A 125683-nucleotide genomic window follows, 5' to 3' on the forward strand; every position below is an offset into this window, starting at 1 on the left:
CGATGAAAAAAAAAAGACTTTAATTGGAGCCTCTTCTTCATCAAGATTTCTATTCTCATCTATGTTGTCAGGGAAAATTTTATTGGTTTGCAAGTCGAAGTTGGTACAGTTTCTCTTATCACTTCTTCTAATGAAATAATTCAAAACATCAAATCTTCTTGGCCGGTCATTTCTATCACAAAGTCCCTAAATAAAAATACCAATCAAGGCTCGCTAGGACCACCACCTCTATATGTTTTGCAAGATGTTTGAGTTCATTTTGGTTAGTTCCCGCACCTTGTCCCAATTGTACCATCCAAGTTTTCATAATTAATTGGTTTGAAATACGTCAACATAGTTGTCAGTATTCAAAATCTATGAGATCATCAAAATAAACGTTGTTAACGAACATAATGGGTCAACGAAATCTAAGGTGCAGACCTCACCTTACATTTCACGGGGTAACTTTCGCCTATTTCGTAAGGGAATTTACTAAAATACCCCAATATTTTCTATATTAAGAAGGATTGGTAAGTAAGTTATATAAATACTAGGAATGATTAATGCTAATTACAATTTCTAGATTAGGCTTACCTTCTATATCTTGGTTGATGTAAACTTTATAATAATCTATTAAGATTCATGTAATGTTCATCCAAGATTCCTAATAAAATTAGTTTTCTACATTATAGATCGTTTCAATGTAATTTATTTATATGGTTTGTGTGGATTTTTAAGGAAAAATAAGAATTTTAGGGTAAAAATAAAAATATTTGGAAAGAGGTTGAGACAAGATCATCTTGAAAAAATAAAAATAGTCCCTCACAAGAAAGACCGAGGTCTAGGTGGTATGTCATCTATTTCAGCTTTCCAAATTTGTAAAATAGGAGTAGTACCTCATGAAAACCATAAAAATCTATCACTCTTTACTTGATGTATGTCTTGACTTGGTACTTTTGACTACTATTGGGGTGACAACTGAGTCAGTTTTAGTCCTATTGTGATTTAAGTTTCCAAATAATGGTTTTAAAATCCTCTCGCCTTCCTAGTTCGTGTGACGAGGTTAAAAAAAAAAAATCTTATTTTCTTATAGATAAGATAACAAGTACTTAATTATTTTGTATAAAAAATAATAATAATAACCCAATTTAGTAGAGTTTTTTATATTTTAAAATGATTAAATTAGTCATTTTGGATCTTAGACAAGTCAATGTGAAGGACCACTCACATTGATTATCTCGCTTGGTCTTCTCCAAGACTAGGATTACTTCCCCAAAGGTCACCTCGATGTTGGACAAGTTTTAAAACCGTGTGTAGACACCCCAATTTGAACGGGCCACTACTCGAAAAGGCCTAAAAATATCGATTTTCCAAATAAATGGGCCAACGGGCCTTCAGGGCCCAAGTCATTGAAAAGTGACATTTTGATCGAACCGAGGCCCCTAAGACCTCTCAATGGTTTAGGAGGCCACCAAAAGGACTCGGCCAACCTTACGCTTTCCTAATATTCACCGCTCCGCTTCCAAAATAAAAAACATCAAATTTTCGATGAAATTCTCCAACGGGCCTAAAAGGCCCGATTTGCCAACACGTGGCATTTTTTATCAAACTAATGATTGCAAAAATCTAAAAAAATTTAAAAATTAAAAAGGTGAGACTTGATATGCCTACCCCTCCTCTACTACCACCGCTCCACCTCCGAATCCGCAAAAAAACCATAGGCCCACCTAAGGCCCACAAGCCCTCAACACTTTCCTAAACTCAATCCCACATCACCTAAAAATCTAATACCAACCTACACCCTCAAAATCCATTCCAAAATAACCCCCAACCAATTCTTAAAATCCAAAACCATTTCATAACCCAAGCCCAAAATATTCCAAAACTCCTAAGCCCAAACCTATATCCAATTCATATCCAACCCACAACCCTAACCCATCAACCACTACCCACATCAACCAATCACCATCTTGATAATCAAAGATGACACATGTCATCACCCCATCTCACCTCCCTCACCCAACTACCTACCCCATTAATTTGTTTTAAATCCCATCTACCCACACATCAATCTATCACATTTTCTCTCAAATCAAACACATCTACCCACACCCCTAACCTATACCTCCCCTAATCTACCCTCATCATTCCCTACAAAACCCACATCTACAACCTAAACCTACACCATCATCTCAAGTCAAACACTCAACCTCTCCCATCAATCTATCCCAACCCTTCATTTTCAACCACTTTGACACATGGCATCATCTCCCTCACCCTCCCAAAATATCATCAACCACCTATTTAAATTCTCCATTCTCTTAAATCAAATACCATTTAATCTCAACCACCATCTTAAATTCACCTCACCAAACACTCCACCCAAATGGGTTGGGTAGGATCCAAATCATTTGGGTCAAAACTCACCCATTTAACCCCCCCTTCCCTAAATACCCTCCAATCTCCTCTAAATTATACTCACTTCTCTCTCAAACTCATAATCATTCTACCCTTTTTCTTCACTTCACCCCATTATATCCCTAAAATAACTCCTCAACATCTATAAATACCCTCCTCCTCTTCCCAAAAATGGCCCCCAACTTTCACTACAAAATTCTCTCCAACTCTCACTACTAACAACCATCACCCATCCTCCTCAAGTCTCATATACAAAAAAAAAATTATTATACTCCACTCATCTCTCTCATCATCTCTTCTCTACTCTTTCAACCATACAAGAATTGTATTTTCATAAAACACTAAGGACTCAAGAAGAAGAAAAGGAGAAAGAAGATACAAGGTGGGTTCAAGGCAATCCCCCCCTCTCTTCTACACCCTCTCCTCCTCCCTCTTCTATCACCCTCTCCCCTTCATTTTATTTTTTAGGATGAATAGATCCCAAGGCTAAAGGTCTATAAGGGTCATTTCCGTCAATGGAATGACCCTATGATCAAAGCCAAAAATGAACCCCTATCTAGGGTACAAATGCACAACACGTGGCACATCGTTTTTTCATTTTTTTTAAAATCAAAATGATCGAGTTGAGTTGAGGTTACTACTATTTAGTGGGGAGAAAATGGTGCCTAACACCTTCCCTTTTCTCCAACCGAGCCGCTTACCCGAATCTCAAGGGTTGATTTATCTTTATCCAACGAGAGTCACCAAATACCAAAAATGTCACATTTTCTAAAAAAAAATGCACATCGGGTGACCATTCACACCCACTTACAAAAATGAATGGTGGCGACTCCAAATCATTGTAGATGTGGTCATCGTAATGACGAAATCACGTGTCTACAGCATGGCGACTCCATTGGAGAGTAAAGGCTCTACCCTCGTGTCAACTCGGTCATTTTGGAAAAAAAAGAAAGGTTTCCAATTTTTATTTTATTTTGCAAGCTAACAATACTTGTTGTGTTTGTTGTATTTATTTTTTAGGTAGGTTTCCTTTATTTATTTACTTACTTGAAAAAAAAAACAAAAAAAAATTCGATTTTCACTTTATTTCTCCGATTATGTCCTTTTAAGCATGCATATCATCAAACAAATGAAATTGTTTTTTTTTTTTGGCCAAAGCCAAAAACCAGAGGCAATGTGCCTCAAAATGGGTATAAAAAAATAAATAAAAAATAAATAAAAAAATAAAAAAAGTCGTTTTTTCTTCTTTTTTTGGTCGAATGGACAGTCGAACTTAAAATGATCATAACTTTCTCGTCCGATCTCCGATTAACTATTAGTGCATATCGATTTGGGGTAGAACAAAATTTTCCACCAAATGTGACAAAGTCAGCAACATTTTGACAAGTCAAAATCGATTTTTGAGCTCATTTACTATCGTTTATGATATCATTTCCGTTTGACGTCTCGTCGCGATACAAATGAGTAGGAAAAAAGAGCATAAAAAAAAGGAAAAAATTTGGCCAAAGCCAAAAACCAGAGGCAATGTGCCTCAAAATGAGCACAAAAAAAATTAATTAAATAAAAAAAAAAAAAAATTTTTGCTCAACTTGTTCATTACATCAGTCTTGGAAACTTTCCTCTTGGAATTTATTTTTATTTTAAGTTTTTAAGCTTCAAAATATCAAAACGGATCATCTTTTCCAAACTCAGGGCGTACCGCTCGCCACTTTTTGATTGATCAAAATGAAAATTCAAAGTGATCATTGGTTGGACTATAAAAAATAAAAAAAAAAAGAGAAGTCCTTTTATGATTAGTTCATTCGTAAAATTGAAAAAAAAAAATGATGAAAAAAAAAATGGATTGGTTGATGCTTAACTATGAATGTGCAACCCTTATGGACAAATTATCTAAAAGGCTATGATCTGGCCAACGGGCCTACTCATTTGGAAAATGCCCCGGGCACACCCTATCCTATTTGCACACACCACTAGCACGTTTACTTTACTGTATTGCACGCTTGCATGTCCCTAATAGCCAACGTGGCAGTAGTGCGTGGCCCGGTCTCCTCGGAGATGCGACGTCATTCATGAAAACCACAACTCCAATCACGTACCGTAAGGTATATAAAATTGGGGCATCAATACCGTTTGATCAGGTGATTCTGAAAGGTATATTGATACACCCATGTTGGAGCGACCTGAGCCTTTGTCCTATTGTAAGCCGCACGGTCACATGTCCCGATTGCCAACATAGTACTAGTACGTGGTCGGTCCCCTCGCGGGATGCGAAAACCATTTATGAAAGCTACAACTCTTGACTCGTACCCATAGGTATATAAAAGATAATCCAAGTACATCAATTGCACTTCTTGGTCAAAACCAGTGCCTAAGCAAGATCCTGCCCCGTTGTACCCTACTGTACGAAGGGGATAGATTACGTCTATTCTAGACGAGAGGTACTTAAGTGGGCCTTTGCTCAGCATCGTGCGCCACCTCTCAACTGGGGATCAAACTGGTTGTTTTTGACTTCAGAGAAGTGAATTAAAGTTTTAGATTGTCACTTATACCGTATATCAAACCAAGTCACCACGTACCGTCTGATTGAGTACGCTTGAGAGGTATATAGGTGTGCTTGGGCAAAAGTGGCCAGATAAAAATGCATTGCAGTAGTAAGCTTAGAGTCTAGAAGCCTTCCCTGTAAGTCACGACTCGAACTTATCGCAGGTGTTCCTGGGTTGTTGAATGAAACTTGATGATTGATGTAGGTGAATGATGTGAATAATGAGATCAAAGTGTATGATTGTCCTCAAGGGTCAAAATTTTATTTTCAGAAATTAAAATGGGTACACCGACCCAATAAAGAATCCATTTCTTGCAAAAATTCAATAATGACCCAGTCCATCTCGATCTAATGATCATGATAGGCCGGGCCATTTAAATCAAAATGAAAATCAAATTTTCAAAAAAAAAAGTGTTTTCAAGAAAGTGTTTTCCATAAGAACAAAGATTTTCAAAAGAAAAGTAATTTTACATTGACCTTGAAAATGTACTGAGCTATTCTCTTGTGTCAACTCAGGATGCTGGCTGCAGGCAATAACCCAATCGACCAATTGGTCAAAACAACCATCACGGGGATGCACACCGTAGAGAAATTTAACTTTGCAAAATTCATGTTGAGATGCGCCCTGTACTTTCACGAGTTTGAGATAGATTGAAATCTTTTGTACGCTTTGGCTAAGCGTTGGAACCCTTATCTTCACATCTTCCACATTGGGCATATGCACTTGTGTCCTACTCATGAAGACTATTGTGGCATCATGGGGATATCTACTTCAGGTCCTCTAGTCAGGCCTTCATTGAAGACAGGATATTCGGGTGACCTTGCCACAGGCCTAAACATTTCAAAGGAAGAAGCCAAGGCCTTAGTCCGTAACGGGAGATTGGATTTAGTACCCTTATTGAGTCCATACCACTCCCGCAGTCATCCCCTCAATGTAAAGCCAGATGCTTGGAGAGCCACTAGAGACTATCGATTGTGTTTAGGAATCCTAGCCCAATACATACTGACCTCCAAAAGTGAGGGTCAAACTATTCCTGAGTCTTTCATAGACATAGCTTCCCAGCTCTCTAGAAAAGCCAATCCCGTACCTCTTATTCTAGCTAAAACCTTCTCAGGTTTGGATGCCATAAAAAATGGTGAGGGAAGGGATTTCAAAGGAAGCCCTCACTTACTTTATATGTGGCTCTGTGACCGTCTCAAAATTGTGGACGTTCCTTCAACCCTCGAGTATAGGCCAAAGCACTTTTCCAGGAGAAACATGTTAGTGCGTCACAACTCAGTCAAGGCTTGGGGAAAATGGTTGGATTCTCGTCTTGCACGTCATATTGGTTTGAGATGCCCTTGGTGGATGACGGACTACCCTGTTTTAGGTACCAAAGGATCCTATTATGTCCGTTTGATCAGACTAGAAGAGACATCTTTTTACCAACCTGCTTTGATCCCAGAACAGTACGAAGTACCTATAGAGTTCTCGCTACCTCAACACAAACAATTCTTTTCTCCCGAACCATTGACTGAAAAGTTAGTGCATCTCATTGAGAAGGCGTGGAACAAGCGCACCTTAGGGTATCCAGATGGACCAGCAGAGTTTAAGGAGCTAGTTGTTAGAACCAAAAGAAGTAAGCCTAACTGTCCCAGCAATCCTGATGACGATCAAAACAAATCTAAGCGTCCATGTAAAAAAGTCTAAGTCAGAGTTATTGAAAGTTGTTATTCAATGAAAATCCTATTTGTCAAACAAATTTTTAATAGTTCAATGAAATTTCTTTCAGTTTATTTGTGGATAATCATGGCATAAATGAATTGTTTAATGGGTTGGTGTACAAAATTCAAAATGTAATCTTCTTTTTCAAAATATTTTACCGACTCCGTGTCGATGCCAACTCCGTGTTGATGAAATCGTTTTTAATTTGTACCGACTCCGTGTCGATGCCAGCTCTGTGCTGATGTAATCACTTTTAAATTTTACCGACTCCGTGTCGATGTCAGTTCCGACTGATGTAATTCTTTTTCAAAATCTTTTTTATCGATTCCGTGTCGATGCCAGCTCCGCGCTGATGTAATCATTTTATCTTATCGACTCCGTGTCAATGCTAGCTCCGTGCTGATGAAATCGTTTTTTTAATTTTACCGACTCTGTGTCGATGCCAGCCCCGTGCTGATGTAATCACTTTTATCTTACCGACTCCGTGTCGATGCCAGCTCTGGCTGATGTAATTCTTTTTCAAAATCCTTTTTACCGATTCCGTGTCGATGCCAGCTCCGTGCTAATGTAATCATTTTATCTTACCGACTCCGTGTCGATGCCAGCTCTATGCTGATGAAATCGTTTTTTTAATTTTACCGACTCCGTGTCGATGCCAGCCCCGTGCTGATGTAATCACTTTTATCTTACCGACTCCGTGTCGATGCCAGCTCCGGCTGATGTAATTCTTTTTCAAAATCTCTTTTACCGACTCTGTGTCGATGCCAGCTCCGTACTGATGAAATCATTTTTTTTTTAATTTTACCGGCTTCGTGTCGATGCCAGCTCCGGCTGATGTAATTCTTTTTCAAAATATTTTGCCAATCCCGTGTTGATGCCAACTTCGCGTTAATGATGGCTCCAAACCAATGAACTCTTTCCTTAAAACTCGTTTGCTTTAAAAATAAATAACTTTACCCGACCTAATGAAATGTCAAGCATTTTTCTTTTTGTAAATAAGATAGTAATGCTTGGTCTTCTGTACCCAAAAGTGGCCAAACGAAAGAAGTACAAACACCCTGAGAAGCCTCCGTATTTCCTTCGATCTACATCAACTATGAGCAACTCAGAATACCCACAACCTACGACAAGTGAACTTACTGAAGCTAATGCAATGATAGCGAAGTTAATAGAAACAACGAAAAGACAAGAACAAATGTTGATGGCTGTTTTTAGTAATACTAACTTCCTACAAGCGCAAGCCGCTCAGCACCAAGCATCTGGATCAAATCCGGAACCCCTTGAACAGACACGCCCAGATCAACAGACCACCCCACCTCCTGCAGTGCCAATGTATCAGGGCCCTCCACTTTACATCCCACAGAATCAACCACCTCCGGTGGTAATCCCAGATGATGAGTGTGACTTCAGGGTGCCTGAGGCCAAAAACGCCACTGATAACAAAATGACCCAGCAGATAGAGTCTCTCCAAGAAGAAATGAGACGAATGAAGGGTACAAATACTTTAGGAGGGACAAGATTCAGGGACCTTTGCTTTTATCCTAATGCACAGTTGCCAGCCAAATTCAAATGTCCGGAATATGAGAAGTACAATGGGGTGGGGTGTCCTCTGTCACATCTAAAACTATACTGCGGATCCACGTGCCAATACGGCGAAGATGACAGGCTACTGGTGCAGTTGTTTCAAAGAAGCTTGACAGGGCCTGCACTCAAATAGTTTTCTGGATTGGACCATACGCTTATCAAAAGTTGGCAAGACTTGGCTGAAATGTTCTGGCATAATTATCGGTTCAACACAGATGTAGGTCTGGATCGAAATGATATGGCCAAGATGACTAAAAAGCAAAGGGAAATAGTAAAAGAGTATGCCCAAAGATGGCGAGAGTCTGCTTCACAAGTGAGGCCTGCAATGACTGAACAAGAGATGAACACCACGTTTATCTCAACACTAGGGCATGCCTTTTATACTCATCTGGTTGGACACACCACAGGCACCTTCTCAAATTTAGTTCAAGTGGCAGACCGGGTCGAGGACGGGATCCGGACTGGTTTAATATTTGACTTCACAGCCCTAAATGCAGTGGCAGGGACATCGGCACAGAAGAAGTTCGTGCCTTTTGTCAAAAAGAAAGAGGAAACTCAAGTCAACAATGTACAACCCAACCAACCTCTTTTCATTCAGGCACCAGTTCAGAGGCCGCAAGCACCACAAGTCCCTTGGGCGCCAGTACCTCGAGTTGCTTGGGCTCCAGCACCGCAGAATCCCTTTCAGACAGTTCCTCTGCAAGCACAACCAGCACCACAGTATGGGCAAAATTAGCAGGCACGACCTAACAGGGTAAACAGAGTATTTACCAGGTTGCCCATGACACTATCAGAATTACTGCCACTCTTACTCAGAGGAGAATATTTGGTAAAACGTCCACCAAATCCTGAGGCTGCAAAAGGGCCAGGGTACAACCCTAACCTGCTCTGTGAATTCCACATGGGTGCACCAGGGCACTCCACAGATCAATGCTGGCAGCTCAAGCATCAAGTACAGAACCTGATCGATAAAAAGGCTCTCATCCTAGATGGGCCTGCCAACCCACCCCAACAAAAGAACATCAATCAAAATCCCCTACCTACTCACAATGGAGAGAGGAGTGGACACAAGGTAAATGTTGTCTGTGGAGAACTCAACTTCAATCCCTCAGATTTAATAGCACCTACCGGGTCCAAAATCAGGGTTTACCTAACTCAGGGATCAGAAGCACCAGCAATCAGCACAGTCAACCACCACAGAACAAACTCATCCCAAAATTTACTACCACTTCTCAGATTGTCTGACCTCACCATCTATCCCACTCATCAAAATACCACTACCCGACCACCTTTAGTTATACCTTACGACTCACTAAGCCATCAAAGTTCAACCCGACCTCCTCTTGTTATACCCTACACATTGTCAACTTCTCCGGGATCAACCCGACCCCCCCTTCATATACCATACACTTCACCCTCGCGTCCACCACTCGTCATTCCATACACGCCATCAACTCCTCATACAACTCCTCCTATCATCACCACATCCAAATCATCACCACCACCTCTCATTCTCAGTGTTAAACCTGACCCACCTCCAATGACCATCCGCTCACCTAAACCATTCCCCTATAGTTCTAACCAAGCAATTCCTTGGAGCTACGAGACTACCATCACTACAACCGCAGCGGTTGAGACCATGAAGAAAGCAATGGTAGCTGACATTGGCCATATGACAAAGGCATGAAGGTGCCAAAAGTTGCTAGAAAAAGGAGTAAGCATCAGGGAAGAAACAAAAAAAACAGTGAATGAGGAAAAAAGAAAGGAAAAGGGCAAGGGCAAGATAAACGAAGAGGACAAAGAAGAAAAAATAGGGAAGGTGACAGACAAGGAAGCAACAGACTTCATTAAACTCATTCGTAAGAGTGAGCACAATGTCTTGGATCAACTGAACAAACAGCCGGCTCAGATCAGCAACTTGGGTCTGCTACAAAAATCAGAAGAACATCAAGAAGCATTATTGAGAATTCTGGAAAAATCGCATGTACCTACAACTACTTCGCCGGCACAGTTAGAACAAACGGTGGGTCAAATCATGGCTCCCAACCCCATCATCTTCACAGAAAGTGAGTTCGTGCTAGAGGGACGGGGGCACGTCGAGCCACTAAATATCATGGTCATGTGCAAGGGCATGATGGTTGCTAGGGTGTTAATCGATAATGGTTCAGCTCTCAATATATGTCCTCTCGAAACCTTTCGAAAACTTAATGCGGACTGGTCGCATGTTAAACCCAACAATAAGGTTGTCCGAGGTTTCGACAGCTCGAGAGGAGACTCTCTAGGAGAGATAGATTTACCAATCACTATAGGACCCTGCACCTTCGAGGTAACATTCAAGGTCATGGAGATACCTACAACTTTCAACTTGCTGGTGAACAGGCCATGGATTCATATTGCAGGGGCAGTGCCTTCCTCTTTACATCAAAGAGTCAAATTTATTATGGGACAGAGGATGATATCTGTACTAACAGAAAACTTGATTCCAGCTGGGAGAGCTCCGGACGTCCCCTTTATTGACATAGAGATGACGAAAGACAAGGCGTTATATCATTCTTATCAGTTTGCTGCTGTTAACCACGTTGAAAAAGGGAAAGAGAAGGTGAAGGCAGAACTATCAAGGGCAAATCTGATGATTGGTCGGGTCTTGAAAAAGGCAGGTTATCGACCCAAGCAAGGGTTAGGACTTGGAGGAAAAGGGAAAGCTACGCCAGTTGAAGCAAAGAAACATACTCCTTATTTTGGTTTGGGATTCAGGCCCACGAAAAAAGATATTATGGAAATGAACGACAAAAAAAGGGAACTCCGATTAGTTAGAAAATAAAATCGTGAGCCTAATGTTTGGAATCTGGGCAAGATTCCTCATATCAGCGTCAGTTTCCTGAAATCACAAGTCAGACCCGACAGTCCTTCAGAACCACTGTCAACAAAGCCAGCCAGAAAGAAGAAAAGAATGAGTTTCAAACCCCAGCACAGTCAAGAAGACTTAGTCGTTGAGTCCCAATCATCCTTCATAGAAGGCATTGATGTCTTATTCAATGGGGATTCCGATGAAAGTCTATCAGAAATGACTCCAGAATCCACCAACATGAAAACCACTATGAGCCAAGAGAAAAAATCACCCTTCCCCACTGGCATCGACTGGGCATCAGTCGTCGTCCCACTGAGTTTGGGAGGGACTATGCCCCCATCTGACAAAAATCAATCGGAGATCATGGTTATCTCCGAACCACCAACCAAATCACCCAACACATCACTTTCACATCTCATCCGCCCCCTCAGAGAAGGGGAAGTTCTGAACAATTGGGAGGAATTCCCATTGACTCTTGAGGCTGTTGAGGCCTCCAAAAAAAATGCCGTTAAACGAATCTAGTTTGCCCGAGGATCATAACGAGCCCTCGTCCTCGGGAAAAGACTGTTTTAAGGGTTCCCTATCTTTATTAATGAATTCGCATGATTGTTCTTCTTATTTCAAGTATTCGAAAAGCAACAAAAAACAAATATTTCTCAAAAATCAAAAAAATCAAAAATTTCTCAAAAGTCAAAAAAATCAAAAAGCTTTCAAAGTTGCAAAAAAATAGATATTTTCCAAAAGTCAAAAAAAGAGTTTTCAAGGGATATGTCTCAATCAAATGAGCACCCAGATAAAACAGAATTTGAAAGGAACGAGTATGATTTCGATCTTGAACTCGACTTTGACCTCATGGGGATCGAAGAAGAGTCTGAGGACGAAATGGAGTACCCGCCTAAAGAAATCAAAGACTTGGTAGAACGTCACGAGAAAGGTGTTCAGCCAAACATTGAGGATACAGATTCAATCAATCTTGGAACCGAAAAGGACCTACGAATTGTCAAGATCGGAGCCTTATTAACGTCGCAACAGAAAGAATAAATGATCAAACTCTTACAAGATTATCAAGATGTCTTCGCATGGTCGTACAGGGATATGCCAGGATTGGACACAGACCTTGTTGTGCACAAGCTACCAATTGCCTCCGGAAGCAAGCCGATCAAGCAGAAATTGAGAAGATTAAAGCCAGAATTGACCCTCAAGGTCAAGGATGAAGTCATGAAACAGTTTGAAGTCGGATTTCTTGCAGTTTCTACGTATCCTGAGTGGTTGGCTAATGTCGTCCCAGTACCCAAGAAAGATGGGAAGGTACGCATGTGTGTTGACTATCGAGACCTAAACAAGGCCAGTCCTAAGGATGATTTCCCACTTCCACACATCGACACTCTAGTCGATAGTACAGCAGGGCATGGCATGTTCTCATTCATGGACGACTTTTTAGGCTATAACCAGATAAAAATGACGGAAGAAGACCAAGAAAAAATTGCATTTATCACACCATGGGGTACTTTCCACTACAAAGTCATGCCATTCGGGCTGAAAAACGCAGGCGCGACTTACCAACGGGCAATGACCGCACTATTCCACGATATGATCCATAAGGAAATGGAGGTTTACGTAGACGACATGATTGCTAAATCCGGCATTGAAGAAGATCATCTGGTAAATCTAAAGAAGTTGTTCGACAGGCTGAGGAAATACAGTTTAAGGCTAAATCCTACAAAATGTGTATTCGGGGCAACATCGGGCAAATTACTGGGTTTCATTGTTAGCAGAAGAGGCATCGAGATAGATCCGACAAAAATCAAGTATATCCTCGAGATGAAAGCACCCGTTTCAGAGAGAGATGTTCGGGCATTCTTGGGAAGAATACAGTATATTAGCCGTTTCATTACTCAGCTCACGCCTATCTGTGAGCCAGTCTTCAAACTACTCAGGAAAGACACACCGAAGAAGTGGAACAAGGACTGTCAGGAAGCGTTCGACAAGATTAAGCAATATCTGCTCAATCCACCAGTCCTAGTCCCTCCTACTCTAGGGTGACCTTTGCTGATGTACATCTCGGTGCAAGAAACGTCAATGGGGTGCGTGCTAGGGCAACACGATGAATCAGGACGGAAAGAACAGGCCATCTACTATCTCAGCAAGAAATTTACCGAATACGAAGTAAAATATTCAACGCTTGAGAAGACTTACTGCGCATTAGTCTGGGCATCTCAACGACTACGTCACTATTTGCTGAGTTACTCGACTATGCTAATAGCAAGGATGAACCCCCTGAAATACCTATTCGAGAAACTAGCATTAACAGGTCGCACTGCAAAATGGCAACTATTGTTATCTGAGTTTGACATCACCTATGTCACTCAAAAAGCCATCAAAGGACAAGCAATCGCCGACTACCTAGCCGAGCACCCGTTGCCTGACTACGAGCCATTAAAAACGAACTTTCCTGACGAAGCCATACTGATCACTGAGGTTGAAGACGATAATGATGAACCAGGCTGGAAAATGTACTTTGACGGAGCAGCCAATCAGAAAGGAAACGGAATAGGGGCAGTTCTGATCAAGCCAGGTGGATCCCACGTGCCAATCGCAATCAGACTAAAATTTCAATGTTCCAACAATGAGGCTGAATACGAAGCATGCATAGCAGGGTTGAAGGCAGCACTGGATCTAGAGGTAGATGAAATCGATGTTTTCGGAGATTCAAGCTTGGTAGTCTATCAGACGATTAGAGAATGGAAGACCCGAGAGCAGAGACTGGTCCCTTACCACGAGTATCTGGAAGAACTAAGCTCGCGTTTTGATAGGATTTCATTCACGTACATGCCGAGAGCTAAAAATCAGTTTGCAGATGCACTAGCTACACTTGCCTCTATGATCAACATCTCGGAAGACCTAATCATCGACCCTATTGAGATTGGAATTCAAGATGAGCCAGCCTATTGCTTACCCGTTGAAGTAGAAGAATCTGAAGAAAAGCCATGGTATTCTGACATCAAGGCATATCTTAAAGATCGAACACTCCCCTCAGGCGCAACGCCAAATGATAGAAGGACCATTCAGAGGCTAGCAGGACAATTTTTCTTGAGCAACGGTATTCTGTACAAGAAGTCGCACCATGAGATCTTACTTAGGTGTGTGACAGAAACAGAAGCGAAAAGACTAATTGAGACTGTACATGGGGGAGTCTGCGGACCTCACATGAATGGTCATATGCTTGCTAAGAAGATTATGAGGATGGGATACTATTGGTCGACAATGGAGAGTGACTGCTATCAACATGTCCGCAAATGCCATCTATGTCAAATATATGCCAACAAGATCAATGCCCCACCTTCAGAACTACATAATATGACCACTCCTTGGCCCTTTTCACTCTGGGGCATGGACGTCATTGGGCAAATCTCGCCAAAAGCTGCAAACGGGCATCGCTTCATCCTTGTCGCTATCGATTACTTCACCAAGTGGGTAGAAGCGGCTTCATACGCCAATGTCACTAAGAGCAACGTCATGAAGTTTGTCAAGAACAACATCATTTGTCGGTATGGACTTCCAAGCGGATTGGTAACGGACAATGCTAAGAACTTCAAGAACAAAGATATGATCAAAATGTGCGAAGACTTCCAGATCACCCATCACAACTCTGTACCCTACAGACCTAAGATGAATGGAGCAGTCGAGGCAGCCAACAAGAACATCAAGAAAATAATCGAGAAGATGGCAGTTACATACAAAGATTGGCACGACATGTTGCCCTTTGCACTACACGCCTACCAAACTTCGTTCAGAACTTCGACTGGGGCAACTCCGTATTCATTGGTTTACGGAATGGAAGCAGTCTTACCCGTAGAGGTTGAGATTCCCTCCCTCCGAATCTTAAAAGAAGTAAAGTTAGATGAGACTGAATGGATTCAAGCTCGGTTTGATCAGCTGAATCTGATTGAAGAGAAACGCCTTGCAGCCATTTGCCATGGACAGATCTATCAACGACGAATAGCTCGTGCCTATAATAAGAAAGTTAAGCCTAGGGATTTCTCGTCAGGAGATCTGGTCTTAAAGAAGATTCTGCCAATTCAAGAAGACGCCAGAGGAAAGTTCAGACCAAACTATGAGGGACCATTTATCGTACAGAAGGTAATGACCGGAGGAGCTCTGATTCTCACAGAAATGGACGGCCAAGTCTTCCCGCAACCGATCAATGCTGACACTGTTAAGAAATATTACGCTTAAGACCTGACCCTGAGATGACGAAATGCCATTTTTGTTATCCCAAACAAACCATCACACCCTAGTAAACCCTTTTGAGCCATCACGTTCATTTCTTAACCTAAGACTGGGACAAGTCAACAACTACACACAAAAAAAAAGATCAGAAAAAAAAAAATCAAAAGCATCAAAAGTACTCCTGGCCCGCATGAGGATAAACTGTGAATGGCTAAAAATATAAAAAAATCAAGAAAGTCAAAAATTCGAACACTTGATCTTGGCTCGACCCAAATCTCTAGCCTAAACAAGTTCGAGAGACGCTAGGAGGAGATATAGATCACTTTTTCGAAATAAAAATAGATGAACCCCATGTTTATTCCACTTTAGACCCAAACCTTAACCTTTTTGTAACCTTCCACTACCATAAGCCTAAGCCAACGTTTCATCCTACTTAAAGTCCTTTTTGATCAGGAAATGTTCTAAGGCAACATAATGACAATGGCAGCACCAATGATCTTGCAACTTGGTCCGGACCTCAAAGTCTGGTTAGTCGTGGGAAGACTTGAGAGGGGAATCCAGATCGGATATTTGAAAAAAAAAAGTGCCACTACAAGAGTAGAGTCGTCGATCTTGCAGCTCAACTTAAGTCACCAAGCCACAAAGACAAAGAGATTCCGAGCAGAATTGTAATGAAAAATCTAGAAAAATACAAGCATGGTCTGAAAGGACATAGTGAAAACCTAAAAGGGCGCTATGAGTAAAAGAATCAGACTATGGCAAGATCAAAGCCACCAGCACGATGAAAATCCCAAAAAGAACGTCGATGCGTAAAAATGTGGAAATCGGGTCTGATGAAAATCGTAATTGGCATCAGGGGCAATAAAGGCACAAAAAAAAAAAAAAAACAACAACTCTTGGCCCGCAAGAGTATAAACTGTGAACGGTAAGATCTTTCCAAAATCCCGAGACCCAAAATAGTCTTCCAATGCGATAACACTGGGAATGACTCTAAAGGAATCAAAAGAGTAATTGACGTTTATATCCTCTGTGATTGGCAAAAACACCAAGATCGTCGCAACCAAAGGTTTTACAAACTTTGAATTTATCGTACTCATTTGATAAAGATATTTCATAAAATTTCAAAAAAGAAAAACTATTATTTTGGCCAATGATGAAGATTCTAGGACTTATTCAAACTTCAAGTTTTCAAAGCATTAGATATACCTGAGGCCAAGTAAGTACAAAACCTATTTTCTTCGCATTAATCTTTCAACATTTTGTAATAAAAAGAAATCAATCAAACATCATGAAAAAAGAGTCAAGGCGTTCCTATAAAGTACGGATCCGGGCAGCCCGACTCATCATCAATTTTTCAGCCTGACTCATCATCACGACTCACTAGACAAGACGCGAAGGCATCGAAGAAGGGACCGCAAGCAAGCCCCTCCTAAGATCACTCTCCGGGCCTACTGAGGTAGATAAGCCATTGATCATCGAACTTACAGTTGCAGCAATGAAAGAGTTTATAAGAATGACCTAACTAGGAAAATCCTTATGGATGCGTGGCCTTAATGATACATATGAGATTCTAAGTGAAGATGAGTACATACAAACATTCCCGAGGGGAATTAGACTAAAACCATTTGGATTGAAGTCAAAAGCTTCTCGAGAAAACGGTCGTTGTTATCATGAATCACATTAACCTTGTTGAGATCCTTATGGATGTGAATCAGTAGTCCACCGTACTTTCTAGCATTGTTTGAAGAGCAATGACTCTTGAGGTCGTATCAACAAGCGTAGTAGAAAACTACAATGGAGCCCTTCAAGTGATGACAGCAGAATTTCAAGTCCCTTCACCTCTGGTTCTGATTTGAGAAAATTTCTTTGTAAGGTATTGTAAACAACATGCCGAGGGGATTTGAATGGTGATCGATGTTTCCTTGGATCATTTGTGTCCTAGCCCGATATCGAGATGTCGAAGAAGGCCATTAGGGTGACTAATCCACAAAAATGTCAAGTGGTCACTCCAAGGTCATATGAGTCGAACATATAGAAGTGGATGACAAAGCAGTTCACAGTACATATAGAACACTGGTTAACTCTGACATTGGATTGGAAACAAAGTGATGGGTTGCTACCTTAGATTGACAGTGCAAATGCCTTGCAAGTGTTATGACTAATAACATGCCAGCTAGAGATATTGGTATGATAATGAATCAAGAAGTACGAAAGAGTATGCTGATACTGCAAGAGAGTAGCACCGATGCAACAGGTCTTAGTCGATTCGGTTCCAACAGCAAAACTCTCTCTTGGATCAGTGATAGCTGTTAACAATCATATTGCTTGTGTTCCAACTGCAAAACTCTCTCTTAGATCAGTGACAGCTGTTAACAATCATATTACTTGTAAAACTCTCTCTTGGATCAGTGACAGCTGTTAACAATCATATTGCTTGTGCTCCAACTGCAAAACTCTCTCTTGGATTTGTGGCGACTGCTAACAACCTCAGTGCTTGCACCGTTGAAAGGATCAAAGGTATCAAAGGACAATGCATGAATTGAGAAGGTTAGCTTATGATAGAAACAGAGCAAGATCAACAAAAGAAGGCAATAAAAAAAATCAAAAAATCAAAAAATCAAAAAAATTAAAAGAATTTCAAAAATCTTTCGAGTTGCACTCAATTCTGCTTTGTCAAAACACGATCGAAGAATTAGTCGGATTTCAAAACTCATCAAATTTTCATCAAATCCAAGATCTCACACGAGCTCCACGTCATCGAGATCAAGGAATTAATAAGGCAAAACTCTGTTAGACCCCGTGCTTGAGGCGCCATTTTTCACAAAATTCATCAATTTAATCTGAAATTCGAAGTCGTGTTTTACAAAGTTCTCTTTCCCGTGCAAATAGGGGTTTAGTCTATTCTTTGTAGTTCTTTGCAAGTAATTCCTACAAAGAAGGGCAGCTGTAGACACCCCAATTTGAACGGGCCACTACTTGAAAAGGCCAAAAAATATCGATTTTCCAAATAAATGGGCCAACGGGCTTTCAGGGCCCAAGTCATTGAAAAGTGACATTTTGATCGAACCGAGGCCCCTAAGACCTCTCAATGGTTTAGGAGGCCACCAAAAGGACTCGGCCAACCTTACGCTTTCCCAATATTCACCACTCCGCTTCCAAAATAAAAAATGTCAAATTTTCGATGAAATTCTCCAACGGGCCTAAAAGGCCCGATTTGCCAACACGTGGCATTTTTTATCAAACTAATGATTGCAAAAATCTAAAAAAATTAAAAAATTAAAAATGTGAGACTTGAGATGCCTACCCCTCCTCTACTACCACCGTTCCGCCTCCGAATCCGTAAAAAAATCACAGGCCCACCTAAGGCCCACAAGCCCTCAACACTTTCCTAAATCGATTTCTCACCCCCCTAACCTAAACTCAATCCCACATCACCTAAAAATCTAATACCAACCTACACCCTCAAAATCCATTCCAAAATAACCCCCAACCAATTCTTAAAATCCAAAACCATTTCATAATCCAAGCCCAAAATACTCCAAAACCCCTAAGCCCAAACCTATATCCAATTCATATCCAACCCACAACCCTAACCCATCAACCATTACCCGCATCAACCAATCACCATCTTGATAATCAAAGATAACACATGTCATCACCCCATCTCACCTCCCTCACCCAATTACCTACCCCATTAATTTGCTTTAAATCCCATCTACCCACACATCAATCCATCACATTTTCTCTCAAATCAAACACATCTACCCACACCCCTAACCTATACCTCCCTAATCTAACCCTCATCATTCCCTACAAAACCCACATCTACAACCTAAACCTACACCATCTCTCAAGTCAAACAACTCAACCTCTCCCATCAACCTATCCCAACCCTTTATTTTCAACCACTTTGACACATGGCATCATCTCCCTCACCCTCCCAAAATATTATCAACCACCTCGTTAAATCATCCATTCTCCTAAAATCAAATACCATTTAATCTCAATCACCATCTTAAATTCACCTCACCAAACACTCCACCCAAATGGGTTGGGTAGGATCCAAACCATTTGGGTCAAAACTCACCCATTTAATCCCCTTCCCTAAATACCCTCCAATCTCCTCTAAATTACAAACCCAAGTCTCTCTCAACTCATACCATTCTAAAAAAATTCTATTCTACCCTTTTTCTTCACTTCACCCCCATTATATCCCTAAAATAACTCCTCAACATCTATAATAACCCTCCTCCAACCCCCTCCTCCTCTTCCAAAAATGGCCCCCAACTTTCACTACAAAATTCTCTCCCAACTCTCACTACTAACAACCATCACCCATCCTCCTCAAGTCTCATATACAAAAAAAAATTATTATACTCCACTCATCTCTCTCATCATCTCTTCTCTACTCTCTTTCAACCATACAAGAATTGTATTTTCATAAAATACTAAGGACTCAAGAAGAAGAAAAGGAGAAAGAAGATACAAGGTGGGCTCAAGGCAATCCCCCCCCTCTCTCTCTTCTACAACAACCCTCGCCTCCTCCTCCCTCTCTATCACCCTCTCCCCTTCATTTTATTTTTTTAGGATGAATGGACCCCAAGGCTAAAGGTCTATAAGGGTCATTTTCGTCAATGGAATGACCCTATGATCAAGCCGAAAATGAACCCCTATCTAGGGTACAAATGTACAACACATAGCACATCATTTTTTCGTTTTTTTTTAAATCAAAATGATCGAGTTGAGTTGAGGTTACCACTATTTAGTGGGGAGAAAAGGGTGCCTAACACCTTCCATTTTCTCCAACCGAGCCGCTTACCCGAATCTCAAGGGTTGATTTATCTTTATCCAACGAAAGTCACCAAATACCAAAAATGTCACATTTTCTAAAAAAAAATGCACATCGGGTGACCATTCACACCTACTTACAAAAATGAATGGTGGCGACTCCAAATCATTGTAGATGTGGTCATCATAATGACGAAATCACGTGTCTACACCGTGTTCAAAATACTCTTTGATTTATTTGAAAACTACCTAATGGAGGTTGACATGAGCCAATTAAAACAAGTCATTACATGTAAAATGTTCATTTTTTTCTAAGGACGTGTAGAAATATAAATAAACGAGTGGAAATTTGATACCAACGATTGAACAAAGAATTAGACATCTCCCAAAAATTTCATCGGCACATTGACCTAAGTAATTGGATTTGCTCACACAATACCGATCTTAGTATGATTCACTCTGGCTTTGTGGATCATAATGAATCAAGTAAGAATATATTTGTGGATTCAACGATTGTTATTGATTGAATTATTTTCATGGGATTTGACGAAAATAATAGAGTACATATTTGAGTGAATAAAATTGTGAAGAGACAACATATTTACTTGCGAAATCCATTACATGTAAAAATGAAAAAACAAAAATACTTTTTTATTTTGTATATATGGCACTTTTTTATCTTCCAAGACATCTTCAATTTTTTAAAAGAATTCACTTCTCTTAGTGCAAGGATTGCGGGTGAAGAGTTGATTGTTTTTATTGTTTTACTAGAGTTTGCCCCTCTTTTGGGTTGAAGGGGTAGAAGATAAACAAATAATAATAAAATTTAAGAATTATTAAGAAAAGAGGTATAGGATCAGGACATCTTCTTTTGATTAAGGAGAGTAAAAGATGAAAGATAGTAAAGTTGGATGGGATAGTATTGAAAAAGAGAAGAGAAGAAGAGAGGAAATACAATAAAATTGAAAGGGGTAAAAAGGAAAGGCAATTTTATTGTGGACTTCACACTACCATAAATGAAATGTACGCTTATCTTCGTAATTGTAGTTTAGGATTCCATAGTTATGTTTTATTATATATATGTTACTAAATAAATCGGATGCATATGAATTATAAAGATCAATATTATATTTTATTAAAGTGCCATTTTAATTAACTTTGAGAATTATTTTAAAATTTTCAATAGATATAGTTTAGCTTTATAACAAACAACAAAAGAATTTTCAAAGCCGAATTTGAATCAAACCAAACAACAAAAGAATAAGGTGACAGTAGGGGTGCCCATTTAATTGGAATTGACATTATAATTGAAAATGAAAATCTCAATTCTGGAGATTTTTTTATTGGAGTTGATTAGAAAAGGGAATAGAAAATCAAATTGATTGAAAATCATAACCGATAAGAATCAAGAATCAAGAAAATTTAACGAGATTTTTTTTGGCATTTATGATTTTGGTTCCATTAATTTAAGAATCGACCTATGATGGTCTGTGGCCATTAGTCCCAAGCACTTGAGAAGAATGAATGAGAATGTTAAATGTATACGTCCTTTGAAAATTGTGAAAGTGAATATTGGTGGAAAGCTAACAAAGTCTTTGAACCGTAAGATAAATTGAAGAGTAGAAGACGCGTTGATGGTTCTATGCGTGAGCGACCCGATTTTGCAACTAAAGTCTTAACAAAAGTCGGTCACATTACACAACCCACGACGCACGGCAAAGTCAATTTGAAAGGGGCTCCCAAAAATAGAAAAACGACCTCAATTTATCTTTGTTAATATTAGAGATACCCCTTCCATTTCCATAAATATTTGAGATGCCTCCTCTAGTTCTAAACTAATGACTTACTCCCTTAATATCTTAATCCTAAAAATGACCAAATTTTTTTGAATCAAAATATCCTAATCTGGAATGTGAACGTCCTTGTTTTTTGTTTTTTTTTATTGAAAAACAAACTTTTTTAATTACTCAATCTTTAGTCTAAATTTTTTTTTTTCAACCACAGATTGGGATATTTTCTCTAAAATTTCCTAATCTTCATTTCTTAATTTGGTAAGAATTCTTTTATGTTCCCCAATGATATAAAAGATAAAATAAGAGAAAAAAATTGAGAAATTAAACCCATTTAGAAAGAACAAGTGTTGCATGAAATTATTTATTTAATTCTCATTGATTTGAGAGACAAAATAAAATGTAAAATAAAATAATTAATCAAATTGTAAAATCAAATAAAACGAGGGGCGTTTGTTGACTGAATAAATAAATATTTTTCTTCAAAGTGAGATAGGCATCAAGGTTTTTTTTGTTGGAGGTTGAATAGAGTGTATTTGACCATGGTCAAGGGGTATGCTATCAAATTGAAACTACATAAGTAACTCAAAATGTAGAGGGTATGTTTAAATCCAGATGCTCTTTTTTTTCTGTTTTTTTAGAGGGTACACAATTCCTTTCTATTAGTCTCTCATAAAAGACCATGGTCAAGATATATATGATCAATTTAAAATGGACATAGGGTAACTAAAATAAAATATTCATCAAAGTATAAAAGGGGTGTATTTGTAAATTATCCAAAAACCAAACGGTCTATTTCATAGCCACCTTCTTATAGTCAACAAATGGAAAAGTATGTAACCTTCTTCTTGTTGACTCTTGACTCTTCTTCTCACTCTCCTCCATCTACATTTCTTATCTCCCCTTCTTTTAAAATCACTCTCACATCTCCTCTGTCCCCAACAACTCTCTCTCTCAATGAACCCATACTTGTTTCCCTCCTCTCTCTCTTCTTGTTCTTCATCTTCATCCATCTACCCATCTCTCTAAGCGAAGACAACAACAATTCATCAACTGTCGTCTCCCATTTAATTGTGGAAATATCTCCAACATCACTTACCCTTTCTATGGCTACAACTACGCTTTCTATGGCAACACCAGACCTAAAGAATGTGGTCATCCAGGGTTCGAACTCTCTTGCTACGATAATACTTACACCACAATAGAGATTAATTCACATACATACCATGTGTTAGAGATCGATCAAACTGCACAAATTCTCAATATCTCTCAGTTTCCTTCCGTCGACCCTTTTTGTCCTCATAAATATTTTAATACCACCCTCAATACTTCTCCCTTTAAATTCACTCATGGTTACCAGAACCTTAATTTGTTCTATGGTTGTAAATCTCCGCATGAAATATCGGATGATAGTGTATCATCCTCCACATTCTGGTGCTTTAAAGATGATATGGATAGTAATGTTTATTTACCCGCTGGGCCGACATCAAGGGATAAATTATTGGAGAATTGCCGTGATAATGTTTTTGTTCCAGTTTTTGAATCGGATGTGGACAGGGTTTTGAAAAATCTGTCAAGACTGGATGATCTTCTGAAGCAAGGTTTCGAAGTGAATTGGAGTATAAATACCACACAGTGTCAAGATTGCGTTAGATCAGAGGGAGGATGCGGGTATAATCCCACTACAAATAGTTTCGTTTGCTTCTGCCATGATGGACCTTGTAATACCACATCTCCAGCATCTCCGAGTAAGTTAATTTCGATTTATTTTATTTTATTTTTAAATAGAATTTTAATTGAGGTAGTAGTAGTGGATATATGAACACAATTGCAATAACAGAGGACATGAATTTAAGTAGTGGATATGAACACAATTGAAACTCGGCCGATTTTTTAAAACTTCACTGAGTCAGTTTCGATCAGTTTTATGATTTTTTAAATGTTTATGATTGGTGTAGAATGGGATTTTATGATTGTAGCATCTATTAGTCCAGTTTATCCAGGTAAAAAAAGATTCTTTGAAATCCAAATATTTTCAATTTAGGTATAGTTAGTTTGGGAGGACTTCACTCATCCCAGTCGAGTTGTCCTAGATTCAGGTAGCTCGATCTTATTCAAAAATCTGGTTAAAACCATGGTACTAGCAAATTTCTTCTTATTTATTTATTACTTTTATTGAGTTACGTGGAGAAGATATCCCATCCCATGTGTGTTAGGATGGTGGGAGAGTAATGAGTTTTCAACTTCACACTCAACTCAAGAACCTACAACCACCAAGACTTCCCTCCCCTTCCACTAGAGAAACCTTGGTAAAGTTAGTTTCCCATTCTCCAGCACCAGCAACCGGTAATGTAGGTTGTACATCTTGAATTGCAGCGAACCCGAACCAAAAATCCAATTTCAGACAGGAGGAAATTTGAAAACTCTAGTTGAAATCTAGCAAACCCTGATTTGAGCCATGTGGTTTATCTAAAAAGTATGGTGTAAAAGAGAGTATCAAGTGCTGTAAATGAAATAATAATAAGGATTGAAGTACAGATCCTATCAGTTTGGTCTTGTTTGTGATCATTTTCACATTTTTCTGATTAGTGTAGGATTAATTATCAGCTGAACCTCTCTAAGACAATGATATTATGTTGTAGGGAACAATGCAAAAGGGAAGAGTGGAATAGGTATGATATCCATCATCTAAAATTTCTATCGTTGAACTCTGACATTTGTGTAAAAAGCCATCATTTTATTTATATTAATGAAAAACGCACTTATCAAAATATATATATATATATATATATATATATATATATGGGTCAGGTTCAAGGGCCATACGAGAAAACATATGAGAAAACTTTCGTTTATCAGAATAAGGGTTAGAGGTTTTGGATTGAGCTGATTTTTTACAAGGATGGTCACTATGATGAGAAGATCATCCTCACAAAAAATCAGCTCATCAGAAACTTCTAAATCCATCAAAAGTGATTTACAAATTAGTGATAAAAAGTGGTAAAAAATCGACGGTCCACATTCTAAATCACTTTTAATGGGGTTAGAAGTTTCAGATTGGGCTGATTTTTTTTTGTTTTTTTGGATGATCTTCCCATCATAGAGATCATCCTCACAAAAAATCAGCTCAATCCAAAATTTCTAACCGATATTTTAAAATTTTATTAAAAACGAAAGTTTTCTCATATGTTTTCTCATATGGCCCTTGAACCTGACTCATATATATATGGGTCACGTTCGATGGCCTTTTTGGCAAACATTTTTCAAAACATGAGTTAGAAGTTTTGGAATGGGCTGATTTTTTGGTGAGGATGATCTTTATGATTAGAAGATCAACCTCACCAAAAATCAGCCCATTCCAAAATTTTTATGGGTCCCGTTCCCCACCCTAAGCTTTACCCTACACTTTAACAAACGTGTTTTGTCCTACATGGGTTAGAAGTTTTGGAATTGACTGATTTTTGGTGAGGATGATCTCTATGGTGAGGAGATCATCCTCACCAAAAATCAGCTCATTCCAAAACTTCTAACCTTATCAAAAATGGTTTACAAAAAATGGACGGTCCACAATTATATATATATGGGAAATGTTCAACACCCAAAGTTTTACCCTACACTTTAACAAACGTGTTTTGTCCTACATGGGTTAGAAGTTTTGGAACTTGCTGATTTTTGGTGAGGAGGATCTCTATGATTAGAAGATCATCCTCACCAACAATCAGCCCATTCCGAAATTTCTAGCCCCATATTTACAAGTTGAAAAATTGTGGACTGTCCATTTTTTGTAAACCATTTTTTATAGGGTTAGTAGTTTTGGAATGAGCTGATTTTTGGTGAGGATGATCTCCTCACCATAGAGATCATCCTCACCAAAAATCTGCCCATTCCAAAACTTCTAACCCATGTAGGACAAAACACGTAGGGTAAAGTGTAGGGTAAAACGTAGGGTGGGGAATGGGACCCATATATATATATATATATAAGGAAATGTTCAACACCCTACACTTTACCCTACTTCTTACCAAACTTGTTTTGTCCTACATGGGTTAGAAGTTTTAGAATGAGCTGATTTTTGGTGAGGAAGATCTCTATGGTTAGAAGATCCTCCTCACAAAAAATCAGCCCATTCCGAAATTTCTAGCCCCATGTTTACAAGTTAAAAAATCGTGGACCATCCATTTTTTGTAAATCATTTTTTATGGGGTTAAAATTTTTGGAGTGGGCTGATTTTTGGTGAGGATGATCGCCTCCATAGAGATCATCCTCACCAAAAATTAGCCTATTCCAAAACTTCTAACCCATGTAGGACAAAACACGTAGGGTAAAGTGTAGGGTAAAGCATAGGGTGTTGAATGGGACCCATATATATATATATATAGGGCCCCGTTCCCCACCCAGGGTCCCATTCAACACCCTAAGCTTTACCCTACATTTTAACAAACGCGTTTTGTCCTACATGGGTTAGAAGTTTTGGAATTAGCTGATTTTTGGTGAGGATGATCTCTATGGTGAGGAGATCATCCTCACCAAAAATCAGTTCATTCCAAAACTTCTAACCCCATCAAAAATGGTTTACAAAAAATGGACGGTCCACAATTTTTCAACTTGTAAAAATGGGGCTAAAAATTTCGGAATGAGCTGATTTTTGGTGATGATGATCTTCTAATCATAGAGATCATCCTCACCAAAAATCAGCCTATTCCAAAATTTCTAACCCATGTAGGACAAAACACGTTTGTTAAAGTGTAAGGTAAAGCTTAGGGTGTTGAACATTTCCCATATATATATATATATATATATATATATATATATATATATATATATATATATATATATATATATAATTTCATACATTTTATTTTCTGCAAACCAAAAACTACAATTTTACATGATCACTAAAAAATATTCTCTTGATTTTATCAGTGGCCCATTGTATACTAAACTTTTAACAGTACTTTTCAGCTCAAAATTGAACTTTCGTAAACTTTTCTTATTCTATTTTCTTCACAATTTTCGAATTGCTACACATAGACCGATCTTTTATATGATCATGTTGAAAATTTGCAGAAATGTTTAGGTTACATTGATATTATTCTTCATCTTTCAATTAAATCCACAACTTGATTGCTCTGCAATGGATTGAACACTCAAGTTGCTTATAGTTAATTAATCTATCAATGTCAGCATGTAAGTCTATTTAAACTCTGTATTATCTTTCTTATTCTTTCAGCCTAGCACATTAATATATCATGCATCCAAGAGTAACTTACTTGATTTTCCTCCTCTTTTCTTTGCATACAGGTGTATCAATAGTAGGAATCATTATTATAGCTACAATTGTAGTTATATTATGTTGCTTGAGAAGAAAAAAAAATTTAGATAAATTGTTCTTTTGGAAGAAGAAAACAAAGAATTCTCAAAGTTTTGAGATGTTTCTAAAAAATCATGGATCCTTGGTTCCAAAAAGATACAAATATTCAGATATCAAGAAAATGACAAGCTCCTTCAAGGAAAAATTAGGCCAAGGAGCTTATGGTGATGTGTTTAGAGGAAAGCTATTTGACGGGCGTATGGTGGCTGTGAAGGTATTGAGAAAATCAAAAGGTAACGGAGAAGAATTTATTAATGAGGTCGCAAGTATTAGCAGGACTTCCCATGTTAATGTCGTCACTATGCTAGGTTTTTGTGTTGAAGACTCCAAAAGAGCTCTTATCTATGAGTTCATGCCCAATGGATCTCTTGAAAAGTTCATATATGATGAAAAACCATTACAGAAATATCCTCACCTTCAATGGGAGACGCTATACAAAATTGCTATTGGCATTGCTCAAGGACTAGAGTACTTGCACCGTGGCTGTAATACACGAATAGTACATTTTGATATAAAGCCTCATAACATTCTTCTAGACCAAGACCTTTGTCCGAAAATTTCTGATTTTGGGCTCGCGAAATTGTCCCTTAAGAAAGAAAGTATCATATCGATGATGGGTGCTAGAGGGACTCCAGGGTATATGGCACCAGAATTGTTTAATAGAAACTTCGGAGGAGTTTCACACAAGTCAGATGTATATAGCTATGGAATGATGTTGCTCGAAATGGTTGGAAGAAGAAAGAACATTGATGTGGGAGTAGAAAATATTAGTGAAATATATTTTCCACAATGGATTCACAAGCATTTTGATACATGCAGGGATCTAGGACTATGTGGAGTTATAACTATAGAGGATGAAGAAATTGCACGAAAAATGATTTTAGTAGGTTTGTGGTGCATACAGATGGATCCATCAAATCGGCCTGCAATGAATAAAGTGTTGGAGATGTTGGAAGGAAGCCTCAATGCATTGAGAATTCCACCCATGCCAGTTTTAACTTCACCTTTGAGATCACAAGCAGCATCTTCAACCACATCAATTATGTAAGCTAGTTATTTTGTGCTGCATCTGAATATTTCTTTCAACTGGGAGGAATTACAATTCATTTCATTTGATGGAAAAATATGTAATTTTGTTTTGTTTCAGATTATGAATACATGTTATAGTAATTTGTTTTGTTTGTCTAAGATTAATTGCAGTAGATGGATGCTAATATAAAGAATTAAGGATTCAATTTCACTTTCTATAATTTATATAAATATTTATTAGTTTAATTATGTAAAATTTTGATTAGTTTTCTAATTTCTTTGAAGTATACTTACATTATACTTATTTATTAAAACTGAGTTTGTTGGGTTACATTATAATCTTGAAAAACAATTAGTTATAGAGTTAGAATCCTGATTTAAGTGTGTGATCAAAGGAATAGTAATTAGCCAAAGATCAAACAGTCTAGAGGATGGACATTTATTGTCAATGATGCATCTCTCAACCTTAATTCTATTAGTTAAAGAAATGGAGAAGTCTCCAATTGCATGTTTTTGATAGGAGGGAAAAGGTTTCCGCATGTTTCAAAATAACAAAATTTTATTCATGAATTTACTCTCTCTATAGTAACAAAGAGAAAAGAAATAAGTTTCAGAAACAACTTCTAAATGTGCACTTAAAAAACTACTAATTATTTATGATTCTATTTTGAATAAGAAAATATGGTGTTTTTGGTATTCAAAATCTATGACATCATCAAAATAAATGTTGATAACGAACATAATGGGTCAATGAAGTGCAAATCTCATCTCGCATTTCACGGGAGTAACTTTTGCCTATTTCGCAAGGGATTTTACTAAAATACCCTAACATTTTCTATATTAAGAAGGATTGGTAAGTAAGGTACATACATACTATGAGTGATTAATGTTAATTAGAATTTCTAGATTAGGCTTACCTTTTATATCTTCTTTTTTTCTAACCGAGTGTTCGGGCCAGCTTGTTCGCACCATGACTAATCTCGAGAAGGACTACCACAGCAACCCACCGCCATGGTCCCCCAGTTAAATCATGAGAAAAATCCAAGAGGAGAATCGAACCCGTGACGTGCGCCGAACCCACACTTCACATGCTCGCCCTTACCACTTAGGCAACTCATGGGTGGGTATTACCTTTTATATCTTGGTTGATGTAAATTTTATAAATATAAAAGTATGATTCATGTAATGATCATTCAAGATTTCAAATAAAATTAGTTTTCTACATTATAGATCATTTCAATGTAATTTATTTATATTATTTGTGTGGATTTTTAAGGAAAAATAAGAATTTTAGGATAAAAATAAAAATATTTGGAAGGAGGTTGACAAGATCATCTTGAAAAAAAAATTAAAAAAATTGTCCCTCACACGAAAGACCGAGGTCCAGGTGGTATGTCATCAATTTCAACTTTTCAAATTTGAAAAATTGGAGTAGTAGTACCTCATGAAAACCATAAACAAGTTAGTATTTATAAATATTACACATAACTGAAAAGAGCTTGAAAAAATTGTTAGGCAAAAAATATCTTAAGGTATAAAAATCTATCGCTCTTTACCAGTTGTATGTCTTGACTTGGTACTTTAGACTATTGGGGTGACAACTGTGTCAGCTTTAGTCCAATTGTGATCTGAGTATCCAAATAATGGTTTTAAAATCCTCCGCCTTCCCAGTTCGTCTGACGAGTTAAAAAAATAGAAATAAAAACTTATTTTCTTATAGATAAGATAACAAGTACTTAATTATTTTGTATTAAAAAAAAAAAAAAAAAAAAAAAAAAAAACAAGATAACCTGAGCAAGTAGAGTTTTTATAAAAAAAAAATACATATACATAACCCTATTGAATAAAGTTTTTTATATTTTAAAATGATCAAATAAGTCATTTTGGATCTTAGACAAGTCAATGTGAAGGACAATTCACATTGATTATCCCGCTTGGTCTTCTTCAAGACTAGGATTACTTCCCTAGTGGTCATCTCGATATTGGACAGGTTTTAAAACCGTGTTCAAAATACTCTTTGATTTATTTGAAAACTACTTAATGGAGGTTGACATGAGCCAATTAAAACAAGTCATTACATGTAAAAAGTTCATTTTTTTTCTAAGGACATGTAGAAATATGAATAAATGAATGGGAATTTGATACCAACAATTAAACAAAGAAGTAGACAACTCCCAAAAATTGCATCGGCACGTTGACCTAAGTAATTGGATTTGCCCACACAATACCGATCTTAGTGTTATTCACTCTGGTTTTGTGGATCACAATGAATCAAGTAAGAATATATTTGTGGATTCAACGATTGTTATTCATTGAATTATTTTCATGGGATTTGACAAAAATAATAGAGTACTTATTTGAGTGAATAAAATTGTGAAGAGACAACATATTTGCTTGTGAAATCCATTACATGTAAAAGTGAAAAAACAAAAATACTTTTTATTTTGTATATATGGTACTTTTTTATCCCCAAGACATCTTCAATTTGTTAAAAAATCTCACTTCTCTTAATGCAAGGGTCATCATTACTGTTGAAGAGTTGATTTTTTTTATTGTTTTACTAGAGTTTGCCCCTCCTTTGGGTTAAGAGGGTAGAAGATAAAAATAATAATAATAAAATTGAAGAATTATTAAGAAAAGAGGTATAGGACCAGGGCAACCTCTTTTGATTGAGGGTAAAAGAAGAAAGATAATAAAAGTGGATTGAATAGTATTGAAAAAGAGAGAGGAAGAGAAGAGAAAAGACAATAAAATTGAAAAGAGTGAAGAGGAAATGCAATTTTATTGTAGACTCTATCATAAATGGAATGTATGCTTATCTTCATAATTGTAGTTTAGGATTCTACAGCTATGCTTTGTTATATAGATGTCACGTCACGGGTTCGATTTCCCTCTTGAATTTTTCTCATGATTTAACTGGGGGACCATGGTGGTGGGTTACTGTGATAGTCCTCTCCAAGATTAGTCGTGGTGCGTGCAAGCTGGACCGGACACTCGGTTAGCACAAAAAAAAGAATATATATATATATATATATATATATATATATATATATATATATATATATATATATAGATGTCACTAAATAAATGGGATGTATATGAATTATAAATATCAATATTATATTTTATTAAATTGTCATTTGAATTAACTTAGAGAATTATTTTAAAATTTTCAAATAGATATATTTTAGTTTTATAACATCCGCAAATATCATTTTCTCTATCTTTTTCAATAATACCATTTCAACTTTATTGTCTTTCCTCTTTGACTATCTTAATCTTAAAAAACATTTTTATGAGCATGGGCGAACTCTTGTTATAGTATAGAACTAACAAATTTATCTAAGGAAACAAATTTTTTTTTTTGGCTCGATTTTAACTATCAAGGAACTTAACTTGCAAAATTCATAAATGAATCCTCTCTTCTTATTTTAACAAATTGATTTTATTCTAAAGTGGAAAATCACAAAGCCGAATTTGAATCAAACCAAACAACAAAAGAATAAAGTGACACTAGGGGTGCCCATTTAATTGGAATTGACATTAGAATCAAAAATAAAAATCTCAATTCTAGAGTTTTTTTTATTGGAATTGATTAGAAATGGGAATAGAAAATCAAATTGATTTAAAACCATAACTAATGAGAATCGAAAATCAATAAAATTTAATGAGATTTTTTTTTAGCATTTGTGATTTTGGTTCCATTAATTTAAGAATCGACCTATGATGGTCTGTGGCCATTAGTCTCAAGCACTTGAGAAGAATGAATGTTCACATCTAATGTCATAAATGTGTACGTCCTTTGAAAATTGTGAAAGTGAATATTGGTGGAAAGCTTCCAAAGTCTTTGAACCGTAAGATAAATTGATGGTTCTATGCGTGAGCGACCCGAATTTGCAACTAAAGTCGGTCACATTACACAACCCACGACGCACGGCAAAGTCCATTTGAAAGGGGCTCCCAAACATGGAAAAACAACCTCAATTTGTCTTTGTTAATATTAGAGATACCCCTTCCATTTCCATAAATATTTGAGATGCCTCTTCTAATTCTAAACTAATGACTTACTCCCTTAATATCATAATCCTAAAAATGACCAAATTTTTTTGAATCAAAATATCCTAATCTGGAATGTGAACGTCCTTGTTTTTTGTTTTTTTTTTTATTGAAACACAAACTTTTTTAATTACTCAATCTTTAGTCTAAATTTTTTTTTTCAACCACAGATTGGGGTATTTTCTCTAAAATTTCCTAAGCTTCATTTCTTAATTTGGTAAGAATTCTTTTATGTTCCCCAATGATATAAAAGATAAAATAAGAGAAAAAATTGAGAAATTAAACCCATTTAGAAAGAACAAGTGTTACATGAAATTATTTATTTAATTCTCATTGATTTGAGAGACAAAACACAATGTAAAATAAAATAATTAATCAAATTGTAAAATCAAATAAAATGAGGGGCGTTTGTTAACTGAATAAATAAATATTTTTCTTCAAAGTGGGAAAGGCATCAAGGTTTTTTTGTTGGACGTTGAATAGAGTGTATTTGACCATGGTCAAGGTGTATGCTATCAATTTGAAACTACGTAAGTAACTCAAAATGTAGAGGGTATGTTTAAATCCAGATGCTCTTTTTTTCTGTTTTTTTAGAGGGTACACAAATCCTTTCTATTAGTCTCTCATAAAAGACCATGGTCAAGATATATATGATCATTTTAAAATGAACATGGGGCAACTAAAATAAAATATTCACCAAAAGTATAAAAGGGGTGTATTTGTAAATTATCTAAAAACCAAACGGTCTATTTCATAGCCACCTTCTTATGGTCAACAAATGCAAAAGTATGTAACCTTCTTCTTGTTTACTCTTGACTCTTCTTCTCCCTCTCCTCCCTCTGCATTTCTTATCTCCCCTTCTTTTAAAATCACTCTCACATCTCCTCTGTCCCCAACAACTCTCTCTCTCAATGAACCCATACTTGTTTCCCTCCTCTCTCTTCTTGTTCTTCATCTTCATCCATCTACCCATCTCTCTAAGCGAAGACAACAAACAATTCATCAACTGTCGTCTCCCATTTAATTGTGGAAATATCTCCAACATCACTTACCCTTTCTATGGCTACAACTACGCTTTCTATGGCAACACCAGACCTAAAGAATGTGGTCATCCAGGGTTCGAACTCTCTTGCTACGATAATACTTACACCACAATAGAGATTAATTCACATATATACCATGTGTTAGAGATCGATCAAACTGCACAAATTCTCAAAATCTCTCAGTTTGATTTCCCAGACTCTGTTTGTCCTCATAAATATTTTAATACCACCTTCAATACTTCTCTCTTTAAATTCACTCGTGATTACCAGAACCTTACTTTGTTCTATGGTTGTAAATCTCTACATGAAATATCGGATGTTAATGTATCATCCTTCAAATTCAAATGCTTTAATGATGATATGGATAGTAATGTTTATTTTACCGCTGAGCCGACATCAAGGGATAAATTATTGCAGAATTGCAGTGATAATGTTTTAGTTCCAGTTTTTGAATCGGATGTGGACAAGGTTTCGAAATATTCGTTAAGAGTGGAAGATGTTCTGATGAAAGGTTTCGAAGTGAATTGGAGTATAAATATCACACAGTGTCAAGATTGCGTTAGATCAGAGGGAGGATGCGGGTATAATCCCACTACAAATAGTTTCGTTTGCTTCTGCCATGATGGACCTTGTAATACCACATCTCCAGCATCTCCGAGTAAGTTAATTTCGATTTATTTTATTTTATTTTTAAATAGAATTTTAATTGAGGTAGTAGTAGTGGATATATGAACACAATTGCAATAACAGAAGACATGAATTTAAGTAGTGGATATGAACACAATTGAAACTCGGCCGATTTTTTAAAACTTCACTGAGTCAGTTTCGATCAGTTTTATGATTTTTTAAATGTTTATGATTGGTGTAGAATGGGATTTTATGATTGTAGTATCTATTAGTCCAGTTTATACAGGAAAAAAACGATTCTTTGATATCCAAATATTTTCAATTTAGGTATAATTACTTTGAACCAGTTTGGGAGGATTTCACTCGTCCCAGTCGAGTTGTCCTAGATTCAGGTAGCTCGATCTTATTCAAAAATCTGGTTAAAACCATGGTACTAGCAAATTTCTTCTTATTTATTTATTACTTTTATTGAGTTACGTAGAGAAGATATCCCATCCCATGTGTGTTAGGGTGGTGGGAGAATTATGAGTTTTCAACTTCACACTCAACTCAAGAACCTACAACCACCAAGACTTCCCTCCCCTTCCACTAGGGAAACCTTGGTAAAGTTAGTTTCCCATTCTCCAGCACTAGCAACCGGTAATGTAGGTTGTACATCTTGAATTGCAGCGAACCCGAACCAAAAATCCAATTTCAGACAGGAGGAAATTTGGCACTATGTGGAAGAATTCAACTACGTAACTCATCGCCGTGATTTACTCAACAATTGCACATAACATGTCTATCCTCTTTCATTTAAAATTGCACATATTCTTTCCTTTCCTTTCCTTTTAACTCTAGTTGAAATCTAGCAAACCCTTATTTGAGCCATGTGGTTTATCTAAAAAGTATGGTGTAAAAGAGAGTATCAAGTGCTGTAAATGAAATAATATAAGGATTGAAGTAGAGATCCTATCTGTTTGGTCTTATTTGTGATCATTTTCAGATTTTTCTGATTAGTGTAGGATTAATTATCAGCTAATCCTCTCTAAGACAATGATATTATGTTGTAGGGAACGATGCAAAAGTGAAGAGTGGAATAGGTATGATATCCATTATCTAAAATTTCTATCGTTGAACTCTGACATTTGTGTAAAAAGCCATCATTTGAAATATGTTTTGTCAAAATGTTTGGTGCTGAACATTTCCCATATATATATATATATAGGGTCGCGTTCCGAAGACTCATTTTGCGACTCATATCGCGACTCACCATTTTAGCCGTTCGATACGCGCTAGATCGACGACTCAGATCGTGTGTTTCTTTAAAAACGATGGGAAAATAACAAATTTTCGTTATTTGCAAACTCCTCCCCGTAAACAAAATAAAAAAACAGATCCGAATCGTCTTCTTCACTCTCTGCCCCTGCGTTCGAAGACAGAGATCAGAGATCTTCGTCTTGTTTTTAACGTCTTCATCTTCGTCTTCTTCTTCCTCTTCAAACTCACATCTACTGTAAACTAACATCACCGTCTTCGTCATCTCTCTCTCTCTCTCTCTAACTCGTTACGATTGCATCTCGACAGATTTTGAAACCGTCCTACAAAGAAACCCTAACTCTCTCACTTGTCTATCTCGACGACAGATTGAAACTCTCGCGTTCAGAGGGTCCCTCACCAACGATTTGCGATGGCGATGGTGACGACTTGTCGGCAACCCTAAAAGGAACCATAACGCAAAAACACCGAGGTATGTTTTTTAGTTGCTCTTTTACATCAAAAAAGGGGTTCAAGCAACTGACAATGGCATTGAGAAATTGTCCTGCATCTATTTTGAATTGTTTGTTGGAATCTTGGAAATAATTGTTTGTTTGAACACCAACTGTTTGACAATTCGCCTCTTTGAAGTTTAACTGCACTAAACACCATGTTGTTTACTTATTCGTTTTTTCATTTATTTATTATTTTACTGCTAAAGGTATGGTGGTTTTATAATTAATTCAAAAGAAAACCAAGATTAATTGGGCCACTACATTAGCAGATAGAGTCTAAAAGTTTTGGAATGGGCTGACTAGAAGTATCTTGAAGTTGATTATCTAATGACCTAGAGTTCTATGTAGATGGTCAAGGTGTTGCTGTTATAATAGTTTCTACATGTCTGTGTTTATTGAACACCTCATTCCAAGGCCTATGTGCTACATACTTCTCTAATTTCTCCCATATTTAACGATATTTCCATAGATGTTAAATCTTTCCATATGTTAAAATCTGTCATTAGTTGTTACTGTGTCCATTATATTTTTTATTGAAATTTTACTCTTATCGATTAAATCGTATTGTTGTATGTTCACCATTCCAAATCTTTGGGTTCATCGATTTGGAAAAGCTTGGGTTGATTACATTTAGATAGGTAATCTGTTGATATCTAAGTTGCATCTGTTCCTGTTATTGGTAGGGACTTATCCTACAATATGCTCATGGGAGAGATACCGTTCAACATTGGTTTTGACAAGTAGCTACACTGTATGTAGTCAACAGCTCTAATTGTTTTTGACATTAAGTTTGGGATTCGAAGTCTTTTAGACCCATTTTTGTGATTATTCTTTGTCTGTTTTTTTGGTGGATGGAAGATCTTTGCAGGAGAATAGACTTACTGGAAAAATTATGTCTGTGATTAGACTGATGCAGGCACTCGTTGTGCTGTAAGCACTGTAAATTTACTATGCTACAATCTTAAATAATTAAATCTTTGCTTACTATGTTCTACTAACTGAAGTCTACTTTCTTCCATTTGTCTCATGTTCCCATTTTTCAATTACCTACTTAGTCATCTTTTGCAGATATATATTTTTTTCACTTTCTTACTTTTCTTCCCCTAATCCAGAGAGATCTTAGTTGCAATCTCTTGAGTGGACCCATTCCAGACATATTAGGAAATTTGACTTACATTGAAAAATTGTAGGTTGCATTTATTTTTAAGATTTAAATCAATATGTTTCTTCCTTCCAAAATCATCTATGAATGGTATATGATATTCTGATTGGATTATCTCCCTTTTAGGTACTTGCAAGGTAACAAACTTACCAGAACCATTCCTCTCGAGTTGGGAAACATGACTAACCTTCATTATCTGTAAGGACAAATTTCTAAATGACTATCTATATGGACATTTCTGAATCATTATTTTATAATATAATGCAACAATGTGCATCCTCTATTATCTTCCTCCATTGTGGGAATATGTTCAAGGGGACCTACATTCAATTGGTTGCTCCCAGCTATGTCTCCAAACTCAAAATTCACTCCAATTGGAAAATTCTTATTGGTCAAAAGAAGACATCTATAATTGGACATTTAGAATCTTCCAATTGAGGTAATATTAGGGGTGGGAGTCCGGGGTCTGTTACTATTGGAATTGAACCCCTCCCCCAACACGTCAATGATTGCACATCATGAGAAAGACCTATACATTGTTTGTGTGGGTGAATGTGTGTTTCAGTTTTAATTGGCTTTTTTCTCCCTTCAGTTAATCTCTCCAATTTTTCATGGATAGGGAACTGAATGATAATCAGCTCAGTGGGCGTATCCCCCCTGAGCTTGGGAAGCTCACGGTCTTATTGGATCTTGGAAGTCTTAATTAGGTTTTTAGGGATTTTCTTTATTGTTCTACTCTGGAGTTTCACAATCCTAAACTTTTGCTGCCATTCTGAGCAATTTTCCCTATATTCCTTGTTTCCTAATATATATACATATGAAGAATTTCGTTTCATTTTTTTTCTGTTCATTAATTGCTTGCCATAACAATTTCATTTTGCAGGTTATTGCAAAAATCCTAAAGGAGGAAGAAATAGCCGGTTTGAAAGAGTTGCTCAAAATGATTGACACAAACAACAGTGAAACATTAACGTTTGATGAACTAAAAGACGGCTTGAGGAAAGTGGGCTCTGAGCTCAAGGATCCATTTTTTTTATTGGTTGTTGAATTTAATATTATGTTCATGTTTGGATGTCTATAGACATGATTACACTAAGATGAAGTTTATGCTGAAATGGGTAGTCTGGACATTTTATTTTGAACAATTTGTGAGGCTGATTTTGAAATGTTACGATTAGCTTGACATCCCTACAAAAAAGGATGCAATACACCATGTATCCCAAGCTATCGGGTATCAACGCCATGTTCAAAACTCAAAAAGTGCTTGTGGTGATGATGTTTGCGATATTCGAGAATGGCTTCCAAAATCTCAAATGGATCATAAGTTGTGGAGACTTGTTACTTTGCTTGTCGATTCTTATTTAACTCTGGGACGAGTTTATAAGGAGGATGACCAGTTGAATCAAGCTCTTAAGGCTGTAGACTTAGCATGTTGTATCTATGGATCAATACCTCAACATCTTGATGATGCAATATTTGATCAATCCTCTTTGAGTCATTTTATGGGCTAAAGCATGGTCTAGTTGTAGGGGATGTATATATTCATGAGCACCATATACAATTGAGAAATAAGAAATGCCATAATATTAATTGTAGTTGCAAGAGAAATAGTAGATAGAGCAGCCCTAACGGTGCAAGCATTAGTAATAGTAGTGGTAATAATGTGCCTCTAATATTCACTACATTGACTAAAAATAATGGTTTTGCCATCTAAAAACTACAACTCACTACATTGACTGATCATCGATCATTGTGTCTTCCTACATACTTGTCTTCTTACCTCCATCCATTTGATTTTCAATCTTCATTTTAAACAAGGAAACCTAATACCACAAAGTGCATATCTGGAACCAACTAACAATCTTAGTTTGATCAATCAATTAGGAGATCAACAAAACATACACATGTTTTTTTATTTGACCTAGGATATGGCTTTAGCTTTGAAGTTGCCATTTGCTTCTACATGAAACACAAATTCCATCAAAAACATTGTATGACACTCAAAATAATATAATAATGTAACACCAACAACACTGTTGTAACTAATTAATTGGACAATTAAACGTGTTTACAAAATCTTAACCATTGCAAACTCCTAAATGTTCTGAATTTGTAGAATAGTGTATTGTCAATAGTTTTCACAAAAACTATGCTGGCAGCAAGGTATCATCACAGCCTCTTTGAATATCATATTGCAAAGGGAGCATCTCAATTCTGACAGAAAATCAGTTTTGGGCATTGCAGGAGAACTTGCATCTCAATTCTGCTATTTTCCTATCTTCTTCTTCCCTTTCCAACCTTCTCCTTGCCTCTTGTTCCTTTAGCTGAAGTTAATTTTTCTTCTTCTCTAGGTTTCATAGCTTTGGTTGAGTTTACTTCAGTTACAGACTTCTGAATTCTTTTAATGGTATCATCACTAAACTGCTTCAATGGATTATTTGCACCGTCTAGCTTTTGAAGATATATCTGTTGTGCCATGCTCAAAATGTTATTTGTGAACCTGAGTAACATGAGAAAATATGATAAAATTATAGTATCTTCATAGAAGATGAGCAGAATTCAACAGTATAAGACATATGGACAAGTAAGGGAGGATGAGAAGGCCTGCTCACTAATAAAGACTTAGCCCGGAAGGAACAGAAAGAGCAAAATAACCAATCATTAAGGGAAGATATTTAGTTAGAGCTTGAGAATTCTTCGTGCATGGATCATTAACCTGAAAATCATACATGATAATAAACATATAAGACATGACAAAGTACCAACCTCAAATTACTAGTGAGTAGTTAGGACATAATATGCATTGTAATGTAGAAAATGAAATTAAAGTGAAATTCAGTTCATTTTATCTTTGACAGCGACCAAAGAAAGCCCAAGTATGTGCGCTACAGTACCAAAAGAATGAATGATAAACACCACTTCCTTTTGAACTCATATCACAGATATAAGCACTTACAATCTTGATATTAAAATAGGATTAACAAGTATAAAATACATTCATAAAGGAAAACATAAGAAACATGGATAGATTAGATCATCATCAGACAAGCCATGCTCCAAATGTGAATCATCATCGACGGATAGATTATATACAATTCACAACATGTGAATCATAGTATTAAAAACAAATTATGCTTCAATAATTCATAACAAAATCAATAGATTTCACCACTAAATGTACCTTTAACAGAAGTTCGACAACATCCTTGACCGTGTTCACTTTGTATTCTGTAAGGTTTTCAACATAAACACCCTTCCTCATGTCTTCTCTAAGCTATACAACACGGGAAATCTAGTTAAAATTATAACATGGAAATCCAGATAGAACCAACACATCTCAAAGAGAACAATAAAATTACTTGAAGATTAGTTGATGAAGGCTCCAGGAACAATTAAGTGGCAGTCTATCATGATTAGAGACGAAGATTGGTAATGAGTTCTCTAAGTCTTCCATTAGAGACCACACAGCAAACTACCATTACCCTTCACCACCACCTCCACCACCCAAGAAACATCCTCCTCCTCCATCTCCTCACTACCATTACAAATCACCATCATCACCTGTCCATAAGCCACCACCACATTCCCGATGGTTCAATAGCCAATGAGGGAACCAACGTTGGGAGCCAAAATTTGTCCTATATGGGAAAAGTTTCGGATTTGGCTGATTTTTTGTTTGGATGATCTCCTCGCCAAAGAGATCCACACAAAAAATCAGCCCATTCCTAAACTTCTAACCCATATAGGAAATATTTTGACTCCCAAATGTATGCTGCCGAACATTGCCCTATATATATATATATAGTGGAAATTGAGTCTTACTTGTTTCTCAAACTTATACAACTTGCAGCGGAAGTCGATCCGTTTTCGGTCCAACCTTTCCTGCTTTAAACGGATTTCCTCCTTCCAAAGCTCCAAATTGTCCAGCTTCTTCTGTGATGAAGGTGGAGCCTTGGGACCATTTGTCATCCCAGGTACAGAACCAACCTTCGGAGCTATGAATGGGAGATTTTCTTTTCCTCTATTAGAAACAGATGTCACACCACTCGGAGCTGCAGATGCAGTATTGGCCCCACTGCTTACACTGTCAACAGGAACACTGTCCCTGTTAGCCCACCATAGCTTGATGAAGCGGTTACCCATTACAGCATATGGTGCCTTCAGTAAGTGTGCACTTGGAGTTCCAAGTAAGGTCCCATTCCAGCTGGAGTTCCAAGTAAGTGTGCACTTGGAAGTGAAACAGGGAGATTGAACTGTGAGAGGCCCTGTGATTTGCAAAACCAGCTATTGGTTATGAAAGTGGGATGGGCCTTATGCAATTAAATAAAAAAATCTCAACCCCAAGATCTTACTTCTAAGCAACAATTTCTTCAGTTTATACAATTAATGATTTTCTTACTCCCAGTAACATTTCTTATTTGTTGTCAACAATAGAATAATATATTGTAAAAAACCTTACTTCAAATGCTTTGCAATATTAAAGAAGAAATATGAAAGCATGAACAAATTTCATCCTCCCTACTTCTTCGTTGTGTATAGAGCATATCAAGGCTGGTTGGCACCAACCACTCAGTGGGTTGCACAAACGATATATAGTTGAAAGTAGGATCCAACTGGATCAACAGTAGAGTTTTTTTAAAAGGTACAACATAGACATATGATCAGCGTTTTAAAAATAAATAAAATAAAACAACTATTTTTTTTTGGCTTGATACATGCTTTGAAAATGAACAATTATTGAACTCTTAATTGAGTCATATTAATTAATTCTAGTGAAAAGCTGATTGAGTCATATGCACTGTTTAAAATTGGGTCAACAATTATTTATGATTCTATTTTGAATAAGAAAATATGGTGTTTTTGGTATTCAAAATCTATGACATCATCAAAATAAATGTTGATAACGAACATAATGGGTCAATGAAGTGCAAATCTCATCTCGCATTTCACGGGAGTAACTTTTGCCTATTCGCAAGGGATTTTACTAAAATACCCTAACATTTTCTATATTAAGAAGGATTGGTAAGTAAGGTACATACATACTATGAGTGATTAATGTTAATTAGAATTTCTAGATTAGGCTTACCTTTTATATCTTCTTTTTTTCTAACCGAGTGTTCGGGCCAGCTTGTTCGCACCATGACTAATCTCGAGAAGGACTACCACAGCAACCCACCGCCATGGTCCCCCAGTTAAATCATGAGAAAAATCCAAGAGGAGAATCGAACCCGTGACGTGCGCCGAACCCACACTTCACATGCTCGCCCTTACCACTTAGGCAACTCATGGGTGGGTATTACCTTTTATATCTTGGTTGATGTAAATTTTATAAATATAAAAGTATGATTCATGTAATGATCATTCAAGATTTCAAATAAAATTAGTTTTCTACATTATAGATCATTTCAATGTAATTTATTTATATTATTTGTGTGGATTTTTAAGGAAAAATAAGAATTTTAGGATAAAAATAAAAATATTTGGAAGGAGGTTGACAAGATCATCTTGAAAAAAAAATTAAAAAAATTGTCCCTCACACGAAGACCGAGGTCCAGGTGGTATGTCATCAATTTCAACTTTTCAAATTTGAAAAATTGGAGTAGTAGTACCTCATGAAAACCATAAACAAGTTAGTATTTATAAATATTACACATAACTGAAAAGAGCTTGAAAAAATTGTTAGGCAAAAAATATCTTAAGGTATAAAAATCTATCGCTCTTTACCAGTTGTATGTCTTGACTTGGTACTTTAGACTATTGGGGTGACAACTGTGTCAGCTTTAGTCCAATTGTGATCTGAGTATCCAAATAATGGTTTTAAAATCCTCCGCCTTCCCAGTTCGTCTGACGAGTTAAAAAAATAGAAATAAAAACTTATTTTCTTATAGATAAGATAACAAGTACTTAATTATTTTGTATTAAAAAAAAAAAAAAAAAAAAAAAAAACAAGATAACCTGAGCAAGTAGAGTTTTTATAAAAAAAAAATACATATACATAACCCTATTGAATAAAGTTTTTTATATTTTAAAATGATCAAATAAGTCATTTTGGATCTTAGACAAGTCAATGTGAAGGACAATTCACATTGATTATCCCGCTTGGTCTTCTTCAAGACTAGGATTACTTCCCTAGTGGTCATCTCGATATTGGACAGGTTTTAAAACCGTGTTCAAAATACTCTTTGATTTATTTGAAAACTACCTAATGGAGGTCGACATGAGCCAATTAAAACAAGTCATTACATGTAAAAAGTTCATTTTTTTCTAAGGACGTGTAGAAATATGAATAAACTAATGGGAATTTGATACCAACAATTAAACAAAGAATTAGACAACTTCCAAAAATTGCATCGGCACGTTGACCTAAGTAATTGGATTTGCTCACACAATACTGATCTTAGTGTGATTCACTCTGGTTTTGTGGATCACAATGAATCAAGTAAGAATATATTTGTGGATTCAACGATTGTTATTCATTGAATTATTTTCATGGGATTTGACGAAAATAATAGAGTACTTATTTGAGTGAATAAAATTGTGAAGAGACAACGTATTTGCTTGCGAAATCCATTACATATAAAAGTGAAAAAACAAAAATACTTTTTATTTTGTATATATGGTACTTTTTAATCCCCCAAGACATCTTCAATTTGCTAAAAAAATTCGCTTCTCTTAGTGCAAGGGTCATCATTATTGTTGAAGAGTAGATTTTTTTTATTATTTTACTAGAGTTTGCCCCTCTTTTGGGTTAAGAGGCTAGAAGATAAATAATAATAATAAAATTGAAGAATTATTAAGAAAAGAGGTATAGGACCAGGGCGGCAACTCTTTTGATTGAGGGTAAAAGAGAAAAGATAATAAAATTGGATTGAATAGTATTGAAAAAGAAATAGGAAGAGAAGAGGAAAGATAATAAAATTAAAATGAGTGAAAAGGAAATGCAATTTTATTATAAACTCTATCATAAATGGTATGTACGCTTATCTTCGTAATTGTAGTTTAGGATTCTACAGCTATGTTTTGTTATATAGATGTCACGTCACTGGTTCGATTCCCCTCTTGAATTTTTCTCATGATTTAACTAGGGGACTATGATGGTGGGTTGTTGTGGTAGTCCTCCTCGAGATTAGTCGTGGTGCACGCAAACTGGCCCGGACACTCGATTAGCAAAAAAAAAAAAAAAAAAAAAAATAAAAATAAATAAATAAATATATAATATATATATATATATATATATATATATAGATGTCACTAAATAAATGGGATGTATATGAATTATAATATCAATATTATATTCTATTAAATTGTCATTTTAATTAACTTAAAGAATTATTTTAAAATTTTCAAATAGGGATATTTTAGTTTTATAACATCCGCAAATATCATCTTATCTATCTTTTTCAATAATACCATTTCAACTTTATTGTCTTTCCTCTTTAACTATTTTAATCTTAAAAAGCATTCTTATGAGCATGGGCAAACTCTTGCTATAGTATAGAACTAACAAATTTATCTATGGAAACAAACTTTTTTTTTTTCGCTCGATTTTAACTCCCAAGGAACTTAACTTGCATAATCCATAAATGAATCATCTCTTCTTATTTTAACAAATTGATTTTATTCTAAAGTGAGAAATCACAAAGCCGAATTTGAATCAAACCAAACAACAAAAGAATAAGGTGACACTAGGGGTGCCCATTTAATTGGAATTGACATTAGAATCAAAAATGAAAATCTCAATTCTGAAGCTTTCTTTATTGGAATTGATTAGAAATGGGAATAGAAAATCAAATTGATTGAAAACCATAATTGATGAGAATCGAAAATCAAGAAAATTTAACGAGATTTTTTTTTGACATTTATGATTTTTATTCCATTAATTTAAGAATCGACCTACGATGGTCTGTGGCCATTAGTCCCAAGCACTTGAGAAGAATGACTACTGTTCACATCACATCTAATTTCATAAATGTATACGTCCTTTGAAAATTGTGAAAGTGAATATTGGTGGAAAGCTAACAAAGTCTTTGAACCGTAAGATAAATTGAAGAGTAGAAGACGCGTTGATGGTTTTATCCGTGAGCGACCCGATTTTGCAACTAAAGTCTTCACAAAAGTCGGTCACATTACACAACCCACGACGCACGGCTAAGTCAATTTGAAAGGGGCTCCCAAACATGGAAAAAAAGACCTCAATTTGTCTTTGTGAATATTAGAGATACCCCTTCCATTTCCATGAATATTTTAGATGCCTCCTCTAGTTCTAAAATAATGACTTACTCCCTTAATATTTTAATTCTAAAAATGACTAAAAAATTTTGGATCAAAATACTCTAATGTAGAATGTGAAAATCCTTGTTTTTTTTTTATTGAAAAAACAAACTTCTTCCATTACTCAATCTTTATGATAAAAAACTTTATTAAGGGCAATTGTTAATTTTTTTTCCACCAAAGATTGGGATATTTTCTCTAAAATTTCCTTATTGTCATTTCTTAATTTGGTAGGAATTCTTTAATGTTTCCCAATGATATTAAAGATAAAATAAGAGAAAAATTTAGAATGAACAAGGGTTAAATGAAAATTATTTATTTTCTTCTCATTGATTTAAGAGACAAAACAAAATATAAAATAAAATAATTAATCAAATTGTAAAATCAAATAAAACAAGGGGCATTTGTTGATTGAATAAATAATTTTTTTTTCTTCAAGGTAGAAAAGGAATCAAGGTTTTTTTTGTGTAAGAGGTTGAATAGTGTATATGACCATGGTCAAGGGTATGCTATTACGTAAGTACCTCACCAAAAATGTAGAGGGTATGTTTAAATCAAGATGCTCCTTTTTCTGCTTTTTTAGAGGGTACACAATTCCTTTCTATTAGTCTCTCATAAAAGATTATGGTCAAGATACATATATCATCAATTTAAAAAGAACATAGAATAGCTAAAATATTCAAAAAAAAAATATAAACGGGGTGTATTTGTAAATTAACTAAAAACCAAACGGTCTATTTCATAGCCACCTTCTTATAGTCAACAAATGCAAAAGTATGTAACCTTCTTCTTGTTTACTCTTGACTCTTCTTCTCCCTCTCTTCCCTCTGCATCTCTTATCTCCCCTTCTTTTAAAATCACTCTCACATCTCCTCTGTCCCCCCAACAACTCTCTCTCTCTCTCTCTCTCTCTCTCTCAATGAACCCATACTTGTTTCCCTCCTCTCTCTTCTTGTTCTTCATCTTCATCCATCTACCCATCTCTCTAAGCGAAGACAACGAACTATTCATCCTCTGTCATCGCACATTTAATTGTGGAAACATCTCCAACATCACTTACCCTTTCTATGGAAACACCTACCCTTTCTATGACAACACCAGACCTAAAGAATGTGGTCATCCAGGGTTCGAACTCTTTTGCTACAATAATATTTCCACCACCATAGTGATTAATTCACATGTATACCAAGTGTTAGAGATCGATCAAACTGCACAAATTCTCAAAATCTCTCAGTTTCCTTCCGTCGACCCTTTTTGTCCTCATAAATATTTTAATACCACCTTCAATACTTCTCTCTTTAAATTCACTCGTGATTACCAGAACCTTACTTTGTTCTATGGTTGTAAATCTTTGCATGAAATACCCTATATTGTTTCATCCTCCACATTCTCGTGCATTAAAGATGATATGGTTATGGATAGTAATGTTTATTTTACCGCTGAGCCGACATCAAGGGATAAATTATTGCAGAATTGCAGTGATAATGTTTTAGTTCCAGTTTTTGAATCGGATGTGGACAAGGTTTTCAGTTATCCGTCAAGACTGTATGATGTTCTGAAGCAAGGTTTCGAAGTGAATTGGATTATAAATATCACACAGTGTCAAGATTGCGTTGGATCAGATGGACGATGCGGGTATAATTCCACTACAAATAGTTTGGTTTGCTTCTGCCATGATGGACCTTGTAATACCACATCTCCAGCATCTCCAGCATCTGGGAGTAAGTTAATTTCGATTTATTTTATTTTATTTTTAAATAGAATTTTAATTGAGGTAGTGGTAGTGGATATATGAACGCAATTGCAATAACAGAGGACATGAATTTAAGTAGAATTGAATGGAGGAACCTGATTCGTTTAGCCTGAACTCAAATTGTTGGGTTGAGGCTTTGATGACGAGGATGATAATGATGTTAGAACATCACCCATGTGAAATTTGAATGGAAGATCCGAAATTCTGTAATTTTTCATTAAGTTTGACTAAAATATATGCACATATAAAAAGAGTCAATCCCTAAGCTGTAGGGATGACATAGATAAACAGGGCTGATCCTTGATCCAACATTGGAGCGTGCACATCAAGAGCACGACACCTAATTTGCTGATTAATTATTGCAAATAATATTTGCCCAATGTTTTTGTCAAAAAATGTGTGCTATCTGTTGTGAGTTATAGATGTATTGCTGTGCTAAGAACTGGGATAAAATCTTTTTACGAACAAAATGACACTCAAGGTCTATGTATATTGCCTGTTAATGGAAAACAGGATTTTCTTTTGGGGATTGGGGATTAGGAATACCAAGATCAGTCGAGAGATATTTCAACCATTGAAGTTAGCGTGTGTGACACATGTGCAAGGCCCAACAATCAGCTTCTGTAGAAGTTTGTGAGACTATGCTTTCCTTTTTAGAATCCCAAGTTATAGGACTAAAACCAAGCATAGTCCAATATCCTTTAGAGGAACGTCGAGTAATAAGTCAAATAGCTTAGTTTGAATTACAAAATTCATGTAGATGAAGACTACTTGAGGATGATTAGAGAATGCCTTTTCCTGGAGATCCTTTTCTCAGGGCAACATCCATATGAGTGGTGCGGGGAGCTTGCATTAATCGACTCCGGATATGAATAGTGGAAGCAATGTTGGGCTTGGTTATGGTGAGATATATAAGACAATCCACTGAGTTCTTGTAATGTGGAGGATCAGGTAACAATTTACCATCGGCAGGAGGAAGACAAAGATGTTTCACTATAGGAAACGCAAAACTCCTTGCACCCAATAATCCCATGTCATCTAGGATGCTAATGTTTACTTTTGTTGAGAAAGGAAAAATCATTTTTGTTGATAACTTAGGTTTCTAGGCATCTTAGAGCACCTGAGTAATCCCATAGGGCACACATATCAACCCTTCCACACATGCTAGGTGTACAGTGTACTGGGATAAATCCTAGGGGGTGACCACCAAACAAAGGAAATAATCCTTTATGGGAACGAGCCACTTCTATGCCAAGAAAATATTTCAGTAGGCCAATCTTTTTTATTCAAAAAAACTTGTTTTCCAAAAAAAAAAAATTTAACTCTTTGACGGTAGAATAATCATTCCCAGTTATTATGATGTCATTCACATAAAAAAGGACAAAGGTGGGAGAGACCCTGTATCTTGGTGAAAATGGATTAGTTGGCTCGTGATTGAGAAAAACTTGATTCTTGGAGAGCGGATGAAAACTTTGCAAACCAATATTGAGAAGACTGTTTTAAACTATTTAAGGATTTGTTTATTTTGCGCACCCAATTCTCCCCCTGATGAGAAAAATCTGGTGGAAGAGACATGTAAACCTCCTCTTCATCACCGCGTAAAAAGCATTGTGCATATTTAACTAGACTAGACCACAGCTTGATAGCTGCAACAACAAAGGGAACGCAAATTGTAACTAGCTATGATACTGGAGAACAAGTCTCATGTTACTCCATCCTTTTTTCTGAGTGAATCCATTAACCACCAATGAGCTTTGTATCGCTCAATTGAGCCATCAGACTTGAACTTCACCTTAAGACCCATTTGCAGCCAGTGGAGTTTTTTAATTAAGGAGATAATGAGGGTCCAAGTATTATTTTGCTCCAGAGCAGCCATTTCTACAACCATGGCATCACGCCATTGAGGTAGGTTCATAGCTCGTGAAAAAGAAGTAGGTTCAAGTGTGAAAGAAATGGCTACAAGAAAAGATTTATAAGCAACAAAAAATTTATCATATGAAAGGAAGTGTTGTAAGGAGTAGAATGTAACTATTGGTGTATAAAGGATGGAGTAGTGGTGAGTAAATGAGAGACAGCCAAGCATTGTAGTCATTGCGGGTTGGAAGAATGATGTTAGAATAAGATATTGGTGTTGGAGTAAGGAGTGACAAGTCCATGGGGCCTGGTGGCTTAGTGGTTGTGGGCATAATCACAAAGTTAGAGTATGGGTTTAAAGTGACAAGGGAAAATTTAGAAAAAAGGAAAACAACAGGAAAAAATGTGAAAGAAATGAAAAAAAAAAAGAAAACTACAATACATATTAAAACTTATGAAATAGGTGTGAGTGTGTGTTTTTAACATACATTAGGTAAGACTCCAATATATTTTTGAGAAAAAAGAACATAATCTTGAATATCTATGCATAATAGCATGTCTCCGTTCAGCATAAAAATGGGCTTAAAAGCTTAAAACATTAGCAACCTCAATGTGATGGCGATGTTTCTGCTCAACAATCTCATTCAATGGGGGGATGTCAACTTGATGCAGAGAAAAGATGGATTAGATCCAACCAAATGTCACAGTCAGTGTCTGCATAAAGAATGCTATTTGCCAAATTACCAGAGGTTGAGTGAAGGATCCAAGAAATTACAAGATCATTGCAGCGTTCCAAATGAGCTATTCGGGAAGTAGATACTGTTTAGAGCTGGTGCCATTAACAAAGTTTGTTTTGGCATAAAGAGCATGGTCATATCATGAATCCATGTGCCATGATTATCTCCAGAGAGGAGGTGAAACAAGCACAACCGTGGAGCTGTCTGGATGAGAAGGGATCATTGATTGAACCAGATGTTTCAGAACCCAAGCATCTAGCATTGGAGTGGCAGAATTTTGAGAAATGTGGTCTGCCATTAAAAGAAGCAGATTGTAACCCCCCCACCCACCCACCCACACACATACATAGGGGAAAAAAATAATGAAGGAGATGATGGAGAAAAGCAGTCCTAAAGGTGCTCTGATACAGAGTGAAATTTGAATGGGTCGATCCAAAATTCTTTACTTTATATGTGAGAGATTGATTATAATCTATACACATACTAGAGTCAATCCATAAATTTTAGGGATGAGATAGAGAGATCACTGTTTATATTAACAGATCCCTAAATTGTAGGGATGAAATAGATAAAGATGGCTGATCCTTGATCCAAATCTAAGAATCCAAGATTGTGTATGGTGGTCCACTGTCCTCCATGTTTTAAGTATTTAGGAACTAAATTTTTTGGATTCCTTAAAAGAGTCAATATAGAGATCACTCATCTATAAAGGAATACAACAGCATCCCTATTATGTATCAATTTTATTCCATCACTAAGAGACCTAGCTGACCCATCTTGAGAGAGCCTAGAATAACGGTTCTCCAAGGGGATTGTTTGCTCAATTCTTTTGAATTATCATTAGTTAAAGTTCTTGAGATGTTATTGGCTTTAATGGTTAGTAAAAATATTCATGATGATCTTATTCAATAGTGTGTTAGATTGTTTGATTGTTATTACTGTAAATCACTACGTCATAATGCGTCAAAAACGACTGACCAAGACAGTCGTTTTTTCAAAAAACGACTGCCCCTACAGTCGCAAATAGAGTCGTTTTAAAAGGAGTGGTTTTTAAAAAGCGACAGATCAAAACAGTCGGAAAAAACGACTGTCCACAGCAGTCGGAAACAAACGACTGTCCACGACAGTCGGAAAAAACGACTGTCCACGGGGGATATAGCGACGGTTGGCATTAGTGAATGCTTTAATTTATGGTTGAGACTTGGGGGTGAGTCCAGTTTTTTATATTTTCTGACTACATATATATATTTTGCATAATTAGAAAGATACTGTAGCAACTTCATCCCAAATAGATGATTTACTAGGGACTCATAGCATACCATTCGAAATAAATCCAATGGTCTACATGTTCCATTTTGTAACTGAAAAAAAGTAGATGTCTTCAGACTGTGTTTGAATGTCTGAGATTGTTTTCGTATGCTAGATAAAATAATAACATGCTTTAAAAAAATTAATAAGCTTGTAAATGATAACAATGGAAAGATTATTAAACGATTTTATGAGAAAGAATGGAGCTAGAAGATTGATTGAAGAAGAGAACAATGTGAGGGAGGAGAAAGATTGGAGAGAGGTAGGAGACAAACTCCTTTGACTAAGCTTGAAAATTCAAAAAATTGAACCTACTCAATGTAACATAATGTATTTATAATATTTCAGAGAGACTCAATTCTTATATCCATAACAATTTGGTCCCTCTAATGTACAATATCTCTAAGGAGCCCCCAAAAAAGGTTGTTATATTATTTTCTATTCCTTATAACTTCTATAAAACACTTTTCTACAATTTTGGTCAATTTTTTTGGATGCAGAAAAGATTTTTCTCAACAACCGTTATGGAAATATACTATTCAATCATATATATCTTGAAGAGTTTGATAAAACTTATCAAATATCATCAAGACCCGGATTTATGTGTCCAATAGAAATAGAGAAATTATGAATTGGAACATATAATTTCTTTAATAAGGTGGTGGATCCTCTGCTGGATATTTGTTACAACTTAAGTGTAATGTTAATTACACAAAATACCCATGATGTACCTACACAAGTCTAGCATCACTGGATGGTAAACCAAAATAACTAGTACATAGTAAGAATAAATTCCTATAGGGATAAGCTGATATATGTGAGAATACATCTTTCACTGTATACCCTTTGAATTCGGACTAATAAATAATAGTACATGTCAGTCTGAACTCAACTACTTCAATGATCGAGATAATATTAGCTATGATTATTTCAGGTTCATAAGAAACTGCACACACAAGTTTTTTCACTTTGTTGTCCAAAACCCCTTTGTACCCATCCTACAATATGTTTCCTAAGAACCTACTTTCATCTCATGAAAATTATAGGAATACCCACCTAATGTGATTATGCATGAAGATTGATTATCTTGATATAAATCACAATGAACAAAATTTATATATGAGAAAAATGGATTTGCCAGGACAAATATTTCAAACATTATTCTTCACAATTTTTTTAGGGTCTCGGCCGTAATTTGCTAATATCATCAAAGAATATCGGTGTCAAGTTTTAGCACATTTCCAAGGATTTTTCCCAGCAAAATAGCATAAATGGTGTTTTAAATCTCTTATAAATAAGATAACGAATTTGAAAGTCCACCTCCTATTAAGACCCTTCTGCGTCAAAAATTGTTTTATTAAAAACACCAAAAGATTCATTTTGTAAAACAATCAGTAATGGTTGAAATAAACTAAATCAGTCCTACCTGACATGTTTAGTCAATAGTTAGCTTACTTGCATATAATACATTGAATTTTTGAAATTATGGTAAATTTTTCGAATTTATCAATTAAAACATAAATCAAGTGCCAACATAGCTAAGTTGATAAGACGTGTGGAGTGTTGTTCCCATCTCCTAGGTTCAAATCCCATTCTACCCAACTTCACCTTTCTAACCATTAACCCCTTAACTATAAAAAATATATATATAGAAATATTGAATTGCAATATTTCATGCATTTTATTTTCTGCAAACCAAAAACTACAATTTTACATGATCACTAGAAAATATTCTCTTGATTTTATCAGTGCCCCACTGTACAAAACTTTTAACAGTACTTTTCAGTTGAAAACTGAACTTTTCTTACACTTCTTATTCTATATTCTTCACAATTGTCAAATTGCTATGCAGAGACCCATCTTTTATATGATCATGTTGAAGATTTGCAGAAATGTTTAAGTTACATTGATATTATTTTTCATCTTTCAATTAAATCCACATCTTGATTGCTCTGCAAGGGATTGAACACTCAAGGTGCTTATAGTTAATTAACCTATCAAAGTATTTCTCATGATGGTTTCTATTTTTCAGCATGTTAGTCTATTTAAACCTTGTATTATCTTTCTTTTTCTTTCAGCCTAGCACATTAATATGTCATGCATCCAAGAGTAAATTAATTGCTTTTTGTCCTATTTCTTTGCTTACAGGTGTATTAGCAGTTGTAATCATTATTATTATACCTACAATGGTAGTTATATTATGTTGCTTGAGAAGAAAATTATCTTTACATAAATTGTTCTTTTGGAAGAAGAAAACAAAGAATGCTCAAAGTTTGGAGATGTTTCTAAAGAATCATGGATTCTTGATTTCAAAAAGATACAAATATTCAGATATCAAGAAAATGACAAGCTCCTTCAAGGAAAAATTAGGCCAAGGAGCTTATGGTGACGTGTTTAGAGGAAAGCTATTTGACGGGCGTATGGTGGCTGTGAAGGTATTGAGAGAATCAAAAGGTAACGAAGAAGAATTTATTAATGAGGTCGCAAGTATTAGCAGGACTTCCCATGTTAATGTTGTCACTATGCTAGGTTTTTGTGTTGAGGACTCCCAAAGAGCTCTTATCTATGAGTTCATGCCCAATGGATCTCTTGAAAAGTTCATATATGATGAAAAACCATTACAGAAATATCCTCACCTTCAATGGGAGACGCTATACAAAATTGATATTGGCATTGCTCGGGGACTAGAGTACTTGCACCGTGGTTGTAACACACGAATAGTACATTTTGATATAAAGCCTCATAACATTCTTCTAGATCAAGACCTTTGTCCGAAAATTTCTGATTTTGGGCTCACGAAATTGTCACTTACAAAAGAGAGTATCATATCGATGATGGGTGCTAGAGGGACTCCAGGGTATATTGCACCAGAATTGTTTAATAGAAACTTCGGAGGAGTCTCACACAAGTCAGATGTATATAGCTATGGAATGATGCTACTCGAAATGGTTGGAGGAAGAAAAAACTTTGATGTGGGAGTAGAAAATATTAGTGAAATATATTTTTCACAATGGATTCACAAGCATCTTGATACATGCAGAGATCTAGAACTACGTGGTGTTATAACTACAGAGGATGAAGAAATTGCACGAAAAATGATTTTAGTAGGTTTGTGGTGCATACAAATGGATCCATCAAATAGGCCTGCAATGAATAGAGTGTTGGAGATGTTGGAAGGAAGCCTTAATGAATTGAGAATTCCACCCATGCCATTTTTCACTTCTCCTTCGAGATCACGAGCAGCATCTTCAACCACATCAATTTTGTAAGATAGTTATTGTATGCTGCATTTGAATATTTCTTTCAATCGGGAGGAATTAAAATTCATTTCATTTCATGGAAAAATAAGTAATTTATGTTTTTGTTCAGATTATGAATACATGTTATAGTAATTTGTTTTGTAAGTCTAAGATTAATTGCAGTAGATGGATGATAATATAAAGAATTAAGGATATAATTTCACTTTCTATAATTTATATAAATATTTATTGTATGGAGGTAAGTGTGATTGTGATATTGATTGATTTTTTAATTATGTAAAATTTTGATCAATTTTCTAATTTCATTGAAGTATACTTGCATTATATTTATTTTATTAAAACCGGGTTTGTTGGGGTACATTATTATCTTGAAAAACAGTTAGTTATAGAGTTAGAATCCGGATTTAAGTGTGTGATCAAAGGGATAGTAAATAGCCAAATATCAAACAATCTAGAGGATGGACATTTACCGTCAATGTTGTATCTCTCAAGCTTAATTCTACGATCTTTTTTCTATGCAAAGGAGGAGCTAGGGTCATCCCCGCGCACCTATTTCTATTAGTTAAAGAAAGAGAGAAGTCTCCAATTGCATGTTTTTGATAGGAGGGAAAAGGTTTCCTCATGTTTTGAAATATAACTAAATTTTATTCATGAATTTACTCTCTCTATATAAACAAAGAGAGAAGAAATAAGTTTTGGAAACAACTTCAAAATTTGTACTTAATAACTTGTTAAACTTACTAACTTAAACAACTACTAATTAGTTATGATTCCATTTTGAGCAAGTAAATAGGAAAGTTTGTTTGGATGATAATTCCTTCTACCAATCCTCTAATATGGGTCATGCCCTCCCGATGAAAAAAAAAAGACTTTAATTGGAGCCTCTTCTTCATCAAGATTTCTATTGTCATCTATGTTGTCAGGGAAAATTGTATTGGTTTGCAAGTCGAAGTTGGTACAGTTTCTCTTATCACTTCTTCTAATGAAATAATTCAAAACATCAAATCTTCTTGGCCGGTCATTTCTATCGCAAAGTCCCTAAATAAATGTACCAATCAAGGCTCGCTAGGACCACCACCTTTATATGTTTTGCAAGATGTTTGAGTTCATTTTGGTTAGTTCCCGCACCTTGTCCCAATTGTACCATCCAAGTTTTCATAATTAATTGGTTTGAAATACGTCAACATAGTTGTCAATATTCAAAATCTATGACATCATCAAAATAAACGTTGTTAACGAACATAATGGGTCAACGAAATCTAGGGTGCAGACCTCATCTTACATTTCACGGGGTAACTTTCACCTATTTTGTAAGGGAATTTACTAAAATACCCCAATATTTTCTATATTAAGAAGGATTGGTAAGTAAGGTATATAAATACTAGGAGTGATTAATGCTAATTACAATTTCTAGATTAGGCTTACCTTCTATATCTTGGTTGATGTAAACTTTATAATAATCTATTAAGATTCATGTAATGTTCATCCAAGATTCCTAATAAAATTAGTTTTCTACATTATAGATCGTTTCAATGTAATTTATTTATATGGTTTGTGTGGATTTTTAAGGAAAAATAAGAATTTTAGGGTAAAAATAAAAATATTTGGAAAGAGGTTGAGACAAGATCATCTTGAAAAAATAAAAATAGAATAAAAATAGTCCCTCACAAGAAAGACCGAGGTCTAGGTGGTATGTCATCTATTTCAGCTTTCCAATTTTGTAAAATAGGAGTAGTACCTCATGAAAACCTTAAACAAGTTAGTATTTATATATATTACACATAACTGAAGAGAGCTTGAAAAAATTGTTAGACAAAAAATATCTTAAGGTATAAAAATCTATTGCTCTTTACCAATTGTATGTCTTGACTTGGTACTTTTGACTATTGGGGTGACAACTATGTCAGCTTTAGTCCAATTGTGATCTGAGTATCCAAATAATGGTTTTAAAATCCTCTCGCCTTCCTAGTTCGTATGACGAGGTAAAAAAAAAAAATTCTTATTTTCTTATAGATAAGATAACAAGTACTTAATTATTTTGTATATAAAATAATAATAATAACCCGTTCCAGTAGAGTTTTTTATATTTTATAATGATTAAATTAGTTATTTTGGATCTTAGACAAGTCAATGTGAAGGACCACTCACATAGATTATCTCGCTTGGTCTTCTCCAAGACTAGGATTACTTCCCCAAAGGTCATCTCGATGTTGGACAGGTTTTAAAACCATGTTCAAAATACTCTTTGATTTATTTGAAAACTACCTAATGGAGGTCGACATGCGCCAATTAAAACAAGTCATTACATGTAAAATGTTCATTTTTTTTCTAAGGACGTGTAGAAATATGAATAAACAAGTGGAAATTTGATACCAACGATTGAACAAAGAATTAGACATCTCCCAAAAATTTCATCGGCACATTGACCTAAGTAATTGGATTTGCTCACATAATACCGATCTTAGTATGATTCACTCTGGCTTTGTGGATCATAATGAATCAAGTAAGAATATATTTGTGGATTCAACGATTGTTATTCATTGAATTATTTTCATGGGATTTGACGAAAATAATAGAGTACATATTTAAGTGAATAAAATTGTGAAGAGACAACATATTTGCTTGCGAAATCCATTACATGTAAAAATGAAAAAACAAAAGTACTTTTTTATTTTGTATATATGGTACTTTTTTATCCTCCAAGACATCTTCAATTCGCTAAAAGAATTCGCTTCTCTTAGTGCAAGGATTGCTGGTGAAGAGTTGATTCTTTTTATTGTTTTACTAGAGTTTGCCCCTCTTTTAGGATAAAGGGGTAGAAGATAAACAAATAATAATAAAATTAAAGAATTATTAAGAAAAGAGGTATAGGGTCAGGGCATCTTCTTTTAATTGAATCGGAAGTTTTGGGTTCGGATTTTCTCTGGCCATGAAGGAGAGGATGGGTAATCTTGCCCAAAGCCTATGACGTTATCTAATGCGGCCGACGAAAGTGAGCTTCAATTTTGTATTCTAGTTTGATCACTTATATTGTGATCTTGTAATTGTAAACTCATCAATTTAATCTATGGTTTTAACTAACAAAATAGAGATTCAAAATCTGTAATCTTTGTTATTGTGTTAGTTTATTTCCTGAATAATTATGGGCCTACACAATTTTTTATTTTTATTTTACTTTTAATTTTTATGGTCGATATGGATGCCGATCATAATCTTGTTCTATGATTTTTCTTTTGTTTTTTATTTTTTTGATTTTGATTTTTTAATATTATTTCGTTCATTGTGATTGGTGAATTAGAGGAATGTGCTATTGTTTGTTAAACCTCCAAATTCGACGGTCATACTCTATGGATTTTTTTTTTATTTTTTTTTAAAGTACATTCTCCAATAATTTGATAGTCTAGGACTGTCAAAAAAAAAAATTTTACAAGAGAATATTTGACTGGCATATTTGACAAATTTTTCAAAATTTGACGGACTAAAACCGTCAAATATGGGCATTTTTTACATAGTGAAAGTTTGATGGGATAGTATTGAAAAAGAGAAGGGAAGAAGAGAGGAAATTCAATAAAATTGAAAGGGGTAAAGAGGAAAGGCAATTTTATTGTGGACTTCACTCTACCATAAATGGAATGTACGTTTCTCTTCGTAATTGTAATTTAGGATTTCACAGTTATGTTTTATTATATATATGTCACTAAATAAATCGGATGCACATGAATTATAAAGATCAATATTATATTTTATTAAAGTGTCATTTTAATTAACTTTGAGAATTATTTTAAAATTTTCAAATAGATATATTTTAGCTTTATAACAAACAACAAAAGAATTTTCAAAGCCGAATTTGAATCAAACCAAACAACAAAAAAATAAGGTGACAATAGGGGTGCCCATTTAATTGGAATGGACATTATAATAAAAATGAAAATCTCAATTCTGGAGTTTTTTTTTATTGGAGTTAATTAGAAAATGGAATAGAAAATCAAATTGATTGAAAACCATAACTGATGAGAATCAAGAATCAAGAAAATTTAATGAGATTTTTTTTGGCATTTATGATTTTGGTTCCATTAATTTAAGAATCGACCTATGATGGTCTGTGGCCATTAGTCCCAAGCACTCGAGAAGAATGAATATTCACATCTAATTTCATAAATGTATACGTCCTTTGAAAATTGTGAAGGTGAATATTGTTGGAAAGCTAACAAAGTCTTTGAACCGTATGATAAATTCTATGCGTGAGTGACCCGATTTTGCAACTAAAGTCTTTACAAAAGTCGGTCACATTACACAACCCACGACGCACGGCTAAGTCAATTTGAAAGGGGCTCCCAAACATGGAATAAAAGAATTCAATTTGTTTTTGTGACTATTAGAGATACCCCTTCCATTTCCATGAATATTTGAGATGCCTCCTCTAGTTCTAAAATAATGACTTACTCCCTTAATATCTTAATCCTAAAAATGACCAAATTTTTTTGAATCAAAGAATGTGAACATCCTTATTATTATTATTTTTTTATTGAAAAAACAAACTTTTTTAATTACTCAATCTTTACGATAAAAAACTTTATTGTGGGCAATTGTTAATTTTTTTTCCACCAAAGATTGAGATATTTTCTCTAAAATTTTCTTATCTGCATTTCTTAATTTGGTAGGAATTCTTTAATGTTTCCCAATGATATAAAAGATAAAATAAGAGAAAAATTTAGAATGAACAAGGGTTACATGAAAATTATTTATTTTGTTCTCATTGATTTAAGAGACAAAACAAAATATAAAATAAAACAATTAATCAAATTGTAAAATCAAATAAAACGAGGGGCATTTGTTGATTGAATAAATAAATTTTTTTCTTCAAGGTGGATAAGGAATCAAGGTTTTTTTTTGTAAGAGGTTGAATAGTGTATATGACCATGGTCAAGGGGTATGCTATACCTAAGTAACTCACCAAAAATGTAGAGGGTATGTTTAAATCAAGATGCTCCTTTTTCTGCTTTTTTAGAGGGTACACAATTCCTTTCTAGTAGTCTCTCATAAAAGATCATAGTCAAGATACATATATCATCAATTTAAAAAGATCATACTCAACCTCATGTAGAGTGATTAATGTTAATTAGAATTTCAAGATTAGGCTTACCTTTTATATATATCTTTTTTTTTTTTTTTGCTAACCAAGTGTCTGGGCCAATTTGCGCGTACCAAGACTAATCTCGGGGAGGACTACCACAGCAACCCACCGCCATGGTCCCCCAGTTAAATCATGAGAAAAACCCAAGAGGAGAATCGAACCCGTGACGTGCGCCTAACCCACACACTTCACATGCTCGCCCTTACCACTTAGGCAACCCATGGGTGGGTATTACCTTTTATATCTTGGTTGATGTAAATTTTATAAATATAAAATTATGATTCATGTAATGATCATTCAAGATTTCAAGTAAAATTAGTTTTTTACATTATAAATCGTTTCAATGTAATTTATTTATATGATTTGTGTAGATTTTAAAGGAAAAATAAGAATTTTAGGATAAAAATAAAAATATTTGGAAGGAGGTTGACAAGATCATCTTGAAAAAAAAAAAAATTTGTCCCTCACACGAAAGACCGAGGTCCAGGTGGTATGTCATCAATTTCAAATTGGAGTACTAGTACCTCATGAAAACCAAAAACAAGTTAGTATTTATAAATATTACACATAACTGAAGAGAGCTTGAAAAAATTGTTAGACAAAAAATATCTTAAGGTATAAAAATCTATTGCTCTTTACCAATTGTATGTCTTGACTTGGTACTTTTGACTATTGGGGTGACAACTATGTCAGCTTTAGTCCAATTGTGATCTGAGTATCCAAATAATGATTTTAAAATCCTTCGCCTTCCCAGTTCGTCTAACGAGATAAAAAACAGAAATAAAAACTTATTTTCTTATAGATAAGATAACAAGTACTTAATTATTTTGTATTTAAAAATAAATAAATAAATAAGATAACCCGAGCAAGTAGAGTTTTTATAAAAAATACATAACCCGACTTAATAGAGTTTTTTATATTTTAAAATGATCAAATAAGTCATTTTGGATCTTAGACAAGTCAATGTGAAGGACAATTCACATTGATTATCCCGCTTGGTCGTCTTCAAGACTAGGATTACTTCCCTAGTGGTCATCTCGATATTGGACAGGTTTTAAAATCGTGTTCAAAATACTCTTTGATTTATTTGAAAACTACCTAATGCAGGTCGACATGAGCCAATTAAGACAAGTCATTACATGTAAAAAGTTCATTTTTTTCTAAGGATGTGTAGAAATATGAATAAACGAATGAGAATTTGATACCACCAATTAAACAAAGAATTAGACAACTCCCAAAAATTGCATCGGCACATTGACCTAAGTAATTGGATTTGAATACTGATCTTAGTGTGATTCACTCTAGTTTTGTAATCACAATGAATCAAGTGAGAATATATTTGTGGATTCAACGATTGTTATTCATTGAATTATTTTCATGGGATTTGACGAAAATAATAGAGTACTTATTTGAGTGAATAAAATTGTGAAGAGACAACGTATTTGCTTGCGAAATCCATTACATGTAAAAGTAAAAAAAACAAAAATACTTTTTTTTTTGTATATATGGTACTTTTTTATCCCCCAAGACATCTTCAATTTGCTAAAAAAATTCGCTTCTCTTAGGTCATCATTACCATTGAAGAGTTGATTTTTTTTATTATTTTACTAGAGTTTGCCCCTCTTTTCGGTTAAGAGGGTAGAAGATAAAAAAATAATAATTAAATTGAAGAATTATTAAGAAAAGAGGTATAGGACTAGGGCAACTCTTTTGATTGAGGGTAAAAGGGGAAAGATAATAAAATTGGATTGAATAGTATTGAAAAAGAAATAGGAAGAGAAGAGGAAATGCAATTTTATTATAGACTCTATCATAAACGGTATGTATGCTTATCTTCGTAATTATAGTTTAGGATTCTACAGCTATGTTTTGTTATATAGATGTCACGTCACGGGTTCGATTCCCCTCTTGGATTTTTCTCATGATTTAATTGGGGGACCATGACAGTGGATTGTTGTGGTAGTCCTCCTCGAGATTAGTCGTGGTGTGCGCAAGCTGGCATGGACACTTGGTTAGCAAAATATATATATATATATATATATATATATAGGTGTCACTAAATAAATGGGATGTATAAGAATTATAAATATCAATATTATATTTTATTAAATTGTCATTTTAATTAACTTAGAGAATTATTTTAAAATTTTCAAATAGATATATTTTAGTTTTATAACATCCGCAAATATTATCTTCTCTATCTTTTTCAATAATATCATTTCAACCTTATTGTCTTTCTTCTTTGACTATCTTAATATTAAAGAACATTCTTATGAGCATGGGCAAACTCTTATTATAGTATAGAACTAACAAATTTATCTAAGGAAACAAACTTTTATTTATTTTTTTTCGCTCGATTTTAACTCCCAAGGAACTTAACTTGCAAAATCCATAAATGAATCATCTATTCTTATTTCAACAAATTGATTTTATTTTAAAGTGGGAAATCACAAAGTCGAATTTGAATCAAACCAAACAACAAAAGAATAAGGTGACAGTAGGGGGTGCCCATTTAATTGGAATTGACATTATAATCGAAAATGAAAGTCTCAATTCTGAAGCTTTTTTTATTGGAGTTGATTAGAAATGGGAATAGAAAATCAAATTGATTGAAAACCATAACCGATGGGAATCGAAAATCAAGAAAATTTAACGAGATTTTGTTTTGGCATTTATGATTTTGATTCCATTAATTTAAGAATCGACCTATGATAGTCTGTGGCCATTAGTCCCAAGCACTTGAGAAGAATGAATGTTCACATCGAATTTCATAAATGCATACGTCCTATGAAAATTGTGAAAGTGAATATTGGTGGAAAGTTTCCAACGTCTCTGAACCGTAAGATAAATTGAAGAGTAGAAGACGCGTTGATGGTTCTATGCGTGAGCGACCCGAATATTTAGATGTTACATTTGCAACTGAAGTCTTAACAAAAGTCGGTACATCACACAACCTACGAGGCACGGCAAAGTCAATTTGAAAGGGGCTCCCATACATAGAAAAAGCGACCTTAATTTGTTTTTGTGAATATTAGAGATACCCCTTCTATTTCGGTGAATATTTTAGATGCCTCCTCTAATTCTAAAATAATGACTTACTCCCTTAATATCTAAAAATGACTAAATTTTTTTAAATCAAAATACACTAATCTGGAACGTGAAAATCTCTGTTTATTTATTGAAAAAATTAATCTTCTTCAATTACTCAATCTTTACGGTAAAATTTTTTTTTGGGCTAATTGTTATATTTTTTTTCCCACCAATGATTGGGATATTTTCTCTAAAATTTTCTTATCTTCATTTTTTAATTTGGTAGGAATTCTTTTATGTTCCCCAATGATATAAAAGATAAAATAAGAGGAAAATTTAGAAAAAAACAAGGATTACACGAAAATTATTTATTTTCTTCTTATTGATTTAAGAGATAAAATAAAATATAAAATAAAATAAAATAATTAATCAAATTGTAAAACCAAATAAAATGAGGGAGGGCGTTTGCTGACTGAATAAATAAATTTATTTCTTTAAGGTGGGAGAGGTATCAAGGTTTTTTTGTGTAAGAGGTTGAATAGTGTATTTGACCATGGTCAAGGGGTATGCTATCAATTTGAACCTTGAGGTGGGAGAGGTATCAAGGGTTTTTTGTGTAAGAGGTTGAATAGTGTATTTGACCATGGTCAAGGGGTATGCTATCAATTTAAATCAAGATTCTCTTTTTTCTGATTTTTTGGAGAATACACCATTCCTTTCTATTAGTCTCTCATAAAAGACCATAGTCAAGATTAAAAAGAACGTAGAATAATAGCTAAAATATTCACCAAAAATATAAAAAGGGTGTATTTGTAAATTATCCAAAAATCAAACAGTCTCTTTCATAGCCACCTTCTCATAGGTCAACAAATGCAAAAGCATGTAACCTTCCTCTTGTTGACCCTTGACTCTTCTTCTTCCTCTCCTTCGTCTGCATCTCTTTATCTCCCCTTCTTTCAAAATCACTCTCACATCTCCTCTGTCCCCAACAACTCTCTCTCTCAATGAACCCATACTTGTTTCCCTCCTCTCTCTTCTTGTTCTTCATCTTCAACCATCTACCCATCTCTCTAAGCGAAGACAACGAACTATTCATCCACTGTCGTCGCACATTTAATTGTGGAAATATCTCCGACATCACTTACCCTTTCTATGGCTACAACTATGGCAACACCAGACCTAGAGAATGTGGTCATCCAGGGTTCGAACTCTCTTGCCACTATAATACTTACACCATAATAGAGATTAATTCACATAAATACCAAGTGTTTGAGATCGATCAAACTGCACAAATTCTCCATATCTCTCTGTTTGATTTCTTCGAACCTCTTTGTCCTGATAAATATTTTAATACCACCCTCAATACTTCTCTCTTTAAATTCACTCATGATTACCAGAACCTTACTTTCTTCTATGGTTGTAAACCTTTGCATGAAATACCCCCCGTCAAATCGAAGTGCTTGAATGATGATATGAATGGTAATGTATATTTACCCTCTGGGCCGATATCAAGGGATGATTTATTGGAGAATTGCAGGGATAATGTTTCAGTTCCAGTTTTTGAATCGGATGTGAACAAGGATTTGACACATCCGTCAATACTGGAAGATGTTCTGATGAAAGGTTTCGAAGTGAATTGGACTATAAATATCAAACAGTGTCAAGATTGCGTTAGATCAGAGGGAGGATGCGGGTATAATTCCACTACAAATAGGTTCGTTTGCTTCTGCCATGATGGACCTTGTAATACCACATGTCCAGCATCTCTGAGTAAGTTAATTTCGATTTATTTTATTTTATTTTTAAATAGAATTTTAATTGAGGTAGTAGTAGTGGATATATGAACACAATTGCAATAACAGAGGACATGAATTTAAGTAGAATTGAATGGAGGAGCCAGCCCGATTGTTGGGTTGAGGCTTTGATGAAGATGATGATTATGATGTTAGAACATCACCCATGTGAAATTTGAATGGAAGATCCGAAATTCTGTAATTTTTCATTAAGTTAGACTAACATATATGCACATATAAAAAGAGTCAATCCCTAAGTTGTAGGGATGAGATAGATAAACAGGGCTGATCCTTGATCCAACATTGGAGTGTGCACATCAATAATTTGCTGATTAATTATTGCAAATAATATTTGCCTAATGTTCTTGTCAAAAAATGTGTTCTATCTGTTATGAGTTATAGATGTATTGCTGTGCTAAGAACTGGGATAAAATCTTTTTACGAACAAAATGACACTCAAGGTCTATGTATTTTGTCTGTTAATGAAAGACCGGATTTTCTACTGTGTGGAGAGCAACCTGAACATCACAAAACAAAGTAATGGATTGGGGATTAGGAATACCAAGATCAGTCGAGAGATATTTCAACCATTGAAGTTAGCGTGCGTGACACATCTACAAGGCCCGACATTCAGCTTCTGTAGAAGATTGTGAGACTATACTTTCCTTTTTAGATTCCCACGTGATAGGACTAAAACCAGGCATAGTCCAATATCCTTTAGAGGAATGTCAAGTAATAAGGCATGTAGCTTAGTTTGAATTACAAAATTCATGTAGATGAAGACTACTTGAGGATGATTTTTCCTGGAGATCCTTTTCTCAGGGCAACATCCATATGAGTGGTGCGGGGAGCTTGCATTAATTGACTCCGGATATGAATAGTGGAAGCAATGTCGGGCTTGGTTATGGTTTGATATATAAGACAATCCACTGAGCTCTTGTAATGTGGAGGATCAGGTAACAATTTACCATCAGCAGGAGGAAGACAAAGATGTTTCACTATAGGAAAAGCAAATATGTGACAGAGACATCCAAAAATATGATACTAATGTATAAGAAGTGTAATGGAAAGCATAGACATCTGAAAATATGTGACAGAGAGCCAGAACCAAATAAGAATTGAAAGGTGAAGAGTGCCGAAGAACCAGGGGAAAAAAATTCTGATTTATACTTCATTGGATAAAACCATGTGCAATAGATGCAATTGTCTACAATTATGATATAGACATATTGTACGTGTAACCAAGAAGAAAAATGGGAGAGGGATCCCAAATATGAATAGCCAATAGGTATTGATTCCAAGGGTAGAAACAACATATATTATTATGTGTTTTTTCCCTGATTGATCATATCCAAGATTTGATGTAGCAGTAGACTAGTAGTAAGTTTCTCTAGGAACTCTGTTTACAATTTTCATTTCTATTTTATTCCAATATTCTTTTTTATTATTCTTTAGTCTAAAATATGACCATCCCATGTCTATCTCTTTCGATGCATTTCACCTTCTACACCACCTAAAAAAATTCAATTTTGATTGCAATGCTTTTAGCTGTTACCGATGATGGTGATGTTGCTGTTCTTGATATGTAGTATTGACCTTGTAATTCGTGCTTCTTTTTCTTGACAAGTATTATAATCAGTCTTTAGAAATATTATATCTTGACAATGTAACCTACTCATGCATTCTCTGGAAAACTTGATGTTAACATCATACACATATAGATAGAAAGTTCAATCAAAGAGGGGGATAAACAAATAAAAATTAAAAAAGAGAAATAAATTTTTTTGTCTAAAAGACTGCAAAACAAGTCAAACCAATAACACAAACCTCTTCATTTAAACCCTTTCCTCTCTCTTTTCTCCTGTATCTTCTTCAATCCTTTCCTTGTAAATGGATCGCCACAGCTCGTTTATGTTCAAAGATTTCTTCCCAGTTTTTCTCAATTTCATCATCCTAGACTTAGTAGTAATGACTGTGTCAGTAGATCAACAATTCAAATCTTGTGAGCCTCAAAACTGTGGGAATGGCTTGAATATAAGCTACCCTTTCTGGATCGATCGTGTTCAAGAAGACTACTGTGGTTACCCAGGTTTCAGGATCAACTGTAAGAACCACGAGCCCATCCTTCGGACCTCTGGCAACGAATACATCATCCAAGATATCTCTTACAAAAATCAGTCATTTCGGGTGGTCAACTCAGGTTCAATGGATAAAACCTGTCCAATTCCTCTTCAGAACTTCACCTTCAATCGTGCACCCTTCAAATTTGGGACCAATGTTGCCAATCTGCTATTTTTCTACAACTGCTCTTTGTTTCCTAAAGGTAACATAATTTATCCAAATCCTTGTTTTGCAAATTCCACCATTCATTCATACGTCCTGTTTGTGCCTCCGGGTCTTTTGAGCAACTTGAAGCGTTCTTCATGGAATTGCAAATATTCAGTTGGTGCACCTGTCGAAGTTGATGGAGAGATGATGAGTTCTAAATTATTAGATCAAGGAAACTATGGAGTGATTTTGAAGAATGGGTTTAATTTAAAATGGACTGCAAGTGATTGCAATGAGTGCATTGAAAGCAGAGGACGTTGTGGATTCATTAAGGAAAAATTTGTGTGTTTTTGCCCTGATCGACCCCATCCCAAAAGTTGCAATGATGGTATGTCTATCACAGATTGCTGTCGTGTCCAATTTTTCTCTAACATTATTTCTAAATTATGCTCTTGTGGCTTCAATAGCAGAGAAGAAGTTTCTTCTTTGGCCTTTTTTCTGTTATAGTTTGTGTCTTAGTGAAAACTAAGAATTTGAACTTGTGAATCAGTAAACAAGAATAGAAAGTCTATTGTTGACAAGTATTCCAGGGAGTAGGTGATCTCTCTCTTTCTCATATTATATATATTAGTTTCTGTTAGTCTAACTAACACTGACCAAATCAGCCCCCTGTGAGACCCTGTGAACACAAATATCTGACTGATCATATAATACTATTATTTAAAGAGCTTCTATTGCCACACCAACTTTTGCTAACGCCACTCCAGACATGTGCTTTCTTTGGTGATTTACATATGAATTGAGGTGGCGTTAGCAAAAGTGATTGGCAATAGAATCTCTCTATGTAAATTCATTATTCTTTGATAGTCAACAATCCAAAAGTTCTATATTTCTGATGGCTAGGATCATCTGGTAGTGTCCGTTTTACTCGTAGAAACTCTCTCCTAAGAAGGGTTCATCAATAGTAATATTCAGAGAAAATAACTTTTTGCTATTGTTCATTAATTTGTGATTAGATAAAGATTGGGGAACAAAGTACTAAACATAGTGGCTCATGGTTTTAAGATCTTGATTTTGGTATTGTATCGGTACCCATTGGTTAAGGTTTGAACGGGCCGACCTGATCCGATTCAGACAAGTCAAACCATCCCAAACTGGCTCCACCTTAATTGATAAATATATGTTCAGATTTAAATAATATTTATTTTCCTATTACAAATTGGGTTAATAGATTCTACAATCACAAAATCTCATATTATTTAAATTACAAATATTTAAATTCTTAAAAAAGAAAAAGGAAAAATAATTGAATCTTACTGGGTTCCATTCTTTGGAGCTCAAGACCAGCATGGGAAAGGTACCAGGCATTTCCTCTCATTTTATTTGTTTGATGAAACCATGTTCCTTAGTGTTTTCTACCCAGTAGAAAAGCTATGCAAAGAACCTGGAATCAACTCATGTCCTTTAGGACTAAGACCCCCAATGTTTCCATATGTGGCTCCACAACTCTTAGATTTTTCTATGGAAATGTGTTTCCATGGGCCCTTCTTCCAACCCCTATGATAAATCCCATTCTTCCTTCTTTGTTTTTTGGAGTGGGGGTGTGGTGCGAAATCTCTATTTGAACTACCAATCAGTGACATGTCATTTTGAAATCATGCCCAACATGCCAATCTTTCCCCAAGTCTTTGATGATCAGTCTAAGTCAAATTAATGTTTCAACTGAAAAAGACAAGGCTGGTTGCAATACCAGCGCTAACCATGGTATTGAAACTCGGCCCATTTTTTAAAACTTCACTGAGTCAGCTTTGATCAGTTTTATGTGTTTCTTTCACACTTGTACATGATATTTTATGATTTTTTAAATGTTTATGATTGGTATAGAATGGGATTTTATGATTGTAGCATCTATTATTCCAGTTTATACAGGAAAAAAACGATTATTTGAAATCCAAATATTTTCAATTTAGGTCTAATTAGTTTGAACCAGTTTGGGAGGTTTTTACTCATCCCAGTCGGGTTGTCCTAGATTCAGGCAGCCCGATATTATTCCAAAATCTGGTTAAAACCATGGTACTAGCAAATTTCTTCTTTGTTCTTCTTATTTATTTATTACTTTTGTTGAGTTTGGTAGAGAAGATGTCCCATGTGTGTTAGGGTGGTGGGAGAATTATGAGTTTTCAACTTCACACTAAACTCAAGAACCTACAAACACCAAGTATTCCCTCCCCTTCCACTAGAGAAACCTTGGTAAAGTTAGTTTCCCATTCTCCAGCACCAGCAACCGGGAATGTAGGTTGTACATCTTGAATTGTGGCGAACCGGAACCAAAAATCCAATTTCAGACAGTAGGAAAGTTGGCACTACGTGGAAGAATTCAACTACGTGGCCAGAGGATACTAACTCACTTGAAATCTCATCTCTGTGATTTACTCAATAATTTCACATAACATGTCTATCCTCTTTCATTTAAAATTGCACAAACTCTTTCCTTTCCCAAATGCAAGCTTGGGGGTTCTTCTACTTCTCATCTAACATTCTTTCACACATTTCATGATTACATGCGTTACAGATATTTTTTATGATAAATTATCATTAACGATGGAAAGGCGTATTGAAGGAGACTGGGAAGACCTAAACAGAAAAGAAAAAAAAAAAAGAACTTTGGTGTCTCCATGACCTCAATGAAACTTATCCATTATGGCGACTCGGAAAACAAAAACGAAATGACATGAGTTCTATTTTTTAGAGTTTAGATAATGTTATATGCTGCTTCTCACCATTTTAACTCTTGTAGAAATCTAGCAAACCCTGATTTGAGCCATGTGATTTATCTGAAAAGTATGATTGAAAAGAGAGTATCAAGTGCTGTAAATGAAATAATAACAAGGATTGAAGTAGTGATCCTATCACTTTGGTCTTGTTTGTGATCAGTTTCAGGTGTTGCAGGGAGCAAGGTAAAACTGAAGATTGGGATAGGTATGATATCCATCATCTAAAATTTCTATTGTTGAACTCTGACATTTGTGTAAAAAGCCATCATTCTCTTTAAATTCATGAAAACGCACTTATCAATATATATATATATATATATATATATATTCATGAAAAACTGATTAGAACAAATTCTTTCATGAATTCATAGTTCATTATTAATCTGATGTAATGCAGAATTTAGCTTGAAAAATAAACAAATCGAAATTGTTAGCAACGATCCTCCAATAATGGAATAAGTCCTGTTGTAACATGTGTAATGGTTATCAATTTCAATTATATTAGAGGCAAGATATATAGTGTAATAAGATATGACCCAATGACTTTATAATGCCATCTTAACAGTTATAATAGCTTTTATTAAAATGTTTTGTCTAATCAATCTCTTAAGAACATCTTTGTTTACGGATTCTTTCACCTAAAAAAACACCTTTAGTTTGTGTTATTAAATATATGAAAATTAAGATTTTCATGTATGCTTTCATGTAAGAAGTCACATAAATAAGTTTTATTTAAAGAAATGAAGAGAAAAGATAACACAAAAGGGTTTATATTTTGTTTTGAAACAGACCTTGGTCTTTCCATAATGGTATGTGCTTTTTCCAACTTGTCACCATCTTTTCAATCATTTATATTATTTATTTTCTAGAGGAAATATTAATTTTTATAGAATTACTGTATTTTTGGAAGACATAAGGGCTAACAATGATGGTCTTTATATCATGGGTGTTATTTATGTAGACAATCTAACACTATAATGGCATTGCTGATGGTTGTTAATACCTTCACCTAATCAATACCTCCTTAAGAACATATTTTTGTGTGATCAACTTGCACTAATCAAATTAATGTTAAAAATTTATACGATAACAATAGACCAGCCATATTAAATAGAGTTGGATCTTGGTTGGCAAGGAAAAAAATATGTTCATTGAATGTGGGTGGGCAGAGTTAGGATGTTGAGATTGATGTTTTACAACTGGCAAAAACAAAACTTAGAAATGAGAGCATCCATGGAAGTTTAGGAATAGCTCCAATAGGTGCTAAAAGTAGAGAGCTGCTATTGACACCCCAACTTTTACATATCACACCCACATTTTCTTCAATTATTTATCACACCTCAATTAAAGAGTAAAACACACTATTCAAACACTACAGAGGTTTGACTCAAATTATAATTTCAACATTACAAAACATAATAACACTCACTTAGAAAATTTCAGTGTTTGTTTACAATTATGATTATTAGGCTCATATAAAATCCTAAACCCCAAAAAATAGAAATTTAGCAAAGAAATAGAAAATGAGAGAGCTTCTATTGGCACCCCTACTTTTACTTATTTTTAACCATTCACTCTTTTTTAATTGTGGTGTAATAAGTAAAAGTTGGAGTGCCAATAGCAGCTCTCTAAAAGTAAAGGTTAGTTATTTTAGATAGTTTGGGCATATGCAAAGAAAGCTAATAAAAACAGCAATGAGATGGAGCAATTTGATGAAAAGTGAGGGCATTCAAAGGACAGGCGGAAGACAGGAAATGACATCGATAGAGTTAGTAAGAAAAGATTTGCAGGAGCTTACCATCCGGTTCATTATGGAGTTAAATGGAAAAAATGGATTCATCCCCACAATCAGGGAAGATGTAGATGATAATGATTATGCATTTGTGTAAAAAGTTCATTAGTTTATTTTAAGATTTTATCCTGCATAGGGTTTAGCTTAATATTTACAGTTGAAGAAAATGTTTCTTCCTATCAATGTTATGTGATCTGGGCCAGATCAGTCTAGCCAGGCAACTCCAGCTAGTCTTGCTTGACCTCAAACTGAAGTTTCATGTTGTTTCCATATTCTTTTCTAAGGTACAATTTAAACTCTAAATTACTTCCTGATCTACCCGGATTTGTGTTATTCTGAATTTGGTTCTAAACAATACAACTGATCTTCCCATCCCCACTTATTGCATTGGTCATAGCCCAACATATAGGCAGATCAAATGATCTCCATCACCCTTGTGTAAAAATTAACCTTTTTTCAGAGATTTCAATCGAAAACCTATAAAAAGGATGTTGTTTCTCAGATAGTTAAGATATACATTACCAATATATAGAGCATGTTAATTACATGGGCAAGAAATGAGTTAGGAAGTATGAACTTCACATTGCATCCCACCATGAATTTACTGTCTTTCTGTAGCATTCACCACACAAATTTTTTTTATTCATTTGAAGGTTTCTTTTTAATCTAGAGATATTATCCTATGATGCACCATGGTGTGCAAGTTAAGCAAAACATCCAAGCGCTCCTCATTTTTCAGGTGTAGGCGCAGGAGTAATGGGCATCCTTTTGACATGTATCGTTTTCATTATCTATCTACATCGTAGAAAACATCACCTTTCTACTTCAACCCTTATGCCTCGAAACATCTCTCCTGATCCCTCCTCGAAGCCAGACCTCGAAAAGGGAAGCACGTACTTTCAGACTCCTATCTTCTCCTATGATGAGCTCGAAGAAGCCACCAACAACTTCGACTCCACTAAAGAGCTTGGAGATGGCGGCTTCGGTACTGTATACAAAGGTAAGAACTAAGAAATTCAGTTTAACCTCCCGATTGTATTTGTTCTTGAGAGATTCTATTTCCACATCTTGAGGTGGCATTAGCAAAAGTTGATGTGGCAATAGGTCTCTTTTTGTTGTGCTTCATCTGATGTATTGTTGTTCTTGGTTATCTTTAACAGGAAAGCTCCGGGATGGACGTGTTGTTGCAGTTAAGAGGCTTTACGAGAACAACTGCAAGCGTGTTGAACAGTTCATGAATGAAATAACAATTCTCTCACTCTTACGCCACCCAAACCTGGTCTCCCTCTACGGGTGCACCTCTCGCCACTCCCGTGAGCTCCTCCTAGTCTACGAATTCATTCCAAATGGCACTGTTGCTGATCATCTACACGGAGAACGCGCCAAAGCTGGATCACTCACATGGCCTATCCGTATGAATATTGCCATAGAGAGTGCCGATGCACTGACATACCTACATACGTCTGATATCATACACCGTGATGTAAAAACCACTAACATTCTCCTTGACAACAATTTCCACGTCAAAGTTGCAGATTTCGGACTATCCCGACTCTTTCCCACAGATGTCACCCATGTCTCCACTGCTCCACAAGGGACACCTGGCTATGTTGACCCAGACTATCACCAATGCTACCAACTTACCGAGAAGAGCGATGTTTACAGCTTTGGAGTGGTCTTGATTGAGCTTATATCATCAAAGCAGGCCGTAGATATCTGTAGGCATCGACATGAGATTAATTTGGCTAACATGGCAATCAACAAGATCCAGAGTCGTGCATTACATGAGTTGGTTGACCCGTTTATTGGATTTGATTTGGATTACACTATTAAGATGATGATTACATTGGTGGCAGAGTTGGCTTTTAGGTGTTTACAACAAGAGAAGGAGATGAGGCCTTCTATGAGGGAGGTATTGGAGGATTTGAGAAGGATTAAGAGTGATGAATATAAGATGGAGAAAGTAGAGGTGGATACAACAGCAGATGATATCGGGTTGTTGAAAGTTTCACCGCCTTCGCCAGATTCCGTAACGAATAAATGGATTAGCAATTCTACTACACCTAGCACTAGTGGATGATTGATGTTTCATTACTAATTCTCCGAGAAGATGGTATGAATATGTTTAACATTCGTGGTTAGAAATAAGTGTATTAAATTTTCATTATGCTTTTCTTCTACATTTTGTTTCCTTGTTCAATATGGAGTGATGAGGGCCATCATCAACTACAGCAGTTTTAAGGTCGAGGTTTATGTACATATTGCTTTTACTTTATATTAATTAAATAAATATTTTAATATACGTATTGTTCTCTGTATTTGTTTGCATATCGTATTTTTTTGCATGCATATCCTTAATCATGTAATTATATTCGTCATAAGAAAAAAAAAATGTCAATATATTCATTCGACATTCTTTTATTTTTCATTAATCATATGCTTTCTCTAAGTCAATAAAAATTGATTATAGGTTCATCTTTTCTCTAGTCTAAAAATTGGTCTTCTGATATATGCATCTTTTTTTTTTATTTTTTGTATCAATCACTATTACTCATTGTTTGAAGAAAATTGTTGGGAGTTTAAGAGCTTTAGGATTAAGTAAATTGAATATGTAGTGTGTAAATTCAGTACTTACATCCATGAAGAGTAATATTAAGTTAAAAATTATGGTCTAGAAAGTAACCATTTTTGTTATCTTGGATCTATTATATAGAAGGATGGAGAGATTTAGGAAGATGTAAATTTATAAGATGAGATAGGAAACATGAAAGCCTAATGCTCTTAGTAGCAAAGATTAAGTGGGAGTCCACAACTACTTAGTACATCAGTGTTTTCATGGCAACCATTTTTTTAACGGAACATGTTAAGTACGAAATCTGATGTATCATCAAAGGAATGGAGCGACGATTGGAGATTGGTGGAATGGAATCCACACTGATACCAAAAATCCACGATTTTCAGTGTTTAATCACATTCAATGTAATTTTTGTATGGCTGTTTGCATTGATGAATATCAACTGTTAACAAAAGTTCATTGTTTCGTCATTTATATTTAGTATCTCATTGACACATGATTGTGGGCAAGTAGTATGACTAATTCAAATCTTATTATGGGTCGTTGGGTCTACAAGTATAAGATCGATGCATTTGAATCAACCTTACAACTGTTTTTTTTTTTTTTTTTGGAAGATTAACTGGGTGAAGGCCAGACCCAAACCAGCTACAACCTTAGGAACCACGAACCACTACGATCTTTATCAATGAGCGACAAAAGATCAATAGGGGGAGAGTTACAATTCAGCACATGGCAGCCAACAACGGATTGCAGCGACGCAAGGAAGTCAGCAGTCATGTTAGTTACTCTGAACACGTGGGAGAAAACAACTTCATGAAAAGATGAAATTAACTTTAAGATAGCCAAGTAAAGATGATGAACATGCCTAGGGGGATGCCACACATTGTTGGGAATGCCACACATTGTTTAGGATGCTAACAGCAACAAGGGAATCAAATTGAACTTCAATACGAGTGCACTGATGGGCGGCAGCTAAACGGATCCCTTCGAGGATTCCTTGCAACTCATGATGTAGGACTGATTTAATGGTACACTGTTTCATGAAATAATAAACTTACACTGTGAATCAACTACAGTTAAACTATGAATTAAATTTATATGTATATAGTTGAACTCTTTCACTTCTCAAATTAAGTTGTACAAGAATACAAATTAGAATTGGAATTAGGTTTCAAAGAATTCAAGTAATTTTTATAACCAATCAAATTAGAAGAATTTTTTTTTGATAAAATGATAGTGGAGTACTACAGAATTTAGAGAGGAGGAGGAGAAGAAATTTGTGCCTCAAAGATTAGGGCTAGCCTTTTCCCAAACTTATATAATTTAAATTACATAAATACCCCTATATGATAGAAATATTATGGTTTTCTTACAATCTCCCTCAAGTTGAGCACAAACTTCAGTCATCCCACGCTCGCACAATTTAGAGTTTTCTTTCCAAAATTCTTTTTATAAAAAACATTAACAAGTTGACTAGAAGAAGGACTAAATGACAAACAATTTTTTTTAGAGATGAGCTTCTCTCGAACTAAATGTCGATTAATTGCAATATGCTTTGTCCTATCTTGCTCAATCGGATCGTTAGCAATATTGATACCAATTTTATTTTTATGGTAAATCTTCATAAAAGGAGGAACATCGATGCCAAGATCCTTAATAAGGATTCGGACCAATAATAGTTTAGCAACACCTTAAGTCATAGCTCAATATTAGCTCTCAGCACTAGAATGAGCACGTGCAACCTACTTTTTACTCCTCCAAGTTACTAGATTAACTCCAACAAATGTGCAGTAATTTGAGGTAAATCTCATAGGAAAAAAATTGGAAAAAGAAAATACTTTTTAAATATAAACATATATATATAGGGTCCCGTTCAGCACCCTAAGCTTTACCACACACTTTAACCAACGTGTTTTGTCTTACATGGGTTAGAAGTTTTGGAATTGGCTGATTTTTGGTGAGGATGATCTCTATGGTGAGGAGATCATCCTCACCAAAAATCAGCTCATTCCAAAACTTCTAACCCCATAAAAAATGGTTTACAAAAAATGGACGGTCCACAATTTTTCTACGTGTAAACATGGGGCTAAACATTTCGGAATGGGCTGATTTTTGGGGAGGATGATCTTCTAATCATAGAGATCATCCTCACCAAAAATCAGCCCATTCCAAAACTTCTAACCCATGTAGGACAAAAACGTTTGTTAAAGTGTGTGGTAAAACTTAGGGTGCTGAACATTTCCCATATATATATATATATATATAGATATTTATTTATTTATTTATTTATTTGAGGTAAATCTCATAGGAAAAAAATTGGAAAAAGAAAATACTTATTTAAATATAAACATATATATATATATATATATATATATATATATATATATATATGGGTAGCGTTCAATGGCAAACTTTTTGGCAAAACATTTTTCAAAATATGAGTTAGAAGTTTTGGAATTGGCTGATTTTTGGTGAGGATGATCTCTACGGTGAGGAGATCACTACGTCATATTTTAAAAAAAAGAACGGGCCAAAGCCATCGTTTTTTAAGAAAAATGACGGCCCCTGCCGTCGCAAGAGCAATTGTAAATAACGATGTCGTTTTTAATGAACGACGGTTGCCTCGTGTCAAGAAAGTGTTGTATAAAACGACGGTTATGGTCTGTCAAAATAAAACGACGGCCCAAACCCGTCATTTTTTTGTCAAATTTAAATTAAATTAATAGATATAAACGACGGCTTAGAGCCGTCATTTTTTTGTCAGACTTTTTTTTTAAAATTAACCACTATTGTTTGTCATTTTTAATATTTTTCACCTAAAAAGAAAATGACAATTTTCATTGGACAAAAAATTGAAATCTAACAAAATAAATAAATACAAAAAAAAAAAAAACAAAAACAAAAATTTACATTTTTCAAATGGAAACCATTTTCCTTCAAATTTTACATGTGCAATCATAGTCCAACATGCCCCGTTTTCATGGTGTCGATTTTAATACACATCCCAACCCCACTACTCACATTGCCAACTCTTCTCCTTCTCAATAGTCTACACCTGTGGACTAGCTTCATCTTCCATCACATGACTCCTTGTCTATAGTCGAGTTAGCTAGTCGCATAGTATGCTCTCTCAACTCCACCTTGGTCCATTCACATCCTTTGCTTAGTCAGGTATTGATGCATCAGCTCATCTGGTTGCACGTCTTTCTACGCCATGATGGATCATTGACACTGGTGCTTTTGACCACATGACGGGTATGCCTTCCTCTTATTCTGTATTATCCGGTTGGGAAAAATTTTGGGTTGCTGATGGTTCTCTATCCTCTATCTTTGGAAAGGGGGAGATTCAGGCTCTTCCTAATCTTTCCCTTTAAGATGTTCTCCATGTTCCAAATTTAACTACCAACCTTCTATCTGCCAGCAGCCTAACCAAACATCTAAATTGTTGTGTCACATATTTTCCTACTTATTGTGTTTTTCAGGATCTGAGTACAAGGAATAAGATTGGCAGTGGTTGTGAAGAAACTGGGTAATATCTACTCGAGAACACTGCAAATCAGAGTACTATGTATCAATCCATTAAAACTAGTAATAATAAAAACTTGTTAATGCTTTGACATGTTAGGTTGGGTAATTTACCATTACAGTTTTTGAGTCGGTTAATTCCATCATGTACAAATAGCCCAAACTATCATTGTTACTGATCTTTCCTAGAACTTACCTTGATGTTGGCATACATCAATGGAAATAAAATGTGGGGAAGATAGAAGGACAGCAAAATAGATGCTCACCATTCATGTAAATTGAATTATTGAGACTTCAAATTTAAGAGATCCAAGAGAAATTAAATTTAAAAAAAAAAACATTACTTAGTCAACTTTAAAAAAAAAAAAATTAAGTAGCGCTTAATAAAAAATAATTGGAATAATTATTCTTAATAATAGTTACTTGGCAAAATGAGGAGACTTCCTTTACATGGCTTTCCTTGGCTGCTACTGCTACTGTTAACAGTAGCAAGCTTCATCTCCTCACTTGAAGGTCTGAGTAATCCGGAAATAGGGATAGCTTACCTGGGTGAAAAACATCTATGAAAAATCGTGATCTCAAATAATGTATGAAAACTAATTCAGAACTGGTACGCGGTTCTTGCCTGGGTTTCTGACTAGAAAGCAGGACAACTTGCCCTTTTGTTCTCATTTGGCTCGCAATATATGTGAAACATTGTTGAGATGGAAATTGGAAGAACAATGATTAAATTGAGTAGATACAATATGATTAATGTCCAAACCTGCACTATTACCAACTGCAACTCGATCTGACCCATGATATTCATAATGTACAGAAATATTCACGAAATCAGACGTTATACGAGTAGAAGCATTGCTATCCGTAATCCAAGTATTATTATTTGGTTTAAGTAGTAGTCGAGGCTGTCCATATTTGGTTTAAGAAGATGGAAAAATATATTAACTTAAAAGAAGAAGGAATTTTAAAAACAGGCACAATGGCCTTCAATATACAAACATATAAAATAATGAACAGAAAACAGAATCATTATAGAGGTAAGTACCAACAGTAGGTACTTGTCAGGTCTTCAAGAACATTTCTCCCATAGTTATAGTTATTTCTCTGATATATTTTTGTCGCTATTTTGGTAAACAAGTTGCAACAAAGAGATCAATATGGATCATATCAAGTTCTGGTACATAAGTGAAATGAGTGTCCTAGTATAGTGTTTTCCAGCCCATATCTCTGCATAGTCAAAACTATGACATTGTTCTATAACTAGCAGTCACCAAGTCAGGGTTGGGAAGGGAAAAATACGATAAAATCAAAAACAATCATGAAAACAATAATTAATCACCATATATTAAATTACAAGTAACCACATGTCTATATAACACAATCAAGGTAACGATGATGAAAAGTGAAGGAAGTCAGTTTAGAAGGAATAAAAAAAATAAAAAAATAAAAAAAATAGAATAAAAAGTGAAGGACAAATTTGCTAGAACTATGGACTGTCTACCATATTATGTATGTAAATTAATGGGATTGACACTCGATGAATCCCACTTACACTGTATTTTTTTTTTTTTTTTTTTTAATTTTTTTTCTTCTGATTTTTAAATAGCGAGGAGAGACGGAGGGATGGGACACGAGGAGGTCCATCCTACCTACACTACTTCTTAATGAAAATCAATGTAATTGAATAATAAACACGATTGTAAACGATGATGATAAAATAATTTAATTAACTATTTTTAATTGGGTAAGCAAGTAATTTAAAGAAACATTTTTTATTTTTTTTGTTCAGTAGTAAATTAATGAAACATGTTTAGCCTTACTAAGATGACAACCAAAATAGTATTTTGATAAGAAATTAAACCTCAAGTGAGCAGGGGACTGGAAATAGAAAACATATTAGAATTGGAAGAAATAGTTTGCAAAAAGAACAGGATGAGTGTAGAATAGATAGCAAGCTAGATGGAATGAGAAATAAACATTTCAAGGCCAAGGGTAGAAATATTGCAGAATATCTGCTGTGCAATAAGAACCACAACTGACCAATTTTTGTGAGTCCTGTGCTAGAATAGTGGAATCTACTAATAAGAATTATATCTTCGGGAACTTGAAAGACATGCTTTATGGAATTAATTCATAAAAAGAGAATGATACACAAATTATGGAATTGAGTTTCAAACAAATGTGTCTCATGGCCAATCCCAAGAGGTAATGGCAACAACGCTGCTTCACAAGGTAATGGCATCTCGATTGCCTACTTGTACATTCTTCTCTTCAATTAATAAAATTTATACTTATCATATATATATATATATATAGTACTAGATTGGAACTCTACTTTCAAAATGAAAATGTTCAGCAAAACAAGAAGGCACTCAATAACAAGATATGTGATTGTGATCATCATAGACTACATCTACTAAACAACAATGACAAGCAAAGAAGATTAAATAATGATAATCTTGTAGTTTTTTTTTGCATCTTTTGTTCTTTTTGAAATATAACAAAAGGTTATAATTGGAATTTAGACAAAACCAATATCACAAACAATCTTTAAAGATTTATCCACCTCCTTCTCACTCTAAATAGTGTTTTCTACTTCTAGAGATCATCCAAATAAACTAAAAAGAAATACTTCAGTGAACGAATTTTTACAACTAAGCAACAACTTAACAGATTCAACAAGAAAAAAGAAATTGTGAAAGATCTCAAAAACCTAAACACAAATAAACAAATCAATCCAAACTCATAAAAACCTAAATGTACGAAACAGAACAAATCATAAATGAAATTGAAAAACGAAACTCACCAACCTTCCCACACTCAGATCTTCAACGTGTAGTCTCAAATTGTTGGATTGCACGATTAATGAAATGAAGACATCTGTGCTGGAGAGAGAGAGAGAGAGAGAGAGAGAGAAAGAGAACTACCTGGAACGTTTGTGCTAGAGAAGATGGTGCTGAACCTCGCCTAATTTCGTAACTCTTTCGATGAAAATGAAACCATAAACCATCAATCATCTTCGCCAAAAATCAGCCCATTCCAAAACTTCTAACCCATGTTTACAAGTTGAAAAATCATGGACCGTCCACTTTTTGTAAATTATTTTTGATGGGGTTAGAAGTATTGGAATGGGCTGATTTTTGATGATGATGATCTCCTTACCGTAGAGATCATCCTCACCAAAAATCAGCCCATTCCAAAACTTCTAACTCATGTTTTGAAAAATGTTTTTTCCAAAAAGTTGGCCATTGAACGTGACCCTATATATAGGGTGGCGTTTAAGGGCCAACTTTTTGGCAAAACATTTTTCAAAATATGAGTTAGAAGTTTTGGAATGGGCTGATTTTTGGTGAGGATGATCTCTACAGTGAGGAGATCATCCTCACCAAAAATCAGCTCATTCCAAAACTTCTAACCCCATCAAAAATAGTTTACAAAAATGGATGGTCCACGATTTTTCAACTTGTAAACATGGGTTAGAAGTTTTGGAATGGGCTGATTTTTGGTAAGGATGATCTCCTCACCGTAGAGATCATCCTCACCAAAAATCAGCCCATTCCAAAACTTCTAACTCATATGTCAAAAAATGTTTTGCCAAAAAGTTGGCCCTTGAACATGACCCATATATATATAGGGTCAGGTTCAAACGACAACCATTTCAACACACATATAGACAACATGTTTTGTCTTATATGGGCAAAAATGTTTGGAATGGGCTAATTTTTTGTGAGGATGATCTCTATGGTGAGGAGATCATCCTTGCCAAAAATCAGCTCATTATGAAACTTCTAGACCGTCCAATTTTTGTTAAAAAATTATAGACCATCCAATTTTTGTAAATCAATTTTGATGGGGTTACAAGTTTTGGAATGGGATGATTTTTTGCCAGGATGATCCCCTCATCACAGAGATCATCCTCACAAAAAATCAGCCCATTCCAAACATTTTTACCCATATAAGACAAACACGTTGTCGCAATGTGTGTCGCAATGTGTGTCGCAGGAACCCGACCCATATATATATACACGGAAGGGATCAGTGAACAAAATCTGGGACAAAGATCCGGACAAATGTTTTCAGACGTTAGATCAATATGGATCTAACAAAATCCGACCGTAGAACACATCTAAACAGCACGTGTTGTTTTAATCACTTAGATATTTCATTATTTAGAAACACCTCCCCGCATCTATAACCCAAATCAAAATAATTTTTTTTGATTCAAATCAAATTTCTCTCTTCCCCATCGTCTTCTCTTCTGCAACTCAAACCCTAACCGTCTCCATTCACTGAAGACGGCACAGATCAGGCGAAGACGTCAAGCGAGAAATACCCAATCATTATTTCAGCTTCAACTCCATCTCGGCTTGATGCCCTCCTTTGGAGATGGTAAAGAAGATCAAAACTTGATTGAGGCCCTTACCCAAGATACAACAGATCTGCTGAAGAGGTCAGAGAAAGGACTACAGAAACTTCCTACAAGTGGGCCTTCTGAGGATTCAAATGTTAGAAAAAATGCACAGGTACATTAGTCAGAGTCATTACACCTTTTGTTCTGCTAAATATTGTTCTGCGGCGATCGTGCAGGTATCTTCTCTCTCTATCTCTGTTAAAGAAACCCTCGATTTTAAGAAACCCTGGATTTGTATGTAAAAATGAATGGTTTTTCATCTTCAAAATCAAGGGTTTTGGTTGATTGCATATTTATAAATCGAATCAATGGTTTTTCATCTTCAAAATCAAGGGTTTTGGTTGATTGTGAATGAGATTTTGAGTATCTTTTCATGGACAATTTTCCTTGCCACTTTTGACGACATGTTCTTGGGGCACTTTGGTAATGAGGGAGCCTTTTGGTGACAACATCCAGTTAGAATTGTTAGTAGAGGAGTTAAACACTACTATTGGGAAAGTTGTTGAGGGGGATATAGGGAAGGGTGTTGTAGGTAGTAGTAGGGGACAAGATTTTGATTTTCTCAAATGGCTATGTGAAGAGATGGCTTCTCTTCTTATATCAATTCTTTTATACATAGAATTTTTTTCCTAAAAAATGATATGTACCTTGTATCAGTACTGAACCTCATCACATCAACCAGTGAAAGAATATTGATTGAAAATTGCATATATTGAACAAGTTTGCAGAATAGTAGTTTGGGTAAAAAAAAAGAATTGTGTCCTTCATGCCCGAGTAGTGAGTTACTCTTTTCTGGTTATCGATAATTGTTTGGGCCATTGTTAGCCTTTGCAACATTTCTCAGCATCTTCTCCTTGCCAATGTGACGTAGCAGAAGAAGATATTTGCATCTCATTTGATAAATGGTGATTTCAACTTTACAACTATAAATGCCAAAGTGTCAAACTAAATCTTTTTCACTAAAAAAATAAAAATAAAAAGATTTAGGGGTATATGGGGTAAGTTGCCAAGGATTCAAGCTTGTTATTACCCCTTGTAATGGTATGAGAGGGGGGCTTCAAAAACATCATTTCATCACCAAAAAAATAAAACCATAATTTCTTTTTTAATTTCAAATTCAAGCAAAACTGATATTTTATTTATGTAAAACTAACAAGAACAATCAAATCGCATCCGAACGAACATGCTTCTAACTTAAAGAATGAATACAAAGTGTACACTAACGCTATGTTCGGATTGAGAGAAGTGGAGAGAAGAGAATAGAAGCTCAATTAAGTTGGGACACAACGTAAGTAAACTATTTTGAACACAAATGATGTTTCTCAAGCCAAATAGATCTCAACTAAGAGTTGACAACACTACACTTGTTTCTAATCTCTCCTGCATTTCCCAGAAGGATTTCAATTGCACTCAGCCTATTCATCAACGGGCTAAACTTGGTGAAGAAATCCTTTGAGTCCAGCTACTCATCAACAATGTTGCGCAGCGTTGGACTGGAAAAGACCCATTCACATAGTAATTGCTATCAAATGATAGAGAGGTCTGAGGATCCATCTGTACTGTGGTTGTGGTGTCTGAAGGATTAGTGCATTGTGTTCTTAAGAGAGCAGCATATGTTGAATTTAGAGAAGGATCAACATCTCCTATCCCCGTGAAGTTGTAAAGCATGTTGGTGATGAAATTGCAATGTCCAATCCCAATTGTATGTGTACCTAAACAAAAAAAAATTATTTTCTTAAAATTTCAATGAAAAGTACTGTTTGTGATCATAGTTTTATAAGTATATTAAATTATGATAGGAGTATACACCTAGATTATAGTATGATAGGGGGAAAAAATTATTTTGAATTACTTGATGTCCCATAGAGTCGATATATCAGAAGGATAGGAACTTTGGATCTTCATAGCACAAGTGTTAGTTAATGTCCCATAGTTTGAATTATCACTCTAAGAGATGATTTGTTTGACTCTCAGTATTAAATGTTTAGATAGACATACCTGATCAGACCACAAGGTCATGGACAGTGAGGCCTTTGCTTGAGGGTTGTGAAGTTGAAGACAGAAGCAGGGATGTTGGCTAAAGCCTCCGAGGCCAGTGACACATTGCTGTCTCTTCTATCAGATAATCCAATATTTTTTTCTTTAGTACCCTAACAAAGCAATAGTGGAAATGCATCCTAAGGAGCATCGCGAGCAATGCATAATGTAAGTCACCTGGGAATTGTTGGCTGGGGCCTGTGGAACAGAACAATCCGAATAAAATGATCAAAATCTAGAGAAAAAACATGAAATGGAAAAAAAATGATCAAAACCAAAAACCAAAAATACTAAAAACATGATGGATAAAAATCTTGAAGGCATACACATTTTTTTACTCATTCAACACCACACCACAACATTGCATACGCACACCTCTTGTTATCAACAACCTCTTAAGGCAAAAGAAAAAGAAAACATCCCTACACTAGAGCGAGGATATTTCACATAAGACACGAATTCAATGGTGCAAAAAATTGTCTCAAAAATGAATTTATTCAGTTCTATTCAAATCCAACATTTAGTAAAAACTATAAAGAAGATGGCTCCAAAGCAAGATAACAAATATGATGAGAGTACATGTAGAAGTTCAAGTTTCCTACCGTGGCAATCCACTTTAGATTAGTGGTGTTCCCACTCAAAATTAGTGCGGGAAGAAGCCATGGGCAGCAATATTGCATGAAGTAATTAGGTTCCGAACCAAGAACAAAAAGACTACGTATCTGCAATGGACATAAGTTGTATGGTCAAATACACATGTACAAAAATCAAGAAAACTATTAGACCAACACAAGAAAAAACATAAAATCCACTCAAAGATGCAAAATCACACAAAGATTCATGAATAGTCTTTTTTTTTTCTTTTTTTTTAAAATATTCCCAATTTCCCATAGAACATAATATACCGCAAAGTCCACTGAGATTGCATGAGAATGTGCAACTAAGACCAATTTTTACAGGTATGTGCAACTAAGACCATTGACAGCACAAGTGAGGAGTGTTTCAACGCATTTGAAGGCTCTAAAAAGATGATGACTAAAAATATTATGTGGATGGAGGCTATAATAAGTCCTACATTTCTCATTAAATGTCATCATCATCTATGTCTCAAACCAGATATTGGGGTTGGTAACACGACTCCAATTTCACCATTAAATTCTATCTAGAGCCATATTTTTAGTCAATATTTGGGTTCTCAAAAAAGAAAATAGACAGACCAGACATCTGCAGGTCATGGTTTTGTAAATCTTACTTACATATTTTATCAGGTTTTCTCCTCCGTTTTCTCAATAAAAATTTGAAACCGAGTAACTCAAATGATGATTAAATAAAACAATAACATATAGAACGCCTATCATTTTAACTATTAAATTTAACAATAATTTAAAAAGGAAAAAAAACTATAAAAACCAAATTATATGCGGTGCTAGACAGGAGTTAGCAGAACAAAAGGTGTAATGACTCTGACTAATGTACCTGTGCATTTTTTCTAACATTTGAATCCACAGAAGACCCACTTGTAGGAAGTTTCTGTAGTCTTTTCTATGACCTCTTCAGCAGATCTGTTGTATCTTGGGTAAGGGCCTCAATCAAGTTTTGATCTTCTTTACCATCTCCAAAGGAGGGCATCAAGCCGAGATGGAGTTGAAGCTGAAATAATGATTGGGTATTTCTTGCTTGACATCTTCGCCTGATCTGTGCCGTCTTCAGTGAATGGAGATGGTTAGGGTTTGAGTTGCAGAAGAGAAGACGATGGGGAAGAGAGAAATTTGATTTGAATCAAAAAAAATTATTTTGATTTGGGTTATAGATGCGGGGAGGTGTTTCTAAATAATGAAATATCTAAGTGATTAAAACAACACGTGCTGGTTAGATGTGTTCTACGGTCGGATTTTGTTAGATCCATATTGATCTAACGTCTGAAAACATTTGTCCGGATCTTTGTCCCAGATTTTGTTCACTGATCCCTTCCCATATATATATATATATATGGGTCGGGTTCCTGCAACACACATTGCGACACACATATAGACAACGTATTTGTCTTATATGGGCAAAAATATTTGGAATGGGCTGATTTTTTGTGAGGATGATCTCTGTGATGAGGGAATCATCCTGGCAAAAAATCATCCCATTCCAAAACTTGTAGCCCCATCAAAATTGATTTACAAAAATAGGACGGTCTATAATTTTTCAACAAAAATTGGACGGTCTAGAAGTTTCATAATGAGCTGATTTTTGGCAAGGATGATCTCCTCACCACAGAGATCATCCTCACAAAAAATCAGCCCATTCTAAACATTTTTGCCCATATAAGACAAAACACGTTGTCTATATGTGTGTTGAAATGGTTGTCGTTTGAACCTGACCCTATATATATATAGGGTATATATATATATGGGTCGGGTTCCTGCGATACACATTGCGACAACGTGTTTATCTTATATGGGCAAAAATGTTTGGAATGGGCTGATTTTTTGTGACGATGATCTCTGTGATGAGGGGATCATCCTGGCAAAAATTCATCCCATTCCAAAACTTGTAACCGCATCAAAATTGATTTACAAAAATTGGACGGTCTAGAAGTTTCATAATGAGCTGATTTTTGGCAAGGATGATCTCCTCACCACAGAGATCATCCTCACAAAAAATCAGCCCATTCCAAACATTTTTGCCCATATAAGACAAAACACGTTGTCTATATGTGTGTTGAAATGGTTGTCGTTTGAACCTGACCCTATATATAAATATATATATATGGGTCGCGTTATTACGACCCCTATTACGACCCCCTTTGCGACACATCTTTTTGTTTTATATGGGCAAAAATGTTTGGAATGGGCTGATTTTTTGTGAGGATGATCTCTATGGTGAGGAGATCATCTTGGCAAAAAATCATGCCATTCCAAAACTTCTAGACCGTCCGATTTTTGTTGAAAAACTATAGACCGTCCAATTTTTGTAAATCTATTTTGATGGGGTTAGAAGTTTTGGAATGGGATGATTTTTTGCCAGGATAATCCCCTCATCACAGAGATCATCCTCACAAAAAATCAGCCCATTCTAAACATTTTTGCCCATATAAGACAAAATGGTGTGTCGCAAAGGGGGTCATAATAACCCGACGATGGGGAAGAGAGAAATTTGATTTGAATAAAAAAAAATTATTTTGATTTGGGTTATAGATGCGGGGAGGTGTTTCTAAATAATGAAATATCTAAGTGATTAAAACAACACGTGCTGTTTAGATGTGTTCTACGGTCGGATTTTGTTAGATCCATTTGATCTAACCTCTGAAAACATTTGTCCGGATCTTTATCCCAGATTTTGTTCATTGATCCCTTCCCATATATATATATATATATATATATATATATATATATATGGGTCGGGTTCAAACGACACACATTGCGACACACATTGTGACAATGTGTTTTGTCTTATATGGGCAAAAATGTTTGGAATGGGCTGATTTTTTGTGAGGATGATCTCTATGGTGAGGAGATCATCCTTGCCAAAAATCAGCTCATTATGAAATTTCTAACCCCATGTTTTCAGGTTGAAAATTTTTAGACCGTCCAATTTTTGTAAATCAATTTTGACGGGGTTAGAAGTTTTGGAATGAGATGATTTTTTGCCAGAATGATCCCCTCATCACAGAGATCATCCTCACAAAAAAACAGCGCATTCCAAACATTTTTGCCCATATAAGACAAAACACGTTGTCGCAATGTGTGTTGCAATGTGTGTCGTTTGAACCCGACCCTATATATATATATGGGTAGCGTTCAAGGGCCAACTTTTTGGCAAAACATTTTTCAAAACATGGGTTAGAGGTTTTGGAATGGGTTGATTTTTGGTGAGGATGATCTCTACGGTGAGGAGATCATCCTCACCAAAAATCAGCCCATTCCAAAACTTCTAACCCATGTTTACAAGTTGAAAAATTGTGAACCGTCCATTTTTTATAAACTGTTTTTGATGGGGTTAGAAGTTTTGGAATGGGCTGATTTTGGTGATGATGATCTCCTCACCGTAGAGATCATCCTCACCAAAAATCAGCCCATTCCAAAACCTCTAACTCATGTTTTGAAAATGTTTTGCCAAAAAGTTGGCCATTGAATGCCCCCCTATACATATATATCAATGGAAAATGTTCAGCAACAAACATTTTGGCAAAACATTTTTCAAAACATGGGTTAGAGGTTTTGGAATAGGTTGCTTTTTGGTGAGGATAATCTCTACGGTGAGGAGATCATCATCACCAAAAATCAGCCCATTCCAAAACTTCTAACCCCATCAAAAATGGTTTACAAAAAATGGACGGTCCACGATTTTTCAAATTGTAAATTGGGGCAAGAAGTTTTGAAGTGGGCTGATTTTTGGTGAGGATGATCTCCTCACCGTAGAGATCATCCTCACCAAAAATCAGCCCATTCCAAAACCTCTAACCCATGTTTTGAAAAATGTTTTGCCAAAATATTTGTTGCTGAACAGGACCCTATATATATATATATATAGGGAGCAGTTCGGCAGCCTTAAAGTTTGCCAAGTTTGGTGTCAAACATTTTTTGTAAATCCCTTTTGACGGGGTAGAAGTTTTGGAATAGGCTGATTTTTTGTGAGGATGATCTCTACGGTGAAGAGATCATCCTCACAAAAAATCAGCTCATTTTGAAACTTCTAACCCTAGTTTACAAGTTGAAGAATCGTAGACCGTCCAATTTTTGTAAATCACTTTTGATGGGGTTAGAAGTTTTAGAATAGGCTGATTTTTTGTTAGGATTATCTCCTCATCATAGAGATCATCCACACAAAAAATCAGCTCATTCCAAAGCTTCTAACCCATATTTTGAAAAATGTTTGGCACCAAACTTGGCAAACTTTAGGGCTGCTGAACCGTCCCTATATAAATATATATATGGGTCAGGTTCAAGGGATATATGAGAAAACATATCTAAAAACAATGTAATATTTATAAATTTTCAAAATATGGGATATTGAGCTGATTTTTTGTGAGGATGATCTCTATGATGGGAAGATCATCTGGTCCGTCGATTTTTTGCCAATTTTTATAAATCACTTTTGATGGATTTAGAAGTTTCTGATTGAGCTGATTTTTTGTGAGGATGATCTTCTCATCATAGTGACCATCCGTGCAAAAAATCAGCTCAATCCAAAACCTCTAACCCCTATTTTGAAAAACCATTGTTTTTTCATATGTTTTTACATATGCCCCTTGAACCGTATGTAAAAACATATGAAAAAACAATGGTTTTTCAAAATAGGGGTTAGAGGTTTTGGATTGAGCTGATTTTTTGCACGGATGGTCACTATGATGAGAAGATCATCCTCACAAAAAATCAGTTCAATCAGAAACTTCTAAATCCATCAAAAGTGATTTACAAATTATTGACAAAAAGTCGACGGTCCACATTCTAAATCACTTTTAATGGGGTTAGAAGTTTCAAATTGGACTGATTTTTTTTTCGAATGATCTTCCCATCATAGAGACCATCTTCACAAAAAATCAGCTCAATCCGAAATTTCTAACCCATATTTTAAAAATTTATTAATGTTACATTGTTTATGTCCCTTGAACCTGACCCTATATATATATATGGGGGCGGTTCAAGGGCCATATGTAAAAACATATGAAAAAACAATGGTTTTTCAAAATAAGGGTTAGAGGTTTTGGATTGAGCTGATTTTTTGCAAGGATGGTCACTATCATGAAAAGATTATCCTCACAAAAAATCAGCTCAATCAGAAATTTCTAAATCCATCAAAAGTGATTTACAAATTAGTGACAAAAATTGGCAAACAATCGACGGTCCATATTCTAAATCACTTTTAATGGGGTTAGAAGTTTCAGATTGGACTAATTTTTTTTTTCGGATGATCTTCCCATCATAGAGATCATCCTCAAAAAAAATCAGCTCAATCCGAAATTTCTAACCCATATTTTAAAATTTTATTAATGTTACATTGTTTTTACATATGTTTTCTCATATGGCCCTTGAACCTGACCCCATATCTATATATATATATATAGGAGTGGTTCGACAGTCCTAAAGTTTGCCAAGTTTGGTGCCAAACATTTTTTGTAAATCACTTTTGATGGGATTAGAAGTTTTGGAATATACTGATTTTTTGTGAGGATGATCTTTACGGTGAAGAGATCATCCTCACAAAAAATCAGCTCATTTTAAACTTCTAACCCTAGTTTACAACTTGAAGAATAGTGGACCGTCCAATTTTTGTAAATCACTTTTGATGGGGTTACAAGTTTTGGATTAGGCTGATTTTTGGTGAGGATGATCTCCTCATCATAGAGATCATCCTCACAAAAAAATCAGCTCATTCCAAAACTTATAACCCATATTTTGAAAAATGTTTGGCACCAAACTTGGCAAACTTTAGGGCTGCCGAACCGCTCCCTATATATATATATATATGGGAAATGTTCAGCAACAAACATTTTGGCAAAACATTTTTCAAAACATGGGTTAGAGGTTTTGAAATTGACTGATTTTTGGTGAGGATGATCTCTATGATGAGGAGATCATCATCACAAAAAATTAGCCCATTCCAAAACTTCTAACCCCATCAAAAATGGTTTACAAAAAATGGATGGTCCACAATTTTTCAACTTGTAAACTGGGGCTAGAAGTTTTGGAATGGGCTGATTTTTGTTGAGGATGATCTCCTCACCGTAGAGATCATCCTCACCAAAAATCAGCCCATTCCAAAACCTCTGACCCATGTTTTGAAAAATATTTTGCCAAAATGTTTGTTGCTGAATGGGACCCCATATATATATATATATATATATATATATGGGTCCCGTTCAATGGCCAACAGTTTGGCAAACACTTTTTCAAAACATGGGTTAGAGGTCTTGGAATGGCTGATTTTTGGTGAGGATGATCTCTACGGTGAGGAGATCATCTTCACCAAAAATCAGCTCATTCCAAAACTTCTAGCCCCAGTTTACAAGTTAAAAAATCGTGATACGTCCATTTTTTGTAAATCATTTTTGATGGGGTTAGAAGTTTTGGAATGGGCTGGTTTTTGGTGATGATGATCTCCTCACCGTAGAGATCATCCTCACCAAAAATCAGCCCATTCCAAGACCTCTAACCCATGTTTTGAAAAATGTGTTTGCCAAAATGTTTGCCAAACTGTTGGCCATTGAACGCTATCATATATATATATATATATATATAGGGAGCGGTTCGGCAGCCCTAAGTTTGCCAAGTTTGGTGCCAAACATTTTATTGTAAATCACTTTTGATGGATTAGAAGTTTTGGAATAAGTTGATTTTTTGTGAGGATGATCTCTATGGTGAAGAGATCATCCTTACAAAAAATCAGCTCATTTTGAAACTCTAACCCTAGTTTATTATTTGAAGAATCGTGGACCGTCCAATTTTTATAAATCATTTTTGATGGGGTTAGAAGTTTTGGAATAGGCTGATTTTTGGTGAGGATGATCTCCTCATCATAGAAATCATCCTCACAATAAATCAGCTCATTCCAAAACTTCTAACCCATATTTTGAAAAATGTTTGGCACCAAACTTGGCAAACTTTGGGGCTGTTGAACCGTCCCCCCATATATATATATATAGGGAGCGGTTCAGAAGCCCTAAAGTTTGCCAAACATTTTTCAAAACATGGGTTACAAGTTTTGGAATGAGCTGATTTTTTTTTTAGGATGATCTCTATGATGAGGAGATCATCCTCTCCAAAGATCAGTTCATTTTGAAATTTCTAACCCTAATTTACAAATTGAAGAATCGTGGACTGTCCAATTTTTTTAAATCACTTTTGATGGGATTATAAGGTTTGGAATAGGCTGATTTTTGGTGAGGATGATCTCCTCATCATAGAGATCATCCTCACAAAAAATCAGCTCATTCCAAAACTTGTAACCCATGTTTTGAAAAATGTTTGACACAATATTTGGCAAACTTTAGGGCTGCTAAACCGCTCCCATATATATATATATATATATAATTTCACTTTAAACTTTCGAAATAGTCACTTTAAAAATCCTCTGAATTCATTATCGTTCATGTTTTGGTAATTAAAATGAAGAGTCAGTTGGAATCGTAAATTCATCAAAAGTTGATCACTTTTTTCTAAACATCTCTAATTAATAATTAGATTAGGGTTAAGAATAGAGGAAATTAAAACCAGGGGGTCATAGTGGTTTGTACCTCGACATCTCTCTACAGTACCATCCTTCTCAAAAAAGCAATTGCTTCATTTGCATGAGGTTGTTGGAAAGGGCTAATAATTCCTAATATTAAGAAGGTAATTCTGTATTTCTCTTGGGGAATTAGCAATTTTAACTCATCACCCCTAACAACAGATTCCACAATAACTGGAATAAGTATATTCTGTTGCAAAACAGGTAAAATATCTTTCGCTTTCTTTGTTTTCGATTCCTGAGAGTAACAAACAATTGGTTGAAGTAAAGTAATAATAAACCTATTATTGTTATCGTTTTAATTAGCGTAGGGGGTATGTAGCAAATTTGGAGATACTTATTGTTTAGTACAATTATCAAGAACAAACTAAAGAACACGAAGATTAATGATGCCTACGTCCACGGGCGGAATCAATCTTCTTTTTCTTCTTCACTAATAAATCAAAAGAGAACAATACTGAAAACGCCCTCGATCCGCGGGGTGCGCGGATCCGCTTTTGACCCTTGAGGTTTGGGAGTCGCCACCTAGTTATTACAGTCTAGGAACTGATCAATGACTCTAAATAGATAAAGGACTAATCTAAAACAGAAAAAACTGAATTCGGGGATCATGTTACGGGGTTGGAAGGTGTTAGGCACCACCCCACCCGGCCAAAGCCGGTCTCTACTAACTTCCCAAATAAATCACATTGCTAAAAACCTAGATAAAAATAAAAATAAAAAATTTTATACCTTTCCGATAGCAAGGATTTTGCTCCCTCAGATCTAACAATAATAGCTCCTTGTACCGTACTCCCTTACTTCGTTCTGTCTCCGGATTTGATTTCGGATCTCCGAGATCAAGATATCTCCTTGTTTTTGGATCTGAACTCTTCAAGTTTGTTGTGAATTTGGAGGTGTTTTTGAAGAGCTTTTAGGTGTTTTTCTAGGCTAAAATTGAAGGAGGGATGTTAGGTAAGGAGTTGGGACTCCAAATTAGGGTTTATGGGAGGCTAGGGGGGCTTTTAGACCTACTTATCTTAGGGTTTATGATTTGATACCAAAATAAGGTGTGAGCACCTCTATTTATAGATGTTTTTAGGGGTTGATTTGGATAGAGTTAGTATTTAATTAGAGTTCTTTTAATTAGAATTGTGTTTTACTTAGACTTGTTTTAGGTAGATTGTGTTTTAATTAGAATTGTTTTAGGTAGAATTATTTTTTAGTTAGAACTCTATTAGATATAGTTATTATTTAATTAGAATTCTATTATGACTTTGGTCTTATTTGATTGACTTTAATATTTTGACTTTAGTCTTAATTGATTGACTTTTTTATATCTTGACTTCAATCTTGCTTAATTGACTTTAATTTTGACTTCAGTTTCACTTGATTGACTTTAATACTTTGACTTCAGTCTTGCTTGATTTACTTTTAATTTTTGGAGGACCCCCCTCCATTATTTCTTTAATTCTTTGGACCCCCACATGGAGGGGTCCTTAAAGAAATATCTCACGAACCCTCAACAATTTTACTTGAAAGCCTGATTGATCGATTTTTTAATTCAAAATTTTAAATTAATTTCATCAATATTTCACTTTAATTATTTAATATTTTATTTATTAATTTCGAATTTTTAATTATGAAAATTGTGAAATTATCGTTTTGCCCCCGCGGGAGGTTTCATGTTTTAAGTCTGTTTTTAATGTCTCTAGGATGTTTTAGAATCAATTTTTCGTAAGGAATTCAATGGAAATATTATTTTGTGTTATTATGAAATTTTTTATGTGAAATGGTCGTAAACTTTATGAGGGGCATTTTCGTAATTTTGTCAAATTCTATTAAATTAGCGAAATGATTTATTTGGTTTCGAATTGTTATTTTATGTGTTTGAATGGATTTTCCTAAGCGTAACGTAGGCTCTAGGGTTGTTTTGAGGTTAGGGGTATTTTGATAATTTGATCAATTTTTAGTGATTTTTATCGTGAAGTTTCTTTTTGGTCTGCAAGATGATGGTTTCTATGTTTCCGGGGTTGTATTTTCCTAGCGTAGCGTGGTTTCTAAGATTTTGTCAATTCGAGATACCTCATCCGAATTTCTGAAACACATCTAGTAACAAAATAAAGCAATGGAATACACATCCATCATTGGGAATCATTGCGATCGGGTTGACGAGTTGATTAATCAGGCGAGTGCAAAAATGGGGTGTCTACAGATGCCCTTCTTTGGCAGAGGGTTGAAGCAAACTAGATAGCAAATCTATTTTGGTAGATAGTGCGATATCTGAATGCCGAAACTAGTGACAGTTCCTTTTACAGCCTGATTTAACAATTCGTCGAGGTGTTCGGATCCTTGAGCGTAAACTCTCCCCGAATTAAAAGGTTGTCAGTTCCTTGAGCATAAGCTCTCACTGACACTGTCAGATCCTTGAATTTTAGAAAATTCTCCTTGATTGATAAGTACAAATGTGCAAATGTGTGATTTAAAATCTGAGCATAATCTGAGCATAGACTTAGCATAAACTGGGCATAACTGAGCATAACTTCGAGAAAACCCTCGACGGTAACTGAGGAAAATCCAAGATAACCCTTGGCGACATCTGAGCAAGATCCAAGTTAACCCTTGGCGGCAACTGAGCAAAATCCAAGATAACCCTTGGCGGCAACTGAGCAAAATCCAAGATAACCTTTGGCGGCAACTGAGCAAAATCCAAGATAACCCTTGGCGGCAACTGAGCAAAATCCAAGTTAACCCTTGGCGGCAACTGAGCAAAATCCAAGTTAACTCTTGGCGGTAACTGACCAAAACTGGCAGAGGAATGAAGGAATTGAATAAATCTGAAAGATAATAATCTGGAGAAGAAGAAAAAAAACTGAAAAAAAAGAAAAAAAAAAAGAAGAAATCAAAAAAAAATCTATGAATCTGGAAGAGAAATGATCGATTCAAGAATGATTGATCTGAAAAAGAATCTGGAGAACGAAAGAATGTCATATCTCCTATGTGAGATCCAAATGCTTTTGTTTGAACCTCAAGGATTTATCAAAAAGTTTTATGAATTTAAAACCTGAGTTTTTATTTCTTTTGAACCTCAAGAGTTTTTCGAAAAACTGTTATCAAGGGTAACCTTAAGTTTGGGGTTCTCTATTATCTTTTAGGATTAACATTGCTCAAAAACAAAATGCCCCTAGTTTGACAATGACCATGGCCTTGAAAATAATTGAACACATCATAAAAAAAAATGCCCCTAGTATAAGGGGGAAAAGTTACATTAAAAAAGAAAGAAAATGCCCCTTGTATGAAGGTTTGAAATAATTGATTACCACAAGCGCAATAAAGACTCAACTTTTAATTTTGATTAATTTTATTGAAGGTTTTGAGTCAGGCTCAAGAGTACAAAATTATTTCCTTTCGAGACTCATCATAGAATTCACCCTTATCTCCCTTGGTTCACTTGGGAGAGTAAAAATTTTCAGATCGATCGTAGATGCTCTAACTTTTGCCTAGATCTCCTTTTTCAAGTTTTCAATCTAGCAAAGCTTGCTCTAGCTTTTGCCTAGATCGCCTTTTCAGGTTTTCGATCTAGCGAGCTCTTCTTTTTTTTTCTTGACTCTGATTGTTGCCAAAGTTGTCCTTTCAGATTTTCAACCTGCAAGCTTGCCTTAATTTTTGCCTAAGTCGCCCTTTTCGGATTTTCAACTTAGCAGGCTTTATCATTTTTTTTTCTTCTTTTTCTCCTCTGAACTTCTAGAGCTACTGTCTGATCATGTTTTGCCATCTTCCTTGACTTTTCATGCGGTACTTAGGATGACTTTTATAGGTAGGCTTAGGACTGGGTATAAAAAGAAAGGAATTTTGAGGCTAAAAAAACTCAAATGCCCCTTGTGTGGCATTTCCTTTTAAATTATTTCTTTTTCTTTAAATTTTCTTCCCCATTTTAGATGATATTTCTTTTGATTTTTTTTTGATTGTTTTTTGTATGGGAAATATATTTTTATTTTGATGTGATCGGGCCTGAAGTAACTTCTCAGGTTGCCTACGTACCCCAGAATTTTTGGGATCAGTCTAAAACGTAGTTCGAAACTTCCCTCCCCTAGGTTAGGTGATCGGGCTGAGAAAGAAAAATGCATAATTTTTCTTTTTGAAAGACTGAAAGGGGTTGAGAAGGATATGTTGGATTGTGTAACTAGGTAATATGAGGATTGATTCAGCCAAAGATGGGCCTCCTTAAATGTAGTACAGTTTGATTTGGGTCAAGGTTGTTGGTTCTGGTAATTCGATTTCATCATGATCTTAAAGTCTGACAAGCTTTTCTTGTAATATTTCCTGACGATGAACGGACCTCCCCAATTTGGGTTGAACTTCCCCCTGGGATCAAAAATAGGTGCCCTGTTCTCTTTGAGTACTAAATCCCCGACTGTAAGGACGGGTCCTTGATTTTCTTGTCAAACGCACGGGCGACTCTTCTTTTGATAAGCTTTGCACTTGATACACGCCCTTAGTCGTTTTTTCCTCGATCAAATTTAACTCTTCATACCGTGGCGAACCCAGTCTGCTTCTGACAACTGACTTTCTAAGAAAACCCTGAGAGGATGGAATCTCCATTTCAACTGGCAAGACTGCTTCCATTCCATACATTAAGGAGTAGGGAGTAGCTCCGGTGGATGATCGAATTGAGGTTCGATATGCCCATAATGCAAATGGCAGTTTTTCTGACCATCTCGATGTGATTGACACTTTTTTCTGAGGATAGTCTTAATATTCTTATGTCTGCTTCGACTGCTCCGTTAGTTCTGAGGTCAGTAAGGAGATGATTTATGGTGTGAGATTTTGAACTTTGAACACAATTTGATAACCTCAACTTTGAAGTGCGGCCCGTTATTAGAGATTAGCTCCGAAGGTACCCCGTATCGACTGATGATGTTCGTTTGAATAAACTTTGCAACTCGAGACGCAGTGAGGACAGCATAAGAAGCAACTTCGACCCATTTGGTAAAATAATCGATGGAAACCAGAATGTATTCGTGCCCGTTTGATGCCTTAGGTGATATTTTACCAATAATGTCAATTCCCCAGACTGAGAATGGCCATGGTGAAGTCAGACCCACTAATTGAGATGGTGGCACATATATAAGGTTCGCATGTATTTGGCACTTATGACAGGTTTTGACCATGTGATGACAATATATTTCCATCGTGGGCCAATAATATCCTTGTCTCATAATCTTCTTAGCTAACATTTTCCCACTCATGTGAGGGCCATATTCTCCTGAATGTAATTCAATCATTATCTGTTCAGCTTGATCTTCATCAACACACGACAAATGGATCCCATCATAAAACCTTTTGTATAAACTTCCTGCGCACAGGATAAATTGATATGCTAATCTTAGTAAGGTCTGTCGTTCTTTCCTCGATGCTTCTTCAGGGAATTCTCGTTTTTCCAACACTTTCTTTATGTCTGTGTACCATGGCTTTCCATCGGATAGTCAAGTAGCAATGTTGATCTGATGACAGTATGAGGGTTTGTCTTTAACTTCAACAGTGACAGGTCTCAATTCCATGCTAGGGGGCAAATGGATCATTGAAGATAAAGTTACTAAGGAGTCAGCAAATCTGTTATCCTCCCTTGACAAGTGCTGGAACAGGATAGCTTTGAACTTACTGACTAGGTTTAACAAATACTCATGGTAAGGTTTCAACTTTTCATCCCTAGTCTTCCATTCTTCCAATGACTGATGTATAACCAAGGCTGAATCCCCAAAAACTTCAATTTCTGTAATGCCTAGGTTCAAAGCAGCTTCGAGCCCCGCGATGCACGCCTCATATTCAGCCGTGTTATTAGTGTTCGAAAATGCTAATTTAATAGCGATAGGAATGTGGCATCCTTCCGGAGAGAACAGGACTGCCCCTATTCCATACCCATTTTGATTGGCGGCTCCATCAAAGTACAACTGCCATGTTTGGTTCTACGATTCTTCTTTAACGTGCAAGATGTTCTTATCAGGGAATTGATCGACGGGCCTTATTCCTTCTACTACAGGGTGATCTGCCAAGTATTCTGCTACAGCTCTTCCTTTGATAGACTTCTATGTAACATGCGTGATGTCAAACTCTGATAGTAACAATAACCATCGTGCGGTTCTCCCTGTCAACGCCGGTTTCTCAAAAAAATACTTGAGAGGATCCATCCGAGATAATAGGATAATTGAATGAGACAGCATATAGTGCCGGAGTCTCTGAGTAGCCCATACTAATGCTAAGCAAGTTTTCTCCAAGGATGAATATTTTCGTTCATAGTCTAACATCTTCTTACTGAGGTAGTAAATGGCCATTTCTTTGCGAGTATCTTTGTCATACTGTGCAAGCATGCATCCCATAGCTTCTTCTGTGACTGACAGATAAAGAAGAAGTGGTTCGCCCGGTGTGGGTGGAACCAAAATAGACGGGTTTAAGAGATACTCCTTGACTTGGTCGAAAACCTTTTGACATTGCTCATTCCAAACTGTTGGTTCATTCTTTTTGAGAAGCTTGAAAATAGGTTCGCAGACGTTGGTGAGTTGAGCAATGAACCTGTTAACATACTGGATTTTACCTAGAAAATCTTGAATCTGCTTTTCAGTCTCGGGCGGTGGCATCTCTTGGATAGCTTTAATCTTTACAGGGTCTACTTCGATCCCTCTCTGACTGACTACAAACTCCAATAACTTTCCAGAAGTTACTCCAAATACACATTTCTGTGGGTTAAGGCGGAGTTGGTACTTTTGAATCCTTGTGAGAAATTTTTCTAACGCTGTAACATGTCCTAGTCGTTCTTTGGATTTGATTATCATATCATCTACATAGACTTCGACCTCTTTGTGTATCATGTCATGTAGTAAAGTTGTGGCTGCTCTTTGATAGGTAGCTCCGACGTTCTTCAAATCAAAAGGCATAACCTTGTAGCAGAAGGTCCCCCACTATGTGATGAATGAAGTTTTTTGCATATCTCGAGGGTCCATTTTTATCTGATTGTACCCTGAAAATCCATCCATGAAGGACAACAACGCGTGTCCTGCTGTACTGTCTACTAGAACATCTATGTGTGGTAAAGGGAAACTATCCTTTGGGCTTGCTTTGTTTAGGTCTCTGAAATCCACACACATTCTAACTTTCCCATCCTTTTTCGGTACTAGGACGACATTAGCAATCCATTCAGGGTATTCTACTACTTCCAAAAATCCAGCGTTAATTTGCTTCGTAACTTCTTCTTTGATTTTCAAAGTCCATTCTGGCTTCATACGTCGAAGTTTCTGTTTGATTGGTCGAGCATCAGGATATAACGGAATCCGATGTTGGACAATATCTATGCTTACCCCCAGCATATCCTCGTAAGACCACGCGAACACGTTTTTGAACTTTCTGAGCAAGTCTACTATCCCTTTGCGTTCATCGGGAGATAAAGTGACCCCTATACGAATTTCTTGAGGACTTTCTTTTGTTCCGAGGTTGATAACCTCTACTTCCTCTATTCGAGGTTGAGCCCGACGTTCCTCTTCTTGTTCAAGTAATTTGATTATTTCAGGGGGAAGTTCTTCGTCAGAAGATTCTCCCTCCGAAGCCAGATTATTAGTTAAATTATTATTGCGCTCGGGGTAATCAAAAATTTCTTTCATTTCATTGAAAAGAGATGGGGTAACAGGACTCATTGCAGACTTGACAGACTCACTTGACTCAGTAGAAACAACTAACTTATTTGACTCAATAGAAATAAAGGACTCAACTGGCATGTCAGACTGAACAGGACTAATGGGACCGACAGACCTAGCCTTGACATGCAACACAGGACTGATTACATGATAATTTGATAGAGACCCAACAGCGGGTTCGATTACAGACTGAGAATTTGGGATTCCTTTCTCAACTGACAATACTAAGATACCATGATCTTCAATGAATAACTGATCTATGTTGAGGGAGTCCAGATCGAGCTGCCAGTCTTCAACTTTCTTCTCCTTAACTTCTATGCTTGCTTCCTTTTCGGGCCATTCCATGCCAAAGAAGATTTCAAACCCCGGCAGACGAGTACCTGTGATGTGATCAATGAACGGCTCTGGGAACCCATAGTAACGGAAGTCTTCTCCTTCTTTCACAAAATAACCATTAAGGGTCTTTCGATAGGGCTTCATTTTAATGAGATCTGTGGTACGCCTTTGCCTTTTAGCAATGGCCTTATCCCGTTTTGTCTTCCAGTATTGGGCCCAATCTTCCTTAGTAGGCTTATATCCTAGTCCGAATGTGTCGATGACCTCTTTAATGATTGGTGCCTCTTTAATACCTTACTGCTTGCGACTTAAGCCCATACCATGGAAGAATCTCATTTTCTTGAATATATTGGCCATGTAGCAATTAGAGGTATTTTCCATTGGAAAATATTCTTTCATGGCTTGATCCCATTGGACTGAACATATCTTTTCAAATTCGAACCTACTGAGCTCTACTCCCTGTTGTTCTGGTTGAATCTCAAGCAATGGTTTATCCTTAACCTCAGTATTATTTATGATCCCTACAATTTCACCATCTCCATGAAGAGTAATTACTAGCCCATCCTTGATAAACTTGACCTTCTGGTGTAGCGTAGAAGGGATGGCTTTGATCTGGTGTAACCATGGTCTCCCTAACAGTAGATTGAAAGAAGACTGGATGTCAATGACCTGGAATTCCATAGGAAATTCAGCTATGCCTGTGGACAATCGAAGGTGCAAAATTCCCAGTACATCCCTCTTGGTGTTATCATAAGCCCTAACACCTTGATTAGTAGGCTTGAGATCTTCAGTCTTAAACCCGAGACAAGTAGCAGCTTTCAGCGGGCAAACGTTCAGTGCACTCCCATTATCGATCAAAACTAGAGGTACCCTCATCCCGTTATAGTCAATTGTAATGTGTAACGGCTTAGTGTGGCCTGTCCCTTCTTTCGGGAGATCTGAGTCCGAGAAGGATAGGATATTCTCCACGTAAGTTGCCCCTACTATACTGGCCAACTGATCTGAAGAAGTATCAAGGGAGACTTGGGCTGTGTTTAGTGCTTTGAGAACAGCCTCCCTATGAGTAGTGGAAGCCATGAGTAAACCCCATACTGAGATATTGGCCCCTGATTTTTTCAACTGTTTGATCACGGAGTTATCTTCTTCGATGCTTTCCTTAGTGGGATCTTCTCCTTCTTTTCTTGCCAAGGCTGCAGGATTGTTAACACAGAGTTCTTGTGGCTTAAAAAATCTTCCCCCTCGAGTCATATATCTAACTTCATCACAAGAAAGGGAGAAAGGCTCATCTTCTTCAGTCAACAAGTATGGATCTTCGGCTGTCAAAGGTTCAGGATTTTTCAGATTCATTTGGGCCAACAAGTAACTAGTGAACGCGGGACTATCGTAACGAGGCGGGGATAAACAATATGTGTCATCCGAGGTTAGATCAAACGGTTCATAGTTCGTAGTGAAAACCTCATCAGTGAAAGCTATCCCGGCAATGGGGGTAACTAGGCGATTTGACCTGGATTGGATGGATAAGAGAGATGGGATCGAATGGCAATGAGGTATGAGAAACCATATTTAGGGTTGGTGGAGGTTGATAGGTAGGTATTGGATTAGTGGTGACATTTGGTACTCTAGGGATCGTGATCTTTTTGTTATCAATAAGGTTTTGAATGGCATGACACAGGGTGATACATCGATCCGTGTGATGGCCAGGATTTTGATGAAATTCACAGAATAAGTTGGGGTTGTGTCCGGCTGGCAAGGGATTTGGTAAAGGTCAGGGTTGAATCGGGGTAAACAACCCTTTCTTCAACAGTTTTTGCAAAGCTACGGTAAGGGTCATCCCTAAATTGGTAAATTGACGTGGAGTTCGAGGTTGACTCGAGTGAACCTGATTATTAGTCCGGGCTGGGGGTTGAGCTGGGGAAACTGAAGTATTGTCGATGTAAGTATGATTGATATTGCGTTTGGGAGCATATGATTTCTTAGGCTTGTTATCTGAGGGGTTAGTAAGGATTCCAAAGGCAAATGCATCCTCAAGTTGGCTCCCGACTTGCAACAAGGATTCAAAAGTAGGGAGGTATTGGGCCACTAAGTGTTGAGCATATCCTTGAGAGAGGTTCTTTAGGATAATTGCTACTTATTCCTTCTTCGAAGGTCTATCCCACATTTGAGAAACCTTGGCCCTCCAGCGACCAATGAAGTCAGTGAATGTCTCCCCATTTTTCTGTTTAGTTACTTCCAAATCCCTTCTTGAAGTCTCAATCTCGGTACTGTACTTATACTGATGCCAGAAGGCCTTTGACATGTTTTCCCATGTACCCACAGTAACTGGATCTTGAGACATTAACCAACGTAGTGCTGATCCCGATAAAGTTCTTTGGAACAACAATGTCATTTGTTCGTCGCTGAGCCCCATAGTGCGCATGTTGGTAACATACACCTTAAGATGTGTTTTTGCACACCCTGTCCCACTGAACTTGTCCATTTCAGGCATCATAAACTTTTCTGGCAAATGGATTCTAGGGATGCGATTCAAAGCTTCAATACCTGCTGTAATTTCATCAATACCCTTTATACTCTTCATTGTTGACTATAATTGAGACATTCTATTAGATAACGTCGAATTTTCATCAACATACTCTTCGTCTCCGTCGAGTTCAAAGACTTCACGTGGACGTTTCTCTTCTACCTTTTTTCCTTTTAGGTCATTTAGAGGAATTCCCGTCGATTCCGAGGTCTGTTCCAACATTTCCACTTTACTTTTTATATTGCTGATATCATTTGTAAAGACTGCCAAGATCTTACGGATCTCTGTGAGCTCAGATTCTGAAGCCATCTCTGCTTGTTGACTTGGTACTGTGGTTCTTTCTAACCGACTGGACTTACGACTCCAACTAGTAGGTGGACGCTTGAGTTTGGGCGCAATGATAATCCTATATGACCCCATCAAAGTAGATTTAGTCAATTTCAGTATTACCCCCTTTGATAACATTTTTAAGAATCATTCTATTGAGATTTGTGCACCAATCCATTAATTAATCCATTCACACAATGAGTATTTGAAAAGGAAATAAATATTTATTCAAAAAGAAAAATAGTTTTATTGAAAATGATAAACAATATGTTCTTATTAAAACATCTTTCAACAAATTTGATTTGAACTATTTTTACATGGACGCTTGGCTTTGTCTTGATGGTCATCAGGATTGCTGTCAGGCTTGACCCTCTTGGCTCTAACAACTGACTCTCTGAATTCTGCTGGTCCGTCTGGATACCCTAAGGTGCGCTTGTTCCAAGCTTTCTCAATGAGGTGTACTAACTTTTCAGTCAAAGGTTCGGGGGAAAAGAAAGTTTTATGCTGAGGTAAGGATAACTCTGTAGGTACATCGTACTGTTCTGGGATCAGATTAGGATGATAAAAAGATGTTTCTTCTAAACCAATCAGACGGACATAGTAGGATCCTTTGGTTCCTAGAACAGGAGGATCAGTCATCCACCAAGGGCACCTAAAATCAATATGACAGGCGAGGCAAGAGTCTAACCATTTGCTCCAAGCTTTGATTGAGTTGTGACGCACTAACAGGTTTCTCTTGGAAAAATGTTCTGGTCCATATTCGAGGTTTGAGGGAACCTCTAAGATTTTGAGACGATCACAAAGCCACATATAGAGTAAGTAAGGGCTTCCCATGAAGCTTTCCCGCTTACAATTTTTTATGGGATCTAAACCTGAGAAGGTTTCGGCTAGGATGAGAGGTACTGGGTTGACTTTCCTTGAGAGTTGAGAAGCTATATCTATGAAAGACTCAGGGATAGTTTGGCCATCACTATTAGAGATCAGTATGTATTGGGCTAGGATTCTCAAGCATAATCGATAATTCCTAGTGGTTCACCAGGCTTCAAGTTTTACATTGATAGGGTGACTGCGGGAGCGATACGTGCCCAGTAAAGGTACTAAATTCAATCTCCCGTCATTGACTAAGACCTTGGCTTCTTCCTTGGAAATGTTTAGTCCTGTGGCGAGTTCACCAGAATATCCGGTCTTCAATGAGGGCCTGACTAGAGGTCATGAAGTGGATATCCTCATGATGCCGTAATAATCCTTGTGAGTAGGGCATAAATGCATATACCCCATATGGAATATGTGGAGGTAGGGGTTCCATCGTTTAGCCATAGCATGTAAGAGGTTCCATTCTATCTCAAACTCATGGAAAAAAAGAGCACTCCTCAACATGAATCTCTCAAAATTGATTTTCTCTACAGGGTGCATTCCTATGATGGTTGTTTTGACTAACTGATCGATTGGGTTATCGCCTGCGACTAGCATCCTGGTTCGACACAAAAGGGTATTTTAGTACTCTTCCAAGGTCAATGTAAAATATCAATTTTTCATTTTCTTTTGGAAAATCTTGTTCTTAAGAAAAATATTTTCTGGAAAATATATTTTTTCTAGAGAACATTTCTTTTTGGAAAACATTCTTTTCTGAAAAATAATTTTCTTTTCGTAAATTATTTGTCTTCTTTTGAAAATTTGATTTCCATTTTCAATTTAAATGGTTCGGCCCACCATGATTGTTGGATCGGGATGGACTGGGTCATTATTGTAAAAGAATGGGTTCTTTATTGGGTTGGTGCATCCATTTTAATTTTCAAAAACAACATTTGATCCTTGAGGACAATCATACACTCCGATCAACACCATTCACATCACTCACATACATTCATCAATCAACAGACTCCATTCAATAAACAACCCGGGAACACCCACGATAAGTTCGAGTCGTGACCTACTGGGAAGGTTTCTAGACTCTAAGCTTACTACGTGCAATGCATTTTTATCTGGCTACCCTTGCCCAAGCACTCTTATATACCTTTCGATACGTGGTGACTTGGTTTGATATACCGTATAGGTGACAATCTAAAACCTCAACTCACTTCTCTGAAGCCAAAAACAGCCAGTTCGATCTCCAGTTGAGAGGTGGCGCACAATGCAGAGTAAGGGCCCACTTAAATACCTCTCGTCTAGAATAGACGTAGTCTATCCCCCTCGTACAGTAAGGTACAGCGGGGTAAGATCTTGCTTAGGTACCGATTTTGACCAAGAAGTGCAATTGATATACTTAGATTATCTTTTATACCAACGGGTACGAGTCAAGAGTTGTAGCTTTCATAAATGGTTTGGCATCCCACGAGGGGACCGATCACGTACTAGTACTACGATGGCAATTGGGACATGTGACTGTGTGGCTTACAATAGGTTAAAGGCTCCAGTCACTCCAGCCTGGGTGCATCAATATACCTCTCAGAATCATCTGATCAGACAATATTGATGCCCCCCAGTTTGATATACCCTAAGGTACGTGACTGGAGTTGTGGTTTTCATGAATGACTTCGCATCTCCGAAGAGACCGGGCCACGCACTAGTGCCACGTTGGCTATATGGGACGTGTAAGTACGCAAAATAGTAAACGTGCATGTGGTGTGTGCAAAACAGGGTGGGGTGTGCCCGGGGCCTTTTTCAAACAAATGGACCCATGGGCTCAAACAAACCAATCGTACATTGGATTACATGAATATTTAAAAAAAACATTCGAATCATGTGAATATTCAATCAAGATCAACACCATTCCAATCGCATAAACACATTAAGTATATCAAGCACACATATCCATGTTAGAATCAAATATTTAATCTGGCATTACTTCTTTATGTATTTCGATCAAGGGTTATTTCGAATGGCCCAAAATAATTCAGAATTTCAAAGCATAATGACTTGAGGATGACTGGATATATGTTAAGATGGAGATTTTAAAACCAAATGCCCTTTTTAAAATAAAACAAAAACAAAATCCTAAGAAAAAAAAAAACTAACCAACAAGTGGATTGTTGTTGACAAACCAACTTTTACTAGCGTCACCCCAATTTCCACGTAAATCATTAAGGCGGCCTTAGAACAATTGGTGAGTCAATAACAATTCACAAAGGAACCAGAATCATTATCTATTTCATCGTTTGGGATAACATTTCGAGACATTATTAGTATACCCAATATTTATTTACAACACGCCAATTATCTTCAAAGGCAAATAATTGTTTACATTTAGATTGGTGTATTATAAATAAACAATAGGGTGTTACCAATAATTCTCTAAAACTCCTCAACAAAGAGTACTAAAAATATTTAGGTTGCTACCAATACCAACGATTTATTCGATTTTCCCTTTTTTAAAACAAACTCACTTCGATCATTGTCAACGCATGAGTCTTTTCTTGTACCATATTGCTGAACCTTTTTTTTTATTTTAAAAACACATTCTCGAGTTCAAAACAGTATGGAAGGATTTGCTTAAAAATGGCACTCATTGGAGTTCAAAACAGTATGTAATGGTTCGCTTAAAAATTGCCTTTGAACGCAGCCCTTACTCGATGATCTTAACCCAACCAAAAAACAAATACATATGATTCTGTTCTCCCTCCAATTCCTTGATCTACAAAGCCATCAAATTCTACCATTTTATGGAGCAAATTTGCAGACACATCGAGCCTGCAAGAAGAGCTTTGGAAATAATGGCAGACTTTGCAAAATCTGGCCATTTCCTAAGATTTCTTGCCGATCCGAATCGGCAAAAATTCTACACGTCTACACCATGGATTCTCATGAAACTGAACCTTCAAGGTTGACGAGGTTCAACGATTTCAGATTCCACGCCTCTAAATCAGATGAGATCAGAAGTTTCTTTGAGTCTTAACGGCTTTGAAATCGACTAAAAAAGAAGGTTCGATTGGCTTGAAAGAACAGGCCGATCGGGTTCTGTTCAACATACCATGAATATAGCTGAAAACCGTTTAGAATTGAGGGTGCGGTTGGTTTGAAGGAACAATCCGATCGGTTTCTATTGAAAAATGCGAAAAACATGGCTGAAAATCAATAAAAATGGAGGTTCAACTGGATTGAATGAACCAGCCGTTCGACCTCTGTTGGAAACCCGACGGACATGGTTGAAAACCGATTGAAAATGGTGTTGAAGTTGAAAACAAACTCAAACGTCCAAGTTTTGGATCGTTCGAGCTTCACAAACCAAAAACAAGAGTTTGAAACCCTTGAGGAGTTGATCTCTCTTTGTTGAGGTCGACAGCACCAATTGGAGAAGACAATGGATCCTTTTTAAAACAAAACTATTTAAAAGGGGTGAAACAGAAATAATTAAAAAGTTTTCTACTAACAGCACCCCAAAAACATTGGTTTATACTAAGCACACACCAATGAAAGTTTCTGTCGGCAGAATTTTTTATTTTTTCTTTTTGTTTTTGAAATTCTATATGCTGTCAATGGACAGCATGTCTTGCCTACTAACAAAGATCGAATACCTACGTAATAAGCAAAAAAAAAAACAAATAACTAATAAAAAAATTCCCCTTTAAAAAAAAAAAAAAAAAACGTTATCAAACATGTTTCTTAAAAACAACAAATTATTTGTTATCCAAAAATGGATCGACATACCCTAAAAGGAGGAATAACTAAAAAAAATCCCTTTCGTTTTATTAATCCATCCTCAATGATCATTATTCCACCCTCAACAAAATTATACATATTGAAATATCGCATTATTTAGAATCATTCCGAATGGCCCTTGATTAAACCATAAATATTAACATGTTAGATCGAAGTGCTCCGAGTAGGATCAGATAATTAATGATGTACTAACAAAAATAAAAACAATGCACGAATAATAAAAAGAAACTAACTAAGAATTAAATAAAATAAACTAAAATAAAAAAAACTAGGTCATTGGCAATACTCCCATACTTGGGTTTTTCAAGTCTGATCCTCAAGGTCCCCAGTGGAGTCGCCACTGAAAGCGCCCTCGATCCGCGGGGTGCATGGATCCGCTTTTGACCCTTGAGGTTTGGGAGTCGCCACCTAGTTATTACGGTCTAGGAACCGATCAATGACTAAATAGATAAAGGACTAATTTAAAACAGAAAAAACTGAATTCGAGAATCATGTTACGGGGTTGGAAGGTGTTAGGCACCAACCCCGTCCAGCCAAAGCCGGTCTCTACTAACTTCCCAAATAAATCACATTGCTAAAAACCTAGATAAAAATAAAAATAAAAAATTTTATACCTTTCCGATAGCAAGGATTTTGCTCCCTCAGATCTAACAATAATAGCTCCTTGTACCGTACTCCCTTGCTTCATTCTGTCTCCGGATTTGATTTCGGATCTCCGAGATCAAGGTATCTCCTTGTTTTTGGATCTGAACTCTTCAAGTTTGTTGCGGATTTGAGGGTGTTTTTGGAGAGCTTTTAGGTATTTTCTAGGCTAAAATTGAAGGAGGGATGTTAGATAAGGAGTTGGGACTCCAAAATTAGGGTTTATGGGAGGTTAGGGGGCTTTTAGACTTACTTCTCTTAGGGTTTATGATTTGATACCAAAATAGGGTGTGAGCACCTCTATTTATAGATATTTTTAGGGGTTGATTTGGCTAGAGTTAGTATTTAATTAGAGTTCTTTTAATTAGAGTTGTGTTTTACTTAGACTTGTTTTAGGTAGAATTGTGTTTTAATTAGAATTGTTTTAGGTGAAATTATTTTTAGTTAGAACTCTATTAGATATAATTATTATTTAATTAGAATTTTATTATGACTTTTGGTCTTATTTGATTGACTTTTAATATTTTGACTTTAGTCTTAATTGATTGACTTTTATATCTTGACTTCAGTCTTGCTTAATTGACTTTAATTTTGACTTCAGTTTCACTTGATTGACTTTAATACCTTGACTTCAGTCTTGCTTGATTTACTTTTAATTTTTGGAGAACTCCCCTCCATTATTTCTTTAATTCTTTGGACCCCAAATGGAGGGGTCCTTAAAGAAATATCTCACGAATCCTCAACAATTTTACTTGAAAGTCTGATTGATCGATTTTTTAATTCAAAATTTTAAATTAATTTCATCAATGTTTCACTTTAATTATTTAATATTTTATTTATTAATTTCGAAAATTTTAATTATGAAAATTGTGAAATTACCGTTTTACCCCCGGAGAGGACTTTTCATGTTTTAAGTCGATTTTTAATGTTCTAGGATGTTTTAGAATCAATTTTTCGTAAGGAATTCAATGGAAATATTATTTTGTGTTATTTATGAAATTTTTTGTGTGAAATGGTCGTGAACTTTATGAGGGGCATTTTCGTAATTTTGTCAAATTCTGTTAAAATTGGCGAAATGATTTATTTGGTTTCGATTTGTTATTTTATGTGTTTAAATGAGTTTTTCTAAGCGTAACGTAGGCTCTAGGGTTGTTTTGAGGTTAGGGGTATTTTGATAATTTGATCAATTTTTAGTGATTTTTATCGTAAAGCTTCTTTTTGGTCTGCAAGATGATGGTTTCTATGTTTTTGGGGTTGTATTTTCCTAGCGTAGCGTGGTTTCTAAGATTTTGTCAATTCGAGATACCTCATCCGGATTTTTGAAACACATCTGGTAACAAAATAAAACAATGGAATACACATCCATCATTGGGAATCATTGCGATTGAGTTGACGAGTTGATTAATCAGGCGAGTGCAAAAATGGGGTGTCTACAAATACAAGAAAAACTAATCTCAAACCCAAGTCCAGGAACCCTTGTACATCCCTCCCTTTCTCTCTCAAAATCTAGAAGAAGAAATCCTAATCCTTAACAAAAGTTATCCTAACCTTTCCAACAGCTAGGATAAAAGAAGACACATAAATATAATCTTCTAGAAAGTAAATTAAAAGAGGTCATTTCTAACCTTATGTCCATTATTTCTTCCCAGTTGCGGCACGTGTTTCAGTAGTTAAGAGGCATCAAAATCTTGATGTTTAATGACGGTACCAAACCCTTTAGCAACCACAAGCTCAGCAACATTTATCCCTGACCCTGATGATACTGTTTGGCTTTCTACATCATCACCCATAACTTTGGATGGAAAGGCCACCAATCCAAAATCCATGACACTATAACCTTTTGCTATGCTAACATATCTAGAATTAATATTTCATTGAAACATTAACTTGAAAATAATAAATACATGAAATGATCATCATTATCATCAAAACATTAAACAAAAATCTATTTTGAGTTCTTAAATTTTGAAGTCAACAGCTTCAAAAGTTTGGTACAACGCTCTTCTTTGAATTATGCGTGTTATCTCTAAGACGTAGGTCAAATATTTATAAAATGTAGGATGTAAAATACTTATAAAAAGCAACGTGGCTTGCTTTAAAGAGGGTTCTATCAAAATTCGGAAGTGCCCTGTCCGACTTAAACCTTTTGAAATTGACTACAAATTTAACATGTATTTCGATATTAGATTTTAAGTTTAATTCAGTGAATTTAAGTTTATTTTAAGGACTTAAAAGTTTGAATTTTGATTTATTAATATTTGGGGAAATCCATTATCACCAATAAATTCAGAATGGTTGAAAAATATACTTGAGCCTGTAAGCACACTTGAATTCAAGTTTAGACAAAAAAATTATAAAATCTTCGATTTTTGTGTCGTACGGGACTTAAAAAGGTGAATTTTCGTTAGAGAAAGAATTAGAAAAACCCAATCACACCATTAGGTCCGCAACGAAAAATTATAAAAAATAGAATATTCAGTCTTTGATTTTCGAGTCCGGAAAGTCGAGTTACCGCAAAAAATATAAATAAATGAGAAATACCAATTATGCCCTCAATGTCTTTAAATAAAAGAAACCTAACTTTATTTTATTTCACTATTTTCTCTCCAATGACCCAAACATTAGTTGATTGAGAACCAAGGGTTTACACCATTTTCTCTTCTAGATCTGTTGTGAACGAGTCATCGTTGAGTTTTGAAAACGAAAAAGAAGTTGTCGATGTCAACAAGCTCTACAACCTTACGGTCATTGATCCTAGTTTCTTTTTCGTTCTCTCCATCTCTCGTCAAAAACTAGCGAGTGGGGTTCAATACATTCTACTCAGGATTTCATCTACTTGGGAGAAGATTCGTCCTCTATCATAGAAGGGAAAAGGAGTGTTGTCATCAAGAGTATCGCAACCACCCGACCATTTCGCATTCAATATCATTCAATCTCAACTTTCGTGCCCTTTCTTTACCTCCGATCAATTGTCAAAAACTATATAAATAGTATGCCTTCCCCTCTACCCTCTAGTTATATGCAAATTTCATATAAAAAAAAAATTACATTTGATTCTTGTGATCTTGGTTATTCTTCCCATTATTCGATTATTTCGTTAAATTCACACATGTTTAAATGGATTGAATCGTGTTTGCGTAATTATTTTCAATAGATGTTGGTTTATTTTATATAATTAAAGTTTTTATAAGTTGTGTAATGTTTTAAAAGCAATTCGATAATTTTTGTATTGATTTTGGATGATTTTCGAGAAAAAAATTAGAGAATGAAGAAATTTTTTCTAAGTTTTCTATTTGCTGTTATTTTTTTCAACACTTAACCAAATTTTCACAATTTTCGTAGTTTTTACGTCTTATAACTTTATCATATTTTCTGAGTCTTTCTGCTCAACCAAAACCATCGAATGGAATTGATTGATACTTTATGAATCTTGAACGACTTTAAAAATAAAAATAGTTAGATAGATATATAGAAAGTTAGACGATAGATAGAAAGTTAGATGATAGATTGATCAATTGATTGATTGATGGATAGAGAGAATATATGTTCTCGATTGATTGATGGGACAGTGCTTCAAGTCATATGCAGTGGCCATGCCACGTAAAACATGATAGATATATAGATGTATATCTTACGTTCCTACAGTTACGTGAGATAAGATAGATGGATAGATGGAGAAATAGATATATGTCATTAGAGAGCATTACCGAACCTTACTTGTATTTTTAATTAAAAAAATTAGTATATATATTACAAAACAAAAACTATTTATTTACAAAAAAAAGGTCATGGAAAACCTATAAGGAGTGACGCGTTGATGTGTATTCAGAAGCGACGGGTCAATCTATGACAGCACTAGATATCATATGCTTTTTGGTAGTATGGGATACCTTAGAGCATATTACAACTTATGATATCTAAAAATTTCTTCTACTTTTTACTAGGGAACTTTGTGTGTAAAGACGATCTTTGTATAATGCAAAGATAGTCAAGGTTCACATGCATTGTCTCTTGATACACTTCTATGCGAGGGGTTTCTTGGGATAATTAGTGATCACTATTAGTATATAGTCATCAAATAGTCGACTTCACTGTTAATTGAACTCAGTATTGGATTTTTGGTCAATAACCAATCTGAGCCGGATAAATGGTCATCCAATCTTGATATGCTAGATCGGTCATAAAATCATATTATAACAATGGGATTCCATATCGGATTGGAAGTCTGGAATATTGAATACCATAGCCGAGGCGGTTAAATTGGCATGTTCCTATGTTCTCTTATCGACTACACCGTCGTATTCGTATTATGTATATTTTCTTTATTTTAAATCGTTGATAGATGTTTTCAATTTGAAAGTTATATATTTTTTTGTAATTTGATTATTCTTATAGAATCATCAATTGATTTGCATTGAGGATTTTGTAGACATCCCTATTTTTTAGGTATTGAAGATATTTGGAATGTTAATCATCTTAACGGAGGGGTTTTGAACTTGACTGGCATTAAAAACCTCTCGAAAAGTTATGGGAGCTTCCCAAAGCACACATGGTACTCCATCAACCACACAAACGAATCATGTCACCTTGGCATTACCTACTTCCAATAAGTTGGTTGATTTGTTAGTGATTGCCCCGAAGTCACGTGGGATGTTTACTGTTTCTACCCAAACTCAACAAGCTTTTTTACATGATAGTGATATCAACTTATGTATACAACAAGTACTTCAGAGAGCTCATGATGAATTCTTTCGATCTAGGGTTTAATTGATGTTTAATATTGATTTTTTTAATCTTGGAGAATGACAATCTCTTCATATGCCTATAATCATTTTTTCTCTCAAAGATGTTTTTAGAACTGATCTTACGCCTTTTGTTAATTTCTTTGAGTCAATATATATTTGAAGTGGATGTGTATTTTTCTAGATGAGAGAGAGCTTTATTATCTTTGTTAATAGATAATAAGGATCTTCAACTATCTGTCAGGGATAAGGAAACTTAACTAAAATGTCAATCAGTGGATAGTTTATGCACACAATTGACTAAGGCTAAATAGAAAATAGTTGAACTGACTAAAAGAGATACTAAGTTAGAAGTCGAGTTGACTCAAATTAGATAAATGCTACTACAAGTCATTACTTCTGAAGAGTTTCTTAATACCCAAGTTCAAGAAGAGGGGAAGGCTTTACTTACTATTGAGATTGAGTGCACTCGCTTCTTTAATACTCCAATCATTGATGATTACAAAATAGTTGCTTGAGCAGCGGTGAGGAGGCTTTGAAGAAATATTAAGTTCATTATTTCCCCTTTTTTATTACTATATAGGACATGGGAAATTATGACATTGTTCATTTCAATTGAAATTAATAAAATTTTCTCATTTCCTTATACAAATATTTTTTTTATGTGGTTGAACCTGAGGTAACTTTACAAGCTACCTACGTACACAAAATAGGATCAAATCATAATGTATTTCAAATGGATAATGCTCTAAAATTTACCTAGACCGTCCTCTCAGATTTTCAATCTAGCGAGCCCTTTTATTTTTGTATTTTCTTGAATCGTTTACAATTTTAAGTTTTGTTAGTCAAGAGTATCATGTAGTTTAAGCTCATACGATAATGAACATTGTTAGACAGTTTAGGCCCGTGTCAAGAACGTGCTTCTTTTAAACATAATATCATTTAAGGAACTTGTCGTTGATTAGACCAGGACATAATCCTTTTGATGTTACAAGAAGGTATGCACCGTTAGTGTACACATTTTTCATTTTGTGAGGCCTATCACACTTTGGATCAAACTTCTTCTCAAACCAATGTGAGAGGATGATTGGTCGCTGCATAACGAACACTAAGTCACCGATTTGAAAGGAACGTGATCGAACATTCTTATTAAAGGCGTATGACAAAAGGGCCTTCTTAGATTGCGATTTAATCTCTTCTCATCCAATGTATCGATTTCAACTAGATGTAACTTGGCCTTTTCATCGTAGGTTAGACCTTATTGGATTACGATCCTTAGTGAAGGTATCTGACGTTTCTAAAGAAGTCCGGTTCAACTCCTTAAACTAATGAGTATAGTGTCGCCTATGTAGGGGTACGGTATGAGGTTCTGTATATCCATTATGCTTCCCCAATTCGCTCATGCCATTTTTTTTTTCAATTTTAAGATAATTTTCGAGAAGTTTGCAAAGGATTTTGTTGAAGGCTTCAGCAAGTCCATTTTTTTGCAACGTTGTACATCATAGAGCACCTATACTTGATGTTGAACTTCATGCAGAACTGATCCATCAAGACATTGCTAAAAGGTTCTATTATCTGTCATAATATATCGCAAAATACCATAATGGAAAATGATATTATTTTTAATAAAGTTGACTACCATTTCTTTTTTTTACTTCTCGAAAGAGAACTACTTTAGTCAATTTAGATAAATAATATGTTGCAACAAGGATGTAAATGTATTGCCTTGAAGATTTTGGAAGTGGTTCGATAACATCGAGTCCCCACCTATCAAGGGCAAATATGCGATTGTAGGATGCAACGGTTCTGGTGGTTAAGGAATGTAATCTCCATGAAACTGATAAATTTTATGCCTTTTTGCGTAATCTAAGGAATCTTTCACCATAATAGGCTATTAGATTTCCATCTTTTTCAAATTATGATGGAGTTTCAATCTAGATTGATGTGAACCACACACCTCAGAGTGAACTTCTTCTAAAGTGTCCTGAACTTCAACATCTCCGAAACATCTCATAAAGATGTCGTTGAAAGAACGATAATATAACTTATCATTGAAGTATAAAAATTGAGATGCCCTATGACATATCTTGATTTTGTGCTTCAGATCGTTTGGCAACTCCCATACTAGAGGTAGTTGATAAGTGGCTGCCTCTAGTCTTCAACTTCAACTTCAAATATTTCAACCACATTTACTTTAAGTAGCTTACAATATTCAAATTCTTGAGAAGGTATTACCTATGTTTGACAAATAAGAATAGTTATTGTATTTCCTTCTAGCATAGCTAGACTTATAACAAGACTAACTAACACATCGGCTTGCTTATTTTCAATTCTTGGTACATGTCCTGAGGACGATGTCTTCGAATTTATTTATGAGTTGCACAGCATAGAGGTGATAAGATTTTAACTCCTTCCAAAAATCATACTCTGTTGAGAGTTGGTTGATGGCGAGTTGTGATTCCCCGTACACAAAGAGTTGATGTAACTTCATTTCTAGTCCAAGTTCAAGCTCGATGATTAGATACTAGAACTCTGCTATATTGTTTAAACATTGTCTCATTAAAATAAACAAGAATGGTAACATCTCATTTTGAGGAATGACTAAAATGATGCTTGCTCCTACTCCACCCTTTCGAGTTGTGCCATAAAAGAATATTTCCAAACTAGAAGGATATCCATAGAATAAACTTCGTTATCAGGTAAGTTGTGAGACAACTCATAATCTATTGGGATAAGATAGTATACAAGAAAGTCAACTAATGCCTAACCCTTCACAATCTTTTCATAGACATAAACAATCTCAAACTCTGATGAAATAAGAATTTACTTAGTTAATCTTCCTAACAAAACTGGTATTGTCATGATGTACTTGAGTGGATCAATTCATGTAGTGAGTTGAATTGTGTGTGATAACATGTAATGACAAAATTTCTTTGTGGTAAAGATAAATGATAAACACATTTTCTCGATGGGTAAATAATTCACCTCCGCACCAACGAGAGTTTGACTCAAGTAATAGAGTGCGTCTTCTTTTCTTTCATTATTTTATTATGCCAACAATGCCCCCAGTGACATTTCTTGTGCACTGATATAAAGAATCAATAGTTTCTCAGAAATTGAGGCAAATAGAACAGGTGGCTTGAAAAGATATTCCTTAATATTTTTCAAAACATTCTCATAAGCTTCATCCCATTCAAATGGTGTATATTTTTTCATCAATCAACTAAAGAGATGACAACGTCAAGTTAAATTTGAAATAAATCTACAAATGTAAGCAAATTGACCTTGTAGACTTTTCAACTCTTGAATGTTTTTTAGTGTTGACATCTTTTTGATAACCTCAATCTTACTTCGATCGATTTCAATACTGCGATGACAAATCACGAATCCCAACAATTTACCTGAGAAAGCTTTAAAAACACATTTTAGTAAGTTTATCTCGAGTTGGTATCTTCGAAGTCTGTTAAAGATATCACATAGATGTTGCAAGTAATCCTCTCTTTTCTTGGACTTTACTACTAGGTTATCAATGTAACATTCATCTTTATCATATACCATGTCTTCAAAGATTTTTTGCATAGCTCACTGGTAAGTAACACCAATATTTTTAAGTCCAAAAGACATAATTTTATAATAATATATGTCTTTTGGGATACAGAAGACTATAAGTTCCTCATCTTTTGATCCCATTTGAATTTGGTTATAGTCAAAAGATCCATTCATGAAAGATAAATCATCATATCCCATAGCCGCATCAACTATAAGTTTTATGATTGGGAGTAAAAAGTCATCCATTGGACACACAATGTTCAAGTTACAAAAATCTACGCACACTCAAATTTGTCCATTCTTCTTTTTAACAGGAACTATATTGAAAATTCAGGTTGGTAATTTTACTCTTTGAACAAAATTGGCTTCGATTAATTTGTTGACCTATGTCTCAATCTGTGATACCAACTCTAGTAAAAAGTGATATTATGCCCATTTTATTGGGCGAACTTCGTGTCTGACTATGAGTTGATGAACAACAATTTTCGGGTCAAGTCCTGGTATTTTTTTGTAAGTCCAAACAAAAATATCTTTGTATTCTTGTAACAACTTGAAGTACTCAATTTCTTCATTATGGCTTAGAAGAGTGTTAACGAATGTGGTCGTGACTCTTCCATCGTACTGAGGTTTATTTCTTTCAAATCATCGATAGTGGCTTATTCGCCTTATTCGAATACAAGTTGAGCATTTTTGAGTTCTTCATCTAATGATAAATAATCTCCTTCAGGGAATTCCTCAATGGTGATATAATTTACGGAAACATCTTAAGAATTGTCTATTTTCATAGTTGAAGCTTGACTATTGCTCGTTTGGTTCATAAGGATGATGGTGCGTCGTTTCACAACTAATGCATATGATATCGAGACTTCTAAAGTTACTTGTCGCTTCCTACGAGACGGAATAGTGATATACAAGCCACCACTATCTTTATATTCAACATGTTTATTTTTTTACCCATGTTGATGTTATGATTCTTTTTGTAAGTTAAGCCTGACATTCTGACCAAGTGTAAATAACACAGAGGCACGAGATTTATGAATTTGTGCATTGTGATAGTCATCTAACATACCCAATTGGTCAAATACCAACATGGTCAGGACGTGGCCACCAATTTGATAAAAATCAATGTGCATGGGACTGGTGTTTCTTTTACAAACTCATCAATAACCACCACTGTGGTATGCTGTGAAGTTGACGTTTTCATCCTTGAAATTTTGATCGGAGCCTCTAGTATATAATCTAACCCTGCTAATTTGAATGAGATTTTTTCTTTAACTTGACAAGCTTGACTTGTATTGTAGTTAAGCCATGAATTTGATCGATTAGTGGTAATTCACTCAATCGTATAGGTTCACTTTTCTTGTAATCAGCGATTTCGACTAACTTTGAAGCTTGAGAATAGAACCAACTTTTGGACTCTACCTTTGTGGGGTTGTCAATATGGTTCTTTGCGATTAATCTAGTTAGGATAAATTCTTCGATAAGTGTCCTTGCGGTGTAAGATTTCTAGAAAGGTGTAATCGAAAAGATTAACTCTTTTTTTAGCATCTCCAGTTTAAATTTAGAAACAAAAGACTTGGACTTTGAAGAAATCACTTCAAAAGGGGATTGTCCCGACTTTCATCATGATTGTGGTACGTAACGAAATATCGAGATTGGTAGCACAACTGTGGAAGGCGTCTAACTTTGGTTGATTCACCCTGATCTGTTTAGTTTCTAGCTTATGCTCCTCTACCTGTTCTTTCTTACCAATGAGGACTGTGGCTTGCCCCCATATTGAGTGCGAATGATTTTAGTAATCATTGCTTGCAGTTGTTGAAAAGAAAGTTAGGTAATAGATCCAGAGTAGTCTCTTTGTTGCTCTTTTTCACGAGGAACGTTGTATGTTTTGGGAGTGAATTCTAGAGGATGCGAGGGTCCAGCGCTTGATTCATTTTCTTTATCCTTCAGCTCTAAACAACTGAATAGGGTGGCAATTTGAATATCTTTTTCTTTCATTGTCTTTGTCAACTTATTGATGGTGCTTGTCATCTAGGCAACTTGTTCTGCTATCGTTAGTGTTCCAATTGTCATTATTGCTCTGATAAAGGTTTGAGTTTGTGATAGGAAAGTGATTGATAGAGATCTAGATGATCCCTTATTTGACTTCGAATCAGATCCAAAATTCGATGAATCGTCTTTCACAACGTCTGTTCATATTATCTTCGTTGTGAGTGTCGTTTTTGTAGCATACTTCTTGGAGAGATGTTGGAGAGGCTCTACTAGTTTTCGTCATTGTTCACGTTATAAGATGATCGTGACTGATAACCTGAGTGGATTTAAAGTTGGAAGAAAAGATTTTCTTACCTTTTCTGAGCAGTAGTAGATGTGATAACGTTGGCATTGCGAGATGCCATTGATGATGTTATTGGTGTTTTTGTACTTGACTGAAAGATAAGAGGTTGAAATGATTCCACCGGGTGTGCCCAAAATTTGTCGACAACAAATTTCAGAGATTTACATCAAGATTCGTGAAATAAGATCCCAAATGATTCGATTGATTTTGATGAAAATGAGGGTACAAATCTCAGTGTTTTCTTTTGATTAACAGTCAAATACAAAAATAAAGATAACGTGTGTAGTTTTCTTTTATCTGAGCTTCATGCATGATCGACTAAAAATGTTACTTTGATTGTGACTTTGTTTGTGCTTGATTTTCTTAGAGGTTTTTGTAGATTTTTCTTCTCCCCGGGCTAAGTGTTTTATCGATTGAAAAGAATTTCTTACCTTTCGAAGAAGAGATTTAGGGTTGATCTTCTCTTTAATCGAAGTTTGAATCGTTTGAAGAGCTTTACTTTATCTCTAAAGGAAAGCTTGAGAGCTTTTTCTTCTCTAGAGGACGAGCTTCTGTCTTTTGAGATAAAGTGATCCAGATCCCCTTTCCAATGAAAGAGACTTTGGTATTTATAAACTTAAAAATAGTTTAACTTTTCAATTATATCCTAACTTAAAGAGATTTGATTGGTTTGTTTAAAGGTTAAACTCGTTCAAATTCATTATTAAGGATTCTATGGATTGTTGGTGGGTCAAACTCATTTAGTTGGTTGTGGGGCTCAACATTTAATATGTGGATCACTCAACTTTGTTTTAAATCATGGGTTTTATCTACGATAGTCCAAACCCAAACCAAATGAGGTCCGTCTCAATCAATGAGTCCGAATTAAAATGTATAAGCCAAAATTTGATTTTAGGGACTTTCCGATAATTTATATAGTTGCAAGGTCTCTTTAAATTTTCTAAGATGGGGTCACTTCAAAATTTTTGATGCCTACAATGTGTTTTGGGAGATTTTCCATTTGATTGGTGGTATTGAAGGTTTTTACAGAAATGGACGAGTTGTTAAATAGGGAGATAGAATAGTGTTTTGGGTTTCTTGTCTGAATAAAGCAACAAAACTGTAAGAGCGTAGTTGCATTTCCTGCAAGAGAGCTTATATTTCTACATCTACTTCTATTAACACACCATTTTCTTATAACACACCAATTTATAAGCAAGAGAGTTAATATTGCCACACCAACTTTTACTAATGCCACACCAATTCCTATGTAAATCAACAAAGCATTGCACAAAGTTGGTGTGGCAATAACAATTCTCTAAAAAACTGCTTTGGTTCAAGGTGTTTTTCTCAAAACGTGGGCAATTTATGTACAAATTCTGGTTTCGGTACATTGTGCATTTTAATTCCCAAAACATGTTTTCCCAGTGAATTCGTCACTTTTATAATCAAGAAAATTCGTTAATAAATTACCAACGAGATCGTTGGTAAGGCAAAATTGCTGGTATTTTATCAATAAATTCGTAGATTATAAATGTAAAACCCTGAATTTACAATTCGTATCTCGAGGAAAAAAAATAAATATTGAAATTTTAAGAAAATCTTGAAAGTGGGACTTTAGGGTAAAATTTTAGGATATTTTTGATCATTTTTAATGGAATCTGACCTCACCATTGGATTCAAAATGATCGAAAAATATATTTTAGCCTGTAAGCACGCTCAAATGCGAGTCCGAATATAAAAATTGCAAAATCCTCGATTATCGGGTCGGACCAGGCTAAAATAGTGACTTATTGGTAGAGAAAGAATTATTAAGATTCGATTACATCATTGGATTCGTAACAAAAAATTATTCAATATGAACTATTTATTTGTCATTTTTGGAGACTAGGAAGTTAAATTATCGTCAAAAACGAAAACGACATCAAGTTTAGGGGTCACCTCAGGCTAAAAATGTAAATTTTTGAAGGAGACATAATTTGTAGAAATTGACTGGACCATTAGATTTGGAACGAAAAATTAGGCGAAATAGAGTATTCATTTGTCAGTTTTGGAGTCCAGATGATCAAGTTATCATCGATCAAAATAATTGACAAAATACCAAATTCGTCCCAAATTTTATATAAATAAAAATTTTAATTTTTTTTTTATAAACTCGTCTTCTTCAACCACCCAACAGCCAACATTTAAAGAAAAAAATATTGTTTTTTTCTTAAACTTCCACCACAGATCTACGACAAACGGCTCACCGTTGACGACCGCCGCAGAAGAGAAAAAGATCCGTAGCCTCGACATCTACAAAACCCACCCAACCTCTTTCCATTTCACTTTCTTTTTCATCCAATATCGTCAAAAATCAGCCGTATTTGTATACGAAAATTTTGAAACTTTGACCTCGAATTTCGTCTGTTTCGGGGTCAAACCGTCTTCCGACGTAGAAGGGAGAAACGTCCGCAGCCTCATTCTCTATACAACCCACCCAAATTCCTTCCATTTTCTCGTCTTTTTTACCTTGTATAGTCAAAAATCAGTTGTATTTTTATACAGAGATTTCGTAACTTCGACCTCGATTTTCATCCGTTTCGGAGTCAAACCGTTCTCCGTCGCAGAAGGGAGAAAGGACGATCACATTGAGATCTTCAAAACCACCAGGTCGATTTCAAAAATCACCCGCTTCGAAGTTCGGTCCGTCTCGATTTTGATGCCATTTACCTCGATTTCCGCGCACACGCATCGATCATTTTGCCTAGAGATTGTAAGGAACTCTCAATTTCTATTAGTATTGAAAAAATCCTAGAGAGTGTGAAAATTGCATTTAGAATCTCACGATTGTGAAAATTGCATTTAGAATTTTATTGAAAAAATTTGGATGTATTTCCAAAATATAAAATTATTTTGTTATTTCAAAAATTCACGCCAGAAATTGCATGTTTGATGTGTTTAATTGTATTTTTAACAAATTATACGTAGGTAGGGTATTTTTACGGGTTATTTCCATAAATTGGGTCTTGTGCACTGCTCGAACCCCGTTTCGATATGAAGTTTGTATTTTTTTCAATATTATTGATAGAAATAAATTCTATAGTTGAAAAATGTGATTTAATATTCAATGAACTCATATTGAGTTGATGAATATCAGAAAATGGATATTTTATGAAGAGATTGAAAGCTGTAACAATCGAAAAAAGGGAAAAAGGGTATGACACGGTAAAATGTCAAAATCACACCCGAGGAGTGATGTTTGCATTTTACGTTGTTGTGTTGTGTGTAGGTTGGTGAATAGATATCCAGAGATAATATTGTTGGTTGCATGTTTATTTAAATTTCTGTTAGCGCGAGACGCTATTTATGTTTCTGTTTTGTTATTTATTTTAGGCCGGGTGGCCACACTTGCATGATAAGAAACTGGATATCTATTCTCAACCTTGTATTGTTAATTTCTCTTTTGTTTTCAAATGAAAATAATATATATATATATATATATGTAGCTATTTTGTAAGCTGTTAAAGAGTCTGTGAATGCCTGAAGGGATAGTGCGTCATATTATCCGGAGTGGTATACTATCCTGGGATGTACGGTAGGGACCACCAAGCTCATACGTGGTATGGGATGCGTATGAGAGTGGAGTTACAACTGGAATCCGGGTTATTCCTCTCTATCTTTACCAGTGAACTTGTAATGTAAAGGTGGTCGTATACGAATGGTTTGTATATTTGGGAATCACATGTACGCTTGATAGGCATAGACGAAGATGATTAGTCAGTGATTACTAACAATCTATAGTAGTCGAACGTTCTGACACATCGAAAAGAGACCGATTGCTTACGGTCACGTCAAACGACCAGCCTGAGCTGGATAAATGGTCAACCAAGCGTGGTAAACAGCGACCAGCCACAAAATCAGGAACTAAAAGCTAGAGAAGAATTGTAACATCATGTCTCGACTGGGAACGATCTAGTCGTGAATCTCAACTCTTTAATTCCAATACTCCACCATTGTGTATTATGTATCTGTTGCTTATTTTGATATATAAAATGAAATCTATGTTTAATGTTTCCATTTGATCAATTAGATTTGTATAAAAGAGAATGTTATAGTGAATAATGATGATCGATGTAATGTGAGTTTTAAAATATTTAGTTGTTCATCCCTAGTTATATGTACCACTTAATCGTAGTTTTTTCTGTAAAATTTTGTATATTTTAAAATGATTCAGTATGCTTATTCGTTCATGTTAGGAGGGGTTATTGGTAGAAATTGTTTGTTTCCTTACTGGGTAACCATTGTTACTCACCATTTCCTTCTCTATTTTTTAGTTTCAGATTCAGAGCTTGGCGAGACAAGTATAGAGCACGAGTGAGAATCATTTGGTGGGTCAGATAGACAGCCAGAGTTCATCACTTAGTGAGTATTGGGGTTATTACCCCTAGTGATGTCTATTTGTCCAAAAAAATATTATAGATTTTGTTCTGAGTGATAGGACTTATGTTAGAGTGAGAAATTTTCGTATAATCCTGTATTATAATTTCTTCTTCCGCACTCTGATCTTTCGTAGGTTATTAGATGTATATAGGCTTCCGCTAGTATTATATTTTGTATATATATATATATATATATGCAGGATTGTATGTCGTTTATCAGGTGCAGGTCGAATCGCCTTGGAATGCTAACATAAACAGAGGAGACCATGCCGAAATTTTGAGATGTCACCTAGTACCTCGATATTTGACATTGGGATTTGTGTTAGTATTCGGCGGGGCGCCATAATAAAAGTGACGCGAGTTCATGAATTCATAAATTGTAAAAGTGAGGAATTCACTGTCAAAACATGTGTTTGGGAATTAAAATGAATAGTGTACCGAAACCAAAATTTCATCATATTTAGTGTAAGAAATGGAGATTCACCCATTGGTTCAAAAGGATTGGTGTGTTATAACTCGTGTTACTTTTATAATCTACGAATTTGTTGATAAAATTACTAGTAATTTTGCCTTATCAACGATCTTGTTGGTAATTTATTAATGAATTCGTAGATTGTAAAAGTGTCGAATTCACTGTAAAAACATGTTTTGAGAATAAAAATGAATAGTGTACCAAATTTGAAATTTCGTCATATTCAGCGTACGAAATGGAGATTCACCCATTGGTTCAAAAGGATTGGTATGTTATAAATAAAAATGCTGTGTCCAAAGATTTTATGAGATTAGTTTAAATGTCCTACCCCCCTTTGATTTTCATGGGAGGTTAAAATCTCCATATCCAATACTTCCTTAGCAATCTCTTAACTAATGCTCCATGGGTTTTTTTTTTTTTTTTTTTCCGAAAATACTCCAACGATCGAGTCATCAATTCAATACAATAATAGTATGAGCATGAGAAATTGTGTGCCTTTGCCTTGGTTTGATCCCTCATTTATAGATTTTCATGTCCAAATATTTCTAAAATTAGTGATCTTAAATCCTAATTTATCTTTGCTTTAGTAATTTCCTCTTGAACCATAATTTCTTAATTACAAGTGAATTAAACTTATCTTATTACCAAGTGGAAAGCAGCTATTTTAACATGTTCACAAAACATGTGAGATATTTCTCTTAATTTTTTCGAGATAATTATGTGGTTGCTTAAATAACAGAGTTATGAGCATTTTCGGAGCCAGGATTTCGTTATAATGGGAGCAAGATTATAGTTAATGATAAGGATGAAGTGCTTGAAGATAAGTGGTTTTGGGCCTGAAATTTCAGGGTTTGTTGGTTAATGATTGAAGAAAAGTCATTTAGGCCGTTTCTCATTTGTCTATGAGTGAAGACTCAAGTCAAATGGCGATATCATATTGAAAACATAGGTGTGGTATCAAAAATATTCATCAAGCAAGGAGTATCTAAATGAAAAGGATACTTCAAATAATCATCAAAACAAAGGGATGTCTACCCAAAATATTTAGTGGACTGGGGGCAATTATTCCCACTAGCTCCTTCCTGACTCTCCCTGAAACTATGTGTGCGCGCTTAAGAGTTGAGAAAAAACCTCTCTTTGATAAGTAAAGAAAATTTTATTCAAGAAACAAGGGAAAGTCGAGGTGATCAATCCAAAATAAGAAACAAACAAACTTACAAGCTTGAGATACTACACATTGTATCCCACCTCGAAAAGAAGTCCTCAAAGAAAACTCCCTTGAACCCAACAAAGACCGTACAAAAAAAAAAAAAAAAAAAAAAAATCTAATATCTTAAAGGAAAAAATCGTGACTATTATCAAGTAATTCGTGGGATAAACATATAAGGGGCCTCGAGGGTGATTCAAACTCAAGACCTGTGCTTCCTTAGGCGTGGTCTTCAGTCATCACACCAACCCTTTGGGGTTAACAATCACATGGTTATTGTTTTGTTTTCAATATGATTCTCTTTTTCGATTATTTTGGTATTTTTATTTCTATTTCAATTTGATATGTTATTGCAAATTGTCTTTCTCCGTTAATTTTCCCCCTTTTTCTTTCCATGTAAATTTATAATTTACATTTGAGACTTGAGAATTGTAAAATGAAACTGTCCCAAGTTAAAATAATATATATATATATAATATATATATCTATATATATATATATATATATAATATATATATATATATATATATTTGGTTAATTTAAATTATAAAAAAAAGGGTATTTTAGAAATATCCCCCTTAAAATTGATGATATTAGGTTTTCCCCCTTGCAAAATACAAGCTTAGGTTTATATCTTGACTGTAAGTCAAGGTTCATTTTTCTTGATGATCTAGCATGAGTGAATTTTTATTTTTTTTTTTCAATTTTGATATAGTAATTAAGTATTTGAAGAGCTTTTGAATAAAAAAATTCAAAATTTCACCGTTCAATCATCAATAAAATGTAAACTTTACTTACATTCAAGGGGTAAATCTAATCTTATATTTTTGAGGGGATAAAACTAATATCATCCATTTTAAAAGGGGTGTTTCTAAAATACCCAAAACAAATAAACATAAAAATTATATTAATAATAATCTTAGAATCGTTCAAGTTGTGATGACTCGAACGAATCAACACGGTATACGGGCCTAGATGAGATACAGGGTTTTAAAACCATCCACTCACTCACGCAGCTTCGCACTGTATGTTGGATTAGAGGCAAACTGAGAGGGAAGAGAGGAAGCTTGGGAAGGCTATACACCAACACCAACACCAGCACTAGCACCAATATCACCAAACAAACCCTAATTTCCTCCTCTTGTTTCTCCTCATTCGCTGGTGGAGGGGGTA

At 35.4% G+C, this 125683-nt stretch overlaps 4 protein-coding genes, 2 long non-coding RNA genes and 1 pseudogene across 14 annotated transcripts; 5 read left to right on the forward strand and 2 right to left on the reverse strand.

Moving 5' to 3' along the window:
- Window positions 1-26934: 26934 nt before the first annotated feature.
- Window positions 26935-28381, forward strand: LOC147394332 (PR5-like receptor kinase pseudogene; annotated as a pseudogene).
- A 5287-nt stretch (window positions 28382-33668) lies between these two features.
- LOC147394333 (LEAF RUST 10 DISEASE-RESISTANCE LOCUS RECEPTOR-LIKE PROTEIN KINASE-like 1.2) lies at window positions 33669-73191 on the forward strand. Of its 3 annotated transcripts, XM_086453455.1 has the most exons (5): window positions 33670-33922; window positions 34022-34041; window positions 69266-69310; window positions 71637-71897; window positions 72058-73190. In XM_086453455.1, the coding sequence occupies exons 1-5, from the start codon at window positions 33744-33746 to the stop codon at window positions 72975-72977; spliced, it is 1425 nt and encodes a 474-aa protein (XP_086309581.1). In that variant the 5' UTR covers window positions 33670-33743; the 3' UTR covers window positions 72978-73190. The 3 variants fall into 3 exon arrangements, with proteins under 3 accessions (XP_086309579.1, XP_086309581.1, XP_086309580.1); XM_086453453.1 differs by having other exon boundaries at window positions 33669-34041; window positions 72058-73191; XM_086453454.1 differs by lacking the exons at window positions 33670-33922; window positions 34022-34041 and adding an exon at window positions 63163-64040 and having other exon boundaries at window positions 72058-73191.
- LOC147394334 (uncharacterized) lies at window positions 35351-38324 on the forward strand. 3 transcript variants are annotated; one of them, XR_015181354.1, is made up of 4 exons: window positions 35352-35739; window positions 36445-36512; window positions 36620-37121; window positions 37807-38324. It is a non-coding gene; the product is annotated as an uncharacterized LOC147394334 (long non-coding RNA). The 3 variants fall into 3 exon arrangements; XR_015181353.1 differs by having other exon boundaries at window positions 36445-36947; window positions 37050-37121; window positions 37807-38322; XR_015181352.1 differs by having other exon boundaries at window positions 35351-35739; window positions 36445-37121; window positions 37807-38322.
- On the reverse strand, window positions 38840-41592 carry LOC147394335 (zinc finger CCCH domain-containing protein 27-like). 2 transcript variants are annotated; one of them, XM_086453460.1, is made up of 5 exons: window positions 40746-41592; window positions 40283-40484; window positions 40105-40197; window positions 39536-39639; window positions 38840-39423 (listed from the first exon to the last, which is right to left on the reverse strand). In XM_086453460.1, the coding sequence occupies exons 1-2, from the start codon at window positions 41064-41066 to the stop codon at window positions 40377-40379; spliced, it is 429 nt and encodes a 142-aa protein (XP_086309586.1). In that variant the 5' UTR covers window positions 41067-41592; the 3' UTR covers window positions 38840-39423; window positions 39536-39639; window positions 40105-40197; window positions 40283-40376. The 2 variants fall into 2 exon arrangements, with proteins under 2 accessions (XP_086309586.1, XP_086309587.1); XM_086453461.1 differs by lacking the exon at window positions 39536-39639.
- LOC147394336 (LEAF RUST 10 DISEASE-RESISTANCE LOCUS RECEPTOR-LIKE PROTEIN KINASE-like 2.4) lies at window positions 45991-54250 on the forward strand. Its single transcript, XM_086453456.1, has 2 exons — window positions 45991-46915; window positions 52995-54250. The coding sequence occupies exons 1-2, from the start codon at window positions 46114-46116 to the stop codon at window positions 54113-54115; spliced, it is 1923 nt and encodes a 640-aa protein (XP_086309582.1). The 5' UTR covers window positions 45991-46113; the 3' UTR covers window positions 54116-54250.
- LOC147394337 (LEAF RUST 10 DISEASE-RESISTANCE LOCUS RECEPTOR-LIKE PROTEIN KINASE-like 1.2) lies at window positions 64138-69234 on the forward strand. Its single transcript, XM_086453459.1, has one exon. It carries the CDS (start codon window positions 65954-65956, stop codon window positions 66836-66838), a length of 885 nt encoding a protein of 294 aa, XP_086309585.1. The 5' UTR covers window positions 64138-65953; the 3' UTR covers window positions 66839-69234.
- A 9331-nt stretch (window positions 73192-82522) lies between the features above and the next one.
- Window positions 82523-85274, reverse strand: LOC147394338 (uncharacterized). 4 transcript variants are annotated; one of them, XR_015181787.1, is made up of 5 exons: window positions 84995-85274; window positions 84048-84167; window positions 83623-83643; window positions 83407-83523; window positions 82523-83120 (listed from the first exon to the last, which is right to left on the reverse strand). It is a non-coding gene; the product is annotated as an uncharacterized LOC147394338 (long non-coding RNA). The 4 variants fall into 4 exon arrangements; XR_015181786.1 differs by having other exon boundaries at window positions 82525-83120; window positions 84922-85269; XR_015181788.1 differs by having other exon boundaries at window positions 82527-83120; window positions 83407-83636; window positions 84922-85271.
- Between the last annotated feature and the right edge of the window lie 40409 nt (window positions 85275-125683).

This window comes from Akebia trifoliata, chromosome 9 (genome assembly GCF_017979445.1).
Source record: "Akebia trifoliata isolate Shusen 1 chromosome 9, ASM1797944v1, whole genome shotgun sequence".
NCBI classification, from domain to species: Eukaryota; Viridiplantae; Streptophyta; class Magnoliopsida; order Ranunculales; family Lardizabalaceae; genus Akebia; species Akebia trifoliata.

What these genes read in the sequence shown, in the direction of transcription:
- LOC147394335 (XM_086453461.1), bottom strand. Translation starts at nt 41,066, where the DNA reads ATGGGTAACCGCTTCATCAAGCTATGGTGGGCTAACAGGGACAGTGTT. An exon ending in TGTATAAGTTTGAGAAACAA is followed by an intron (nt 40,485 to 40,745) that starts GTAAGACTCAAT and finishes GCTTATGGACAG; the next exon opens with GTGATGATGGTGATTTGTAA.
- LOC147394336 (XM_086453456.1), top strand. Translation starts at nt 46,114, where the DNA reads ATGAACCCATACTTGTTTCCCTCCTCTCTCTTCTTGTTCTTCATCTTC. An exon ending in AGCATCTCCAGCATCTGGGA is followed by an intron (nt 46,916 to 52,994) that starts GTAAGTTAATTT and finishes CTTTGCTTACAG; the next exon opens with GTGTATTAGCAGTTGTAATC.
- LOC147394333 (XM_086453454.1), top strand. Translation starts at nt 63,275, where the DNA reads ATGAACCCATACTTGTTTCCCTCCTCTCTCTTCTTGTTCTTCATCTTC. An exon ending in CACATGTCCAGCATCTCTGA is followed by an intron (nt 64,041 to 69,265) that starts GTAAGTTAATTT and finishes GTTTGTGATCAG; the next exon opens with TTTCAGGTGTTGCAGGGAGC. An exon ending in CTTCGGTACTGTATACAAAG is followed by an intron (nt 71,898 to 72,057) that starts GTAAGAACTAAG and finishes TATCTTTAACAG; the next exon opens with GAAAGCTCCGGGATGGACGT.
- LOC147394337 (XM_086453459.1), top strand. Translation starts at nt 65,954, where the DNA reads ATGGATCGCCACAGCTCGTTTATGTTCAAAGATTTCTTCCCAGTTTTT.